This window comes from Heterocephalus glaber, unplaced genomic scaffold (assembly GCF_053883595.1).
Source record: "Heterocephalus glaber isolate CG9 unplaced genomic scaffold, H.glaber_assembly_v1.0 deba00001553, whole genome shotgun sequence".
NCBI lineage: Eukaryota > Metazoa > Chordata > Mammalia > Rodentia > Bathyergidae > Heterocephalus > Heterocephalus glaber.
Genome location: NW_028258344.1, coordinates 11,170,643 through 11,314,821, shown reverse-complemented (window position 1 = coordinate 11,314,821; position 144,179 = coordinate 11,170,643). Strand labels below are relative to the sequence as shown.

At 36.3% G+C, this 144,179-nt stretch overlaps 2 protein-coding genes, 1 long non-coding RNA gene and 2 pseudogenes across 6 annotated transcripts; 3 read left to right on the top strand and 2 right to left on the bottom strand.

Moving 5' to 3' along the window:
• Positions 1–1,854: 1,854 nt before the first annotated feature.
• On the bottom strand, positions 1,855–4,198 carry LOC101699529 (sperm flagella and cilia-associated protein 2 pseudogene; annotated as a pseudogene).
• A 10,246-nt stretch (positions 4,199–14,444) lies between these two features.
• LOC101699895 (rho-related GTP-binding protein RhoQ pseudogene) lies at positions 14,445–16,067 on the top strand (annotated as a pseudogene).
• Positions 16,068–36,193: 20,126 nt separating this feature from the next.
• Positions 36,194–59,204, top strand: Vcpip1 (valosin containing protein interacting protein 1). The gene is made up of 3 exons (XM_004842102.4): positions 36,194–39,395; positions 50,878–50,964; positions 57,031–59,204. Exons 1-3 carry the CDS (start codon positions 36,677–36,679, stop codon positions 57,900–57,902), a joined length of 3,678 nt encoding a protein of 1,225 aa, XP_004842159.1. The 5' UTR covers positions 36,194–36,676; the 3' UTR covers positions 57,903–59,204.
• Positions 59,205–75,191: 15,987 nt separating this feature from the next.
• On the bottom strand, positions 75,192–95,937 carry LOC147824136 (uncharacterized). Its single transcript, XR_015442716.1, has 3 exons — positions 95,282–95,937; positions 83,177–83,379; positions 75,192–81,583 (listed from the first exon to the last, which is right to left on the bottom strand). It is a non-coding gene; the product is annotated as an uncharacterized LOC147824136 (long non-coding RNA).
• Positions 95,938–95,978: 41 nt separating this feature from the next.
• On the top strand, positions 95,979–129,904 carry Mybl1 (MYB proto-oncogene like 1). Of its 4 annotated transcripts, XM_021256068.2 has the most exons (17): positions 95,990–96,215; positions 96,450–96,592; positions 106,274–106,379; positions 107,076–107,147; positions 109,591–109,683; positions 111,111–111,331; positions 111,753–111,927; positions 114,262–114,333; positions 114,865–114,969; positions 118,226–118,459; positions 119,688–120,050; positions 122,606–122,748; positions 123,263–123,377; positions 124,787–124,903; positions 124,988–125,092; positions 125,486–125,665; positions 126,977–129,903. In XM_021256068.2, the coding sequence occupies exons 2-17, from the start codon at positions 96,573–96,575 to the stop codon at positions 127,103–127,105; spliced, it is 2,250 nt and encodes a 749-aa protein (XP_021111727.1). In that variant the 5' UTR covers positions 95,990–96,215; positions 96,450–96,572; the 3' UTR covers positions 127,106–129,903. The 4 variants fall into 4 exon arrangements, with proteins under 4 accessions (XP_087046543.1, XP_021111727.1, XP_004842160.1 ...); XM_087190417.1 differs by lacking the exon at positions 125,486–125,665 and having other exon boundaries at positions 95,979–96,215; positions 126,977–129,904; XM_004842103.3 differs by lacking the exon at positions 95,990–96,215 and having other exon boundaries at positions 96,287–96,592.
• The last annotated feature ends 14,275 nt before the right edge of the window (positions 129,905–144,179 follow it).

Genomic DNA, 144,179 nt, shown 5'->3' with positions numbered 1-144,179 from the left:
TATCAATTATCAAAAGTAAAACTATTATACTTCCATATTAGGGAAATTGCATTGTCTTCTGAGTATCAAGAATAAAATAAAAATCACTTTTTTCTCTCTCATTTTCTCTTCTCCACAGCATCTTATTTGGAACTTCTATTATGTACATAAATCATGTCTGTTAATAATTAACAACAACTTATTTACATAAGTCCTGTCAGCAGTTTCAGAGAATCATATTAGGCCTTTGAGCTCAAACCTGCTAGCTAGACTCTGAAGATAACTATTATTATAGTTGCTTATCAGTGGTAAATAATAGCTATTCTTAAATACTGTTCATTTGGTGACTAAATTATTTACTGTCAATTATGCGCAATTAATGACTGAACCCATTTCAAAAGTGAGGGTTTTAATGCCTCTAGCTTAAAGAGGTACATTGCTGTTATTACCTCAGCTAATTCTCTATGGAATCTATGTCTGGTTCAACCAGATGTGTCAAAGACTTAAACAGACCTTAAGGGATTATAACTCTTCATATCCTGGAAGACTCTTAAAATCTCCTAGGGTTTCTGGGAAAAACAATCCCAGTTCTTTTAACTTTTTCTCACATCTTTTTTATATTTTATCATTCATGTGATCATTTTCTATAGTTTTATTCCTACTTTAGATAAGGTACCAAGTATGATACATAGAATGCAATAAAGGATTGGATAATTCCTTAACATGGTGAGAGGATTTTCTTAAAGCGCTTCATTTCTCACTCTTATAGTGAAACCAGTATTATTCATATACATTTATATCTATATTTTTTATTGTTGTTGTTGTTGAGACAGGGTCTCACTATGTAGTTCAGGCTGGCCTCAGACTCCCAAGTGCTGGGACTACAGTCATGTGCCACTATGCTCAATTGTTATATTTGAAATTACATTTTGTTATTATCAGATTTTAAAATCTGAACTCTGCCTCCTTTTATTTCTCAAATTATATTTAAGGAGTTTTTTTGGTTACCCTAGTGAATTTCTTTTTTTTTAATATAATAAATGTAATTACCTTTATTCTTTTTCTACACTATCTCAGCTGCAAAAATTTCTTTTAGTTTCTGGAATAAAGGCTCTTCATTTCAGCATTGACCTTTATCAAAATATTTTCCGGTTCTGAAAACCACTGTTCCAACAATGGTCAGTTGTCCAAGAAGCCTAGAATTCTCTTTTGTATGTGATCTCTTAAGTTCTGGTACCCATGCTTATCTTTGTTTTCAGCAGCACCATGTTGACCAATATTTTTATGAGCTGTTTTTCATGTGAAAATTCTTCAGCTATAATATCATTCATGTGACTCAGCAAGAAAATATCTGAAATATCTAGTAATATGACAAAATCAAATGCAGAAGACGAAGAGGTACTTCTTTTGAAGCCATAGGATCCACAGCCAATGTGGATATTTGTGTTTTCTTTGCCTCCTTTTTTTTTTTTTTTTTTTGGTCCCAGGGATTGAACTCAGGACCTTCTGCTTGCAAGGCAGGTGGTGGAACCACTGAGTTAAATCTCCAGCCCTCTTTGCCTCTGTTTCTATGAAGTTTCTATTGCAGCTGGTGAGAGCTTCCCCGAGAAGCTGTGCTTGGTTTAATGTCATTGGAAAACCATCAAGAATCCACCCTTGATTCACAGGTATCTCATTAATTGCATTTACTATGATGTTAACTAATAATGTCTCTAGAATGCTTTTTCCTTTCTTCAGCAATTGTAATTTTGCACCAACCTGAGCGTGTACAGTGAGTTTAGAGAAATTGTCACTATCACTTGATTTGACTTCTTCAGTTTTTGGTGTTCTATTAGATGTAGTTTCACCTTCTGTTTCTGGTAACGGTTCCCTTGAAACTGGAGCATCTGAAGATACATTGTGTGAGTCCTGGCTTTCTTTACTGTCCTCCTGAAGATCTGATGGAACCTCTCCACCTTCTTTCTGAATTGGTAGGTCCTCACTGAATTTTTCATTGTCATAAAATGCTTAGACAGCTTCTTGGACAAGAGTGCCCATACAAAGTACCTGAACAGGAAACTCTCTTTGTAGAGTCTTTAAAGTGATAGTTTTCCCACTAAGTGTTTTCCCCAGTAAGCATCCTTTAATAGCAAATGAAGCCAGTTCAGACTCTGTTGGCTCAACTTGAGGAGGAAGAGATTTTTCAATGAGTCTGTGAAGCCCTCGGCCCAGTATAGAATTGTTGGAGGGTGGTAAATTATCCGTCATTTCTTCTGGTACAGCCCACTCTCCAACCATTTTCTTATATTCTTCATAATCTTTGCTATCTATCAAGTCTCTTGTATGCAATTCTCTAAGTTGTTCTTCAGAGGGATTACCAGGCATATGCTTAACAGAGGTTTGTTCATATATGGGCTTTCCACAAAAATACAATTCCTTCCAATCACTCATTATCTTAAGTGGAATCAGATTATTTGTCAATGAGACACTTTAGTGGACAAATCAAGTATTTGATTCAAAATTTCTCTGAATATTTTATAATGCATTCTATAATGAGGCTGAACTCTTTCCACAGCAATCTGTTCGTGAACTTCTTTCTCTCTGAAGATTTGTTCTTCAAAATCAGTCTTGGCTTGTTTTGCCAAAGCCACTTCTCCATCAAGAGCATCCTGGAAATCTTTGTCTTTCCTCATATTGTTTTTCTCTGAAAATTCTGTTTTGTCATAAAACCTCCTTTTCATGCTGAACATGCATGAGCTGCACAGCAATCCTGCACTCCTGTTGGGACTGTCGCATGAGCCTGTGTATCAGCTGCTCCTCGCGGTAAGCCTCCTCCTGTGCTTCATGGGCAATTAACTGGTCCATTAAAAATCTCTGCTGTCTTTTCTCCCTTTGCTCTTGTGCAAACAGCATCTTCTAGGTGCTTCTGGATTTTGTTTTTAATGTAGTCACCATCTGAGTGTTTATTTAACAAGTCGGTAGTTGTATGGTCTGCTGTATCTAATCCAGTCTTACATGTACTTTCTTTTGCCTGGAAATCCTGTTTTATTAATGCTTCAAACTTCACCTCATCAGCAGTGACATTCGCTGCCTCCTGTTGCCTTTTTATCATTTGGGGGGACCTCAAGTGCTTTCAGAGTGCAATTTGATGCAGGTTTAGGAATCTATATGATAGCTGCTTGGATTTTGGCCATTATTTGATTTTGTCTTCTGTTTAAGCATTGCTCTCGGGAAGCCTCACTTTTCATGTCTTGAAATTTTAAGTTTGCCAAAGGCTGTGTGGAAAATGCCTTTGCAAATGACTTGGGATCTGCTAATCATGGAGAATGCTGTCTTCAATTCTTCTGGCACAAAATCTTCATGGGATAGAGACAAGCCCTACACCTAATACCAATCAGGGGATGCTGTCTTCTATTGTTCTGGAACTTCAGGAGATCAAGCGAAACCCCACACCGATCTTTTGGCACGAGGTCAAGCCAAGCCCTCCAATTGCTACTAATTAAGTGAGAGAGAACGAGAGAGCCTGGGGATGTAGCTCAGTGGAGAGAGTGAGAGTGAGACTGGGGATATAGCTGAGTGGTGCCCACGCCTGTCTGGTAAGAACAAGGTCCTGAGTTCGATCCTCTCTCCCTCTCTCAAGGTCCTGAGTTTGACCCCTGAGACTGGGATGTAGCTCAGTAGAGCCCACACCTGCCTGGTAAGTACAAGGTCCTGAAGGGAGGGATGGAGGCAGGACAGAGAGAGGACCTCTCCCGGGTGATTTTTAATTTTTTCATATTTGCTGAGGCAAACAACAGGAGTGGAGGATACACAGTCTACAGGTGTTCAAGACAATCTACTACAGTTCTGAAAAAAAAATGCAGTGTCTATTTTATCCAAGAAGTAAGAAAGAAATAAAGCTTCATTATTTAACATGCATGTTGACACTGCTGAGCTTATACTCTACAGTCAGTCCTTTTGTTAGTCAGCACAGTCAAACTTGCGCTAGGAAAGGTGAGCTGAGAAGAACGGGCCTTCCATACACTGAAGGAACTGAGAAGGATACCTTCATCTATGATTAGTCTATTGCAGTTTTATGTAGTATGGGAGGTCACTGGTAGAGTTAATTTTGTAAAAACAAGCCCTTTCAATAGAATCTATATAATATATGCTGATATGGGGAGTGAGTTCATTTTGTAAAAAGTCTTTTCAATAGAATCTATATAATATATACAGAGATGGGGAGTGATTTGTGAAAATGCTTTATCTAGCAAAGCATGGTAATACATACCTATAATCCCAGCATTCTGGGAGGTTAAAGCAGGAGGACCACAAGTTCAAATCCCATCTGGGCAACTTAGAGAAACCTTGTGTCAAAATGAAAAATAAGAAGGGCTGGGGATGTAGCTCAGTGCAAAGGTCCTGGGTCCAAACCCTGTAGTGCAAAACAGAAAAACGCTTTATCTTCCAGCAAAGTATTTAAAATAGGTATGGTTAGAAGCATCGATCCTGGACACACACTGCCTGGCTTGTGACCATAGTTCTGCTATAACCAGGCATGTTATCCTGGAAAAGTTACATAACATCTCTGGTTCAGTTTCTTCATCCATAAAGTGGAGATAATAATCCTTATCTACTTATTTGAGTTGTTCTGAGGACGAGGTGAGTTATGGACAGGATAGTTGGCTCTCCATATCTTCAGGTTCCACATCTGTGGATTCAACAAACTGCACATTGAAAGTATTTGAAAAAATAATTATGCCTGTACTAAATATGCACAGACTTTTTCTTGTCATCGTTCCCTAAGCAATACAGTGTAACAATTATTTGTATATCATTTACATTGTTTTAAATATTATATACAACCTGGAGATGATTTAAACTGCATAAAGGAGAATGTATATATTATATGGTAATTTTAAATGCCATTTTATATAAGGGACTTGAGCATCTGGAGATCTTGGTATCCACAGGGTCCTGGAACCTATCCTCCATGGATACCAAGAGATGACTGTATATATAAATCTCTTGGTATAACATCTACCACCAAAATAAACATTACATAAGCACTAATTGTTATTATTTAAAATGAATTATTCATTCTTCTCTGATAAAAATCTAAACAATCCAGATTTCAAACTTCTTTACCTTTTTCTGTGATACTGTATTATATTACATAGTGGATAATACACACACACACATGCTTTACCTTTTTTTTTTTCTGATTCTGAGAATTGAATCAGAACTTCCAGCTCTAAAAGTAAACAACATCTTTAGCCCTTTTTATTTTGAGAGAGGTTCTCCTAGGTTACACAATGCTGACCTCAAACTTCTAATCCTCCTCAGTCTCCTGCGTAATTTGGATTAAGGGCATGTGCCACTGTGTCTGCCTCATGCTTTAGTTTTGAAGTCAAGTTTTATCAATGAGTTAGAGAGCAGCTCCCTCTCCCTCAGTGCCTTTATGTGTGTATGTGTTTTGTAAGAAGGATTTTGGAGAGAGAATTTTGAAAATATTTGCAAGTACTTCCAACAGTGTGTGATTTTTAAGGACAACAATGTATGTGAACAAAAAGCATATTAAATTCTGTATACACTACAATTTTGCAAACACAGTTTTCTACTTTGAAGGTTTTCCAAATAATGCATTTCAGTGAGTCTTAAATGTGTCTGTTGATAAGGTAAAATGCAGTGCCCTTCATTTGCAAGAATTGCTGATTTAAAGCAGAAAAAAATGGAAATTTACTAGTCTAAATTTAACAAAAATCTTTATAGAATTGGTTGATGGGACTGTAAAAGAAAATGAGTATTTTAATAAAGCCAATGATAATGCATTTCTTCCGTTTTAATCTAAGTATCTTTTTGAAGTCTCTTTTCAGCTATAAGTTAAAATGAAGTATTAGAATGATTAGAACTAGATCTTCAAATCACTATATCACAAAGTATTAAACCAAGGTTTGAAAGAGGTAATAAAGTACCAAGTAATAAAGCATGAAGTAAAAGCAAAAAGACTTATACAGGGGCCAAGGATTTAGCTCAGTGGTTTCACTGCCTGCTGCGCAAGCACAAGGACCCAAGTTCAATCCCTAGTACCAAAAAAAAAAAAAGATGTATACTACTAATAAAATACCATTAAATTACTTTAAATATATTGATTATTTTACCTTTAAAATTTTGGAGTTTATAATGTATATAAATATTAGTGTAAGAGGTCACAAACTTATAATTTATATGTGAGTGTGCCTTGAAATCCTGGGCTCAAGGGATCTCCATCCTCCTGATTCATTCTCCAGAGTGGCTTGAACTATAGGCATGCACTACCATGCCCAGCTTGCTGAAACATTTTTAAGGATAGAATGCATATTCAAAACACATATAGGTAGTTATTTTCCATAGCCCCATTCCTTGGCTTGCTGTCATCAAAGAATCCAATGCCTTTTGTCTATTCTTTCTTTATTCAGTAATGATTCGTTAAGTACCTAATGTATACCAGACACAGTACAAGGTTCAGAGAGGTAGAAACTAAAAAATATAATCACTACCCTCAAACAGCAGTTAATATCATTTAGGAACATATAATAAGGAACTACTGCCACAACCAAACTCCAGAATCACATGCTTCTCTGCTCCTTCCTCTGACTTCCCTCCCAGGCCTTTAAATAGCTCACGGTCCACCATGAACTTGGATTTGAAAGTGAAACTGATCATTTGAATACTCGCCTAGTTTTTAAGAAGTTTAAATGAACAAATATGATTTACTTTCTTTTTTGGACATCTGAAAATTGCTTTTATGACAATCGTAAATATAAGTATTTATTCAATATTTCTTCTGCAAAGCACTGTTAAGACAGAGGGAAGGTAGCGGGTACATAGATACAAGGTGCTTTCAAGGGTTTTTTTTTTTGTACCAAGGATCGAACTTGGGACCTTGCGCTTTCAAGGGAATTTTATGTCCTTGATATAACATGAGAAAACGAAAAGTGGTAAGAGCCCCTTTATTATTTTTCTTTATTATTTCTGCTATCTGGGTTGCTTCCACTGTTGAATATATTCTTCAGTGTGTTGTATTTCTATCATACCATTTTTGCCTTGTGCTGTATTTCTTTCCTGAAGCTTAGCACTATGTCATTTAAAAGTTTTATAGGCACTTTATTTAGTTGCAGCCACCTCTTTCAGATTTTATCTTGTTACTTGTAATATCAGTCCATCACTGTGATAAATTATATTTCATTGCTACTCATTTTCACTGAAGAATAATCATCTGGAAAAACAGGTAGAGAAACATATTGGAAATTAAGATCACAGAAATGAAAATTCTGGATATACTTCTAAGTAGAAATGAAAAGTGATGAATTGAGGTACTCAAGGGAAAAGAATGAACAATATTACTTCCTGGGGTCTTGTTTACTTTTAAACTGCAAATAAGCAAAGTTGAAACCCACATCCTTAGAAAAACTTATCCCACTTTAACTTTTTAAAAGCAAACAGTGCCAACAGTTCAGAAAATTAGAGTATGGTATGAAAAGTAAAAATCACTTACCGAAATTCTACGATGATATATATGCAGCACAATAAGACAATTTTATTACTTAAGCAACATGTTTATTTTTGGTACCGGGGATTGAACTTGGGACCTTGTGCTTGTGAGGCAGGTGATGGAACCACTGAGCTAAATCCCTGGCCCCAACAACATATTTTTTTCCCCCCATTAAATTTATTGGTACATTTTAGGTATAAAATACAGTTACATTCATCATTGGGATCTTGTACCATTACATGAGTCTCTTGGTTCTTATTTTTTTCCACTTCCCTTGCCCTCCCTTCATCCCCTCCACCCTTCCCTATTTGCAAAGGCCTTGTTTCCATTTTTTTCCTCTTCTCATATTTTTTCCTTTCCCTTTTTTCCCTTCCCCTACCCCTCCCAATTCCCCTGCTCTTTTAGACCTTTTCTTCCTGTTATGCAATATCAGTTATACATTTTTAAAAATTACAATATTAAGATCTAAGAGACATTACCACAGATTTTACAGAATTTAAAAGGATATAAAAAGCATATTACAAAAATCTTTTTTGAAATAAATTTGACAACTTCTAAGAAGTAACTTAGAAGACAAATTAATGAAACTAACTCTGGGGGAAATATAAAATTTGAACGGCACCTATTAAAGAAAGTATATTCCTAGCTTGAAAACCTACCTATATGACAACAGCAGGCTCATAAACATTTTAACTGATAAATTATATCAAACATTTAAAGCAGAAAAAAAGGAACACTTGTCCCCTCATTTTAGGAACTCAACATTGTGCTAATTCTAAAACTGGATAAAGATAATAGAAGAAAAAGGTATGAACATAGATAGAAATTTGTTTAACAGAACAAACTCTTAGAAGTCAGATCTGGCAGGATGTAGAAAGTGGTTTTATTATAGGGATGGCATTGTTGGTTCAGCATTGGAAGATCCACCCCCAAAAGTCATCATTTTAACAGAGGAAAGGAGAAAGCCATATGATCCAGTCACTAGTTGGAGAAAAAGTATTGGACTAAATTCCACAGCTGTTCATGGTAAAAGCTATCAGGAGACTAGAAGTAGAACAGAACCTTCTGAACAGATCAAAGACATGTACTCTGTACTTCCAACAAAAACTCCTTCTATGAATGGAGACGAAACAATGCTTTCTCCCTAAAGTGGGGAACAAGGGCAGATATGCCTACTCTTCATCTGTCCATTAGACTTTGAAACGTAGGTGTAAACCAAACTAGTCTGGCAATAAAATGACACAACTAGGATAGGATTGGCACGGCAGAAGCAAAATCTTTATAAGTAGAAGAAATGATCATCTACAGAGAAAATACTAAGAAATCTCTAGGAGCCCCTAGAACTTGTACTGGAATTTAGCAGGATTAGAAAACACAAGGTATATATAAAAATTCAGGTCTGTTTATACTTGCTAGAAATGAAGAACTGGATATTGAAATTTAAAAGTTATTTAGGAGTACAAAGGACCCAGAAAAGCCAAAAACAAAAACAGTGTTGGAAGATGTTTAGCACCCAATTTTAAGACTTCTTCTAAAACTACAGTAATCAAGGCAGTGTTGGTGTAAGGAAAGACATATAGATCATTTAAATAAAACAGATAATCTAGAAATAGAACCACACATATATGATCCACTGAGTTTTGAAAGATTATTTAACATTAGCATTTTATAGAATATAAACTCGATTCAAGAGCCGAGGAAGATAGTGTTTTCAGCAAACGGCACTAGAACACCTGGTATCCGTATATAAAAAATTAACCTCAACCCTTTTTTTCCATACATGAAAATAACATGAAGGGAACTATGAACCTAAATAGGAAAGCCTAAAAGTATAAAACTTTAAGAAGAAATTATAAGGGAAAATATTTATGAATTCAGGGTAGGCAAGAACTACCTAGGATACAAAAAACATGATGATTGATAAATGAGATTCCATCAAAATTTAGAACTTTAAATGACATCATTAAAATGAAAAGTAGTCCTTAAACAGACCATATTTACAATGCATATAACCTATGAGCAGAATATATAAAGAATTCTTACAGCTCATTAATAGACAACCCAATTAAAATGTAGACATAGGGCCTGGGATTTAGCTCAGTGGTTTCGCCGCCTGCTGTGCAAGCGCAAGGACCTCAGTTCTATCCCTGGTACCAAAAAAATAAAATAAAATAAAATAAAATGTAGACATAAGATGATAAATAGCCAGTATAGCACAAAGAATGGTGTGGGACTCTAGAATCAGAAAAATACTAATCAGTACAATAATAAGATTGAATTATACACTCATTAGGGAGATGAAGTTCAAAGTTTTCAAAGCCTTGTCATAACTTTTTCTTTTTGTTGGATTCTCCCCTTTGGGTTTAATTTGTCACGCCCAATGGATTCACTCTGCTGGGTTTCCTGGGGTTGTGATCCTCATTGTCTTTTCCTAGGGTATTGTCTAAAATTTTTTGGAGTGCCGGTTTGGTATTCATGAAGTGCCTGAGGTGCTCTTTATCATGAAAGTATCTTATTTCTCCATCAATTTTGAAAGATAGTTTTGCAGGGTACATCAATCTGGGTTGGAGGCTGTTTTCCTTTAGGGCTTGAAATGCATCACTCCAAGCTCTTCTTGCCTTGAGGGTTTGCATTGAGAAGTGTGCTGTGATTCTGATGGGCTTTCCTTTGTATGTGATGTTTCTTTTCTCTCACTGTTTGTAGAATTTTATTCTTCTGTTGGATTTCTGGAATCCTAACTATCATATGCGTATGTGTAGACTTTTTTTTGATTAAGGCTAGCTGGAGTCCTATATGCCTCACCTATCTGTATGTCAAGTTCTTTCCCCCTCTTTGGGAAGTTTTTTGCCATCACCTCTGTGAAGAGTTTTTTTTTATGTCATCTGCACTCTCTCCTCTTTCCTGACTCCAATCAGTCTTATGTTATTCTTCTTTGCATCATCTAGCACCCGCTGGATTGATTTCTCATGTTCCCTCACAATTTTAAAGCAATTTTTCTTTTCCTGGTCACTAATTGCAATCTTATCTTCTATATGTGAAATTCTATCCTCACATTGGTTCATTCTGCTGTGCAGACTTTCAATGGAGGTTTTAAACTCCTGGAAATCTGTTTATATCTGTTTTATGGATTCCATTTGTTTCCTATGTTGGGATTCCATCATGTTCCTCAGATCTTCTATTTTTTTATCTGTGTCCTCTCTAGATTTATTAATCATGTCTTGCACCCTGAGCAAAATCTTTGCTGTTATCTGAGTAATTATTTCTGATTTCAATTTTCCCAGATCCTCTTTTGTTGCCAGTTCAGAGTCCAGGTGGTTGAGTATCAGAGTGTTCCATCTCATCTCCCTTTGGGGTTGCTGGAGGTGATCTGGAAGTCTGTTTTTGAGGCTTGTTTATGTCTCTTCTCATTTCCACGGGGGGGGGGGGTTGCTTCTGGCGCCCACACAGCTCACCTTCTCTGCCCTAGGAGCTTGGGATGGCAGTGGGGGTGCTTCCTTCCAGGTGCTGGGATGGCTCACCTTCTTGGCCCTAGGAGCCTGGGATGGCAGTGGGGGAGCTTCCTTCCGGATGCTGGGGCCGGCTGAGCTTCACTCCAACATGTCTATTTAAACTAACTGATACATACTCCTTGAGCTTTCATTCCTACACCTATACAAAAACATCGTTTTGATTATAGTAATCTTTTTGCTGAAAAATAAAAATACAATTTTTATCATACAAACTTTAGCCTAGTGATTAAGGCCATAGCTTTAAAGGAAAAAAGCCATGGGCTCAAATCTCACAGTTATTTACCAGCCCTGGACCTACATATTCCCTAATTTACTTAGCCTCAGTTTTCTCATCTTAAAGTAGCTCTTATTTCATAGGGTTGTTCTACGAGTTAAAATGAGATAAAAATATATTCAATGATATATAATATAAATTACATATATAAAATAAGTACACATTATAATAGGAGCAGTGATGACTCCCCAAGTTGTCCATGTTCAAGTCCCCAGGACCTGTGAATAGGTTACATTATATGGCAGAGAATTAAGGTTGCAGATAGAATTAAGTTTGCTAATCAGCTGACCTTAGGATAGACAGAATGTCCCTGGTGAGTCTAATGTAACCACAAGCATCTTTAACAGCAGAAAAAGGAGCCAACAGAAGAGTCAGTAAAAGAGATGAGGGCTGGGGATGTGGTTCAGTGGTAGAGCCTAGAATACCTGAGGCCTTGAGTTTGATCCCCAGCACCAAGAAGAGGAAGCGGGGGTGGGGTGGGGAGGAAGGGAAGGAGAACTCTGGCCTGGCATGCTTGAGGTCCTCAGTTCTATCCCTAGCAGAAGAAGAAAAGGGAAGGGGAGGGGAAGAGGGGAGGAGAGGGGAAGGGAGGGAGGAGAGGGGAGGGAGGGAGGAGTGTGGAAAGGTTCAAGGAAAGGACAAAGGAACAGAAGGCAACATGGGGACATGCCATTTATACTTACCGGGAAAGGGGGAGTAACTGGCAGAAAGTTAATGTACACAGGGAGGTTAATAAAAACTTATTCCACACAATCACGCTATCAATAATATTTTACATTTTAAAATACACTGGAGTGTTCAAAGAATTTTTTAAAGTAACTTTATTTTTTTTTCCAGCCGTTTTAGGTTCACAGCAAAAACTGAGAAGGTAAAGAGATTTTCTGTACATTCATTGCCCCCACCACACGTACAGCCTCTCCCAGTATCACCATCTGCACCAGAGTGGTACCTTTGTTACAACTGACAAACCTACACTGGAACAGCATTATCACCCAAAGCCCACAAATAAAATTCCATTTCACAAAGTGCTTCACTCTGGGTGTTTTACCTTCTATGAGATCCATCATTTTGACATCATACAGAATATTTTCACTACCCTAAAAATTCTCTGTGCTATACCTACTCATTTCTCCTCCTACCCAGCCCCTGATCTTTTCACTGTCTCCACAGATTTGCCCTTTCTGGAATGTCATGCAGTTGCATTCAGACACTATGTGGCCTTTTAAGACTGGTTTCTTTAAGTCAGTAATATACACTTAAGGACTCCTCTGATCTTTTCATGGCCTGACAGTTCATTGCCTGTTAGCACTGAAAAATATTCCATCTTCTGAATGTTACACAGTTTATTTATTCATTCACCTACTGTAGAACATTGTGGCTTCCAAGTAGCAATTATGAATACAGCTGCTGAAAACATTCTTGTGCAGGGTTTTCTATGGACAAAGCATTTCTACATACATGGTCTGAATATAGATGCCTATTTTCCCAATCAAATTCTAATAAGACAAATATAGTATGCCAAATCAGAGCATTTACTAATATGATCAGAAGAGTTTTCCTTTGAAAACTCAATGAAACAACAGAAATTCTAACAGTATGATGTTTGAAACAGCTCAAAACTGGTAATCTCAATAAGTGTTTTGAAGAATGAACTCTCTTTTGTCATCTTCCCAATCTTTTCTTGGCCCTACCCTCTCCCCCGCCTTTAACACAGTTTGATATAGTACATCAAAGGATTCTGCTCAAATTGTTGGTATTTGTTTCTGTTTGAATAAAAACATTCTGACAGCGCAAGCACAAGGACCTGAGTTCGATCCCCAGCACCAAAAAAAAAAAAAAGATTCTGACATTTACAAACTATATGACTTGAGGAAAGCTACTCAATATCTTTGCATCTCTTCTTTCCCATCTATAATAAGGGAATTTTAAATAGTACCTTCTGAATTAGTCAGTTTTCCAGGTTATATCCTGTTATGATTTGTGTCTAGATGTTTCCCCAAAGCCTCCTGCAGTCATGGGTGGAGCTTGTTCAGGGGTGTCTGGATCTAAAGTGTGTGATTGATTCAAGGTGCAATACTAGGATTTAGGGTGCTGAGATTAAGGGTATGTGATTGGTAAAGCAGTCCACTATTGGTTTGGCACTGCCCTAATCCCAGTAGCATAGATAGGATATAAAAGGGGCAGAAAGAAGTTGCTAAGGCCCTTTGCTTGCTTTGCTACCTTCTGTCCACCATGAACTGTTTTCTCCTCTGCGACACCCATCTGCCAAGCCACCCTGCCTTAGAACCAGCCAATTATGGACTGAAACCTCTACAAACTGTGAGCCAAAATAAACTTTTCTTCCTTTACCTTTGGGAGTCAGGTATTTTGTCTCAGCAATGAGAAAAGTAACTAAGACACACCCCCAGTGACCTACTTCCTCCAACCAGGCCCTACCTCCCAAAAAGCACATTCAGCTATGAACTCATCCATTGAATAATCCATTGAGAAGGTTATGGTCCCCACAATCTAATCATCTTTCAAAAGCCCTCCGAACACATGAGTCTTTCGGGGAACATTTTTGATCCAAACTGTAACACCTACCTTATGGTTAAATGAGTTTATATCCACAAACTCTTGTAATAACTGGCACATAAATATTTGTTAAGTATATAAAATTAGGGGCTGAGGATTTAGCTCAGTGGTTCCGCCGCCTGTCTTGCAAGCACAAGGTTCTGAGTTCGACCCCCGGTACCAAATATATATATATATATATATATATATATATATATATATATATATAATTAAAGGCCAACCTGGACTACATAGTAAAACCCTGTCTCAAAGAAAAGAAAAGAAAAAAATTAGGCCTGAAAATTGATCAGAAGTGAATGGCTCCTCATGGGATTCATGCTCAGAAAACGGTGGCATCCCCTACCCGAGGCTGCCCTCCGCGAAGTTGCCGTCTCCCCCGGGCCGGCCGGTCTTATGATCCGGCTGAGCCTCCCAGGGAGGTCGGGCCGCGGAGTGGGCGCGGGAGCCGGGCGGCGGGGAGAGCGGGCGCTCGGGCGCGGGGACCGGGACCGGCGAGGGGACTCGGGCGGCAGCGACCGAGGCGGAGGCGGCGGCGGCTGCGCTCCGAGCCTGTCGCCCCCTGCCCTCCCCTCCGGCAGGAGGTGCCGCTGCCAGGGGCCGGGGGGACGGCGGCGGCGCAGGGGCTGAGCCTGGCCGGCGCGGGGGCGCGCGGGGACTATGCCCGGAGGCCGGCCGGCCGCAGCATGGCTCACGGGCCCGGCGCGCTGATGCTCAAGTGCGTGGTGGTGGGCGACGGGGCGGTGGGCAAGGCGTGCCTGCTCATGAGCTACGCCAACGACGCCTTCCCCGAGGAGTACGTGCCCACCGTCTTCGACCACTACGCCGTCAGCGTCACTGTGGGGGGCAAGCAGTACCTCCCGGGACTCTGTGACACGGCAGGACATTTGCAGATGACCAGGTCTCCCCCTCGCAGCAGCCTGTGTCTGGTCCCTCATTGGAAGACTATGATCGTCTGAGGCCTTTATCCTATCCAATGACTGATTTCCTCATATGCTTCTCCGTGGTCAACCCAGCCTCATTTCAAAATGTGAAAGAAGAGTGGGTACCGGAGCTTAAGGAATATGCCCCAAATGTACCCTTTTTATTAATAGGAACTCAGATTGATCTCCGAGATGACCCCAAAACTTTAGCGAGACCGAATGATATGAAAAAAAAGCCTATATGTGTGGAACAAGAACAGAAACTAGCAAAAGAGATAGGAGCATGCTGCTATGTGGAATGTTCAGCTTTAACCCAGAAGGTATTGAAGACTGTTTTTGATGAGGCTATCATAGCCATTTTAACTCCAAAGAAACATAGTTAAAAAAAGAATAGGATCAAGATGTATAAACTTGTTTGATTATGTGAAAAACAACTTCGGTGGCCAAGAACTGTCAATTTCTCTCAGAAAGCATATGAAATGCTACAGCGATACCCAGACCTCTTGTAATAAAGCAATTTCAAACTTGAAAGAAAACAAAAACCTGTCCTCAGAATTCTATAAAGTTCATTAAGAATGTTCCTTAAAGGTCTAAGAAGCAGCAAACAGACTATGAAGCCACAATCTATTATAAATACTTTATTTCAACTAGAAGGTACAATCTCTCAGGGTTTTCATAGTTTAAAAAGCTACAATCACATCATGTTGAAACTACATTAAAAAAACAACAGTGCTGTACATGGAACTGCTTGGCTTTGACCATATACATTTCTGCACAGCCCTCACGGAATCTGCACAAAGAAATATCTTCTCCCTTTGCTCCAGTTAATTGTTCTTGTAAGTTGCTTCCCATTCCAATATATCCAGTGGTGAAATAACAAGGCCAGCCACGTAGCCAAAGTTGCTCCAAGTGTACAGGAGATGGTCCATACCTGAAGAGAGAATGTATGAGATCAAAAGCGAAAAGATGTTTATTATTACCTGAGCACAAGTTAAATGTAAACTAAATATTTCTATATTAAAGCTTAATATGCTTTCTTAAAGATAAAAAAAAAAAAGAAAGAAAATGGTGGCATTACCATACACTAAGGGTACAGTTTTTTGCCTCCTGAAGTTAAGAGGTCATCTGTCAGACACTTGTGCAGACCCAAGTGAAATGGTTTTGACAAAAAAGGTCTTCAATTTTCTGAAAAATAACCTAGGCAACCATTATCATCATGACCCACGAATCAGAGATGTTATCAGTAGCAAAGCTAGTGAGAGACTAATAACACACTGCTTAGGTGTGACCTTTAAAATTAGTGATTCTTAAAGTCAACCAAAAGCAAGTAGCCAGGCATGGTGGTGTACACCTATAATTCTAGTACTCTAGGAGACTAAAGCAGGAGATAGTGTACTAGCGAGATCCCATCTCAAAAATTAAAAGGGTTGGGGATAAAGTAGTGCAGCGCAAGGGCCCTGAGTTTAACCCCCAGTAACACACACACACACACACACACACACACACACACACACACAGCAAGTAACCACAAGTGAAGCTGATTTAGGCTTTCCTTTGGTTTCAACAGGAGATCTCTGAATCAGAAAAAATAAAACAGAAACAAAAAGCAGCAACAACAAAAAAAAAGAGCATCAGCATGTTTGTATAAGTTCCTCTTATCCACAAGTCCTACTTAGGTGACACAAGGGGACCGGACAATAGGTTTGCATTGCAGGTGGGTAATACTGAGCTTGGGGCATTCAGTCTTTGTAGCAAGCTGTGATATTACCCTGTTCTTTGTCCCAGAAGATGTCAACTCATCTCTCAATATTGTTCACAAGCCTGGTGTGGTGGCAGAGGCATACCTGTAATTCTAACACTCTGGGAAGCTGAGGCAGGAGTATTTCAAGATGGAGCCCAACCTGGGCAACTTAGTCTCAAAACAAAAAGGGCTGCGTTGGTGTTAACATCCTAGATTTAATCCCTGGTACAAAAAAAAAAAGATTGCTCACAGCTGGGGCTAGAGGTACAGCTCAATGGTAGAGGCCCTGATTTGATCTCTTGGATTTGATCTAAAAAAAAAATTGATTGCAGCAAACACAATAGTAAGAGGGCCAGGGATGTAGCTCAGTGGCACTGCGCCTGCCTCGCAAGCACAAGGTCCTGAGTTCGACCCCCAGTACCAAAAAAACCCCAAACCCACAAAAACTCACAATCGTGAGAAATGGATAAATGGATTCTCTAGAGTGGTGTTGTAGAAAGGATCTAAAATGGCCCTTAGGGTTCTTATTTCCTGTTATTCACTCCTTTGTATAATATCTCCATTTGACTATAGGCTAAACTTATTCACTCACTGCTACCTAACCTGACTACAACACAAGAGTAATCGGAGATAAGATTATAAAAAGACTGTGGCTTCTGTCTTGGGGATGCAATCATGTTCTCACACTCATTTATTCTGCTGCCTCATGGATGGGCTTCCACAGCAAGGAACAGATAAATGTCTCTAAGTCAACCTCCAGCAAAGAACTGCAGCTACCAACATCCATGTGAGTAAGCTTGGAAGCAGATTATCTAGAACCTGAGGTGACATCAGTCACAGTATTTACACCTGTATCCTTGTGAGAAACTCTACGAGCCGCCCAGCTAAACTGCATCCCAATTCCTCAGTCACAGAAACTGGGTGGGGGTAGGGGGTGGGGATATTTATTGTTTAAAGCCTTGGTGTTTGGGGGGTAATTTGTTATGTGGTGATAGATAGGTTATACAAGGTCTTGTATTTTTTACATACTGAACAATACACTCAGGGACACAAAAGACCCAGGTGGATCCAGGGATGTAGCTCAGTGATATTCATTCAGCCCTTTGTGATGTAATCCCTGAGTATGATTCCCAGTATGGGGTCAGGGTGGGGGGGGGGAGAAGAAAAAGAACCATCCCCCAACAACTGAGTAAAATTATTACCCTAGGAGTAGGCAAAGCTATTTCTGTTTTACATTGCTATACCAAAATATTAGATGATGGGTAGTGTATAAAAAAAGAGATTTATTTAGCAGTTTTGTAGCTTTGAAAGTTCAAGATTGGACAGCTTCTGGTGAGGGCCTGCAGCTTTATCACAACATGGCAGATGGCATCATGGCAGGAGCATGCATAAGAGGCAAGCAGCATGTCCATAAAAGTTCATGAAGCAAGAAGCAGCAAGATAATGAGGAAAGTCCTGGCTTCCTTCTTTTTTAACAACCCTTCTCTTGGGAACTAATACACTCCCACATGATCCAGCCTACTACAAGACTATCATAAATGCATTCAAGGTCTAATAACCTTCACCATCTCAATACTGAGAACCTTACTCAGGACCAAGCTTCCAACATACGAACCTTTGTGGAACAAGCCACACCCACATGAAAGCAGTCCTCTTCTCAGAAGAGGGCTGGCAGGCTTAAGGGCCATCATGGAAAGAAGCAGACATTGAGACTGAAACCTAGAGTTTAGGAGGCCTTTGTCTGAAACTAGCCTTACCAGTCTTGGGATATCTTTTGAGGAATTGAGCTTGCCTGAGGACAGTACACAGGGTAGGGAGAAGTGGCTCCTGCTTTGTGCACAGTGAGAAGAAAGGTAGGGAGGACTTTTTAGTGTCAAATGTTGAAATGCCGACACTGAATTCAGTGAACCAAATTATTTAATTGTATTTTATTCCCTGTACTCATGTGTTGTCTACTTGTCCGAAGCATTTTACAAAGTTTTGAAATATTTTTCCTGGTTTCATCAGTACTCCAGGGAATTAGGAATCCAAAGATTGAGCCACAATATCACAGGGAAAACTGTGCCCCCTGGAGGCCAGAGCGCCGATGCCAAGAGATCCCAAGAACCCTGAGAAGCTAGGGTAGCCAAGGGAGACAGCAGGGTTCCTTAGAAATACCTGATGAAACAAAACAAAAAAATCTCTTTTTAAAACGTAAAGGCCTGGCCAGGGATTTAGTTCGACCCCTGGCACCAAAAAAAAAAAAAAAAAAAAATGTAAAGGCCTTAATTGGTATGGTAATGGTTGAAAATCGGGAAATGTTATTACCCTGATTTGATTCTTACACTTTGTATATATGTATTGAATTACCATAAAGCATCCCATAAAGATGTACAAATATTATGCCTCAACGAAAAGTGAAATAAATAAATACACACATTTATATGGAAGTTTTATTTCTTAACACACTAAAAAAACTTTTTTCTCCAAAGAATACAGTCATTAAGAACATGGGCTTTGGAATTTGACAAGCCTTCCTTTTGATAAGCCTTTGTCCTTGAGCAAACTGATATGTGTCCATCTGTAAAATGAGGATATTTCACTGTATTATAATGAGAATAAAATGAGATTATATATGTAATGTCTTTCCCACTTGGTAAGCACTCATTATTTGAGAGCTGTTGTTATTTATTATCACTACAACATTAATGAGACAAAAATGTTTTATGTAACTTTGAATATTTAATATGCTATTACACATGCTGGTAATAGAATTTTCGGAGAAGAGGAAGTTAATGTAAATACAGGAAAGGAAAATTTAGGAGCAAGAAAACCTAAGAATATTTGTAAAAGTATTAGGAAAAAGAAAATCCTTTAAAAAAAATACACACACACACACACACATATATATATATTCATTCTTACAAATATACAACATTACTAGTGTACTGGGTAAGTGGCCAAAAGTTGTCCAGGCTGACCTCAAAAATGTAATCTGCAGCTGGCTGAAAATTAAGTTTTTGGGTCTTTTGGTGGGATCAAACCTACTACCACTGAGCTATATCCCCAGCCCTTTTTTTGAGTCAGGGTCTCACTAAGTTTGCCAGGCTGAGCTTGAATTTGGCATCCTCTTGCCTCAGCCTCCTGAGTAGCTGGGATTACAGGCTACGTTGCCTGAGTTGGAAGTTGATTTTTTTTTTTTTGTACCGGGGATTGAACTCGAGACCTTGCGCTTGTGAAGCAGGCAGCAGAACCACTGAGCTAAATCCCTAGCCCAGAAGTTAATTTTTGATTGCATAATTTTAGGTAAAATGTTAACGATACTACAATTGGAATTATATAATGCATTTGTTACTGGAAATAAAGAGAATTACAGACCCTGGAATAGGTAGCTCAGTCTGGCCTCTGACTTACAGTGATCCTCCCTCTCAAGTGCTGAGATTACAGGTGTGTATCTTCTGCACTTAGAAACCCAGGTTCTGGCTTCTTTCAGCTCTCTTCAGGTCTCTCCTGGTCCCTTCCCAGAGCTAGCCAGAATATTCTACTTGGAACATCCTCTTCTACCCATTGTTTTCTCCATTATAGAATCCAGCTCTTTCCCCTCTTAGTAATTTTTACTTTTGTTTTTTGGTCTCATGTCTGTTTTTCCCCTCTTCTGAAATCTCTATGTGTAAATTGTGTATCACTACACAGACAAAAATATCCAATATTACTGAATCACTAAGAAACATTTTTAAGCTTCTGATCCCCTAAGTGTCATGAGAATATTGAAATTTAGTTTTAAAATATGAGAAAGGGGGAATTTGGTGCATGTTATTCAAAAAGTTGGCCTAAACCTCAGAGGAAATAGGTTGAGGAAACCATAGGGGCACTTGACAGGAGAAAATTCAGAGGGCAACAAGTGATAATTAGGCTACAAAGCAAAACTTTACAAAACGAGCAATGGCAACACCACTGTGATTCTCTGTTTCTGAATTCATTAATTTCCATTAATTGTAATCCCCCTTTTGTTCAATTAGTTCCCTGACCTGCACCTTAGTTCTCCGCAGAGCAGAGATCTATCACTCCCATGCCAGGGAGCCAAAGTTGGCAGCAGTAATGCAAAAATGTACAAGTCCACAACCACATGGAGGTTTTAACATAGTTCTCTAAAAATTGAGAGCTTGTACCTACAACATTTGAAAAGGAAAGTCACCAAATTACCAAATTACATACAACTGTACATCTATATTATTATTTTAAAATTTAAAACTATGTGGTGTCATGTATTTGTACCAACTCCACATGAGGAAATGTAAACATCATGTACTATAAACATGTACCGAAAAAAAAAAGGATTAAGAGATGGGGGAGGGTCGGAGGAGGGAGGAGATGAAAAAAGAAATTAAGAAATTAAGATGTGTTATGTACATGTACCAAATTCCCACAAGGAATGTAAATACTACATGGATTACACACATTACTAATAAATCAAAATAAAAACAGAAACTATGGGCTGGGGATTTAGTTCAGTGGCACCACGCTTGCCTGACAAGTGCAATGTCCTGAGTTTGATACCCAGTACCAAAATAAAGAAATAACAGAAACTATATGGTGCTTACATCACACAAAGCACTAGTTATAAAGTTCTTTACAGCTACTAACTCATTTAAAGAATTAAAGAGTACCCATTGTTTCTTAGGGTATTTTATGAAACATTCATATAAGTGTCATGTGCTGGTTCACAAAGCAAATATCAGTACCTAAGGAGCTAATCATACCTAGTACAAAAATATGTAAGACAGGAGACTTCCTGACAATAGAGAAGAGAGGTGGGAAGGGAGAAAAGGGGGTGAGTAAAGAGGCCAAGTTTTAATTCCACTTAAAATATTTGATATGCGTGGGGAAGAGAGGGAGGAAAAAAAAGCTCCAAATTGAGGGACATTTTATAAAAAAAAAAACTGGCCTATATTCTTATAAAAATGTTAGTATCATGAAAGAGAAGGCCAAACATGATCCAGGATTTTCTTTTTAGTATAAAGTACAGTAAGACAACTGGTGAAATCTGAACAGTCTACAGACTAGGTAATAGTACTGGGGTTGAATTTGCAATCTTTCTGCTTCACCTTCCCAGGATGCTGGAATTGCATGAAGACTTCACCACATCCAGCTAATTTCCTGGATTTTTATAATTGTTCTACGGTACAGACGAGAATATCTTTGTTTTTAGGAAATAAGCACTGGAGTATTAAGGGGTTAAGAGGGCATCATGTCTCTAGAATACTCCTAAATGGTTCAGAAAAAAATAATCCACATATGTACTACAGAGCAACAAGGATAAAGCAAATGTGGGAAAATGTAAACATTCAGGAAACTGAAGAGTATATGGGAAAATTTTTGTCATATTTTTCAACTTTCCTGTCTAAAATTAAGTCAAAAATTAGGTTAATCATAGAATGGGTGCCATACTATCCCAGTTACATTTTAAGCATTTTATAATTTAGAAAGAAAAAACAAAGCACAGCAAATTGTTCATAAATCTCTCTCAAATCAGAAGAGATGAGGCTGTTATTCACCCTACAGAGGCTGCCTGTGAGACTCGGTATTACAGCCTTCACAAGGCTTCCGAAGCAGCTGAGTGGTCTAGTCCCCCAGGGGTCCCATGCACGAACAGCCTGCCCAACTCTTAAGCTCTGATTCTGTGTCTTATTCATCTCCCAGTGGTTGTTTCTTCTCTATGACAGGATAGATTAAAAAAATTTAAAACATTTCTAGAATGTGTTTATCTGTTGTTCAGATCCTATGCATGTAGGTCAGTTTTGTTCAGTCAGTATTTATAGGGTGCTTTCTATAAGCAAAATACTACACTAGATGATACAGAAAAGTATAAAAACAAATAAAAGACATGGTCAAATGCTTGTCCACAACTACAGTCTGACAGGGAGAAGAGTCCTGAGTGCCTGTGTGTGCCAGTGGTTATATTGTCCACCTTCATTCTTTTTTTTTTTGTACTGGGGATCGAACTCAGGACCTTGCGTTTGAGGCAGGCACGCCGCCACTGAGCTACATCCCTGGTGCTGTCTACCTTTATTTTTGATGTCTCATTTCACTTTCATACTAATTCTAAAGTGGTTTCATTTCTTGCCATTTATTCCCAAGGAAGCCCTGAGAAGTTAGCTTGTCCCAAATAATACATCTACTATTTGACAAAACAATTTACTTCAAGTTTGACTCCAAAGTCCAGCATCATGACACATCATCATATTTTATGGCTCAAAACCATGAACACTTCAAAATTTCACTTATTCAATACTCTGGACAGATAAATAAATGAAAGACCACCCTCTGGGAAACACTGTTCAAAACCTTCCAAGGTTTGAGCAAAGAAGACTCCAGAAATCTCTGGGAAAAGCTTTTCTTAGCCCCCTTTTACTTTTCCCTCTTAGGCTTGTGGGATTGAAGTTCAGGACCTGGTTTCTAACAGACACCTTCAGAAGACGGCCAAAGATCCCTTCTTTTGTTTTTGTGCCTCCAAGTACAAATGAGATAGTGGTAATTCAGAAATAATTTTAGTACATACAAAAAGAGAACAAAACAGGAAATATTTTCAGAATATACAATCAGCATTTAAAATAGCTGAGTTTCAAATCACACCTTTCTGATACCACACTGGACACTGTCTTAATTACTTTTTTACTGATGGGACAAAATACCTGACACCCACAAGTTAAAGGAGGACAGATTCGTTTTTGGCTCATTGTTTGTAGAAGTTTCAGTCTAGGGAGTTGGCTCCAGGGCAGGAAAGTATGGAAGAGGGGTATGGCAGAAGAGAAATACTTTCTGGCAGGGAAGTCAGGAAGCAGAGGGGGATCAAGGGAGTAGAACGAATATATACCCTTCAGGTTATTCCCTCAGTGATCCACCTCTTCCCACCAGTCTTTACCTCCTAACATGGCACCCACCTATAAATCCATTAGTGGACTAATCCAGTATCACATACCCATGATCCAGTATCACAGACTAATGATCCAGTCACCTCCCAAAATCCCCACCTATGAGTGCATGAGGCTTTAGGGGGATATCTAGCTATAAACCATAACATTCTGCCCTTGGCCACCAAAAAAACTCACGTGCAACCCTTTATGCAAAGTGCATTTAGTCCATCTCTAAAAGTTGCCAAAGTCCTAACAGTTTCAGCATTGCTGAAAAGTCAAAGTCCAAATTCTCTGAGATTTAAGGCAAAGTCTTAGCTACAAACCCTGGTGAAAATAAAAAGAAAGTTAAACACTTCCAACATACAATGGCACAAGGTAGAAATAAGGGGATTGAAAGGAAAAGGACCAAAGCAAGACCAAAATTCAGCAAGGCAAACATTAAATCCCATAGTTCCATGTCCAGCACCTGGGGCAATCTGTGGCAAGTTGTGAACTCCAAAAGGTTTAGTGGCTCTGCCCCTAAGGCACTGCCAGTGGTTGTAGCCTTCATTCATGGCCTCTGTCTTAGGCCAGCTTTCCTCACTCCTGAAGACTGTCCTCAGATGATCCGAGTTTCCTTCTTCTCCACTTTCTGAAGTCTCCACTGCACTTTCAGCTGCACAAATCACCCTCTCTGACATACTGCCTGGGCTCCCAGGCTTTCTTCTGAAATTCAGGTAGAAGACTCCCTGACTCAGCAGCTCTTGCACTCTGTATACACCTAAAACCAGCATCATGTGGATAACACCAAGGTTTGCCACTGGAGCAGTAGCCAGGTTTTCTCTCCTGGCTGTAGGGGTCAATAGGTTGGATTGTTGCTAAGAATCCTGTCCTGTCTGGAGGAATAAATTCTCTAGGAAGCCATCATTCTGGAACATGGTGTCTTGGGGATCTCTTCTCAAGTAAAGTCTTTCACCCTTGCAATTTTGACGCTGCAAAGGGTAGGGTCTTGCTGTCTCTTGTGATACTGTTAGGCTATCTTTTCTATTGTTCTGCTCCAGAGCACTTGGCTTTTTAATGCTAATCTTTTACAGCAACCAAGTTCTCCTCTGCTCCATTATGCAGGCCACTTTACCAGAGCTTCTTTTCTGGCAAAATTCAAAACTTTAAAAATCATTCTGCTGTCAATTCTCAAGCTACAGTTAGCTAAAAGCCCCTAACAGTAGCCATGCCACTGCCTCAAAGTTAGACTGCCTTGAAATTTCTTCTGCCAGATTAATTAGTCCACTACCCTTAATCTCAGCCTCCTCCAATGTCTCTTGATATGAGCAAAATGCGGACAAATTTTCTGCCAGAGCACAACACACATGGCCTGGAGTCCAACTGCCAATGAAGTCCTTGTTCCCAAATGAAACTTCTTTTGCCTAGTCTTTTTTGCTGCATAGCAGACAACATTCTGGTCTTCTGAGTTCCAACCAGAATCTCCCATCAAGCTTGATTCACAGCATTCTATGGGCTACTTCTCCAGCTGGCATCTCTAAATTTCTTTCTTTCTTTCTTTCTTTTGGTACCAGGGATTGAACTTGGAGCGAAATCACTGAGGTAAATCCCTGGCCCAATCTCCAAATTTCTCTCAACTCTTCTCACAAGCTAGTTCCAAAGGCTTTTGAACCACATGGTCAGGTGTAGTCATGGCATCAACCCCATTCTTGTTACCAAAATCTGTCTTAGTTGCTTTCCTGTTGCTGGAACAAAATACCTGGCATCCACAAGTTAAAGCAGGAGAGGTTTATTTTGGTTCATGGTTTGTAAAGGTTTCAGTCCACAGTCAGCTGGCTCCAAGGCAAGGTGGCATGGAAGAGGGGCATAGCAAAAGAGAAACAGCTCATGGTAGGACATGCTGGAACCAGGGGGGGATGAAGAGAGTAGGAAGGACACATACACTCCAGGCCACACCCTCAGGGACCTACCTCTTCCCACCACGCTTCACCGCCCAATATCGCACCCACTATAAACCCATTAGTGGACTAATCTAGGATCACACATTCATGATTTAATCATCTCCTAACAGCCCCACTTATGAGTGCATGAGGCTTTGGGGAGAAATCTAGATATAAGCCATAACAGGCATCTGCCCACGCATATACCTTAAAATAAAATCCTTTGGTCCTAGGGTGGTGTGGCTTTGTAGGCCTCGTTTCTGTCTTACTTATCAGCATTTTTCTATCTTCTGGCTAAGCAACTTTCAATATTTATCTTATTGTTAGTCCTAGAAATAGGCTTAATGATTCATTCTACTCCTTCAATATGTGACCTCCCTGAATCTTAGTTTTCTCATCTGTAAAAAAGGGAGTAATAAAAATACCTAACTCATAGAGACCAAATGGGAAAATATGTAGGTATATGACACGCAGTAAATTCTGATAAGTGATTTTTCTTCTCTTCTCCCATCTCTGCACAGCTATCTAATAATAGCAACAATTATAGCTAATGGATGAGCCTTATTATGTTTCAGGCACTATTCTAAGCACTTAACATTAATTAACTAATTTAATGATCATCACAATCTTATGAGATTGGTACAATGAATACTTTCATGTTAGAAATGAAAACAGTAATGTACAAAGGAGATTTTAAAGATGGCCACATTGAAACAGCTAGTAAATAAAAGAGCTAGGACTCAGTCTAGCTAGTTAGGCTCCAGAACCAGCATTTCTAATTACCACATATGGAACTGACCCTCTGTGCTGAAAGCCAACCATCCATACCACCATTCTACTCAGTGCGCTTTTTCAATTTGTCTTCAAAATCAATAAAAACATATGTAAAAGTAGATTCGTTTGGGGAAAAATTACCAAGGATACTAACTTTGGAAAGGAAGAAGAAATTACACATAGGAGGGAGTTTGTTTGCTTTTTTAAATTTTTGTACTAGGATTGAATTTAGGACCTTGCGCTTGCGAGGCAGGCACGGTGCCGCTGACCTAAATCCCTGGCCCTGGAGGGAGTTTTTTTGGTCTTGTTTTGTTTTAGGTATAGGGATCAAACTCAGGACCTTGTGCTTGTGTGGCAGGAGGTGGCGCCACTGAGCTAAATCCCCAGCCCAGGGAGGCTTTTATGTTATATAATGTCAGTTAAATTGCTTTAAATTAATTTATCCAGCTGGTTGGTGCTCGCCTGTAATTCCAGCAATCAGGAGGCTGAGGCAGGAGGATCATCATGAGTTTGAGGCCAGCCTGGGCTACATAATGAGTTCAAGGCCAGCCTGGGCTACATATTGAGACCCTGTCTCAAAATTACCATATATATATATAATGTTAGGGGGAAATGTTCACTAGTTACCTAGTGAACATTTCCCCCTAACATTGAGATAGTGGTTCATGAGAGTTAAGAACAGCTATAGTTGAGTTCCAGCCACATCACTTTACTAGCTGTCTGAACTTTACCTAACTTTTTTGAGTATTTCTTTTCTATAAAGGGGAATACCTACACACAGAGATATTTGTTTGGCTTAAGTAAGATAATATAATTATGGTGCTTGCTACAGTGACAAGTTCATCGGAAGTATTCAGTTCTTTTCTTTCTACATCACTTTAATGGCATAGGAATATCTCATCTCATGGGGAAATGTCATGGAATTCATTTAACCAGTCCCAAATGTTTAACATTTGGATCACTTTCAATTATTATAAATAATATAAACAATAGTAAAGATTTTTTCATACATTTATTTCTTTTCAAAAATATGTAACACATATTTTGAAACTGTCTATCTGTATACTGTATGTATATATATCTTTACCAAGTTAAACATTCTCTGTGTTATATTACAGCTATATATCTGACTACTGTCAACACTGGCCTTTTTTTTTTTTTTTTGAGATAAGGTTGTGCTGTGTAGTCTATGCCAGCCTTGAACTCATTATGTAACTCAGGCTGGCCTTAAACATGTGATCCTTCTGCCTCAGCCTCCTGAGTGCTGGAATTCTAGGTGAGTATCCAGCTAATACTGCAATTTTTAAAAAGATTTATGCTAAGTATTGGGCTTGGTGGCCCACAGCCTGTAATCCCAGCACTCAGGAGGTTGAGGTAGGAGGATCACCGAGTTTGAGACCAGCCTGAACTACATAGCAAGTCTCTGTCTCAAAAAAACAAAAATTAAATACATAAATAAAAAGATTTGCTAACTTTAAGGGCAAACCTCCCCCTCAAATCTTTCTTTTATTTTATTTAGACATTTTAATTTCTTTTGTCATATTATAAACCTCTAAGGCTTCTTAATTAAAGTATGAATTAGCACAACAAGAAAAATAACTGGAATAGGCAAATTTTTAATGTAATATATTATGTATAGTCATTTATGATTACATAAACTTACCAAATGGCTTTCAAAGTACTCCCTGGAGTTTTCTCTGTGTGTTGGGGGAAGTATTGAAAATGGGGTAGGGTAGTAAAAATGGGAGAAGGAAGGACTGGCTAACTGCATTAATCTATTTTATATATTATATTTACTGATAAACTCTCATCTGAAAAATCTGTACCTGACAACAAAAATAAAAAGTACATTTCATGCAAAGTTTTAGAACAACTTATATTCTGCAATAAAAAGGTAAAATAACTCTCCTTATATATGAAAATACAATTCAACTGGATTAAAACATTTAAAAATATCCCACATAAATTATAAGAAAATATGGGCAAACATTAAGAAGCTTGGGGATGAAAAGGACCTTTGCAAGTATATTCATAAAAGCAGAGATCATAGAAAGAGATAATACTTATATTGGTTTTCCTAACATGTGCACCTCTGATATATGTTCAAAGTGATTCTGTAGGCCAAGTGGTATTGAAATGTTACTTCTGTAATAGTGCTAAGAGGTAGCTTAGCATACTACCACTCCATTATCTCTACCAGAATGTCCAAATCACCACAAAATATACACTCTAAAAAAGCAATGTGCAAAATAAGCAAATGTAAGTGGAGGATATATCCTAGTGCAGTGGTGGTGAACCCATTGCACACACACCTCAGTGGGCTATTTGTATCACTGAAAGCTCTGAAAGGTTCACCATCACGGTCCTAGTGTTGTATGCTCTCAGCAGACTCTTGACAGATTCCTCCTCTTAGAAATTCTGGAGCCATCAGTCTTACCTTCTAAAAAGTGAAAATGTCATTAGCACAGAAAGGATTTGAGAAGCCCTACAAGGCGAAACAGTAAAACTAATTTAGTCTACATTTTACTACAGAACCTTTCACCTATTAGTATCCATAAGATTCATGGTGAACATTCTGCGATTACCAGGCAATGTGGAAATAAATATCTGAATTTGAAAATGCTGTGTGAGAGGTGCCTTTGTGAGAATATACTGTCCCTTTATTGCTATTTTACTGATGTTCAATTTGAAGTACTCTTTGACATAATCTACTGACACCTAGTGCTCACCGCTTAATTTAGTACACACACAACTTTCTACAATAAATTGCTGCCCACTGAAATACTGTAAAAGACCACCTTGGATTAAATATTATGATGCACTTACATCTTAGAATAATATGAAGGAATTTATGTAAATGATATACATGTTAAACTGTATACAAGCTTATAATTTTGTTCTCTCATTCATTAAAATAAGTCTCATGTAATTATAGAATCAAAAAATCATGTCAGTTAAATATTTCATGGTCTCTCTTACATGAAAAACCCAAAATATAAATAAAGAGCAAAATAAAAGATAGGAAATAGGGAGATAGATCTTTTGCAAATGGGAAGGGAACTAAGAGATGGAGGAAAAGGCAGAAGAGGGAACGGAAAGAGGATAACAAAATTAAGATGTGTTTGTTATGTACATGTACCAACTCCCCACTCTCCATTATGTACTACAAACATATACTAATAAAAAATAAAAATTGAAAAAAAAAGTGTCAGATGTTTGTTCTGATTTCTGTCATACAGACGCACACACACAAACTGAATTAGACTGTTTAAGGAATAAAGCTAAATGGTTAAGAGAAAGATATTAGGCTCTTCTATAAAAACTCAAGATTGTAACTATAATGAAAATGCAAGTGTTTAAGTAAACTCTAAAACTTTATTTTCTTTCACTTCAAAAGAATCCTTCAGCTTCTAAATAAAGGGAAAAACAATGATAAGTATTCCCCTGTCCAAACACTGCTTATTTAGACTTGCTATTTAAAATTAATGTTAATTTGGATTGTAAAATGTTACGTTTATGAACATGAGGATTAAATTCTAGATCTATTTCTTTATTAAATGTATCTCTGTATGTTTAATGGTAATTCAAGTAATGCTTGTTTGCACAAATATATTGTATTAGTAAGTTCCAGGTCTTCTGTTCTTACTTTTAGATAATCAGACCTTTTATTTTATTTTTTATTTTTCAATTTTTTCAGTACTGGGGATTGAACTCAGGACCTTGTGCTTGTGAGGCAGGAAGCGGCACCACTGAGCTAAATCCTTAGCCCGCAGATCTTTTATTTTAATAAAATCCTGGAATGTCAATTTTATTTGAGTATCACTTGATGACTGTAAAGCAGTCTTATTCACTTTAAAGTAAGGTAGTATCACTTGAAATCTGAATTTAATAGTATGTAACTTAATTATTGCTAGGAACAAACCCCCCCCTGTACATATTACTTATTCCTATACATGTGCTTATTCCTCCTGCACATAATACTTCACTAAAAGCAACTAAATAGGTGTATGTTTTGTACAATTTACATTTTTAATAGGAATGTGGCACTTATAGTTATAGTACTGGTTTTGAATTTGCCATCCTAGTAACAACTCAACTCTCCTACTTTTTTTCTCTATCACAGTGACCATGAAAATCTTCATCTATATATTTTGCCATGATGTCCTTTAGCTTTCAGCTGATATAAAACAAAATCCAAAGTTCAGTATGAACTCAAGTATTCAAATTATCATGTTTTAAGGTACTCATCTGGAAAGTCATAAATAATATTAATTTGTTTTAGGTTAGCATCAATATAATACAAACATTTTAAAATTCCTGCAGAGAACTGGTGGATTCTGCAGGGACATATTTTTGGATTTCAGGCTGAGACAACTGCCATGGATGACAGGCATTCATTCAACAATATTTACTGAGGCTACTGTGTGCCTGACCCAGAGAATCCAACAATCAACAAACTACCTGCCCCTATGAACAGCCTTACTTACAGCCTAGTGGGGAAGAAGGACAACAGACAAGTAATTCTATAATTTCAGAACTATTAGTAGTGTGAAAAATATTAGCAGGATAACCAAGTAGAGAAAAGGATGGAAGTGTTGCTTTAAAGAGGTTAGTTAGGAAGGACATCTCACTGGATCTGACACTGGAGCAGACATCTACTTAAATTCTACCTGGAAAGAGTTCTCCTGGTAGACAAAATGCAAGTGCAAAGGCCCTCAGATAGGGATGCATTGAAGTGTTTGAGAACCAGCAAGGAGGCAAGAAGGTCCATGTGGCTAAAGCACACTATCCAGGGAAATAATGTCAGAGAAGGAGGCAAGGGCCAGATCATACAGCGTCCTGTATGGTATAATAAGGACTTTGTTAGCTCTTAGAAAAGAAATAAGGTAGCAGGAAGTACACTTTAGGCAGACTGGAGATGGAACTTCTAGTTCTAGAACTCAAATTTTAAGAATTTTAAAATTTTTAACTGATACATAAAAACTATATGGAATATCATGTGATACTTTGATGTAGGCATACACTGTATAATGTTCAAATCAGGGTAAAGGTATCTATCTCTTCAAAATTAATCATTTCTTTCTGCTAACCAAAACATGCAGAATCCTTTCTTCCAGCTTTTTAAAAGATATATATGGTACATTATTATCTACATTCACCCTACTGTACAAATTGCAGAACTTCTTTCTCCTAACTATAACGTAGTACCTTAATTGACCTTTCCTCATCTTCTTCTTTTACTTTTAAAAATCAATTTTATTGAGGAACAATTTGCCTAAAACAAAATACACTCATTTTAAGAGGATAATCTGATGAGTTTTGTCAAATGTATAAATTAACAGCTCTACCACCACCAAGATAGATTATTTCTGTCTTTCCCCAAAATTTCTTATTATTACTTACTATTTTTATCACCAAATAGTTAATAAAGTCCAATGAGGGAAGAGTTTTTTGTTTAAGACATGGCTTTGCTAAGTTGCCCAGGCTGGCCTCAAATTTGTACTCCTCCTGCCTCAGCCTCCCAGAGAGCTGATATTATAGGCATGTACCATCATGGCTAAGAGAAGTTTTGTTCATGCTTAGACCAAGGTGTTGAAGAAGGGAGGTGTACCCACTAACATAGGACATATATTCCTTTTTTTTGTGGCTCTAGGAGTCAAACCCAGGGCCTCGTGCATCCAAGGCCAGTGCTCTACCACTGAGCTACACTCTCAGACCCTAGGATGGCATGATAATAGCTGTGGTAATTATCTATATATTCATTACATAGAAATTCTTCCTCTATTATTAAATACAAAGGATCCTAATTATGCCACTTACTAGCTATGAGACACTGAGCAAGTTACTTGACTTCTCTGTGCCTGTTTCTTCATCTGCAAGATAGTAATGATTGTAAAAGTACCTGTCTCATAAAGAAAGTATAAGTTTAAGTAAATACAGGGCACACAGTAGATGTTAAATAGGTGTCAATAGCTATTATTATGATACAATTTTTTTAAGTACATAGTACATAGGAATAGAGAAAAAGGCTTGAATAATCCACCAAAAATGTTAGCATTCGTAATTTCTAGCTATTTTAATTTTCTTTTTAAATTATTTTTCTAAACATTCTGTGAGAGGGCCGGGGATTTAGCTCAGTGGTTCTGCCACCTGCCTCGCAAGCGCAAGGTCCCGAGTTCGATCCCGGTACCAAAAAAAAAAAGCAAAGGGTAAACATTCTGTGACAAGCACAAAAACATAGGAACAAGATTTTCCCTAAAAGTACCCTACAGTCAAGTAAGTCTCAAAGTGTGATTAGGCCAGTAGAACAAACTTGCTAGAAATCTAAATTCCCAGGCTCTCCCTAGACATACTCATTCTGAAGCGGAGCCCAGCAAAATATGGTTTTGAAAACTTTTGATTTGATTCTGATGCTTGCTAAAGCTTGAGAACTACTGTGTGAAGGTATAACTTGTAGGTCTGAACTTGATCCATGTCACCTTTATACTGTACAATCATAAATATTAAGCTGGACAAAGCTCATCGGTACAGCACTTGCCTAACATGCATGACACTCTGGGTTCAGTCCTCAGCACCAAAACAAAAATACTGCAAATCTTTCTTTTTTCCTGAATACTCTTTGCAACTCTTGTTCATAAAGTCTTCCTTTTACTTTTTGAATACCTGCTCTAAGAGTCTTTTCATGGAATTCCATCCTGCCTGCTCCCAGATGGAGTCTGGCTATGTTGAATTCATCAGCCTCCCCAGTTGCTAGGACTAAGGTACATACCACAGGAGCCTTTTGAGAATAGCTCCTCCTGTGCCCAGTTACTACCTGGTATGGGAAAGGCACATGGGGCAGAGGACGTATCTCAGTGGGACAGTGCTTGCCTAACATGTGGAAGACACTGGGCTTGATTTTCATCACCACAAAAAAGGAAAGAAGGAAAGGACAGAAGGATGGAAGGAAGGAAGGAAGGAAAGAAGGAAGGGGATGTGCTTTTTTAAAAAAAATTTTTTGAGAGTGGGCTCACAGGTAACCTGTCTCAAGGAGACCTAACATAAATCTTAAAAAGTGAAGTCCTGGACACTGCCCAAAGTGTTTACATTTAAAAATAAAAAGTTAAATCCCAGTGGTCCAACAAAAACACATCCATGCCAAGACTGGACATTAGCTGTCAGATCACTTGCTTCCTGTCTAATTTTCAAATCAGTAAACTGCTGAACAAAGAAAATCCTAATTTGAAGCCCAGCTTCAACAAAGACGATGACAATATTAATCCTTTAGAATTGTCTTATCTATAAAGACAATGCTACCTACTTAAAAGAAGTGTTTGAAAGATTAATATACTCAAAAAATCTGTCCTATACTAAACCCTCAATAAATTTTCATAACATTTGTGATGTTTGTTTCCTGCACCATTTTGATTATATGCTTTATTCACTTGTATTTATGAATAGTTATCTTATCTCTTCTGTTTAAACTCATCTTTACTGGGGCAGAGATGACCATCTGCATCCTTTAAGTACCTATAATACTATACCGACTTCAGTCATTAGTCCCTACTGAGCCCACTCACGTTTCAACCAAAGTTTCTTATGACTGGAAGTCTATCTGCAGTAGGGATCTGGAACAACAAAGTCAACTCTTAGTATAGATGTACATTTCATAGAGGTGTGCATGTGGCTGCCTATAACAATCCCAGAAATTTTGATTCCCTTCCTTATATATATAACATACAAAAGAACAAGAAAAATGGTGGTAATTCTGTTACTAAAAGTGGATGACTTTTGCTTTTACATTTACTACATTTGTTAAAAGCAATACAGGAAGTTTAGAAGTGCCAAACAGAAGTTATGAAAAAAATTGATTTTGGTTGTAACTGAGTTTTAACAATTCAAATACTAATGATGCTGTCTGTGGTGATGGTGGAAGGATGGTGTGTTTCACAGCAGCTAATGCTAGGTGCTCATCTCATTTTTCCAATTTGAAATATGGACAGAAAAACTGCTATCTACCCCACAAAGATCCTGTGAAAGTTAATAAGGCAATTAAGTTAATCTTAATTAGGCAATGAAGATCATGGAATTTGGAGGGAAGAAGAAGGAAGCACGGGGATCTCATATAAGCAAGTTAGGAGCTTACTACAACTCCTATGGTCAAATAAGAAACAGTATGTCATACTTTCCCCTGACAAAATTTTCTTTTATTTTTAACATTGTAGGTACCCATGCCTTTTAAGCACCAGTGAATAATTAATTCTCATATTGAACTGGGCATGGTTAATATCATTTATTCATGATAGTTTTTGTACTTTCTGAATTTTGCCTACATCTCCTTATTAAATAAATGACTTACTTTCAGGTTAATTTAACAATTGCCTCGAAACTTAACTCTTCTTTCTCCTCATACTAGCTGTGCTACAGTTATTTTTTTTTCTTTCAAAAGTATAATCCTTAAATTGTGAGAAACATAGTAATAATGAATTTGTCAAATTTAGGGTTGGGAATGGAGCCCACTGGTAAAGCACTTGCCTAGCATGTGTGAGGCTCTGGGTTCGATCCCCAGCAGCACGAAATTAATATATAAATAGTCAAATTTAGTTTGTGAAAAAATGTTTCTAACTAATCAAGGTTCCATGTGAGGAAATGAACACTGAATTAATCAAGTGGATTCTATTTGATAAGACAGAGAAAGGCTTCCCACTTCCTCAGTGAGGTAGGAAATGATTATTTTACCAAAGTACAATTCAAGTGATATATTCAGATGCAATTTTAAAAGTCTACTTCACTATTCACATGTATCATCAAAGAAAATGTAGCTTTTGATGACAGATAAAAGTGCATGATAGTGTTAGTGCAGATTGATATCATTTTTGTGCTCAAAGCTTTGGTAATTCAATTCTTTGTATTCTGTAGGAGAAAATATAGTGCCACTGCACATGTAACTGCTAAGTCACAGAAAAAAACAACTCCTACCTAAAGGGCATATCCAATTTATCAAGTTATAAGAATTCAATTAAAAATCAATTCCAGGCTGGGCATATACCTGTAATCCCAGCATCTGGGGAGGTTAAGGGAGGAGGATCCCAAGTTCACAACTTAGAGAAATGCTGTCTCAAAGTAAAAAGAGCTAGGGACGTAGCTCATGGCTAGTGCTCACCTAGCATTGGAGAGGCCCTGAGTTCAGTTCCTAGTACAGTAAATAAATAAATAAATAAATAAATAAATTCTTTGTGGTTATGAGTAAAATGTCAAAATAAAATAACGCTTCCTGCTTGAATTAGTCTTTTGAAAAAAAACTTTATTGAAAAATATCCCTTCAAGGTAAGTTACCTTACCTGTCTTGTAATGAAGGTGCATTATAGATATAACATTTTTGTATGGGCCAGGGAAAACAGGAGAGAAAATAACACGTGAAGGATTTCTCTTTCAAATACATAATTTCTTTTGAAGAAATAGACATTAGGAGCAAATCAGCACTAATACCATTTATGAGTGACAATCTTACAAATTCTCTGTGGGCAGGATTGTAAGAAGTAAACGAATTTGCATCTCCAGTTTAACACTTTTGTCTATGTATATAAAACTACGCACATCAAGTTCTAGTTATTTGTACTATAAATTGTAAGACGGACAGGGAATGAGAAACCAACTGGTGTCTTGGTGATTCCATGAGAGGAAGAAAAGGCACAAAAGGAACATCAAGCGCCTTGATAGCTTGGAATAGCAGTAGAAATGAGAATAGAGAGGTGGAAAAAGATCTTTTAAAATATCCTGACAATCAGTCCATTACTTTTCTCCTCTTTTTTAAGATCTCCAGCCTGGACTAGGCCATTTCATTCAACTTCCCAGCCCATCGTGTCCTTGGACATTTATTTACCGTACCTTCTTCACTGAGAGAATTTCCACTCCCCTCCCCTTCTAGTAGTCGTGAACTTCAGACCCTCGGCTCCAACACTCACTCCCTTAACTCTGTTTATACGGAGCTTCCCTGCATCCTTCCCGCTGCTCAACGCGGAAGTGCGACTGGACGACGCACCGCATGGCATCCTAGGAAATGTGGTCTCCCAGACGCTTTCGCCTGGCTCCTTAGAGTGGGAAAGACCATAAAGGAGTCAATTAAAACTACAATTACCGATAGGCAACCCGAGACACCATCTTCCTTTCTGCCCTCCTTCCTATTGCCTTCCTCTTCCTCCACTCTTTGGACGCCAAATCTCTTAGCATCGCGGTATTTGTAGTTCATTCTGGACGAAAGGGCCTAGCGCTTGAGGGACTAGAGAGGCCGAAAGACTTTAATTCCCAGAGGGCAGAGCGGAAGCTGCGCCTGCGTAGTCTCAGCGAGGGCGTGTATGTCTCTTGTGTCTGAGGGAGAGCGAGAGTGAGTGAGTGTGAGTGCGGGGTGGGGTGGTGGCCGTTACGTTCGGGGCAACGGCTACGGCAGTGGAGAAGTAAAAAGAGAAACAACGTCCGGTGCTTCCGTCTTCGCTCAGGAGGAGGAGAAGGAGCTGGTAGGAAAGTGATTCGCCCTGGGCCTGGAGTAGACCGAGTCTGGCCGGTGGGGGTTCTGGGCTATGAGCCTTTGAGGGTCGCGGAGCGAGACCCGAGAGCCGAGAGCTATGTCTCAGCCGCCGCCGCCGCCGCCTCCTCCGCTGCCGCCTCCTCCTCCCCCTCCTGAGGCTCCGCAAACTCCGTCGTCTTTGGCGGCGGCGGCGGCAGCTGCTCCGGGAGGGCTTTCGAAGCGTAGAGACCGGAGAATCCTTTCCGGGAGCTGCCCAGATCCGAAGTGCCAGGCGCGCCTGTTCTTCCCGGCCTCCGGTTCGGTCAGCATCGAGTGTACGGAGTGCGGACAGCGGCACGAGCAGCAGCAGCTGCTGGGGGTGGAGGAGGTGACCGACCCGGACGTCGTGCTGCACAACCTGCTGCGGAACGCGCTACTGGGGGTGACGGGAGCACCCAAGAAGAACACGGAACTGGTAAAGGTGATGGGCCTTTCTAACTACCATTGTAAATTGCTGTCGCCCATACTAGCTCGATATGGAATGGACAAACAGACAGGCCGGGCCAAGCTTCTCCGGGACATGAACCAGGGCGAACTGTTTGATTGCGCCCTGCTGGGTGACCGGGCCTTTCTCATAGAACCAGAGCATGTTAACACGGTGGGGTACGGAAAGGACCGCTCCGGAAGCCTCCTCTATTTACATGACACTCTTGAGGATATCAAGAGAGCTAATAAGAGTCAGGAATGCCTCATTCCAGTGCATGTGGATGGAGATGGACACTGCCTGGTGCATGCTGTATCTCGGGCTCTCGTAGGCCGAGAGCTCTTCTGGCATGCCCTGAGAGAGAATCTTAAACAGCACTTTCAGCAGCACCTGGCCCGATATCAAGCCCTGTTCCACGACTTTATTGATGCTGCTGAATGGGAGGACATAATCAATGAGTGTGACCCTCTATTTGTGCCCCCTGAGGGTGTTCCCTTAGGCCTGAGGAACATCCACATATTTGGCCTTGCTAATGTGTTACATCGTCCTATAATTCTGTTAGATTCCCTCAGTGGCATGAGAAGCTCTGGTGATTATTCAGCCACCTTTCTGCCTGGGCTCATACCTGCAGAGAAGTGCACTGGGAAAGATGGTCATTTGAACAAACCAATCTGTATTGCATGGAGTAGCTCTGGTAGAAACCATTACATCCCTTTGGTAGGCATAAAAGGGGCGGCTTTGCCCAAACTACCTATGAATTTACTTCCTAAAGCATGGGGTGTGCCACAGGACCTTATTAAAAAGTACATTAAACTTGAGGAAGATGGTGGTTGTGTTATAGGAGGAGACAGAAGTTTGCAAGATAAATACTTACTTAGGCTTGTTGCTGCTATGGAAGAAGTCTTTATGGACAAACACGGTATACATCCTAGTTTGGTTGCTGATGTCCATCAGTATTTCTACAGAAGGACTGGAGTGATAGGAGTCCAGCCCGAAGAAGTTACAGCAGCTGCTAAAAAGGCAGTAATGGATAATCGCCTTCACAGGTGTTTGCTCTGTGGCGCCCTTTCTGAACTTCATGTTCCTCCAGAGTGGTTGGCTCCAGGAGGGAAACTATATAACCTGGCAAAAAGTACTCATGGACAGCTGAGGCCTGACAAAAATTATAGCTTTCCCTTGAACAATTTGGTTTGCTCATATGATTCAGTGAAAGATGTTCTGGTACCAGACTATGGATTGAGTAATCTAACAGCTTGTAATTGGTGCCATGGCACATCTGTGCGAAGGGTCAGAGGAGATGGATCTATTGTATATTTGGATGGAGACAGAACTAATTCTAGGTCTACTGGTGGCAAGTGTGGTTGTGGATTCAAACACTTTTGGGATGGTAAAGAGTATGACAATCTACCAGAAGCTTTCCCTATCACTTTGGAATGGGGAGGAAGAGTGGTCAGAGAAACAGTGTATTGGTTCCAGTATGAAAGTGATCCATCTTTGAATAGTAATGTGTATGATGTTGCAATGAAACTTGTTACCAAGCACTTTCCAGGTGAATTTGGGAGTGAAATTCTAGTTCAGAAAGTTGTTCACACTATATTGCATCAGACTGCCAAAAAGAATCCTGATGATTATACTCCTGTAAATATAGATGGTGCTCATGCCCAAAGAGTTGGAGATGTACAAGGACAAGAATCAGAGTCTCAGCTCCCAACTAAAATTATTCTTACTGGACAGAAAACAAAAACTTTGCACAAGGAAGAGTTAAATATGAGTAAAACTGAAAGAACTATTCAACAGAATATTACAGAACAGGCTTCTGCAATGCAGAAACGGAAAACAGAGAAGTTAAAACAAGAACAAAAAGGACAGCCCAGAACTGTTTCTCCCACTACCATTCGTGATGGTCCATCCTCTGCACCTGCTACCCCTACCAAGGCTCCCTATTCACCTACAACTTCTAAGGAGAAGAAGATCCGAATAACAACTAATGATGGTCGACAGTCCATGGTTACACTCAAGTCTTCAACAACCTTTTTTGAACTTCAGGAAAGTATAGCCAGAGAATTCAACATTCCTCCATATTTACAGTGTATTCGATATGGCTTTCCTCCTAAAGAGTTACTGCCACCACAGGCAGGAATGGAAAAGGAGCCTGTTCCTTTACAGCATGGTGACAGAATTACAATAGAGATTCTAAAAAGCAAAGCAGAAGGTGGTCAGTCAGGTATAGCACACTCAGCTCACACTGTGAAACAAGAAGAGATTGCTGTTACTGGTAAGCTGTCATCGAAGGAGCTTCAGGAGCAAGCTGACAAAGAGATGTATTCCTTGTGTCTTTTAGCAACATTAATGGGTAAGATCAATTTAACTATTAGATGGTATATCTTAAATTATGAATATACACTGAGTTTTTCTGTTGTCTTTGGGGGAAATTATGGTCATTGTAAATATTTCTAAATTTTAGGAGAAAATTTTCTTTAGTATTTTTGTTTTTTTTGTTTTTTGTTTTGGTACCAGGGATCGAACTCGGGTGCTTAGGTTGAGAGGCAGGTAGTGGAACCACTAAGCTAAATCCCCGGCCCTTCTTTAGTATTTTGACAGGTGTTAATGTGATTGTTAAATGAATATTAGGATAACATAACTACAAAGTGAGAATAGTTCCTCAGTTGTCAGTAGATTATTTAAATATATCTTATTTTTATGATTTTTTAACAGACATATACTGTGTCTAAATAACCTTTTAACTCCCTGAGCTTCGTTGGGCCTATCTTGCTCCTTTTTCATTTATTTTTAAATTTCACTTTCCTGCCTGTCATATGATTTCAGGACTTCCTGCTTGATGAATTGCAGTTTCTGGTATTTATATTCTTGCTGTACTACCACCTAATAGTCTTTCTCTTTCATTTCCTTTTCTCCTTTTCTCAATCCATCATATTTTTCTTATGAGTATGCCAGGATTTGTGTTTGGGTAATTTCAGTGCTAAGTGAATCTTTGCCATTGATCATAATGAACTATTATATAGCTCGTGAGAAACATAAACAGATAGATAAGGGGGTTAAAAAGCTTTTCTTTTAAACAATTCAGCATAAATTAAAGAAAAATATATTATCAGCCAAATATGTAATTTAAAGCTTTAGATAATTTGGAACGCTATCTAGTGGTGCACATTTTACATTATCTTTATTTGCTTAATCTTTACTTTTTAGTTCACTGTTACTATGCTTTACCAAGTCTTCAAAATATGAAGTAAAATTTAAATGTTAGGTATGAGAAGGGCCTTATTTTTCCTGAGATTAGAGTTTTCAAGTAGAGAGATGATCTGAGTTTTGATTCTGTAAGAGTATACCAGTGAATTGAGCACTGACCTATCATAATGAAGATTATTCTTGGTTTACTAATTTCAGGGTCCTAGCAGTTAATAGGAGATCTAAAAACTGCAAATTTATAATTTGGTACTGTTGAATTTTAGTTTGGCAGACATAGTAATTGAGTTGGAGGATATGCCAGGAGCTGTCTTAGGCATTTTAACATACTTCTATCAGAGATTTTCATTTCTTAGTGACTGGGTGAAATAGAGGAAAGATTGTGTGATCTTTGGAGTCAGAAAGACCTAGAATTTGAATCTTGGCTTCACTACTTATAAGCTTAGTGATTTGAGGCAAGCTGTTTCACTTCACAGTACTTCAGTTGTTTCTGCTATACAAAATTCCCCTTTTAGTTGATATGTAAGAGTAATAATGGTAAATTATTCCTAGAACTCTGAAAATTAAATACCATCCTCACAGAATGGATAAAATTAGATACATGCAGAAGGTATTTTAAAAGACTGGCTGTCTTCCATGTGAAAAACAGAAAAGAGATCTTTCTCATTTGAAGGTGAATTGCTGAAGATGAGGCCCCCATCTTCTCCAACCTTGCATATTCAGTACCTAGTAGATTACCCAGCAGGTAGTACCCACTTTGAAATTTTTTAAATTGAATTCAATAGATGACATTAGCATAGCTAAAGAAAGGCTGTGTCTGCAGAAATGGAATGGATGGTCAGCATTGGACATTGAAAAAGAGTCTAAAAAGCAGAATTTGGTAATGCTTATGCACTGCTGTACAAAGGATAAAGGAACATCATCTGAGGCTCATGATAATTCTGGTAACTAGAAAGGTAATCTTTGCTGAGTGGCAGGAATATTTGATCATTCCTGACCATGGTCTCTCCTGAAAGATTTTAGTCCCTTTATCTTATCCATATTCATCAAGCATTTATTCTTATTCACTTAGCTTCCTGATAATAAATTTTGATATATAGGTAAGAAAACATATAAGGATTGTTTTCATTTTGAAGGCTATGTTGTCTATTGTGGATAAGCAAATTGCTACAAGTGGGATTATGATTAGTAGTCTTAAAAAAATCTGATCAGTATGATTATATATTTCATAAGGAAAATTATTAAAATACAATCCTGGCTTATAACTACTTTTTTGAGTCTGATTTGAGCTTTCTGGACCTGAATGAGAACTAGACTGAGAGCTGCAATCAGTGAGTTCACTAACATAATGCTTTCTGTTTCTGATCTCTTCCCTTTTTACCTCTAATATTTATGTTGCTATCCACAAACCTACAATCTTTTTCCTCCTCTCTCTCTGTCTCTCTCTCTTTCCTCCTTGCATTCATTTCTTTTTTGTACTGAGGATTGAACCCAGTGGCTATATCCCTATCCCTTTTAACTTTTAAAACAGAGTCACATTAAATGCCCAGGCTGGCCTCAAACTTTCAGTCCTTCTGCCTCAGCCTCTCAAGTAGCTGAGATTACAGGCATGTACTACCATGCCTGACTGACACATTTCTGTATCTTCTACTGCCTCTGCCAATACAAAGTTTGAGTGTAAAGATATGTCTGATATATCTGGTAATTTTATAGTAGTAGCCCTTGAGAGACTATTTAAATAAGTCAGTGGCTTTTTTTTCCAGGCTGCCCTCAAACTTGTGATCCTTCTGCTTCATCCTGCTGGAGTAGTGGGATTACAGGTGTGCGCCAACATGCCTGGCTGCTGGTCCTCTACAAATATTTGTTTTCTCTGTTTAATTTTCTTATAACAATTTGAAATATGTACAAGATATTCTTAATAAAAAGTTATGTGTTTGTGAAAATGTCAAGTTTGGAATAGTCACATACATCCAGCCATATAAAAAGGATGTTGGGAAGCTAATGATGTTCAAAATGGGGAGGGGTGAAAAATGACATGGACTGTTTAGAAAATTGCAAATTTCAAAATGTAGAAATTACATTGTGGATTGCCAAATGGGAGCAAGGCTGCTCTGCTGCAATGTTTAGAAAATAACTTATCAAGCTTTATGCTGTGGAAAGAGCATCTTATTGAAGTTTAGGTTTAAATATCACTTTAAATCTTATTATTATTAGTACGTGTTTGCAGTATGTGATTACATTCATCATAGGAAGTTGGTACATGTACATAACACATTTTAATTCTTTTTTTATCCCCTTCCCCCCTCCATGTCTTTGTCCCCTTCCCTTTGGAAAAACTGTATCTCCTTGTTTCCCATTGTCTGTCTTTTATTTTGCTTCTTTATTCATACTTTGGGTTTCTTATGTCGGAGAAACCATGTGATATTTAAGCTTATGTGTCTGATTTATTTCACTTAACATTATTGTATCAAAGTGCATCCATTTTCCTACAAATGACTCAAATTTACCTTTCTTTATGGCACAGTAGTTCTTCATTGTATATAAATATCACATTTTCTTTATTCATTTGTTGATGGATATATATACATCTATATATGTATATATATACAGGCTGTTTCCACAATTTAGCTTTTGTGAGTTGTGCAGCGAAATACTGCTTTTTAAGGATTGGAGAGACTTTTGCTGACCATTCTAAATAGGTCTCTTTATCATTATACCCTGTTCATTTCTATTGTAGCACAAGTTTTAATGATCTTATTTGTCCTTCCTCACTAGATTCTTAAGCCCACCAAGGTAGAGTCTTGTAGCCTATTTTGTTCACTAATAAATACTTTATCACCTAATACAAGGTCTAGCAGATAGTAGGTACCAAATAGATGCTTGGTGGATGAGTGAATGAAGATTATTTCAGCAAAATAAATATGTGCTGAGCTGAAGACTGTGTTGCAGGTACGAAGATGAATGAAACACAGGCTTTGCCTGCCATAAACTTAGCTGCATGATCCCCACTAAGGGAGTCCCATACTTTTGTAATTTTTGGCAGCACACTGCCAGCTTTCTTTCTTACAGACATAAAATTATAAAACTCTAATATATGACCAATACTGCATTTTAGAAAACGTCTCACTTGATTAAATATTATATATATATGTGTGTATACAATTGTGTATCTTCATTAAATAAGGCTAATAGTTAAGAACATGTGCTTTTCTTTTGCTTTTAGGTAGAACATTCATTAAATAGAATTTGTCTTATATCAACAAAACTAAGTCTTTCACATTAGTCTTTTGCTTAATGAAAACCATTCATAGAATGGTTCACATTGATTCACATTGAATCAGATGATGGTAGTATAAAATGGAAAAATAATGTTCTACCTGTAATATCTCATGTTTTAAGCTGTTCTATCCAGAACACCAGAGGTTGTTGAGCTTGTTTTTCATCTTCATTTTTTATATAGTAACTTGAATAACCCCAACTCTGGCTTTGCAAAATATGTTACTGAAATTTCTTTTATACAAACTGTATGTGGTTTGTGTGTGTGTGTGTGTGTGTGTGTGTGTGTGTGTGTGTGTGTGTGTTAGATATGATAGGTGGTACATGATCCACCATAAATGCTAGGCTAATTTCTTTTTTCTAAGTACTGTGTTGCATTAAGTTTCTAGTGTTTTTTTGCAGTACTAGGAATTGTACCCATGGGCACTCTACTCCTGAGGAATATTTCCAGCACTTTTTACTTTTTATTTTGAGACAGGGTCTTAGTTGCCCAGGCTTGTCTTAAACTTGTGATCTTCCTGCCTCAGTCTCCAGAGTAGCTGGAATTACAGATGTGTGCCACTGCACCTGGCTTTTTTTCTTCTCTTTTGTATTAAAGAGTTAAAGACAGGTTTAAGCAAAAACCAGAATTTATTAGTTTGGAGTTAAACAAAATTAGACTATTTGTAATATATACCTTATTTCACTGCAAAGGTTACCATCCTTTAAGAAACTGAGAAACTTGTTTGATTTTGACATACCTTTTCTCTTTCCGAAAAAAACTATGTGATGTTTTAAGCATGGTTTAGATAAGAACATCTCCCCAGAGGCCTCATACACTCATAGACTGGACTTTTGGAAGGTGATTGGATCATGGAGTATATACCTCACTTACTGTTAGGAGGTGGGGTCTGGTAGGAAGAGGCGGGACACTGAAGGGATGACCAGGAAGGGTGTATCTCCTTCCCTGACATGAGCAGCTTTCCTCTGCCAGACCCTTCCCCCGTGCCTTCCTCCTGCCTTAGTGCCGACCAACTATGGACTTAAAATATGAGCCAAAATAAATGTTTCCTCCTTTACATTGCATTGTCTGGTATTATATCTCAAGTGTGGTGGTACTGGGGATTGAACTTAGAGCTTTTGCACTGGGCTACATTCCAGCCCTGATTTTATATTTTTAGACAGCCTCTCACCAAGTTGCACAATTGGCCAGGCTGGGCTTGAATTTGCTGTAGTCCTGACTCAATTTCTAAGATGTTGGGATTGCAGATGTGTCCCCCCACACCCAGATTGGTTTTTTTTGGGGGGGGAACAGGGATTGAACTGGGGACCTTGTGCTTGCGAGGTAGGTGCCGAAGCCACTGAGCTTAATCCCTGGCCCCATATTGGTTTCAATGTATATTTTAAAAGTTAGCTGGGCTTGGGGCACAGGTTTATAATTCAAGTACTCTGGAAGCTGAAGCAGGAGAATCCTGAGCTTGAGGCCAACCTGGCCAACATAGGGAAACCTTGTCTCAAAACAACAACAAAATACAGGGGCTTGGGATGTAGTTTAGTGGTAGAGCACCTGCTCAGCATACACTAGGCCCTGTTTTGAACTCCAGCAAAGAAAAGGGGAAAAAAACAAACAAAAAAACCCAAAAAGATGGTGAGTGTTTTATAATTTTATACTACTTCATTAGTCTTTTTTTCTTTTCTTTTCTTTTTTTGGTGTTGCTGGGGATCAAACTCAGGGCCCTGTGCATGTTGTTAAGCAAAGTGCTACCACTGAGCTATAGCTACACTTGATGTCCATAAATGCCTCAGGATTTTCCAGAATCACACTTGAGATTCAGACATTTTTCAGATGACATGGAATCTCACTATTATTATTGAATCTTTATTTTTCTTCAGATTTTGGATGACTTGAAAGTTTCAAATCGAAACAGCACTTATACGTATTATTATTCCTTGTATGCCATCCAACTGCCCTTCTGTTGATTTATATAGAGCATATTTGTAATGGGGGCAGTCATAAGATTGAATAAAAACTAAAGCATATAGATAAATTTTAAAATAAATATATATGTTATAAATGGTTATTTTACATAATCATGCTTTGAAAATTATGTTAAGTATTGATTAGATTCCTATCTATGCTCAGCAATTTGATCCCTTTTATTTCCCTTAATATTTTTTCAATTATAACATAATATTTTTTAATTCAAACAATTCAAGCATGTATAAAATAAAATATGGTAGTTCTCAGGTTTTTTTTTAACGTTTGCACTCACTAGAGAAACTTGTTATTAGATTGGGATGTATCCGTTTAGACTCATGTACTTGTGCATGTGTACGTGTTTATACACAATTGAGTTAACTATATCCTTTAATACTGATAGTAATACTAAAAGCTGTGTGGCTGGATAATTTTAAGGGACTGAGTACAAGAAGAGAAACAGGTATACCTTTCTTAAAAAGTTTTAACTATTGATAGAGTTTATTTTTAGGTGGGAGAATCCACACGAAAAAATGGAGGGGTGGCAACAATTCTTTCAGCAAATAAGTACCTTTGGGAATCTCTTGAGTAGAAACAGTCCTGTGGTCCTACTTTAAATTTAGAACTGTTAGGTGGGTATGGTGGCTCATACCTGTAATCCCAGCATTCTGAGGGGCTAAGGCAAAGTATTTCAAGCCCAGTCTGGGCAATTTAGTGATTTAGGAAGAACCTGTCTCAAAATTTTAAAAGGTGGTGATACAACTCAGTGAGAAAGTCTTTGGTTGAATTCCCAGTACAGAAAGAAAACATTTGTACCTGTTTATTGAAATTATTATTACAAAGTTTGAAATTGTTTACTTAAAATACATTGTTTATTTTATGGTCATAGATACTTCAAAGTTAGTTTGGGGTATTTGGAGTTTTAAAAGTATATTTCATGTAGATGTTAGATTTTTACATTTCTCCCTTTATAAATTGCAAAGTTTAAACTTCATACGGTGTTATTTATTTATTATATTTTTTAATTTGTGCACAATAATTGTACATGTTTATGGGTACAGTGTGATATTTTGATACATGTATATGATGTGTAGTGATAGATGGGGGTTATGATATATATGTCATCTACAGGATTTCGGGGAACATTACAGCATATTGGGAACGTCTACAAACTGTTTTGAAATACACATTTTGTCAATTATAATTACTCTCCTGTGTTGCTGAACATTAGGTGTTATTTTACCAGTCCAACTGCACCACCATACCCATTTCCACCTTCTCCTTCATACCATTTCCCCAGATCACCTTTTTAAATATTTAAGGTTAGAAAATCAGAATGATGACCTTTGAAAATCACTTTTTTTTTTTGGTACTGGGGATTGAACTCATGTCCTTGCGCTTGCGGGGCAGGCAGAGGAACCACTGAGCTAAATCCCTGGCCCTAAAATCACTTTTAATCCCATTTTGTTATTAGAAAAAGAAATATATTTTTAAACAGTTCATTTTAACAATGTTTAAAATTAAAAATTGTTATAGAAAAAATTTGGATAAATTAAAAGAAAAATTATCCATAATATCATTGAAGGCTGTAGAAGGAAGGACTGGTGGAAGATGAGGCATGAACAGATGTTATTTATGGATATTTATATCCATATACAATACATTGGTTAAAAGTACTTTACTGTTTTACTATGAAGAAACAGTTGAATTATAAAGTAAAACTGATTGGAGACTATAAGAGAAAAACATATGTTAACATAATATTTGGTAGAGGCTTTACCATAAGTTTACTTTCTAATGAAATGGTAGAAAAATCATTTTGTCTCTTTGCTTTTGCTATGATTTTGGTTTATTTAACTCTCAAAGAGAAAACAGTTGCTACTATTAGTTATATTTTATAACATCGAAGAAAAGTTATGCTGTGTCAGTTTTTTTCTGGATTGCTTTTAGGCATTGTTTAAAAGGAAAAACCTCATTTGTACTATTTATTCTATACATCATTCAATCGGTAGTAAGAGTGCTGCTGTTTTGTTTTTGTTTTTGTTTTTGTTTTTGGTACCAGGGATTGAACCTGGGTCCTTGAGCTTGCAAGGCAGCCGGCAGAACCACTGAGCTAAATCCCCAGCCGGAGTGCTGCTCTTAGTTCAGCACTGTGCCAGGTCCTAGGAATAGAAAGTCTGATAGGCCACTAACTTTAGCCTGAATCTGAAAATCTTTTAGTTTAGAAGGGGAAAGAGAAAGTAAGCTAAATTAGCCTGCAGCATCGTAGGGGCCCTGGTATTCATGTACATATATATGAAAATCAAAAGACATAAGTGATACCTAAATAGTTTTTTTATTGCTATGTGTGTGGTACATAATAATTACATTTATTTGAGGAGTTGGTACGTGTATATAACCCATCTTAATTCTTTTTGTTTGTCCCCAAACCTTCCCATCCCTCCCTGCTCCTTCCAACACTTGGCCCCCTTCCCATTTACAAAAGCTCTATTGCCTTATTTTTGGTCTTCAATTCTTTCTTTTCTATCCCTTTTTCTGCCCTTCCCTTCCCCCTATACAAAATAATTATTGGCCTTTAGGAAACTGAAGCAGTTTGCTTTGTAAAAATTAAGGCAAGATATGATGTGAGATGAGAGAGGCATGTAAGGGCCAACTAGAAAAGTGTCTCATATGCTGGGTAAAAGGAACTTGGATTTCGTCATAAGCTTTTGAGGAACTAGTAAAGGTTTAACTAGGAAAGCTATATGGAGGAGGGATTTACAGAGAAGACAAGGGAAACCCAGTTCTGAGGCAGGAGACAGCCAGGGCGATAGTAAGAGGGATAGAGAGAAATGGAGTGGAGAGCCGTCTAAGTCTGGTGGACTTGGGCAGAGTGACTGAAATCTAGTCATTTTTCACATTTCTGTTATCAGCAAACATGACTTCAGTTGGAGGTCATTATATACCAAAGGAAATAATTCATCTATTTTTTTTTCTCCAACCAGTGTGAATGCCTTAAGTTTCTACACCAGAAGACTATGAATAGGGTCATGAAATTTATTTTAACACAATTTGACCTCTAGGGCAGGTTTAATACTGGGAAAGGTGTAAGGTTTGGATATGCAGGATTCAAGTCCAGGCTTTAGCACTTATTACTAGCTGTGTGATCTTAGGACAGTTATTTGAGCACTCCAAGATTGTTTCCTTGTCTATAAAATAGAGCTTGGTTGTGATGAGTAAATGAGTCTATATTAATTGCCTTCCCAGAGCTAGGTAGGTAATAGAGGTTTAGACAGTATTTATCCTTCCCTTAAGTCAGATGAAGGGAATGAAAATTGGTTCTTGAGGGAGAGAAGGTTAAAAAAAAGGTCTTACTCTAATGTATAAAATTAATATATGCACACAGTACATAAACATATACAGTGTTACATATCTGGTATTCAAATGCCATGGGCAGTGAGGCAGGTTAGGAAAATAATGTCTAATAATGGCTTTTAGGGGAAGATAATGAAAATAAGGTGGAGAAATATATAGTAGAGTAAGTAATCTGCCTGCTTGAAGACTAATCATGTATATTAAGTATTAAGAAATGTAATTTTTTTCTTGTTAGTACACAAGTGATCAGTTCTGAGAAGTTAATCATTTTGGCACCTGTTCAGAGTCTTATTCCCCCAAAAAAGTGTTACTGTGCATTTTTTTATATCTTCCAAATAAATGATATCCTTAGTAAATGTTTAAATACATTAAGGATAGCATTAAGAGAAGTTATTACTATAGAAATAATTTATCCAAATGAAATTTAATGATAAGTTCAGCAATCAGAGCTTCTACCAGGAGTTATAAATAATTCTGAATTTGGGGCACTTAATAATCTTCAGAATTTTAAATTAAACTCCTGTGTATCTACCCTTTTATATATAGGCATTCTAGTAATAGTACTGCATCATTAGTAAAGTATATATGTTTAACTAAATGTTTCAGTTAATTGAAACTTCAAGTGCTAAGGTTTTAAAAATTTGTATATTAACTAGTATACTGAAGTTAACTTTAGCCACCTGCCACACAAATTCATACTCCTGTTCATAAACATGGGGAGAGATTGTATATGCATAGTGATTAATTAGCATCAGCAGTTATTGCCATGTAAAGTTCAGATTCAACAGTATGATTTTCTAAAAGATAAAAGTTAACCCTTCCTTGTTAAAAACAACTCAGTTTTTCTAATAAAAGTAGTACATACACATTAGCATATTAAAAATAATGAAAGTATACAGAAGCAAAGGGAACCATATTCCAAAAACAAAAAATAATGTTTATATTCCTTCCATTCTTCGACTTCTTCAGAAATCATTTACAATGATTCTCAGTGTTTTTTGTTTTTTTGTTTTTTTCTTGCGCTGGGAATTGAACCTAGAGCCTTGTCTCATACATGCTAAGCATGTGCTCTGTACCACGGAGCAACACTCAGAGCCCCATCATTCTCCATTTTTTATTTGAAACTTATCAAACAATATTTTTGAAATCATTTCTTTCTGTAGATATTTTGTGGGCTTGTAAAGGTTATTCAAAATTTCTTGAAATCTTTTCTCCCTTAATCTCTTATTTTGAGAGTCAACTTCAGAAAAACAAAATCGAGGGCTGGGGATTTAGCTCAGTGGTTTCGCCCCCTGCTGTGCAAGTGCAAGGACCCAAGTTCGATTCCCAGTACCAAAAAAACCCACCAAAATTGAATTACTTTTGTTCAATCTGCCTATTTTTCTCCCTAGACTCTTTTAATTTACTTGGGTTTAACATAAATACGCAACTTTACATTCTAAAAGTACACATCTTTCTATAGCTTTTTAAAATTTCTAGTGCAGAGTTTATAAATTAGTCTTTTGAGCTGGATTGAGTCTTTAGATATATTTTGTTTAATGTGCGCAGCATTGACTCATGCAACTTTAAAGACATTTTTGAATTAGTGTCTACATTTACAATTTGATAGAATTCATATTGAATATTTGGATTTCTCTTCTCTTTTGAAAACTGTATGACCTTGAAATACTAGTTGTGTACTCTTCCATGATAGCACTTGGCAGTGGGTATCATCTTTAAATAGTCCATGCATTTTCTTGTGTGCCATAGTACTGTCAATCTTATCATCTCTGTATTTTTTTTTTTTTTTTTTTTGGTACCAGGGATCAAATTTAGGACCTTGTTGTGCTTGTGAGGCAGACACTGGAACCACTGAGCTAAATCCCTGGCCCATCTCTCTGTATTATACCTGGCTGCTTCACTAATTGAGAAGCTCTGCCTTTCAGTCTCTGTTCTAGGCTAATCATATTAAAGCAGCCCTGGGTTGTTGCTTTTGTTTGTTGTTAAAGCAAACCTGGGAGCAAACTCTTTTATTTCTTACACTGTATCTGTTTTTGTCTTACAGGAGAAGATGTGTGGTCTTATGCGAAGGGACTTCCTCACATGTTTCAGCAGGGTGGTGTATTCTACAATATTATGAAGAAAACCATGGGTATAACTAATTTCTTTATTATTAGCTAATATGTCCACTTATACTATTATAAGATTAAGAAAGTTCAAATAGTACTATATTAAAGATACTTCTAGTTAGGGATGGTGGTACATGCCTATAACGGGAGGCTGAGGTAGAAAGATTGCTTGAGCCTAGGAGTTGGAGATCAGCCTGGGCAATATAGGAAGAGCCCGTGTTTAAAACACACCCACCCACATACTTCTGCGTATAGATCTATATATATTTACACATGCATACATACAGATTTATGTACAGATCTGTATATGTATGTATATGTATACATTATATAGATAGATATTAACATATACATATATATTTCCAAGGCTGATTAATTAAGTTCAGAGTCTTCTTTAGCAGTCTGCTTTGTTAAAATAGATTATTATGCTGACATGGTTAGCTGTGTTTCTCCTATGTTATTATTAAACATTTTCCATCACTTTCTGGCTTTTATTTTCTCGTTTAAATTATGTGTATGATTCTTAACAACTAAAGACAATTGTGAAATTAGAAGTGGTTTGGTTAAAATGTTAGTAACTATCCCTGAATCAGATAATATAATATCTTTATTATATTGTGTTTTAGTCATGATTAATATTTTATGTCTCATTGTTTTTAGGTTTTAGGAAATAGCTCATTTTACATTTAATTTTTTTGACATTGTGCATTATTTGTAAAGATATACACTTGTATGTAAACATAAGAGGGAAATTTCCAGGACATGTGTTTGAACCTCACTATTCAAAGATTTGACATGATTGCATTTGGCCTCAGATTTATCACTTTGGCTTATCTCACTGTTCTACCTACCTGGACTCTACAGACAGTAAATGCAAAATCTCTGTTCTGTCATTTTCATTTCTTCCTCATACACATTTTTTTCTTTTTTTAATAAAACTCCTTCAACTTGAGTATTGTAGGAATATTCAGACATATAAAAATAGCAAGAATACTATAATGAGATCTCATTTATGTACCACCTAGCTTCAAAAGTTATCAGTACAGGCCGGGGATTTAGCTCAGCGGTTTCACCACCTGCTGCGCAAGCGCAAGGACCTGAGTTCAATCCCCGATACCAAAAAAAAAAAAAAAAAAAAAAAGTTATCAGTACATCTCTACTTCTCAACTGAACTGTATTAAAGCAAATCTCAGAGATAATATAATTTCATCTATATAAGTATGTATCTCTGAAGGTAAGGGGTCTTTTTTTTTAAACACAAATAACCTCAGTACTATTGTCACATCTAAAACAAAAATATATTTCCTTCCAGTGGTGGGGCTTGAACCTTAGTCTCAGGCATGCTGGGCATATGCTGTACCCTAAGCTCCATCCCCAGCTCCCTAAATAATAATTTTTTAAATATCACCCAATAGTGTTTAAATTTCCTTGATATTTGATTCTCTCCAAAAATTGCTTTTTTTTTTTTCTTTATTTGAATCAGGAACCAAAGAAGGCCTTTCTTTTCTTTATTTCTTTTTTCAAAACAGGTCTTTTGGTTTGTGGGGGAGGGTTGTGTTTGTTTTTGTTGTTGTTGTTTGAGACAGGTTCTCATAAAGTTGCTAAGAGTGGCCCAAACTGGGTGTGAACCTGGGATCCTCCTGCCTCAGTCTCCCAGAGTGCTGGCATTACAGGTATGCACCACCACACCTGTATTGAGGCATAATTTATATGGAATAAAATTCGCCTTTCTTAGGTGTTCAGGTACTGGTTTTGTATATCTTGTCAGAAATGCCTAGGATTAGAAATTTTTTGGATTTTGTATATTTTGGGTTTTGGAATATTTATATAGTGAGATATCTTGGGGATGGGTTCTAAGTTTAAACACAGAATTCATTTATGCCTCAATGTACACCTTATACACATAGGCTGAAGGTAATTTTATACAATATCTTAAGTAATTTTGTGTGAGACAGTTTCATGATGGAGGATTTTCATTTGGTGACATTATGTTGGCACTCAAAAATCTTACAAATTTTGGAGCATTTGGGATTTCAAATTATTGTAATAGGAATGCCCAAGCTGTATATAAATTTTATAGAAACATAAAGTCTTGCACTATCAATCAAGATGTAGAATATTTCTGCCACTCCAGAAGGTCATTTTGGGCTTCGTAATCAACACCCTTTCTCTAACTCCCATGCCCCAGCAACCACTAATTTGTTTTGTGTGTTTACCTTTTTCACATTACCATATACGTGGAATCATTTAATGTAACCTTTTGTGTCTGGCTTCTTTGTTTTAGCACAGGAGTTGGCCAACAATAGCCTGAGATCTGCATCAGGTCTCTTGCCTGTTGTATATAATGTTTTATCAGAATACAGCCATGTTTACATATTGTCTGTGACTGCTTTTGCACAACAATAGCAGAGTTGAATAGCTATGATAGAGACCTTATAGCCCACAAAACCTAAAGTGTGTATCATGTTGCTCTTTATGGAAAACAATTGCCTGTTTTTGTTTTGTTTTTAATTAGAATGGGAAAGAGGTTTATTTTGGTTTATGCTTCTGGTCCAAAGTCCAGAGACTAAGTGTCTATGATCCAAGGTCTGATAATGGCTTTTTTTTTGTACCTGGGATGGAACTCAGGACCTTGCGCTTGCCAGGCAGGCACAGTGCCACTGAGCTAAATCCATGACCCAAAATTCTTTCTTTGAGGTTTTTTTGTTTGTTTATTTTTTGGAGACAAGGTCTTGCTTTGTGTTCAGTCTGGCCTCAAACTCATGGCAATCCTCCTGCCTCTGCCTCCCAAGTGCTGGGATTACAGGTGTGCGCCACCACTCCTGGCCCTGATAATGGCCTTCTTGCTGACCAAGTACTGAGACAGGCAGCACAGGACATGACATGGCAAGAGAGAGGAAGTATGTGTATGCCCTATTTCTATTTTAATAAACATTTGTGATTTGTGTTATTTCATATATTAGTTTTTTTATTGCTAATATTTCATTGATTGGATAGCTCACATTTTAAAAATTCATAACCAGCCAGGGGACATTTGAACTGTTTTCAGTTTTTGACCATTATGCATAAAGCTACTATAAACATTTATATGCAGGTCTTTGTGTAAACATACCTTTTTACTCTTCTTTGGTACATTTTAGAAGTGGAATTGCAAGGTCAGGTGGTAAGTACTGATATATGTTTATAAGAATAAACTTCCAAACCATTTTCCAAAATGTTTAGTCCATTTTGCACTTACACCTGCATCGTATGAGTGTTTCATCTGTTTTGTATCCCTGTCAGCATTTGATAGTGTCAGGTTTTGTTTTTTTTAACATTCTTATAGATTTATAGTACTAGCCCACAGTGGTTTTAATGTACATTTCCCTAAAAAATGATTTTGAACATCTTTTCATATGTTTATTTGCTCTTTTTTGCATATTCTAAAATTTTTAAAATTTTATTATTGAGTTTTGAGTTTTTATGTATATTTTGGGCACTCATGTTTTATTGAATAGGTGTTTTGTTTTTTCCTGGTACTAGGGATTGAACTCAGGACCTTGCACTTGCCAGGCAGGCGCAGTGCAACTGAGCTACATTCCCAGCCCTTATCAGATAGGTGTTTTGTGAATATTTCTCCCAGTCTTTGACTTGTCTTTTTATTCTCTTAATATCTTTTGAAGATCAGAGGTTTTTAATTTAGATAAAGTCCATTTTAACAATTTTTTCTTTTATGTTTCATGCTTTTTGTGTCCTAAATCTTTGCTTAATCCAAGGTCACAAAAATCATGTTTTCTCTTGGAAGTTTATAGCATTTAGATTTTATATTTAAGTTTATGATCCAGATATACTTTGGCTATTAAATATAAGACATGTTGCAAGGTATGAGCCTTTTTTTTCTTGCCATAATGGAGAAGAATTTTCTTTTTAATGTATGGATGTTTAATGCATGGATGTAATAATGTTTGTTTAATGTGTAGTTTTTTTTTTAATGTTAGGTTTTATTCATTAAATCATTTTGTCAAAAATCAGTTGACCATAAATTGTACCACTTGCAAAGGGTGAATTATACCATATGCAAAACATAGCTCAATATATATTTTTTTTTATCTTACATATATGGTCTTGTTCTAGAAACTCTGTTCTGGGGCCGGGGATTTAACTCAGTGGTTCCGCTGTCCCTGCCCCCCAAGCACAAGGTCTTGAGTTCAATCTCTGGTACCAAAAAAAAAAGAAAGAAAGAAACTCATATAAGGCGTTTTTTGCTGGAAGTGTGGAGTACATGTCTTTAATGTGTTGAGAAGGTTCTGTTCTACTTCTAGTCTCCTGATAGCTTTTACCATGAACAGCTGTGGAATTTAGTCCAATACTTTTTCTCCAACTAGTGACAGGATCATATGGCTTTTTCCTTTCCTTTGTTAAAATGATGACTTTTGGGGGTGGATCTTCCAATGCTGAACCAACACTGCCATCCCTATAATAAGACTGCTTTCTACATATTGCCAGATCTGACCTCTAATAGTTCGTTTTGTTAAACAAATTTCTATTTATGTTCATACTTTTTTCTTCTATTGTCTTTATCCAGTTTTAGGACTAGCACAATGTTGATTTCCTAAAATGAGGGGAGAAGTGGTTTTTTTTTTCTGCTTTAAATGTTTGATATAATTTATCAGTTAAAATGTATGTGAGCTTGTTGTCATATAGGTAGGTTTTCAAGCTAGAAATATACTTTCTTTAATAAGTGCTATTCAAATTTTATATTTCCTCCAGAGTTAGTTTCATTAATTTGTCTTCCAAGGTACTTCTTAGAAGTTGTCAAATTTATTTCAAAACAGATTTTTGAAATATGCTTTCTATATCCTTTTAAATTCTGTAAAATCTGTGGTAATATCTCCTAGATCTTGATATTGTAATTTTAAAAATGTATAATTGATATTGTGTAATAGGAAGTAAAAGTCTAAAGGAGCAGGGGAAGCGGGAGGGGTAGGGGAAAGGAAAGAAAGGAAAAGAAAAAATATGAGAAAACGAAAAAAATGGAAACAAAATCTTTTCAAATAGGGAAGGGTGGAGGGGGTGAAGGGAGGGCAGGGGAAAGGGGAAAAAATAAGAACCAAGATACTCATGTAATGGTACAAGATCCCAGTGATGTATGTAAATGTATTTTATACCTAAAATGTACCAGTAAACTTAATGGGAAAAAAAAAAAGCCTTCCTAGCCTTACAAAATTCTCTTCTTTGCTATCTTCATTTGTAGAGCCATGGTTTATCCATATATAAGGTAGGGGATTGGGAGATGGTAAACTGATTGTAGATGTGCCTAGAAAAGTACTACTTAAACCACATCTCTGATTTTTTTGTGTGTTTGTGCTGAGGATAGAACCCAGGTCATTGTGCATACTAGGCAAACACTCTGTCACTGAGCTACAACTCCAGTGGCTTTCATTTTTATATGTCTATTTCCGTCAGTTTTCTACTCAGGGTGTGTCAAGAGAAAATTCTTCTTTGATTTTTGTGATTTTTTTTTTCCCCCCAGTGCGTATTGAGGATTGAACTCAAGGGCTTGTGCATGCTGAGCAAGCCTTTACCACTGAGCTACATCCCACCTACATCCTTTTTTGGGAGTGGGATGGGGCCTTGAGATTGGGTCTCACTATGTTGTTCAGGCTGGCCTTAAACATGCCAGGTAGCCCAGGGTAGACTTGCACTTGCAGTCCTCCTGCATCGGCCTCCCAAGTGGGGGGATGATAGACACATGCCACCACACCCTGTTTATTTTTTATTTTGATACTGGGCCTCATGAAGTGACTTAATTGCCCTCGGTGACCTAGAACTTTTAATCTCCTCCACTAGCCTTCCAAGTAGCTGGGATTAGAGGCAGGTGCTTAGTAGGATAATGATTTAAGGAAAAAAAAAATCCCCTGGAGGAACTTATTTAATGTCAGTGATGATATTCTCTTTATAATAAAATTATTTTCTATTGATCTTGTTTTGAAACCCAGTATCTATACATGATTACTGAAAATTCACTATTTTAACTATAATGTTGTTTACTACACTTTTGCTAATACCTTAAGCTTTTACTGTATTAAATATCTTTTCCCTTTCTTTAGGTATGGCTGATGGCAAGCATTGCACTTTTCCACATCTACCTGGCAAAACCTTTGTTTATAATGCTTCTGAAGATAGACTGGAGTTGTGTGTGGATGCTGCAGGACATTTTCCCATTGGTCCTGATGTTGAAGATTTAGTGAAAGAGGCTGTAAGTCAGGTTCGAGCAGAGGCGACTACAAGAAGTAGGGAATCAAGTCCCTCACACGGGCTGTTAAAACTAGGTAGTGGTGGAGTAGTAAAAAAGAAATCTGAGCAACTTCATAATGTAACGGCCTTTCAGGGAAAGGGGCATTCTCTAGGAACTGCATCCAGTAACCCACACCTTGATCTAAGAGCTAGGGAAATTCCAGTTGTAAGAAAGCATAATACAGGGTCAGACTTTAGTAACAGTTCCACTAAAACAGAGCCTCCTGCATTCACAGCTGCTCCTAGTAACAGTGAGCTTATTCGAATGGCACCTGGAGTAGTAACAATGCGAGACAGCAGGCAGCTTGATCCTGATTTGGTTGAGGCCCAGCGAAAAAAATTGCAGGAAATGGTTTCTTCTATTCAGGCTTCAATGGACAAGCACTTGCGGGATCAAAGTACAGAGCATTCACCATCTGATCTTCCTCAGAGAAAAGTCGAAGTTATAAGTTCTTCTATGAAGTCTGGGAATCTTCAGATTGACTTGCCTGAATCTTTTCCTTTAACCGGTGGTACTGAAAATTTGAATACAGAAACAACTGATAGCTGTGTGGCAGATACACTGGGGGCAGCATTTTCCACAAGGTCAAAAGCACAAAAGGAAAATTCTGTGGAGGAACCTGAAGAAATGGATAGTCAAGATGCTGAGATGACTAATACAACTGAGCCAATGGATCATTCTTGATTTAATTAGGCACTAATAAAGGCAGAGTGTTTATTGTGAATATGTAATATTTGTTGGCTGGGCCACATAACTTGATTAGTCATTTAAAATCTTGTACATATATAATTCAAAGATTATACCTTGTTATTCAGTGCATGATAGCAAGTGTGTGATTGGCAATAGCTTTTAATATACTGCTGCCCAGGCTGGCTCTGAATTCCCATAAAGTAGATATTTAGATCTGCTGAGATAAGTTTCTTTCATTTCTGTGGTTCATTGGAAGTTCACTGTGATTTCAGTTCCATGAAAGTCTTAAATGTTTCAAAAATGAAAATTCTTGTGCTAAAAATGTATGATTTCAGAAAAGACAGAACTGGGGAGGAAATGAGATTTTGCTAATGTTGATGTTATCAGGATAACCATCCTACATTATTAGAGTGTCAAAAATTTATGTAAATTTGAAGGTTATCTAAACTAGATTATATTTTAAAATTCACAAAATGATTTTATTAGTGATACTGACATTTTTGTGAACATAAATACATTCATAGAAATAGCTGTTCTTGGCAAAAACATCTTGAGAAGAGTGTGTAATGAAATAACATTTTGCTGATTTGAACAATATTGGGGAAAAATACGTATTCTAGAATGATAATGTGATTCAGTTAGTTGCTGTCTGAGCCAACATGGCCAATTGTGTGGTCTGTGGATAATATGTTACCATTATTTTTTGAATCCTGGCCTGGTTCAAGTGCCACCTAATTTTTTTTTAATCTTATAGAAGAGTTGATTGTAAATTGTGGTAGAAAATTTAAAAATAATGGTAGCAGTAGTTAATTTCTAATTTTCAGAATATGTCAGATTTATAGAGAATTTATAAATAAGAATTTATGTTTATGAATGAGTTACATTTTGATCAGTGGTATTTATGCCTATATATGCTAAGTGTCTTTGAGCCCCTCTGAACCAAAAAAAGGTCCTTTTTTATTAGAGTCCATAAGATTTTCTTTATTTGTTGGCTTCACTTGGATTTGGATGCAAATTTTACTGCACCATACCCTGATCAACTCAGCATTTGCTTAAATATTGTATTCATTAACTCTTTAGTGCCAGTTCCTTGAGAAGCAGCTTTCATGCTTATTCCTTAGAGACAAAAGTGTTTATCTCAAGATTGGTATTGCATTATATTATCCTGTTCTGCAGATCTGTATTCTGAAATGTACATTTCAATCTGTCTCCCTCTGTTCACTGAAATTAAGTTGAATTTGAATGGATGAAAGACAAAATGTAAGTTAATACAATTTCTTTCTCAGAGCATTCAAAGCCTGGCTTTTTTTGTTTGCACATTATAACAGGTGCAGAACTGTTTGCAGTTCCATGAAAATGTACATCAGAAAGCATACAATCAGGTGTTCAAAGGTCTCTGCCTATTGATTTATAAAGGATATAGACAACACTTGTTTTTCCAGTAAGGGAGGTTTTGATCTTTTTTCTATGAAATGTCTCTAAATCCACATATTAAATACTCCATTTTGAATAAGGAAAGAATGAAGAAGTTAAACATTTCATAGGTATAAGATACATGTATTTGAGTTAGTTTTTATCATATATTTTTCTTTGCAATATTTTATCTCCATTCTTCCACTTCTAAATTTACTTTCAAACATTATTCTCTATATCAAAACAGGAAAATTTAGGACTTTTCTGTTATGCACTGGTTTTCTATAAAGTAAGAGAAATACCAAATATTTAACACTTAGCATAGCCAGCTTCTGTATTAAATAAAAATTATAAATATCACTTCACTAACTATTTCAAATATTTTTGGCTTTTTTTTTGCCGCTAAAACATTTTTCCCTTTTTTCAGAGGGAAGGGTTGGATTTAAGTACAGGAAAACTGTTCAGTAAGCAAAAAATGAACTATTTCCAGACTATATTATCATCTTTAATAAATATTTTCATCCATGGCTTGCTATGTTTAGGAAAAATATCAAACAAATTTTACCTCCCTATTAAATACTTAAATTTAGTGTGAAGTATAATGTACATGTGAATGTTAGAAGATGCACTTAATCTCTGACAATATTTTATTAATGACAACACCGCTAGTTAGAAGCTACTTAGGTGTGAATATTACAATAACAGTTCAGATTCCACCTTAGTAAAGAAAAAAGGCGTCATTTGGAGAAGTGATCAGATTTCTTAAAATTATTTTAAATCAGCTGAAGTATAAATGGAATAATTTTTTTTCAGGGCCGAATATTGAATCTGGGGCCTCATGTTTGCAAGGCAAGTACTTTATACCTCTGAGCTGCACCCACAGCCCTTATTAATGATTTTTAATAAGTGGGCCAGGTATCCTTTTAAACAAGTTTTAGAACAGGGTTTCTTTAAGTTTTAAATATCCCTTATGTTTGGTTATATGACTGTAGAATGATTATTTTTTAGTATCCTAACATTTTGTGATATTGCTGCATGTTTGAGTCCAAACTGGAGATCTCAATCAATTAAAATATTTGTTTAGTCCTAGATATAACATTATCACTGTTATTCAATCCTAAAATTGAATTCTATCTGTAGTATTTCATTGAACATTGAAATACTGTAATTTTCTTTCTGCTCATTATAATCATATCAAATTCAAGTTGATTATCCAAAGTCCAGGTAAAGTTGAATACGGCATATGTTGCGAATATTGGAAATGAGAAAATGGTTGTAACTAAATTAAATAAGACATTGTCAAATATTAGGAGACAGTATATAACTCCAAAGGACTGGCCACTCAGGAACTAAAGAGCAAGCCAAAAATTCATCCCTTCTCCCCCTTTAATAATGTTTCAGGTATTTTATTGGAAAGTGTTAGGATAGAGGCCTAGAAATTTAGTAAATGCTCTTGACTTAAATTTGCTTTATATATTCTTATAATCAAAGTTGCTGCTTCCAATTAAGATATTTCCAATCACATGTCCTTAACTGCATTTCTTTAAAAATTGCTGTCCTGGAGAGTTAACTCAGTGCTTTCACACTAAGCTACATCTCCAGCCCTTTTTTATTTTTAATTTTGAGACAAGGTTCTCACTAAGTCGCCAAGTTGCCCAGGCTGGGCTTGAACATGCAGTCCTTCTGTCTCAGCCTCCCAGAGTGCTAGAGTTACAGCCACATGCCACCATACCCAGCTTGCTATTCTTTTTGAGGTATTAACATTATTGTAGGTGAGCAGTGTCTTTTGCATATGGTCTGTTACCTCAGGGAAGATGACTTGCTAGCAACTCACATACTACTAATGACAGTTTTTCTGAAAATTTTACTGCCATATCACATGTTAGCTACTAAAGGGAAAGTTTGTAACAATACTGTAGTTAGCTACTAAAGTATTAGTCTACTAGTGAACATTTAAATACTTACACTACACTAATCACTAACCTTTAGGCATGAATTAAACTTGTAATTCTGTCATTAATTATACTTCAGCTGGTCAGTATATTGATAATATAAAATGCTTGTTTCAGAATATCAATATAGTTTGATCCTCTTTTTTTTTTCTTTTCTTTTTGGTACTGGGGATCGAACTCCTCTGGACCTTGCACTTGCAAGGCAGGCGCCGGAACCACTGAGCTAAATCCTCAGCCCTGGTCCTCATTTTTCAAGAGTAATCTTTTTTTTTTTGGTACCAGGGATCGAACTTGGGTCCTTGGGCTTGCGAGGCAGGCGGCAGAACCACTGAGCTAAATCCCCGGCAATCAAAAGTAATCTTAATTGGCCCACAGTAAAATATTGCAGCGTGATTTTGAGAGTCTTGTGAGTTTCAAAGCAAGTTTTCCATCTCAAAATTTTCATAATAGCAAAGCTTTTGCAGAATTGGTTTGAATTCCACTCATCTTACTAGGGGTTTAAAATGACTTTATTACAATAATAGTAAGGTACATATTTTAAATTGGGTAGATATGTTTTACTTTCAAAGTTTATAATTTAACAAAATTGTACAACCCTGAGGTTCTTCACAGTTATAAGAAATTAATTTTCAAATAACTACTTATGAAAATATACCACAGTAAAATACATATTTAAGGAATAAATAACAAAGGGCAGATATATCACCAATGTCAAGTTAATAAAGTTAATTGCAAGTTCTGACATTCTTGATAAATCTTTGAGATGCTCAGTTTTTCAGCTCATATTTAATTCTTAAATTATGAGAATTTTAACATTTATTCCAAAAAAGAAATTATAAAAACTGAATTATTGGAGAAAATGCCATTACTTGTATATCTGACATTTAAATTTTAAATTATGGAGTCTACATGCTTTTGTAGTATAATATTAATACAGTGATAATTCTCTTGTAAAAGAAAACAAAAAACTAGTAAAGAAAAAAGGTTTTAGTTGATGTTATGTGCCTGTATCAATTCCATATATTTTAAATTTTAAGGTATTGCATTCTTTTCTTTAGAACACAGAAATCCCTTCCTGAGCATTTGTCCCTGTGGTAGAGCAATAAAGGATTGAAAAGGTTATCAATATTTTTAGGTTTATTTGACTTCAAGAATTAGTACTAACGCTAGAGAGTCTACTTTTTGGAGGAAATGCTATTTATAATACGTAAAAATAAATGGTAATAGTGTAAATATTTAGAAAAAATTAAATAGTGCTTTAACCACTCAGCAAAATCCTATAGATGTCATATCATCCTTATGACATTAGTTGTTACCCATTATTTTCTGATTTTGTGACTGTGGTATATAATATATTTAAATAATAATTGGTAGTAGTATAACTGTATAGTGTTCAGCACACCTCACTGTACAATATTTGAAATTTTCTTTTTAAGTCTGTAATAAAACTGTAATATATATTGATTTCCCCCTTCTCCACATTAGCTTTTTTTTTTTTTTTTTTTAGTAGTACGGGGATCAAACTTGGAACCTTTAACTTGCAAGGCAGGCAGCGGCACCACTGAACTAAATCCCTGGCCCTGCACATTAGCTTTTTTTTTTTTAATTCTTTTATTGGTACATTTTAGGTATACAGTACATTTACATTTATCATTGGGTGCTTGTACCTGTACATGATGTATCTTGGTTCTTACTTTTTTCCCCATTCCCTTTGTGCCTTTCACCCCTCCACCCTTCCCTATTTACATAGATTTCGTTTCCATTTTTTTTCTTGTCTCATAATTTTTCCTTTCCCTTCTTCCCTTTCCCCTTCCCCTCCCACCACCCCTATACCTTTGGACCTTTTCCTCTTTCAAATTATCAATTACTCATTTTAATCATTTTAATCCTTATTTACACTTTCAGTTTCTCACACTAGACATACTATTCAGTATTTACATGTGTGTCCTCTTTATTTCACTTAAGAGTGTGGCGTCAATATCCATCCATTTAGCTATAAATGACTCTAGTTTCTCATTCATTATGGCTGAGTAGTACTCCATTTAATTTTTTTAAAAAAACAAACCACACCTTCTTAGTCCAGTTTCCAGTTGATGGGCATTTGGGCTGTTTCCAAGCTTTACCTATTACAAACTGCCACTATAAACATGGGTGCACATATATCACTGTGCTATGATTCTTTTAATTCTTTGGGGAAGATATCCAGCAGGGGACTAGCTGGGTCAAATGGGACCTCTAGCCCTAGTTCTTTGAGGTATCACCATACTGATTTCCACAGTGATTGCGCCAGTCTGCACTCCCAACAACAACGGAGAAGGGTTCCTTTTTCCCCACACCCCGTCAGCATTTGTTATTGGTTAATTTCTTGATAGCAGCCATTCTTTCTGGGGTGAGATGGAATCTCAGTGTTGTTTTCATCTGCATCTCTCAAATGACCAGTGATGTTGAACATTTTTTCATATGTTTATTTGCTGCTTTTACTTATTTCTCTGAGAAATGTCTGTTCATTTCAGATGCCCATTTTTGAATTGGGTCTTTGAATTTGGGGGTCTGATTTTTTTCAATTCTTTATATATTCTAGACAGTAGACCTTTGTCTGAGGTACAGCTGCTAAAAATTTTTTCCCCCATTGTAGGTTGACTCTTAGCTCTGCAGTGCAGAAGCTTTTTAATAAGATGAGATCCCAGGTGTCAATTCTTTGTGCTAGTTCCCATGCTACTGAGGTTTTGTTCATAAAGTCTTTTCCTATGCCAATGTCTTCAAGAGTTCTACCTATCTTCCAGCAAGTTTAGTGTTTCTGTCTTAACATTTAGATCTTTAGTCCACTTTGATCATAGTTTAGTGCATGGTGATAGGTATGGGTCTAATGTTAATCTTTGGCAGGTTGAAATCCAGTTTTTCCAACACCACTTATTAAATAGGCTATCTTTCCTCCCATGAGGGTGGTTGGTTCCTTCGTCAAAGATGACGTGGCTGAGTATGTCTGGAGTTGTTTCTGCATCTTCTAATCTATTCCACTGATCCTCGGGTCTGTTTCTTTGCCAGTACCATGCTGTTTTTATCACAGAGCTTTGTAGTATAGTTTCAAGTTGGGGATTGTGATAGCCCCAGCCATGTCTCTGTTGTCTAGAATTGGTTTTGCTATTCTAGGTCTCTTCTGGTTCCAAGTGAATTTTTGGATTGTTTTCTCTAGTTCTGTGAAGTATATTGTTGGAATTTAATCGGCATTGCATTAAATCTATGTAGTAGTTTTGGAAGTATGGCCATTTTCACTGTATTGGTTCTTCATACGCAGGAACAAGGGATGTCTTTCCATTTTCTTATATCCTCCTCCATTTCCTTTTTCACAGTGCTGTAGTTTTCAGTATAGAGGTCTTTTGCTTCCTTTGTCAGGTTGATTCCTAGATAATTCATTTTTTTGGATGCTATTGTAAAAGGAATTGTTTCCCTAATTTCTGTCTCAGTGAGTCTGCTATTTGTGTATAAGAAGGTTATTGTTTTTTTCAGTGTTGACCTTATATCCAGCTACTCTACTGAATCTGTCAATTAGGTCTAGAAGTCTTTTGGTAGAGTTTTTTGGGTCTTCTATGTAAAGTATCATATCATCAACAAATAATGACAATTTAACTTCTTCCTTCCCTCTTTATTCCTTTTATTTCTTTCTCTATTCTAATTGCTGTGGCTAATGTTTCCAGAACTATTGAACAGGAGTGGTGATAATGGGCATCCTTGTCTTGTTCCTGATTTTAGCGTGAAAGTTTTCAGTTTTTGACCATTTAGTATGATGTTGGCTGTTGGTTTTTCATAGATAGCCTTAATCAGGTTGAAATAAAGACGTTCTATTCCAATTTTCTGTAAAATTTCTATCATGAATGGGTGTTGGATTTTGTCAAATGCCTTTCTGCATCTATTGAGATGATCATATGGTTTTTGTCCTTGACTCTGTTAATATAGTATATTACATTTATTGATTTACTTATGTTGAACCATCCTTGCATCCCTGGGATAAATCCGACTTGGTCAGGGTGTATGATCTTGATGACTCTCTGTATTCTGTTTGTCAGTATCTTATTGAGGATTTTTGCATCTGTGTTCATTAGGGAAATCGGTCTGTAGTTCTCTTTTTGGATTGGGTCTTTCCCTGGTTTTGGAATCAAAGTAACACTTGCTTCCAGGAATGAATTCGGAAGCCTTGCTTCTCTTTCAATTTCCTTGATGAGTTTAAAGAGTAATGGCAATAGTTCTTTAAATGTCTTGTAGAATTCAGCAGTGAAGCCATCAGGACCTGAGCTTTTCTTTTTTGGTAAATTTTTTATTACATTTTCAATTTCACTCATTGTAATTGGGGTGTTTAGAATTTCTATATCTTCTTCATTTAACTTTGGCAATTCGTATGTATCTAGGAATCTGTCCATTTCTTCTGTGTTTTCCATTTTATTAGAGTACAGGTTCTTAAAGTAGGTATTGATGATCCTCTGGATTTCTGCTGGGTCTGTTGTGAATTCACCATTTTCATTCTTAATTGCATGGATTTGAGCCTTTTCTTTCCTTTTTTTGATAAGGTTGTCTAAAGGTTTATCGATTTTATTTATTCTTTTGAAAAACCAACTCTTCGATTCATTAATTTTTTGTATCATTCTCTTAGTCTCCATTGCATTGATTTCTGCTCAGATCTTTATAATTTCCTTTCTTGTACAAGCTTTGGGTTTGTTATGCTCTTCTTTTTCTAGGAGGTTAAGGTTCTGCATTAGGTTATTTATCTGAGTCCTCTCTGTTTTCCTAATATGGGCATTCACTGCTACTAATTTCCTGCATAGAACTGCTTTCATTGTGTCTCATAGATTCCTGTATGTTGTACTGGCATTATCATTTACTTGTAGAAACTGTCTAATTTCTTTTTTAATTTCCTCTGTCACCCATTGGTTGTTCAAGAGGGTGTTATTCAATTTCCATGTGTTTGTGGGGTTTCTTATGTTATTGACCTCCAATTGTATTGCACTATGGTCTGATAATATATGGGGGGTAACTTCAATTCTTTTACATTTACTTAGACATGGCCTATGAGCTAGCATGTGTACTATTTTGGAGAATGACCCGTGTGCAGCTGAAAAGAATGTGTATTCTGATTTTGTGGAGTGGAACACTGTAAGTATCTATTAAGTCCATTTGTTCAATACCTTGGTTCAGTTCTAAAATTTCGTTAACTTTTTGTCTAGATGATCTGTCTATTTATGATAGTGGTTTATTGAAGTCCCCCACTACAATTGTATTAGTGCCTATTTGACTTTTTATGTCCATTAATATTTGTTTTGTGCAGTTGTGGGCATTCGTATTTGGTGCATATATATTTAGAATTGTCATCTCTTCCTCTTGGATTGTTCCCTTCACAAGGATGTAGTGAACACCTTTGTCTCTCTTAATTAGTTTTGGTTTGAAATCTACTTTGTCTCCAAATAAGATTGCTACCCCTGCTTTTTTCTGGGTTCCTGTCGTGTGAAGAACTGTTTTCCATCCTTTTACTTTCCATCTATGAATTTCTTTTTGAGTTAGGTGTGTTTCTTGTATACAGCATATTGCTGGATTTCGCTGCTTTTTGTTTTGTTTTGTTTTGTTTTTTGGTACCAGGGATCGAACTCAGGTCCTTGCACTTTCGAGGCAGGAGGCAGAACCACTGAGCTAAATCCCTGGCCCTGGATTTTGCTTCTTAATCCATTCTGTCAGTCTATTTCTTTGGTGAATTGAGGCCAATAACATTGAGAGTTATAATTGATAGATATTGACTCATCCTTGTCATGATGTTTTGCTGTTGTTGGCTCTTTTATTTCTTATTTTTTCACCCTTTCCCTTTAGTTTACCTTGCCTGGTAGCTTCCCTCTGTTGGGCCTCATGGAGTTGTGACCTTCATTGTCTTTTTCTAGGATATTGCTTAGAATTGTTTGGAGTGCTGGTTTGGTGTTCATGAAATTTCTCAGGTGTTCTTTGTCATGGAAGTATCTAATTTCCCCATAGATTTTGAAAGATAATTTTGCAGGATACAACAGTCTAGGTTGGAAGTTCTTTTCTTTTCTTTTTTTTTTGGTACCGGGAATTGAACTCAGGACCTTTCACTTTCGAGGCAGGTGGCGGAACCACTGAGCTAAATCCCTGTCCCTGGAAGTTATTTTCTTTCAGGGCTTGAAATACTTCACTCCAGGCTCTCCTTGATTTAAAGTCTGCCGTGATTCTGATGGGCTTTCCTTTGTAGGTGATTTGTTTATGTTCTCTAACTGCCTGTAGGATTTTGTTCTTCTGTTGGGTTTCTGGGATCTTGACTATTATGTCTACGTGTAGATTTATTTTGATCATGGCTAGTTGGAGTTCTATATGCCTCACTTATCTGTATGTCCAATTCTCCACCTCTGTCTGGGAAGTTTTCTACTATTACTTCTGTGAGCAGTTTTTTTTTTATGTCAATTGTACTTTCTCCTGTTTTTTTGTGGACTCCTATCAGTCTTATGTTTTCTTCTTTGCATCATCTAGCAGCTGCTGGATTGATTTCTCATGTTCCCTTAATATTTTTAAGAAATCTCTGTTTTCATGGTCCTTAACTGCAATCCTGTCTTCTATATCTGATATTCTATCTTCAGATTCCTTAATCTGCTCTGCATGCTTTCAATGGAGTTTTTAATTTCCTGAATATCTGTTTTAATCTGTTTCATGGATTCCATTTCTTTCTTATGTTGGGTGATCATGGTTTCCATTTCTTTTTTATTCTGGGCATTCATGGCATCCAGCATGTTTCTGAGCTCATCTATTTTTTTTTATCTGTTTCTGTTCTAGAGCCTCTAATCATGTCTTTCACTCTGCTCACCGTCTCTGTAATCTGGGAAATTATTTCTGTTTTGAAGTTTTCTAGAGCCTCACTCATCTGTTTTATTACTTCCTGTGTTATCAGTTCAGGGCATCCAGGTGGTTGATTATCAGACTTTTCCACCTCATTTCCCCCAGAATTTGCCTTTTATGGGAAGTCTGAGTTTGTGCCTTACCTAAATGTCTTCTCATTTTTGTTTCTGGTACTGTCCTTGGTTTAGTTCCTGGGTGGATACTTTGTAGTTGTTTATTATAAGTATCTTTGTTGATGTATTTAGAACACTCATGGAATGGTTGCTTCTCAGAGGTGTCTTCCAGATATAGCTGGTCTTTAGGTTTTGAGTCTCTAATGGCTCTGAGGCTGTCTCATTTTCATTATACCAGGAAGGACAACTCATTAGATTAATCACAACACCTTAGCCCAAGTGATACAATCAGCAACACAATAGCATCAAGTACCTCTTAGAAAATGACAAGTGGTAGTTATTAATCTATCACCTTTAACGGTGTGAATTAAATCAAAATCAAGGACCAACCCAACATATGTTTATAGTGAATAAACTCTTCAATATACCAACTTTACCCTTTGGGATGGGGAGTTAGAAGGAGATGGGGAGGGAGAAATAGGTAGGTAGAAGGATAGGGGAAGGTTAGCAGTGAGGACAGAGGGCAAACGCAAGAGAAGGAAAGAGAAGAAAAGAAAGATGAAGAAATATGAATTAGGAGCAGAACAGGAACACAAAGGGAGATGAAGAACAATGTGGGACAGCAAGGGAGAAAGGCAGAGAGAAAGAAAAGAGAAAAGAAAAAAAAGAAAAATTTTAAAAGAAGAAAAAAAAAGCAAAAAAAATAGTGGTAATTTTGAAAATAACAAATAAAAGATAAAAATGAAGTGCTTCCTTCGGGGTATGTCTCTGGTGTCACAACAGACAACGTGGGCAGCAGTGTGCAGTCAATGAGTCTCAGTAAGCCAGTCACAGACTCGTGAGATTCAGGCAGATTTCTGGCTGCAAGTCCCAAGTTGAGCTCCCTGTCCTCCTGCAGGGTTGAACTCTTCAAGGTTCTACTGCAGGTTCCAGGTGCCTGTCCCCTGAAGATAGTCCAGGTTCCGATGGGAGGTGATGATCCCTCCAATTCATCAAGCACGGTGGTCGGGTGTGCCTTTATTGCAGAGAGTCTCTTCACTTTTCCAGTGGGCTTCAGTTTTCATCAGGGAGCCTGAGAGAGGCCCTCTCTCTGTCGTTCATTTCTGCAGCTCAGGACAATGGCCTTTATGCTCCCCTGTGCCTCTGTAGTGTGGATCCAAGTAGCTATACAGCCAAGAGGGGTGGGGGCCTGTTGTTGCAGGCGCCGGCGCGACCAAGGTGGAGGCTGGTGGGCAAGCCCCTCATTAGCTTTTTAAACATGTTTTATTCTTGAATATCTTTTCTTTCTTTCTTTTTTTTTTTGGTACCAGGGATCAAACTCGGGACCTTGTACTTGCGAGGCAGGCGGCGAACCACTGAGCTAAATCCCTGGCCCTTGTAATGTTCTATTCTTTAGCTTCCTGGAATTATACCTTAATATTATAACGCATGAATAAATAGTTCAGTTTTATAAAGGAATTCTTAGTGTAATGAAGCTTTGTTTTTAAACTTCCTTAAGTGAATTTTCATACAGGGACAGTAATTTTTCCCTTTAATGCAAATTTCAATGCTAAATGAAACTGACCCAATTAGAAAAAAGAAAGCAAAATTTCTTGACATTTGCACCATGTGATGCTTACTGGGTGTTTAAAAACAAAGACATGTTCTAATAGAGAACTTGGGTTTGTTGTTCTTGGTTATTTTTTTGTTTGCTTGCTTGTTTTTGATACTGGGAATTGAGTCTTTTCCATGAAACTACATCCCCAGCCTTTTCTCTCCTCCTCTCCCCTCCCTGTCCCTTCTTTGAGAGTCTCGATAAATTGCTAAGTTGCTAAACTGCCCAGGCTGGGCTGACATTTGTGATCCTCCTGCTTCAGCCTCCCCAAGTGCTAGGATTACAGAATGCACCACCATGCCTAGCTTTAGTAGTTTTTAAAAAGACCACGTAGTGATAATGAGGAAATGAGGGGCCATATAGAAAATAGCACTAAACTGAACTTGTATAGCTTAGGAATCAACACTCTACTTGTATTTACTTTTAAGTTTTAGTATATATGCTTAATATTCATTTTATTAGAATAGATATACTAAGTAATTAGCATATAGACTCAGATAACAGACTTCCTAAGTCCAAGTATTGGCATACTGCTTACTGTGTGACCTCTGAGCTTCAGTTTTGTTTCAGGAGGCATGGTATTGACATCTCCCCCAGAGGTTATTGTGAGGATTAAAACAGTGCCTGACATGTAGTAAACACTCAGATATTTGCTATTATTGTTATATGTTAAAGTAATGCAGTAGAATTTATTTGCCATTTAAGTAGGATGAATCCAGATATAGGGCACATGTTTATTTTGTTACATTTAAAACTTACTTAATTGTGGTATATTATTAGTGGACTAAAAACTTAATGTTAATATATGTATTTGTAGGAGGGCTTTATAAGCACGTGCAACACTGAGAATCTGGAGAACTGCTGTGATGTAAGTCAAGTTGTGGAGCTTTTCAAGGCCTCTATTTCTACCATAATCTTGTGTTTTCACAATTGTTAGCCTTATGTTTTGCTGACCAAATCATTTCTCTGGTCGAGGGTAGTACTGATGGAACAGGTAACATGGGTATGAGCACCAAGTGAACTAATCGTAACTACTTTTACTTTATGCTGTGACTGTAGTCCCAAGCTTGGACTTGAGTCTTGTATTTGGATGCTATTGGTCACAGCACCATCAAGACAGAGCTCTCAAATACTCCTCAGTGAATAAAGTCAGATAAACGTACTATTTCTGACAGTTCATTATGGATTTTATTTTTATTTAAGTGGTTCTTTCAGACCCTAGTAACCAATTCTGATTGAATAACTGTTTCTAATTAAAATGTGTATAGAAAAATGTTCTAAACTGTGTATGTACACTGAGGTGAAAAACTCACTAGCCCTTCAAGTTTGTATTCTTCTCCTTGGAATTAAACCTATCTTTGGTCCATTTGTCATATCCCATAATTCTTACCTGAAAAAATGTCTGAGAACCTTAGAGTATTATTCCTGTTTTGGGCTCTATGTATAGAAAGGTATGTGTGTATAATATGAGTCTACTGTAAATAATGACTTTTATATTTGATTTGTGGAATCAGCATATTATATAGTCATGCATTCATTCAGAATGAACTGGGAAACAGTGCTGAACGAAACAAATTCCACGTGCTGTTAGAGCTTATGTTCTCACAATGGTGGAATCGAGGAAAAACCACATTCATAATAGCTATCTTTTAGTGACTCGTTTCCCTATATCCATGCAATAGGCTAAACATTTAACATATGATAATTAAATCAACTAATTAAATCAATTAAATCAACAGTTTGTGGTTGGCTGCCATCATTGTCTTCATCTTTCAGGAGACAAACGTATAGATTAGGTAGTTCAAAGTTTTAGGGTTAGCAGGCAGCAGAGCTGGGATTTAGACTCAGATGTTTGTGACACCATACTTGTGTTCTTAACCTCAGTGCTACAGTCATAAGTTAGCAAAGGAGTAAAATGTGGTTGCGTAAGTCTTTACAGACATCTATTGTCAAATCTAGCTTTTTTTGGCAGACCAACATGATTTGAGCTCATGTCACTGTACAGTATAGTGCCTGACTTTAATTTCATTTCCAATTAGCTCTTTTTCTGAACCTGTGTTCTCTATTCCAAGTTCCTTCTTTGGGTTTATCTCCCTGCCTCCAAATTTGGAGACGCATCCAGAAAGGTTTTAGAATTTCATGATAATATTGGTAAGTTTGAGAATCTGTGGGTAGAAGAAAAACCAACTGCTTTATTTCAAGAACCTAGAATAAGTATTTACTAAATGGGTCTGTTGCTTTGGCAGAGGTTTCCCCCTGTGGTGATATTTTTCAAAGCATAGTTCATGGACAATATGGATATCTCCTAGAAATCTTTTCTGTGGACTCTTAACATGTGCCAGGTACTTGGGTAAGCATAAGGGAATAATCTGATGAGAAAGACGTACCTCATTATGCTTAAATTTTTAGTGAAGAAATATTAAGTAAGGATACACAGAGGGGGAGTACTAGGCAGTGTGGGATTACATGGCAGGAGGAACGAACCTGACTTGCTAATGGTTAGGAATGCTTCCTGAGAGATGACCCCTTAGCTGAGACCTAAGTAGTAGGATATTTTAAAATCAAGTTGGCAAGAAGGGGAAAGGAAAAGAGGGAAAGGAAAAACTATGAGAAAAGAAAAAAAAAATGGAAATGAAATCTATGTAAATAGGGAAGGGTGGAGGGGGTGAAGGGTGCACAGGTAATGGGGAAAAAAAATAAGAATCAAGATACATCATGTACAGGTACAACCAACCAATGATAAATGTAAATGAATTGTATACTTAAAATGTACCAATAAAAGAACTAAAAAAAAAAAATCAAGTTGGCAAGATCCAGCGTCTCCAAAAATATTTTACTTACAAGGCCAGTCTGTCAAGCAAAATTAAGTAGGATGCTTATGTTTGCAGTACTGTAGACCCCAGTATTTCCTATAAGGAGGTGGTAGTAATCAGTTGAATAGAGAAGGAGTAGAGCTTGATCCTGGGAAAACAGGGTTGCTAAGAAAAGAAAAAGCAAACAGAATGAGAATCTGCACCTAGTATAAACCACTTCTGATCCATTTATTTCTTTGAAACTGAAAGATGTCCACTATTGAATTTCGTCAATGTAAATTAGATGCATAAATGTATAACAAAAATGTAAGCAAAAGAGTAAAAGAAGAATCAAATTGAGTTAAAAGCCCTCAGTTCTGATTTCTTTCAACATTTCTAGGATTTAGATTAATTCCATTTTTTTTTTCTAACTTCTCTTGGCCCTCTACAAGGTATCTGTCACCTGTTTCCTTAAAGCAGTAGTACTGCCTAAAGTAGCTAGAACCAAATGTCTATCTTAAATTGTGGTTATGGGGCCGGGGATTTAGCTCAGTGGTTCCAGTGCCTGCCGCACAAACACAAGGTCCTGAGTTCGATCCCGGGTACCAAAAAAAAAACCAAAACACAAATTGTGGTTACAATATTCCTTTTCAATTTAAGATTATTATTATGTAATTTTGCTTGTGGAAAGTGATTCGGCTCTTTAGAAAAATGTTACAATGCCACTAAATTTATTTTTGGTTCAGTGCGGTAATTAGAAAAATTAAATCAATGAAAACAAATCTGTAAAAATACTCATTGAAGTAGCCTCTAAAAGAAAAAAGAAGAAAGAAGCCCTAGCTTTTTCTCATTTAAAACTTATACCCAAAGAAATACATGTATATGACTAAAACAATAGAAAGCCATCCAGCATCCCCACTCCAATCACTAAGTCAATGATTTCTCTTTGGTGAAAATTTTAAATAAGATACTTAAAGATCTAATATGTCAGCTTATCAAGTTTAGATAATATTTTATTTCCTCATTGAAAGATAAGTTCTTTTGTTCTTTTTAGGTTACCTTTATAATTTTAAGTAATGTACTTAAGCCTTTATCAAGCCATCGATATTTATTTATTTAGAGACAGGGTCTCACTATGTAGTTCAGACTGGCCTTGAACTCACTATGTAGCCTAGGCTGGCCTCAAACTCACAGTAATCCTCCTGCCTCAGCCTCCCAAGTGCTGGGATTACAGGTGTGCACCACCATGCCCAGCAAGCCATCAATTTTAGACATTGTTTCTTACCATCTAGTATGTAAAATGAGGAAATTACTATATCCTAATATTTCTTCCCATTCTACTCCTTAGCTTTTATTGATTGTACTACTTTTACATAGTCAAGATTTATGATATTCAAAAGGTGTTCTTGAAGCTATAATTGATTTAAAAATAAAATCTATAGCTTGAGTAAGCTAATAACAGGTGGACTGATCTCATTAAAATGAAAAGAGCTTTTTTTCTGGGATATCAGCTAGAAGTTGGAGCTTTCCCAAGGCAGAAGTGTAGTTTAATTTATTTAGAGATTCTTATTTTAGCCTGGGAACAAATGGACCACCAGGCACTCACTCCACAAGAAGGAAACTTTAGCATATCTCTCCCATAGACAACTTCAGTCACATGTTTGTATGTTTACCATTCACTCTTGCTTATCTTTGCTTCTAATTTGGAGACTTAAGATCCCATTGGGAAATTTAGCTACCCTTTCTGCTGTAGTCATCTGTGTATAGTTTCTGAGTTGTGGTTACCATTAATACAGTTTTTCATTTGTTTTTGGTGCTGGGGACTGAATACAGGATCTCACACATGCTAATCACACGGTCTACCTCTGAGTAACAACCTTAAGCCCAGCCATCAGTAGGTTTCACATATCAGTTTGTTCCTGTTTCCTATCTTCCAGAAATAGATTAATAAGTGAGTTCCACAGATATTTCTTCTCCTATACTCCTTAACTGTTTTGGGTTTGTTCTCGTTTATGCTTTACTCTAATAATATGAGTTTGGAATGGAGAAGAGGTAATCATATATGTTCCATTAACCATTTTGAACCAAAAACCAAGGTCCTAAATTTGTAATGAAATTATAAGGAGAATTTCAGAATTTTTATTTTCTTGTCTAGGTGATTCTAGCATTTTGCAAACCAAAGACCTTTTGGCTTCAAAAGGAGGATATTATTGTTTTTTGCATTCAGTTCCACTTTTTAAAAATATTTATATATTAATTGGTACATTTTAGGTATACAACACATTTACATTTCTCATTGGGTGTTTGTACCTGAACATGATGTATCTTAGTTCTTATTTTTCCCCCATAACCTATGCGCCCTTCACCCTCTCCACCCTTCCCTATTTACATAGACTTTGTTTCCTTTTTTCTTTCTTTCTCATAATTTTTCCTTTTCCTTCTTCCCTTTCCCCTTCCCCTCCCACCACCCCTACCCCTTTGGACCTTTTCCTATTTCAAATTATCAATTATTCGTTTCAATCATTTTCATCCTTATTTACACTTTCAGTTTCTCACACTAGAGAAACTATTTGGTATTTACACATGTGTGTCCTATTTATTTCACTTAAGAGTATGGCCTCAATATGCATTCATTTAGCTATAAATGACTCTAGTTTCTCATTCTTTATGGCTGAGTAATACTCCATTTTATAAAAAACCCCACATCTTCTTTATCCAATTTGCAGTCGATGGGCACTTGTTTCCAAACCTTAGCTATTACAAACTGTGCTGCTATAAACATAGGTGCACATATATCGCTGTGGTGTGATTCTTTTAATTCTTTGGGGAAGATACCCAGTAGGGGAACAGCTGGGTCAAATGAGACCTCTAGTCCTAGTTCTTTGAGGTATCTCCATATCGATTTCCACAGTGGTTGCACCAGTCTGCACTCCCACCACAATGAAGACTTCCTTTCTCCCCACTCCCCTGCCAGCATTTGTTATTGGTTGATTTCTTGATAGCAGCCATTCTTTCTGGGGTGAGATGGAATCTCAGTGTTGTTTTCATCTGCATCTCTCAAATGACCAGTGATGTTGAACATTTTTTCATATGTTTATTTGCTGCTTTTACTTATTTCTCTGAGAAATGTCTGTTCATTTCAGATGCCCATTTTTGAATTGGTCTTTGAATTTGGGGAGTCTGATTTTTTTCAATTCTTTATATATTCTAGATAGTAGACCTTTGTCGGAGGTACAGCTGCTGAAATTTTCTCCCATATTGTAGTTTGTCTCTTAGCTCTGTTGGTAGTTTCTCTCACAGTGCAGAAGCTTTTTAATAAGATGAGATCCCAGTTGTTGATTCTTTGTGTTAGCTCCTGTGCTACTGAAGTTTTGTTCATAAAGTCTTTTCCTATGCCAATGTCATCGAGAGTTCTACCTAACTTATCTTCCAGCAAGTTTACTGTTTCTGCCTTGATATTTACCTCTTTAATCCACTTCGATCTTAGTTTAATGCATGGTGATAGGTATGGGTCTAGTTTTAATCTTTGGCAGGTTGAAATCCAGTTTTTCCAACACCATGTATTGAACAGGCTATCTTTTCTCCAATGAGGGTGATTGGCTCCTTTGTCAAAGATGAGGTGGCTGAGTATGTCTGGAGTTGTTTCTGCATCTTTTAATCGATTCCACTTATCTTTGGGTCTGTTTCTTTGCCAGTATCATGCTGTTTTTATCACAGTAGCTTTGTAGTATAGTTTCAAGTTGGGGATTGTGATACCCCCAGCCATGTCTCTGTTGCCTAGAATTGCTTTTGCTATTCTAGGTTTCTTCTGCTTCCAAATGAATTTTTGGATTGTTTTCTCTAGTTCTGTGAAGTATATTGTTGGAATTTCAGTCGGCATTGCATTAAATCTATACAGTAGTTTTGGAAGTATGTCCATTTTCACTATATTGATTCTTCCTACCCAGGAACAAGGGATATCTTTCCATTTTCTTATATCCTCTTCGATCTCCTTCAGAGTGCTGCAGTTTTCAGTGTAGAGAGATCTTTTGCTTCTTTTGTGAGGTTGATTCCTAGATATTTCATTTTTTAAGATGCTATTGTAAAAGGAATTATTTCCCGAATTTCTCTCTCAATGGGTCTGCTATTAGCATATAAGAAGGCTATTGTTTTTTGAGTGTTGACCTTATATCCAGCTACTCTACTGAATCTGTCAATTAGATCTAGAAGACTTTTGACTGAGTTTTTTGGGTCTTCTACGTAAAGTATCATATCATCAACCATAATGACAGTTTCACTTCTTCCTTTCCTATCTTTATTCCTTTTATTTCTTTTTCTTGTCTAAGTGCTATGGCTAATGTTTCCAGAACAATATTGAACAGGAGTGGTGATAATGGGCATCCCTGTCTTGTTCCTGATTTTAGCATGGGATATTATTGTTTTGACAAGGGAGCAATGTTAATAATATAAGTAAAAACCACTCTTTATGTTTAATTCATTCCTTTATGTATAAAAGCAAAAGGCAAATAAAAAAGACAAAAAGAATTGACTACAGGACTTTCCTGTAGAGATGCTAACATGGTACTATCGGGAGAAACAGTTTTCCTTGGGTTTCTTGCACTCCTATATGAATGTATGTGCCAAGTTTACAAGATCCTGGCCACTCTTATACACAAGTTATTTCTAAGGGTTATTTTGCAGCTTTTAAACTCAACCCCAAATAAAAAAATCAGGTTTGAGTACTGTTTACTATAAACGCAGTGGATTCCTCAAGCTCAGTGTTTCTCAACTGCAGCACAAATCTACGCTGTGTATAATATTTATCTGGACCCATCAGTTTGCCCTCTGGAATTAGAAGCAAGAGAACTGACATAAATATGTGGATGCTCAAGGTGTTTGCTGTGCTGTAATAACAATTGTTTGTCTTTGACCTTAGAATCTGGCGTCTTTTCCACATCCAGGAACCAGTAATAGACTTAGCTTGTAAAATCACATCCTAGGCCTGATTACTCCCTGAACAAAGAGTCATAAATGAAGGGCAGCCTAGATGTTCTATAAACTCTTGTCATTCTCCTTATTAGCTTTAAACTTCCATGAAGTAAATTTTTGTTTTGCGAAAGTGCCTGGATTTCTGATCTCAACTTTGATCAGATAAAGTATGTGTGTTAGGCTGGGATGAGAGAGAGAGAGAGAGAGAGAGAGAGAGAAGTAATTATTAGCACCCTCCTAGGAATTCTATTTTTACTCTTTATTGATTTACTGATTAATATTATAATAAACAAATTAGAGTATAACTGGTTCATTTGTACATGTTTGTATATATTACTGTAATAGGCAGACAGTGGTATAATGTAAAATTTACTCATCATATCTCTTGGTGCTATAATAAAGTCTGGGAAACCTTATTCTATTCTTAGAGAAGAAATACTTATTAGTATTACTCTTTTTTACTTAATTCCATTTTTAAAAGTTATGTTGTACTCATGCTATTCAATGGTGCTATAGAGAAAAATAAGAATGCATACTCCAGCAGATGAGACAAAGAGAAACAGATTATATACTAAAATGTGAAGTGTATTTCCAGATATATATCTCAGGGACAGAAGCAGAAGGACATGATTAAATGTTTAGGTAAAGAAGATGGATGGTATTCCAGAGAGGGTAACATGAGAGCTGGGTTTTGATGTGTGAATAGAATTCACCCATATGTGATAGAAGAACATACGTGATAGAAGGGTAAGTATGTGCCAATACTTGGAAGCATGAAAAGCAAAACATTTACAAAAAAATTCAAGAATATTAATTGCCCTACTTCACACAGAAAGTTCCCAGGTTTCCTGATTCTCATTCTTCTTTCTGTTACATTATATAGTTATAAACACTCAAATATTTGAAGTTACTTCACTTTTTATCTTTTCCATTTGCTCTCAAAAGCAGTTCCAAGTATAGCACCTCAGCTTGTTACCAAGAGAAGTGAAGCATTCTAGCTTCTAAATTGCTCTTCCTTTTCAACTAAATTTTTATGGCTAAAATTGTCTAAAAGAAGATTAATTTACAAAAGAGCAAAATCGGATTTGAACCTCCATCTTTAAATTGAGAACAAGAATCAAATATAAATTTTAAATATGAGACTGTACTAAAAGTCATATATATACAAATAAAAGACATAGCGGGTATTTTAATACCTGTTTTAGACTGACTGTACCTAGGTAAATTAATTATCAGTATTCAAATGAAAAACCTTAGGCCGGGGATGGTGGTGTATATTGTGATCCCAGCTACTTGTTAGTGTGAGGCAGCAGGATCACAAATTTGAAACTAACATGGGCAATTTAGGGAGACCCTGTCTCAATAATTTTTTTAAAGGCCTGGGGATGTATAACTCAGTGGTAGAATGCTTTCTTAGCTTGCAGGAGGCCCTGGGTATAATCCCCAGTAAAACACACACACACACACACACACACACACACACACACACACACACAATAAGCTTTTCCTCTAGAATATAAACTTAGAAGTCTTTTCTCAATCATTTTAAACTCAGACCCATTAGTAATTTCATTTCCTATTACTTATATCGTAGTACAGGTTGAGCATCCCTAATCTCAAAACGTGAAATCCAAAATGCTGCAAAATACAAAACTTTTTTGAGTGCTGACCTGACATCATAAGTGGATAATTCCACACTTGACCTCATGTGACAAATCACAGTCAAAACACAGGTGCATTAAAAATACTGTGTAAAATCACCTTCAGGCTATGTTTATAAGATATATATAAAACTAAACTTTATGTTGAGGGCTTTATCCCATCCCTGAAAATTTCATTATATATATGTAAATATTCTTAAATCTGAAACACATTTTCCCAAGCATTTCAGATAAAAAACAACATATCATACAATCCACCCATTAAATGTATATAATTCAATGGTCTTTTTAAAAATAAATTTTATTTTACCCTATTGCCTCATCAAGCCCCTCCCCTCCCTATGTACAAAAGTTTTGTTTCCATTTTTCTTTCTATTTTCACTTTCTTTCTTGTCCCTTTCTTCCTTTCTCCCTCCCTCCTTCCTTGTTCCCCTTCCCATTTGAACTTTCTTCCTATTTCCCAACATCCATTATACATCTCAGTCCTTATTTCCACATTCAGTTTCTCACACCAGAGAAACAATGGGTATTTAAACATGTGTGTCTGATTTATTTCACTTAGGAGTATGGTCTCAAGGTCCATCCATTTAGCTATAAATGTCTGAAGCTCATCTTTCTCTATGGCACAGTAGTACTCCATTGTATACAAAAACCACATCTTCTTTATCCACTCATCAGTTGATGGGCATTTGGGCTGTTTCCAAGATTTATTTATTACACACTGTGCTGCTGCAAACATGGGTGTGCATGTATCGCTGTGATATGATCCTTTTAATTCTTTCAGGAGGATACCAAGAAGAGGTATAGCTGGGTTGAATGGAACCTCTATTTTTGTCTCCTAATTCAATGGTTTTTAGTATTTTCAGAGTTGTAAAACCATTACCATAACCAATGTTAAACCATTTTCATTACCTACACAAGTAATTTGTACCCATTAATGGTCACTCCCCATTTCTCTCCAAGGCCCCTAGCCATACCTAGGCAACAACCCTACTTTCTGTCTCATAGTTTCCTTGATAAAACAGGGAGGGATAAACAGATTTATGTTTTGAAAGATCCCCCAGGTGACTTTATGGAGGCTATCTTGGATTGGATATGACTAGATGGTGGGAGACCAATTAAAAGACTTGCTATAACTGGGTGAGAGATGAGAGCCTGAATGGATGCGCTGCCAGTGGAGGTGGAGAGGAGAGAATAATGGAAAGAATAAAAACTGAATCCAAATTATCAGGTCCTTGGTGGTTCCCTTAATTTGCAATGGGATAGAAAATTATGGATTGGTGGGTAGGAAGTGAGTTCCATTTTGAGACATGTTCAGTGTTTTGTGTTTGGTGCTTTCAGATGAAAAAAGATGGAATTCATATGTGGAGTTGGGATTGAAAATAAATATTTGCGAATCATAGGAAATGGCTGAAATCATAGAAGTAGCTGTTATTTCCTAGGAAGAAAAGTGTAGAGTGCAAAGAGGGCTATAGTGCAACATTGGGGATTTCCAAAATTTGAGAAGGCAGAATAGATTTTGCAAAGGAGATTGAGGGATGGAAATCATGGAGGTGATCTTACAGAAATCAAGGAAGGAAAATTTCATATAAACGGGAGAAATGAACTCAAATGTTATAGAAAGTTCAGGCAAAATGAGAATTGATTTCTTTTTACAAGTACCATTAACTATAAAAGGTTTCGGTGACTTTTGTGGCCACAATTTCCATGACATTATAAGAGGACTGAAGGTTGATTAGGTAATGAAGTCAAAATACTTTTCAAAGAATTCTGATTGAAAGAGAAGAAGGCAAGACAGCAGATACAGTTATGGAAGGGATGAATAGATGGATGGATATTTAGAGAAATGATTTCAGCCCTTTGGGACGATAAACAGAAACTATAATAAAACCTCTCTCAGGCACAACTAATACAGCTGATATATATATATAGAATCACCATGAACTCAATGGCTACAAATATGGATAGACATTGGTGGGCTGTTGTCTTCAGTGATGTGAAGTCTTAGTGTGAATAATAAAATAAACAATCTTTTCCTAAATTACATGGTAGTTGATCTTGGAATACTCAGTGTATTTTGAAACAATAAAGAACAGAGAGCAGGCATGAGAGCTGCTGCTCCGGGCTGTGAACCTGTGCGGTCTGGAGTGCGGAGGTTCCCTGTGGCTTCCAGGATGTCACCATATTTCTAGAGGCCATCTCCATTCCTGGGTCTTGGCTCCTTTCAGTAGCATAGTATCTTCACATCATCTTCCAGAGAAGGTCATGTCTCCTCTGATGGTGGTCCTGCTGCCTCCTTCCTAAAGCACCAAAGGGAAAAAGCATAGAAAAAAAAAAAAGTCATCCAACCATATAGTAGAAAAGCTGCTCAAATTACAAGAGAGGCCCACAAACAAGAAAAGAAGGAAAAATTGAGGAATGAAAAGGCTTTACGTCTCAACCTTATTGGTGAAAAACTGCAGGGGTTTCAAAATGAGCTGGATCCCTAAAAAATGAGATATTCAAAGAAAGATGCTTGTGAATTAATTGAAAGGTATTTAAATAGATTCTGCTGTGAGCTGGAGCAGACTGAGTTACACAACAGCATCAAGGACAGGCAGGGAAGGCGCCACCAAGCCCCAGAGACGGTCATCAAGCAGATGATGGAGCGTGAACGACAGCAGTACTAAGGCTATGGCCTTGAGATTCCAGACATTTTACATGCAAGTAGTCTGAAAACCTTTAGGGAATGGGATTTGGATCTGAAGAAATTGCCAAACATTAAAATGAGAAAACTTTGTGCAAATGATGCAGTTGCTAAGAAGTACAAGAAGAAAACTCAGAATTTAACTATAGACAAAGATTTAGGGCAATTGGAACTAAAAGGGGAATCAAGTGACTCAGATGGAAGAAATGACTCCTGTGACCTAATTGCCCTTACTTGAGTTGAATATAAGTAATATGAGAACTTTAAGTCACACTCATTACTCATGAGAAATAATTATCTAGTATTTGCTGTTTAACTCATTCTCTCTCATAATGTGAATCACATTTGCAGTTTCAAATACGGTAGTGTAATTTTTACTTAAAAGTGAAAGTTGTGTTTCATTTATATTAAGTTGCTAAAATAGAAGATATATTCTGTTTTTCATTACTATAACAAAAACCAGAGGCTGGATAACTTATAAAGAAAAGAAGTTTATTTAACTCATGGTTTTGGAGGCTGAATGTCTAGACAGCACAGTGGTGGCTCTGGTGAGGCCTCCTCTTGCTGCTACACATCATGGTGCATGGTTATCACAGTGGTGGGAGGGCACAAGAGAGGGAAAGATCACTTGGCAAGACAGGAAGCCAGAAAATGGAAGGGTCCGATAATGACATCCCACCAGGCCCTGTCTCTTAAAAGCCCGAAAGAATGAAATGATTTCAGGTTAGTGCCATTTGATTATTATATTATTTTCTGCTTTCTCATTGTGAAAAATGATAGGTTTTATTCAGATCTAAAGGTTAGAGAACTAATGATTATAATTGTTACTTCTGAGATACATTACTTAAATTAATATATTAAACATATTTCAAGTACCATGACAAACATGGATATTCTAGAATTTTGCTCTTCAAATAATTTACTAAATGCTAATATATGTTAGTCTGTTTTTTAAAGGATGCAAGTATAAGTTTTCAAGAAAAGGAAAAAATAATGCTGTGTGAGATTAACTAGGTATCAACTAAATTATTAACAATTTATACAAAGTGTTACAACTTTTATACTTCTGAAAATTAAAAATAAAGTTTATTTCTATTAAAAAACTATAAAGAACACTCATGCAAAAAAAAAAAAAGAACACTCATGCACTTGTATTTATATGTGAAAAGGAATTTGGCTCTAAATTATAATCAACTTTTTCACTTACACGACTTGTTAAAAGTTGAATGGTACACAGGATTCTTCTTCCTTCTTTGTGGCTATCTCAAATATCACAAGAGTTACGTATGCCTTGACCTAGCACACTAAATGTCATTAACCTTCAATAATCACAGATTCTCCTAAAATTTCCAAAATTCACAGTTCCTCTTGGCAATACTTATAGATGCCAGGCCAGTAGAGAATATTAGGCTGAAAAAAAGATAAAGTAAATTATTACTCTTGATAAAGTGGAAAGTGGTAGCATTCAGAATATTGGTAGAAACCTTAGACATTAAGAAGAAACACACAAGGTCTGCCCATGCCTTGCTGGGGTCCCGGGTGGCACGGAACATGCCGAATAGGCCCGCTGCAGACAGGCAGGTCTGTGCATGCCTTGCTGAGGTCCCGAGTCGCATGGAGGATGCCGAATCACCCCGCTGCAGACAGGCAGCCACCTGGTTCCACACTACAAAGATGCAGAGGACACCAGACCACCAGACCAAGGTACTGAGTCCCACTGTTCCCAGCCCAGAGGTAGGGGCTTCTGAGCCACCGTCCCACTGTTCCTGGTCCAGAGGAAGGGGCTTCCTGGTCACCATCCCTTCACTGCTCCCAGCCCAGAGGAAAGGGCTTTTGGGCCACCTTCTGTCCTGCTGCTCCTGGCCCAGACGAAGGGGCTTCTGGGCCACCATCTCTCCCACCTCTCCTGGACAAGAGGTAGGGGCTTCTGAGCTGCCATCCAACTGCTCCTGGTCCAGAGGAAGGGGCTTCTGGCCACCATCCCTCCTGCTGCTTCCAGCCCACAGGAAAGGGCTTTTGGGTCACCATCCCTACCGCTGCTCCCAGCCCCTGTCCCACCTCTCCCAGCTCAGAGGAGGTAATCTGTGCAGGCGCTAACAGCACCCCGCCCCACTTGAAATGAGAAAACACGTAAATAAGTCTCAAAACCAGACTTCCAGATCACCTACAGCAACCCCAAAGGGAAATGAGATGGAACCCTCTGATACTCAACCACCTGGACCCACTGAACTGGCAACAAAAGGGGATCTGGAAAAAATGAAATCAGAAATAATTTCTCAGATAACAGGAGAAATTGTGCCCCTAGTGCAAGACATGATTAATAAATCTAGAGAGGAGCTGAGGAACATGATGGAATCCCAACATAGGAAACAAATGGAATCCATAAAACAGATGCAAATAGATTTCCAGGACATGAAAAACTCCACTGAAAGTCTACACAGCAGAATGAGCCAATGTGAGGACAGAATTTCAGATATAGAACATAAGATTGCAATTAGTGACCAGGAAAAGAAAAATTGCTTCAAAATTATAAGGGAACATGAGAAATCAATCCAGCAGCTGCTAGATGATGCAAAGAAGAATAACATAAGACTCACTGGGCTCAATGAAGAAACAGGAGAGAGTGGAGATGACATAAAAAAATCTCTTCACAGAAATAATGGCAGAAAACTTCCCAAGCAGGGGAAAAGAGCTTGACATACAGGTAAGTGAGGCATATAGGACTCCAAATAGCCTTGATCAAAAAAAATCTACACATAGGCTTATAATTGTTAAGATTCCAGAAACCCAACAGAGGAACAAAGTTCTCCAAGCAGTCAGAGAAAAGAAACAAATCACATACAAAGGAAAGCCCATCAGAATCACAGCAGACTTCTCAACACAAACCATCAAGGCAAGAAGAGCTGGGAGTGACATATTCCAAGCCCTAAAAGAAAACAGCCTCCAACCCAGATTGATGTACCCTGCAAAACTATCTTTCAAAATGGATGGAGAAATAAGATACTTTCATGACAAAGAGCACCTTAGGAACTTCGTGGATACCAAACCAGCACTCCAAAGAATTTTACACAATATCCTAGGAACAGACATTGAGGATCACAACCTCAGGAAGCAAAGCAGAATAAACCCATCTGGCATGACAAGAAATTAAATGTAAAGGGGGAGAACCCAACAAAAAGAAAAAGTCATAGCAATGACAAGTCAATACGTTTCAGTTATAACCACCAATGTTAATGGTCTCAATTCACCAATCAAAAGAAATAGACTGGCAGAATGGGTCAAGAAGCAAAATCCAACAATATGCTGCATACAAGAAACACACTTAATTCAAAAGGAAACTCATAGACTGAAAGTTAAAGGGTAGAAAACAATACTCCATGCAACAGGAATCTGAAAAAAAGCAGGAGTAGCTATCCTCTTTGCAGATCAAGTAGATTTCAAACCAACACTGATTAAGAGAGACGAAGAAGGATACTACATCCTTGTAAAGGGAAGAATCCAAGAGGAAGAGATGACAATCATAAATATCTATGCAGCAAACACTGGTGCACCCAACTATATAAAACAAATACGAATGGACATGAAAAGTCATATATGCACTAATACAATTGTAGTGGGGGCCTCAACACCCCACTGTCACAAATAGATAGATCAACTAGACTAAAAATAAGTAATGAAATACTAGAACTCAATCGAACTCTTGAACAAATGAACTTAACAGATGTTTACAGAGTCGTCCACCCCACAAAATCAGAATACACATTCTTCTCAGCTGCACATGGGTCATTCTCCAAAATAGACCACATACTCACACATAGAACATGTTTAAGTAAGTGCAAAGGAATTGAAGTTATCCCCTGTATATTATCAGACCAAAGTGGAATGAAATTGGAGATCCATAACAAAAGAAACTCAAAAAATTTCATAAACACGTGGAAATCGAACAACACACTTCTGAATAACCAATGGGTCACAGAGGAAATTGAAGAAGAAATCAGACAGTTCCTTCAATTAAATGACAATGACAATACAACATATCGGAATCTATGGGACACAATGAAAGCAGTCTTACAAGGGAAATTTATAGCAGTGAATATGCATATTAGGAAAACAGAACGAGACCAATTAAACAACCTGATGCTGAACCTCAAGCTTCTAGAAAAAGAAGAGCAGGACAACCCCAAAGCTCATACAAGGGAGGAAATTATAAAGATCCGAGGAGAAATCAATGCAATGGAGACTAAGAGAATGATACAAAAAAATCAATGAAGCCAAGAGTTGGTTCTTTGAAAGAATCAACAAAATTGACAAACCTTTAGCCAACCTTATCAGAAAAAGGAAAGAAAAGGCCCAAATCCATGCAATTAGGAATGAAAAGAGTGAAATTACAACAGACCCAGCAGAAATCCAAAGGATCATCAATACCTACTTCCAGAACCTATACACCAATAAGATGGACAACACAGAAGAAATGGACAGATTCCTAGATACATATGAATTACCAAAGTTGAACGAAGAAGACCTAAAAATTCTGAACAACCCAATATCAACCAATGAAATTGAAAATGTAATTAAATACTTATCAACTAAGAAAAGCCTGGGCCCTGATGGCTTCACTGCTGAATTCTATAAGACATTTATAGAGGAACTGCTACCACTACTGTTTAAACTCTTCAGTGAAATTGAAAAGGAAGCAATACTCGCAAATTCATTCCTGGAAGCAAGCATCACCTTGATCCCCAAAGCAGAGAAAGACCCAACCAAAACAGAGAACTATAGGCCAATCTCAATAATGAACATAGATGCAAAAATCCTTCATAAGATACTGGCAAACAGAATGCAGAAGATCATCAAGAAGATCATACACCCTGATCAAGTGGGATTCATCCCAAGGAGGCAGGGATGGTTCAATATATGAAAATCAATCAATGTAATACACTATATCAATAGAGCCAAGGACAAAAACCATATGATTATCTCCATAGATGCAGAAAAAGCATTTGACAAAATCCAACATGCATTTATGATAAAAACCCTACAAAAATTGGAATAGATGGTCTCTACCTCAAACTGATAGAAGCCATCTATGAAAAACCAACAGCCAATATCATACTAAATGGTCAAAAACTGAAATCCTTCACACTCAAATCAGGAACAAGACAAGGATGTCCACTATCACCACTCTTGTTCAATATAGTTCTGGAAACATTAGCCACGGCAATTAGACAAGAGAAAGAAATAAAAGGAATAAAGATAGGAAATGAAGGAGTCAAATTGTCATTATTTGCAGATGACATGATATTCTATATAGAAGACCCCAAGAACTCCACCAAAAGTCTTCTAGACTTAATAACCAAATTCAGTCAAGTAGCTGGTTACAAGGTCAACACACCAAAATCAATAGCTTTCCTCTACACCAATGACAGACTCACTGAGAGAGAAGTAGGGCAAATAATTCCTTTCACAATAGCATCCAAAAAACTGAAATACCTAGGAATCAACCTAACCAAAGAAATCAAAGACCTCTTCTCTGAAAACTATGGCTGAATCTGAAAAGACAGATTGAAGATGATACCAGAAAATGGACAGACATCCCCTGCTCCTGGGTAGGAAGGATTAATAGAGTGAAAGTGGCCATACTTCCAAAACTGCTATACAGATTTAATCCAATTCCAATTGAGATCCCAGCAGCATACTTCATGGACCTTGAGAAAACAATCCAAAAATTCATTTGGCACAAGAAGAGACCCAGAATAGCAAAAGCAATTCTAGGTAACAGAGACATGACAGGGGTATCACAATCCCCAACCTGCAACTATACCACAAAACTACTGTGATAAAAACAGCATGGTACTGGCAAAGAAACAGACTTGAGGACCAGTGGAGCAGATTAAAAGATGCAGAAACAACACCAGATACACTCAGCCATCTCATCTTCGATAAAGAAGCCAAATACCCTCATTGGAGGAAAGACAGCCTCTTTAATAAATGGTGCTGGAAAAATTGGGCTTCAACTTGCCAAAGATTAAAGCTAGACCTGTATCTCTCACCATGCACTAAACTAAAATCAAAATGGATTAAAGATCTAAATATTAAAATAGTAACTCTGAACCAGTTGTAACAGAAGTTAGGTAGAACCCTTGAAGACATTGGTGTAGGAAAAGATTTCATGAACAAAACCTCAGTTGCTCGTGAACTAGCACAAACAATCAACAAGTGGGATCTCTTCTTATTAAAAGGCTTCTGCACAGCAAGAGAATCCACCAGCAGTGTGAAGAGACAATCCACAATGTGGGAAAAAATCTTCACCTGCTCTTCCTCAGACAAAGGTCTACTATCTCGAATCTATAAAGAACTTAAAAAGATCAGACCTCCCAAATTTAAAGACCCAATCCAAAAATGGGCATCTGAAAGGAACAGACATTTCTCAGACAAACAAGTAGAAATAGCAAATAAATACCTGAAAAATGTTCAACCTCACTGGTCATTCGAGAGATGCAAATGAAAACAATGCTGAGATTCCACTTCACTCCAGAAAGAATGGCTGCTATCATGAAATCAACCAATAACAAATGCTGGCAGGGCTGTGGGGAAAGAGGAACCCTGCTCCACTGCTGGTGGAAGTATAGACTTGTGCAAACACTGTGGAAATCAGTATGGAGATACCTCAAAGAACTAGAACTGGAAGTCCCATTTGACCCTGCTATTCCACTGCTGGGGATCTTCCCCAAAGAATTAAAAGAATCATACCACAGTGATATAGGTGTGCCTATGTTCATAGCAGCACAGTTTGTGATAGCTAAAACTTGGAAACAGCCCAAATGCCCATCAACTGGAGACTGGATAAAGATAATGTGGGTTTTTAAATAAAATGGAGTACTACTCAGCCATAAAACATGAGAAATTAGAGACATTTATAGCTAAGTGGATGCACATTGAGGGGATACTCTTAAGTGAAATAAATAGGACACACATGTATAAATACTGAATAGTTTCTCTGGTGTGAGAAACTGAAAGTGTAAATAAGGACTAAATGTATAATAGGTAATGTGAAATAGGAAGAAAAGGGGCAAAGGGGAAGGAAGTGGGAGGGCTCGGGGAAAGGATAGAAGGGAATGGGATTAATATGAGAAAATGGAAAAATAGGAACAAAATCTTTGTAAATAGGGAGGAATGGAGCGGTTGAAGGGAGAGGTGGGCAAGGGTGAAAAATAAGAAGCAAGAGAGATTATGTAAAGGTGCAAATTTCCAATGATGAATGTCATTATATTGTATACCTAAAATGTACCAATGGTTAGAATGAATAATCGATAATGTAAAATAGGAAGAAAAGGTCCAAAGGGGTAGGGGTATTGGGAGGGGCAGGGGAAAGGAAAGAAGGGAAAGGACAAATGCGGAGAAATGGAAAAAATGGAAATAAAGTCTTTGTGAATAGGGAAGGGTGGAGGGCGTGAAGGGAGGACTAGGAATGGGGAAAAAATAAGAACCAAGATGCATTATGTAAAGGTACAATTCCCAATGAGAAATGTAATTGTGTTGTATACCTACAATGTACCAATAAAAGAATTAAAAAAATAAAAAGAAACACACACATTTTCATATCTTGGTGGACATCACCTTTCCCACTAATGAATGATAACCTTGCCTTTTTGTATTTTGTAATAGTCTGGTAAATTATTTCTGTTTTTAATGCTCTGAGTATCCTCTCTTGGAACTTGGAGTTCCTATCCTTCATTTTCAGTGCTAGGTTAATAGGCTTATTTGTTGTACAAAAGCTAAAATTTGAACACATAATAGATCACTTTTTAAAGAGAAAAAAAGGAATTTTATTTTTATAGGGCAAAAAATTAAAAAAGTTCAGACAAAATATATTTGTTTCATATTGCTGCACTAACCAATTACCACAAATTTAGTTGCTTAAAATAATACAGACTTATTAAGATTCTAGAGGCCAGAAGTGAGAAAGACAGATCTGACTGGGCTAAAATCAAGGGGTTAGCAGGGCTGTGTTCCTTTCTGGAGGCTCTAGAGGAGACTGTTTCCTTGCTTTTTTTTTAGTCCCTATAAGTTGCCTCATCCCTTAACTCATGGCCCTTTACTCAATTTTCAAAACTAGTGTCATAGCTTCTTCAAATATTTAACTGTCTTACTTACCTCTTCTATTCTCAAGTACCCCTGTGATTATGTTTGGTCCACTTGGCTAATTGAGGTAATATATTTTAAGTTCAGAGGATTCGGACATGGACATCTTTGGGGAACCACTGATTCTATGTGCTACAAAAGGGTAGGGCAAGGAGTAATAGGTTGAAATAGGGACACTTTAAAACACTTTTCTTTTGTAACTTGTTCTTACAGTTCAGCTGCTCTTTTTTTTTTTTAATTTAGAAGCTAAACCCAGAATCTGTAGCTGCTTATGTTAGGCAGTGTGGTTTCTATTTACAATTTCCATTAAACTTAAAATAGTACCTTAAATGTAGAGTGGAGACTAACAAAAGTACGAGTGGTAGGGGAGAGATGTTGAACGTTTCTGTATACAAGATATAAATTCTAAGCCTGACTTTTGTTTCCAAATTGAATATATATTTCATCATTTCTCCCATAGCACCGTGTGTGTGTGTGTGTGTGTGTGTGTGTGTGTGTGTGTGTGTGTGGTATTAGGAAATGAATCCAAGCCTTGCACCGAGCTCCATCCCCAGGCCCTTATTTATTTATTTATTTATTTATTTATTTTTTGGTACCAGGGATCGAACTTGGGTCCTTGTGCTTGCGGGGCAGGCTGTGGCACCACTGAGCTAAATCCCCAGTCCAGCTTTCCATTTCTATAACAAAATACCTGAGATAATCACTTTAAAAAGAGAGGTGGTTTGTTTTACTCATAGTTTTAGATGCTCTAATCCATGACATGTTGACCCTGTTGTTTTGGGCCTGTGGTGAGGCAGCATTTCATGGTAGGAGTGCTTGGCAGAGAAAGAGCAATTATATTACAAGCTATGGAGGAAGAAGAAAGGGAAGGAGCTGGAGTCCCATAATCCCCTTCAGATATATGCTCCAAGGACCTAAAGACTTCCCTTAGGGCTACCTCTCGATGCCATCTGTCAATATTCCCCTCTATGGGGACCAAGACTTTAACACATGGTCTTTGGTGGGGAGGGTGCATTTAAGATCCAAACTATGGGGCCGGGGTTTTGGCTGAGTGGTTCTGGTGCTTGCCTTGCAAGCTCAAGTACCTGAGTTCGATCCCTGGTACCAAAAAAAAAACCAACAACAAACTAAACTATGAAGTGAGTTACAAAATTACAGTGAGTTTTAAATTTATTACAGTAAAAGACACATTGCCATTAATCTTCCTCAAAATACCCACTTCCCTTTGAACTCATTTATCTCATTGTTCTTGCTACTTTCTGAAGCAGCACTGGAGATTCTCTTTTGTGAGTCTTTAGTTGCAATGTCAAAGCTTCCTTGATGTTCTGAATCTATTCAAAACATTTACCTTTTATGATCATTTGATCCTGGGGAAGAGCCAGAAGTCCATGGAGCCAGATATGGTGAAAAAGGTGGATTACAACACATCATTATGTTTTTATTTGACAGAAATTGCCATAAACGTTTGACCAATGTGCAATAAAAAATAGTGAACATTTAAATTGAAAAATTTATTACAGTAAAAGACACTGTCATTAGTCCCCCTCCAAGTACTCCCCTTTGCTTCCAACACATCTCATCATTTCTGGCAAAGTGTCTTTTACTGTAATAATTGTTTTTCCCAGTACCAGGAATTGAACTCAGGACCTTGTGGTTGCCAGGCAGGTGTGGCACCACTGAGCTATATCCCTGGCCCTGTAATTTTTAAAGCATTTCATTGTATCCTTTGATCACCACTTGTATAACATGTACAGGTGGTGGCTAACCTATGGCACACATGCCACAGTGGGCTGTTTGTATCATGGAAAACTCTAAAAGGTTCACCATCACTGGCATACAGCATACTTGTGCCATTTCCTAAGATTTTCAGCTGTCTTTGAATTTATTATCAACTCAATGTTTTAAGTTAAGAAAAATAAAATTAACATGAATTCATGCTTTTGTTAAAAAGTTAATACAAAACTATAGAGTAAAAAGTTAAAGTCTGGGGCTTGGTGTTACAGTGTTACAGTGCTTGTCTAGCATATGTCCCCAGTCCCCAGCACCAGAAAAAAGAAAGAAAAACGTTAAAGCCTGCCCTGCCCTATCTCATTCCTTTTTCCATAGTAACATACTGTTAATAGTTTGTATATTCCATAGACTAGTTTCTAGAATGACAAATCCAGACACCTTATTTACATAAATGACATTTATTATATAGTTCCACTACTATCTCTTTACACCTATATATATACTGTATTTATATTAAATGTCCATAGATAATAAGATAGTAGAGTGAGAATTTAGGTTCTAATTCCAATCTTGTTGCTGCCACTTTATGCTCATGGATGAATTAACCTTTTAGTGCCCACTTTCCCTAATTTGTAAAGTGGATGGAAATAAGAGTATGCATCTACCTCACCGGATTATGATTATAGAAATTGTGACTATTACCTAAGAAAAATGTATGCATACCACCTAGAAGGGTCTAGCAGTGTAATAGCTATTTAATGGCATCTCTTTGAGTTTTATATTATTTCTACTGGCTAATTATTTTTTCATGTTGATGAACTGTTTATGCTAGTATCAAAATGTGAATGCTTCCAAATTGGGATTCTAATGGAATACTATATGCATTTATATCTTTTTTTTTGCCTCTATTGAATTATTTTAACATAAAATATGTCAAAGACTATGCATATATTTGTGGCTTTTGACTTCCAAAAGGCTTATGCCAGTTTTTAGTACTACTATCAAGGAATTATTCAAATCTAGAAATATTTTGCTACCTCAGTAGTCATGATTATTTCAAATCTATTTGTACTTTTATTGGATTCTTGTCAGCATATTTGTTCAAAACTTTGCTTATTATTAAGCTTTTTTCTTTGATTCTACAGATACTGTATTTATTGAAAATATGGATGTGTCCTTTTTCTTTTTCTTTTTTTTTTTTTGGTACCGGGGATTGAAGTTGGGTCCTTATGCTTGCGAGGCAAGCAGTGGAACCACTGAGCTAAATCCCTGGTCCTGGGTGTGTCCTTTTTATAGGGACTGGATCTAGTAATAAAACAGTCAAAAAACCCCTTATGAATATCATTGTGTACCATAACTGTGTTCAATTAATATTATACAGTCTCTTAGGTACTATATTAACCAGGGCTTTTCAAGCTAGCAGAAGCAAATCTTGGAAGTATTGGGCCTTCCATTATACAGAAGGATGGGAAGACACAGATGAAGATATGTCAATGGTGTCTCTTCCTGCAGAGGCAGTTTACTTAGAGATTTAAAATAAGAAAATAAATTAGTAAAGCTTTTGTGTGTGTGTGTGTGGTCCTAGGGAACAGAATCTAGGCCTTTACACATGCTAAGCAAGCGCTCTACCACTGACCCATACCTCTAGCCCTGGTAAGCATTTAAAAATATTATTCTTATAATAAAATGTGAATATATTATGAAGTAGAAAGGAAACTTTACATGAATTTTTAAAGATTAAAAATAGTTTTCAAGGAATTTTCTAATATTTGACCTAATACCTGTTTCCCTTTGGTAAGCAGTCACCTATACCTTGAGGATGATTTCAGTATAGAACCTTAAGAGCCATCAACAGACTAGTTAAAACCAATTCTAAGGTACTGTAGATGAAAACTAAAAGTTAGAAAGAACGGTCCTTTATGTGTTTTCAGTTTTTGGTGATTAAAAGTAAGGCCACTGTAAACATTTTCAAGAGTTCCTGAAGCTGAATGTGGTGGCACATGCCTGTAAACCCTGCACTCTGAGAGGCTGAGGCAGGAGGATCAAGTTCCTGCCCAGCCTGGATAACTTAGCAATTTAGTGAGAACTTGTCTCAAAATAAAAAAATAAGCCTGGTGTGGTAACACATGCCTATAATCTCAGCACTCAGGAAGCTGAGGTAGGAGGATCCCCACAAGTTTGAGGCCAGCCTGAGCCATACAGTGAATTCAAGGCCAGCCTGAACTACATAGCAAGATCTTGTCTCAAAAAATAAAATAGATGGTAGATAGATAGATAGATAGATAGATAAAAAATAAAACAAAAAAGGGCTGGGGATGTAAGCTTATGATGAAGGCCCTGGGTTCAATCCCAATACTGGGGAAAAAAAAGTCCCTGAAACTCTCGAGTTCCTGCCAGCAGTGTATGAAAAAGTTGGACTTGTTTCACCATTTTCATTTCTACCAACACTTGCAGAGTCACTCTTTTTTTCCCCTTATTCTAATAGAAATGCAGTAGTTTCTCATTGTGGTTTTCATTTGTATTTTTCTAATATGAGGTACAGCATATAGTATTTTCATGTTGTCACTTGGATTTTTTTTTTTTGATAAAGTATCTGTTCGCCTATCTTTTAATATGTTCTGCTTTTAAAAAAAAATTCCTAGTTTTAGTTACCAATACATTTGAGTAGGTGTACTGTAATGACTATGAACCACTTTACTTTCACACTTTGAGTTTTATAACTGATTCAAATGACTACAATGTTATCTTTCTGAGAAATTTTTTATTTATGTGTAAAATGAAGGGCACTTATTAAAATCTAAAACACCTGCCTTCAAGCTCTAAAAGGTGTTCTGTATAAAACTGATGACAGCCTAAAATAGAGCAGCTGTTTCCTGTTAGAATTAAAGTAGAATTATTTACTCAAGAGTAAATAAGAAAATGCTAATAAAAATTGGAAGCTAATTTTAAAAAAGTAAACCAGCAACTCAGTAAGGAATAATTTGAAAGAAAATCTGCTTTACCTTCCTAGAATATATTCCTTGAGAAAAAGGAACTATAAAAAGGCAAAAAGTGTGTTTGGCAGTAAAGCATGCAATGCTCCTTGCATGCTATTTGCACCTGCACCTCTGATTTGCAAAAGATGACACATAAATTTCAAAATAGCAAAATGTCAGTTACCAGATTAACATGTGGTTCTATGCGGCAGCGCATGTTGCCTTGCAAATCTGGATCCTTAACCGTGTCTAAACGTTACTGTGGGAAGAGGGGTTGAAGGGAGGGGTGGGAAATGGGAAAAAAAGAAGAATCAAGATATATCATGTACAGGTACAAATTCCCTATGGTGAATGTTATCAGTATGTATATATAAAATTTACCAATAAAATTTTAAAAACAAAACAAAAAATCCGTTATTGTAGTTAATCTATTCCACTGGAACTAAGCAGTTCCTTGCTATTACCCTTGGAATCCCTAGTAGTTGGAAATGGTAGAAGTTCCTCCGGTGCAGTATACCCTCTCTCCTGTCACCTTCTACGGTTAACTATCGTCTTCGTTCATCCGGAGAAATTCTCAGTCCACTCCAGCACAGGTCTCCAGGCCGAGGCTCCACCACGCACGTCGTTTATTTCCCGCAGAGAGGAGTACGAGATTAAGCGCCTAGAGGACCAGCGGCAGGTATGGATTTCTCTTTCCCGTTCCAAGCACGTCTCCTTCTAAAAATGTTTTTCACTTGTTAAACTTCTCATTCTTGAGGAACATCGGTTATATCACCACAGAGTCTTTGACACTTTAGTAGCCATGACGTCTAGTAAGAAGAGATCACAGTTTTGCTTAAAGAATAACAGCTGAGCAAACTTTATGGTTTTACGTTACAAATCCGGAGACCGCGTCTCTTTACAGTGTAGCATGATACATCCAAGAAGCAAGGATCTGCAGCTGAGAGGTTAGACATACCCCGCCAGGGCGCGAGAGTGTCCACGCCCCAGGTGTACGGCCCACGAGCCCCAGGAGATGTGGGCTACTTGATCCCTCCGGCCTCCGCTTCCGGGCCCGCCCTCAGCAAACGCAGAAACTCGCTTTCCCAGCAGGCTCCGCGCCGCCCCGGCGCCCCGCCCTCCGCGGTGCTGCTCCCCGCGCGTTCCGGGTCAAGTCACAGTTCGGCCGGCGAACCCCACCTCGGCTCTTCCCCGGCTCCAAGCTCCTTCGCCTACTCCCGCAAGTTCCAGTCCCGGCTTCCATCTCCCCAGCCCCGCCCCCAGTCGCGCGCGCGCTCCCTTCTCCGCCCTCGTCCCCCTCCACGGCCCGCGTGCAGCCAACATAGCCAATGAGGTTTAGAGCCGCGTGCGCAGATTCAAACGGCGGCTCTTGAGGGAGGCTGGGCGCGAGATTTGGCGGTGCGGACAAAACCCTGCAGGAGGCTGCGAGCGCTGTGGAGCTGCCCGCTGCGGGAAGAGGGCGGGGGCTGCGCTGGGGCTGCAGCGGGAGGCTGAGAGGCGGCGGCGGCGGGGGGCGGGAACGCTCCTCTTGACATGTTGGGGTCATCCCTGAACCGGCCGGGCCGGGGATAGGAGCGGCGGGCCGGGGGTGGTCGCGGTCCGCTCCTCCATCCGTCCGTGCTGCCCTGCCAGGACCCGCGTTCTGCACTGGGCCGCCTCGGGATTGGAGCGTGGGGGGAGAAGGAGCACTCGCTTGAGGCTGGAGGAGGCTACCCTGCGTCCCCGCCCAGCTCGAGCCTATGCGGTACTTGAAGGATGGCGAAGAGGTCGCGCAGGTGGGTGACATCCCTTTAGCCTAGGCCTGTCGGCACTGTCTCGGCTCAGATTCTCTTTCCCCGCGATCGCCTAGGTTCTCCCCAGCCGGGGCAGAGGCTTTCCTTCACGGTGCCTCTTTGGCCCCGCTGGCTGGAGCTCAGCCGAGACCTCTGGCGAATCGGGGACCAGTGGGCTTAAGACTCACGAAGAGTAATACCTGCTCAGGTTGGACCTTTGAATAGATTCGATCCACCAAGAACGATCAGACTCCTAAATCTCACACAGCCACTTCTTGGAGGTTTCTTGCCAGATAAGTCTTTGCGCTTTTAGGGACAGGTAAAAGTGGTTGTGTCCTGCCTAGATGATTTGAAAAATGGGATTCTCTCTTCTGAACTAACTTACCGTGCCAGTCAAAACAGGAACTCCGGGACAAACGTGGGAGAGCACCTCTCTGCCCACTCGCTGCCTTCAAAGATTATGGAAAATCTCTTGAGGAATAGCTGAGGAGAGAGGACCTTTTTCATTCTTTCTGTAATTACCATATCTGTGTCCTCAGTTTTATGTATATACTCTTAATATCTTATAGTGGGAAGCTTTCACACTGTTACTACCAGTAGACTGATTTTAAAAATAAAACAGTGTATTTTATTTACTGAACATTTTGAGTGTCCAAGTTTGGCTCTGAGTGTACCTAAGTGTTGCACAGAGGTGGGACACATTTTTTGTTTTTGGAAAATACACCTGGACGAATTTAATTTTTATATGTCACTGCAGTAGCTACTACTAAATTAGATGGAGTAATCACTTAGGTGACAAAAATCTACAGTGTTTTAATTTTTAGTATTATTAAAAAACATAAAAAGATGTTTGGCAGAATTCCCAAATATTTTAACTTTATTTACAGCTTCAGAGTCTTCTAGAGTTGTAGTTCCTGGGTACAGGGAGTCATTTATTGTAGATTTTGGTTGAAGATTGACAGTTAACTACATATGATATTCTTTGCTCTAAGCTTCTGCTGTAAGATGGTTTTGCAGAAATCAGCATAAAGTATAATATAGTTTGTATTATTTTATAGCAACTTCAGTGTAGAAGAAACACTTGTGGAGCAAATGCACACACACACACACACACACACACACACACACACACACACACACACACACACACCAATCCCCTCTACAGTATGATTTTCAAACTTGGCACTATTGACATTTTGGATCAGATCCTTTTTTTTTTTTTTTTTTTGTAATGGGAAGATGTTTAGCAGCATCCTTGGCGTAGTAGAAGACCGCAATACCTCATTTCTGACAATCATGACAATCAGAAATTTCTGTAGACATTGCTGAATGTCTTTGGGGTGAGGGAAAATATCACCCAGATGAGAACTACTTGTTTAGAAACTCAAGGACGCAAATAACCTCTCCATCTCCAGAAAAGATACAAATTAAAACCTCCTATAATTATAATTGCTGAAGCACTGGTTTAGGCCCTTTGAATTTTTAAGTCTAAAAAAATTTTAAAATAACATTATTATGCAAAGTGGCAAGTGAATATGTCAACATAATTCATCTTATATTTAATATGTGGCATTATGTATTTAGATGTTAATCTTATTTGAAACAGTTTCTTGGCTAATTCTGTCACCAAGCATTAAATTTATAGACACTGATGTCTGACTATCATAACCCTCTTTTTTCCATTTGATTTTCTTTGCCCTACATGTTGTATATGTTTCACAATAGTAGACTGTTATCCTTGCGAAAATTATCTTCTTTTATTGACAATACTTTGAGCTTGATATTTAAACATTAATTGTATTGTTGATTTTTATTCCTTGTCAGTAGTGTGAGTTAATTGAAGCATAGAATGAGTTAGAAGAGTCATAAGACTAGAATAATTAAGTGTAGTGGAGTGCAGCTACACTCCTGGGAATAAACAGGTAGAGGATGTGAGAAATTATCTTCTGGTGTATTTCTTAGGGCCTCCATACTTGAATGAGTTGCATGCTCTAAATTATATTTCTTGTATATGTAAATATGACATGTATTTTAAATAACAAATCTGAAATGTCTTGAAGGAGAAGCAGTATATTCATTGGGCAAAGTATTTTGTCTTTTGGATAAGAATCTTAATATATTTAAACCCAGTTTATAGTAGAAAGAGAAAAGAAATAATTCAGTCATTTCAAGTTATACTATGAGACTTCCAGTGTATAACCATTTAAGAATTTGAATGAAAATTATATTTTGCTACATAAAAGTTTTGTACAAGAGTATAGGTGTAAATCCTGTAGCACACTTTTTCTGTGTGATCTGAAAAAAAGTCTAAAAATAGAAAACTTACCTCCAATGTGAAACAACTGAAGTATGTTGGCTCTTTTGATTTTTTTTTTGGAAGCTATAGAATCTGACATTGAGATTTACATAAAGGAAGGGGCTTATTTAGTATTGCGACTTAAAATAGTTGTAGATCACACTTAGGGTTTTAATGACATAGTTTACAGGCAATACTAAAATTGGGATTCTCTTATTTACATGTATTTGATTTTAAGCATGTTCCTATATAAATAATTTTAGTTTCTAAGGGCTAGTTCTACCCTTAAACATAAACTAAAAAAAAAAAAAACTGCTTAGAAACTATAAAGACTGTTATCAAGTAAGAAGATCAAGGTATTTATACTTGAGATGACCAAACACTACGCTAAACTGAAAAAATAAAAACCAGCTCTTACACTGGAAAAAAATTTTTAAGTAGTGTCTGTGTGTGTGTGTAGCAATTTTACTGTGCTGTTTCTGGCAAAATGGATAGAGAATAAGTATACTGAAATATGAGAAAAGACTTTTTAATTAGCTTTGTCATTAGCTGGCAGTATTTTTTGGGGAAAGCAGATAAACTTTGCCCAAACTTTTATCTGCTATTATAGGGATTTGAATTTTATGTTTTATTATCTAGATTTGCTGTATCCTTTTTTGAGAGGCTTTTGGATTCTTTTTCTCATTTAAAAATATACATACTCTAAAGGAATCAAGCAAATGTTCTCATTTTGCTTTTGTTTATGCATGGCTAGGCAGAACTCTCTTCAGTATTTATTTCAGTATTGATACTAAAAGTAATGGCCAAAAATCATGTGAAGTCAAATTTATTTTACTGTAATGCTCGTTTGTACAGTCTAGATTTGGAAATAAATATTCATGTAGCAGTACATCATATTAACCACTGGGTGGCCTGATTTCACTTTATTGAAATTACCTGATAAATTTTCATACTTTGCATGCAGTTGAACCTAAGAAAATTAAATGCAGTTACCCTATTCTCAAGAAATATAGTAAAGGTATATTTTTTGAGTACGGTAAAGATTTCAAACTTGAAGTTTGTGATTAAAGATGTGATTAAGTTGAAACAATTTCAGTATAACAAATTCTATAGAACAGATGCTTCCCTGATTTCAGACCACTAGTTGCTTTTCCATTAAAAATAAATTTCAAAATATTTTCACATCTTCTTTTGGTTATCTCATTTTACTGTTTTTAGGCAGTATAATTGTTACCTCTTAAAATTGAGCTTATCTCAAATGTTTTATCTTAATATCATCAAGTATGGATAGTTTTTATATTTTTTTCACATGTAAAGTTGTGACTGTTACATCCTGTTAGATTACACCCTGGTGTAAAGTTATTTTTAACTATTTTCCTAGCCTATTAGTTGTAGAACTTTTTGTGCTTCCTTTTGCTATTTCATAATACCCTGATCTCCTCCTTTATTCATAATTTACAAAACTTTTCATTTGATTATAATAGTTTGGTTATAAGAATAAATATTTCCTTTGACTTGAAAAGCTGACAGAATAATTCTCAAAATCAAGCCTTGAACTGGAGAGTGAAAGACCAAATTCTTCTTCTATTTTTGCTTTGTGAATGGAGAAATAATTTCACTACCTTTTGCTGTCTTCCAGAATAATGACAGTAGACTACAAATGATTTATTTAAATACATAGTAGGAAGCTTGGCTTTATTGAACCATTGTATATTACAGCACTGTTTGCTATAATATAGAAATGCCAAAAGATAGTCTAAAAAGTAGAAAAATAGCAGATCTATTACTGGGTGATGGGACTTTTTCATTGTTAAATAACAAAAGTGGAATATTGGTAAGGTTACTTGTGAAATTTATCTCTTTCCTTTTTCTTGATAAATTATAGGCACTCTTAGGTCATCTGTTGTAGCTAGTGATAGTAATAAATTTCTATGATCTTTTTCTATTACTCTTAGTTGAAAGTTATATAATTCTTTCAGTAATCACTTAAATATATATAGAAATAACTTGGAGCTAAAGGTGTAGCTCAGAAATAAGCACTTGCCTAGTATGCCCAAAGCCCTGGATTCAATCTCTAGCTCTGAAAAAAAAAAGAAATAACTTGATCCCCAAACTAAATAGATTAGTTAGACTCTAGGAAAGTCCCAGTGGTAGAGATGATTCTAAGAATTCTACTTTAATGTTCTTTCATATTTACCCACTCAAAAAATGCAGCTTCCTGAACACTTTATGAAACTGATGACTGTGCTGAATGCAAAACAGAATAAAATCTCATGTACAAACAGAATTTTCACAATAAAATAATGTGGTTAAAAAATAAGGGGCTAGAGTTTTAAAGTTAAAAGGAGTAAGTTTTTAGGAAACTACTCCTTGGTAATTAGTCTTTTTGAACAAAGTAAGAATTTGGACTCATTTCCTTAAAATATTTTGATAACCTTAAGGTGGATTTTGTACAGATTAGATATGATGTTAATATGTTTGTAAATATTCAAATTTATATGGGCAGATTCTCAAAAATTATTTTGGTTCAGAAATAACTCATTTTTTAAGAAAGCAACCTTAAATATTATGTTGTGAAACCTATTGGGATCTGAAGGGAGCAAAGAAGAGTAAATCTTGTGAAAAGCATGCCTGAGGGTTATTTAGAGTGTCAGGAAATAGTTATGTTGCTGGGAACATTTCTAGGAAAGGTTAGGCAGTAAAGTAGACACTCAGTGAATACCGTCTGTATTGAATTCTTAAAAATGTTTCAGCAAGTTCTACTTCTTAAATTTCTACCACTTAGAGGTGCATTTGGATTCTGAAAATACTTTTTAACAAAGGGGGATGCCTTCCACATCCTCCTAGAGGTATTTTCAATTTTTTAAAAGAACAAAGTTTTCTGTCTTATGTCTACTTTGAGAGCACACTTGTCTTGAGAAAGGTGGAAGTTTTAGGTGAGTTGGAAGGAAATGAGGTAATTTTGGAATATAGATTAGTTGAGGGTGGTAGAAGGATAAGGAAGATCTTATAAATTTTACAAATATTTGAATGCTTGGTCCTGAGAAGTGAACATGATAGACATTTGTCTTTACTCTTGAGGCTTACTGTTTGGTTGGGAAGGTTGATACTTTATTTGATTTAGTAACTCAGAAATTTATGAAATTATTGCGTTCTGAAGCATCACCAACTTAACAGTTTACTCTTGGCTGATTAGATTATATTTCTGGTAGCTGAAGATGGTTGCCAATAACAGGTATTTAATTAAACCTGTGGTTTTGGTTTGGTATAATTGAATGAAAAAAAAACCTTATAGAAGTAGGACTGCAGATTGTTACAAATTGGCCTTGGGTTCAGGAAGAGACCACTGCAAAATTAAAGTGCATTCAGCTAGGGAGGTAGATTAATATCATAAGAGAATAGGGAATCTTGATGGTTTTTTTTGCCTGTTCAGATATGAAGGATTTTCATTCCATGAAATTGAAAATTCAGTCAATTAAAAGTTCCTACAAAGGGTCTGTAGACAACATATATTAAATCTAGGACTTCATATTTCAATTTTGTAAGATTGAGTTAATATAGATATTAGGAACCACTCACACATTGTTAATTATATTTCACTAAGGTTAGACAAATCTTCACACTTTGCTGTTTGAAATCAGAATGGATTTTTAGAAAAGAGTTAAATCTAGAAAGGCAAAATGATTTTGCATTCTGTTAGGTGATCAGATTATGCACATTAATATTCAACCACCTTTCTACTCAGTGTTGTATGAGGTATAATATAGGTTTTCTCATTTAATTTTATCTTTAAGCCAGTACCATAAGATAAATGGCATTACAATCATTTTTACAAACAAGTGAACTAAACCCCTGAGAGGTTAATATGTTCAAGATTACAAAGTAATTAGTTAAATTAGAACTAAAGCCTTGTAGTTGAGGTTTGTTTTTGGTATCTTCTGGCTTACTAGTATTCTTATTTTTTTAGTGTGTTATAGTAAAGTGGTTAATAATGGACTTTCAAGGTCAACCATGACATATTTGGTGTGGCTGTGGTCAAAAAGTTACTTGTAATCCCAGCACTTTGGGAGACTGAGGCAGGAGGATCACAAGTTCAAAGTCCCACCTGGACAACTTAGCAAGACCAAGTCTCAAAATAAAAAAAACAAAAGGGGAGTTCCTGCTTCCAGTGATCCCTTGGGCTGAGGTCTGAAGCAATGATGAAGGCCTTAGGCATGCTAGGAGGGCTCTTCATGCTTTTCCAGTTGAAGCATGTTCATGCCAACTTGTCCGCCAGCTGTACCCCAATGTGGCTCATGGTTAGACTGGATCAATGGCCTCTGGTGGACACCTGCAAATCCAGCCACACGAGCTTACTCTGGGAGATGGCTGCCCAGTCTCCATCATGCTGCGTGAGTTCTTTGACTTCGTATATCCTCTAACTTCGTGTGGCCTTAGGGTCTATGAACAACAATCAGGTATTTTTATTGAAACTGCAATCATATATAATTCCGGGTATTTATATTTTCCTCCTGTCTACCTCCGGGTAACGTGCTTTGTTCCAAGAAGGGTGCCAATGAGCTTTATAGTAAGAAAGAAAGATCCTAGCATTAAACAAGAGGGAGCAGAACAGACATCGTCACTGTCAGGTCAAATGGAATACCCAGGAAGACCTATAGCTGTGTTGTCACGGGGCAGTTGTCCCTTGCTGGGCCATAGAAATTTTACTACTTCCTATTACGTGGATGGATTTAAATGCTAATTCGGGGGCCATGAAGTGGTCTTAGCAACCCTGGCTGCTTGAAGTTTTCGCTGCTCCTCAGATGTTGGACAAATGTCTACGGGGATCATCTCTGAGCACTTTCAATATGACCTTTTAAAATGAAAACTTTGTGTTCCATCCGTATTTATGAAGTCTTTGGGGGGAGGGCTCCTCCAGATTTTAAATTTGTGATAAAGGCAATTTTATGGAAATAAACGTTTGCCATTCTCAGTGAAAAAAAAAAGGGCTGGGAATGTAGTTCAGTGGTAGCGCACTCCTAGGTTTGATCTCCAGTACCACAAAAAACAAAACAAAACAAAGGAGTTACAGTGCTTTTCTAAATCAAGATTTTCTACATGTGAAGTATCAATAATAGATATTATTCCCCTTCTTCTGGTTGGTGTGAAGTTTTCAGAGAGAAATTTCTTAGACTACTGCAATATATGATACTTAGAAAGTTTTAAGTAAATGTTAGTTCATGTAATTTTCAGATGCCCAGTTCTCTGGTGACTCAGAATCCTCAAATTCAGTTTGTTCTGGAGGCTTGCTGTATTTTCCTGGGCTTTTTTCTTTAAAATTATCTTTTTTCTTTTTTTCACTCCATAAAAGCTCATTTTTTTTTTTTACTCCTTTTTCACTCTGTTAATTTTCCTGGGGTCAGCTCCTCACTACAGCTATTCTAAACTTGTGTCTGAACAGAAGATCCATATACCTAGTTGCCTTTTAGACCAGTTCTGCCCAATAGGATAATTGCAGTACCTGAAACGGGGTAGTCTGAATTGTGATGTACTACAACTACAGAATACGTACTGGATTTTGAAGGCTTTACTAAGCAAAAAGAATGGGGCCGAGGATTTAGCTCAGTGGTTTAGCCGCCTGCTACACAAGGGCAAGGACCCGAGTTCGATCTCCGGTACCCAAAAAAAAAAAAAGAATGTAAAATAATTCATTTATAATTTTTATATTGTTTACATATTGAAAATATATTTTTGATATATTGGGTTAAAATGTTTATTAAAATTAACTTTAGTAGTTTCTCTTAAAAATGTGGCTACTAGAAAACTACCTCATGTGGCCTGAATTTTATATTTTTTTGAACATTTCTACCTGTGTATTTCTCAAGTACCTTGAAAACATCTAGTCAAAAACTGTACTCTTCCTTCTTTTCTTTCTTTCCAGAGTTCTGCCTGTCCTGCATCTGTTCTTTCCTTAGTGAATAGCGTTAGTTATATTTCCAAAGCCATAAATTTTGGAGTCATCTTTGATTCCTCATACCCATCAGTTACAAAATTCTTGTTTCTACTTTTTAGATAATTTTTAGTTTCATGTACTTCTTTCCATTTACTCTTATTACCGTGGTTGGTCCATTCTTTTATGGGCTCTGGATTTTTGTCATATGGTAGTTCTCTTCTACTCAGAGATGTTAAAAAGTAGAATTATTTTCTATTTTCTTACAGTACTATTATAGTTTCATTTTAAAAAATGCAAATTATTTGTTTCATCTGAATTTTATTTTAAAGTAAGACTCTTAGTTTCATTTTAAAAAATGTCTACTGAGTATCTTACACCATTTAGTGAAAGAAAAGTCTATCTTGATACTACTGATTTGAAATGTTACTGTTACAGTTTACCAAATTTCATGTTTTTCCCCCAAATGTTCTATCCTGTTCCATTTCTTTGTGTGTCTGTTCATATGCCAGTACTGTTCTGTTTTATTTCTTTATAGTATATATTGATAATAAGTAATGATAATTCTCCCACTATTATTTTTTAGATCTTTTCTGGGTGTTATTTCTAGATATTATACTTTTTACTTCTTTATGAATGATAGAATCAGCTTACTTAATTTTTTTCCCCAAATGTATTGGTATTTTCATTCATTTAGTATGAATTAATTTAGGAAGAATGGACATCTCAAGAAAGAGGTCTAAATATTTTTGGATTTATTCAAGTTTTCTGTGTTTCATAATAGTGTTCTGACATTTACTATACCTTGATTTTGAATGGTACAATTATTTCCAGATATATAACCCTTTTTTATTGATACTGTTAATGGATTACTTCTTTAGTTGTATCTTTAAACTGGTTGTGGCTTGTTTTTTACTATTCTCATTAGTTGGGCCCTAATAATTGCTTGTTTAAGTTATTATGAGGATTACTAATTGGCTTTCCTTCTTCTGTTTCACCACATTCTTGCTATTGATTTTTCTTAAAGCACAAGATATTTATCTTTTGCTCCTTTAAAGTCCTTTAGCTTTTAGGATAAAGGTTAAATGAAGAATAAATGTCAGACTCTGTAGAATGACATACAAGGTTATGATTTGGCTGTTAATGGCACATCTGGTCTCATTTCTTTTTCTTTTTTTTTTTTTTTTTTTAGGTACCGGAGATCGAACTCAGGTCCTTGTGCTTGCGCAGCAGGCAGCAAAATCACTGAGCTAAATCCCCAGCCCCTGGTCTCATTTCTTTGATGCTAGTATAACTATATCTCTTCCCCATTGTTTGGTTTAAGTTTTCATATTCTGAATAACTTCATTAAGTATGTATGTTTAGTCTGGGTGGCTTTTTCAGTCATACTTGACACATACAAATTTAATTTAACTAATTTAAATAAAATTATTGAATCACAAATAATTATTTTTTGTAGTGAGGATGAGGATGAGGACCTTCAGTATGCTGATCATGATTATGAAGTACCACAACAAAAAGGATTAAAAAAACTCTGGAACAGAGTGAAATGGACAAGAGATGAGGTAGTTATCTGGCAAGGTTTATTAATTTCACACTTGTATTTGTCAGTTTATACTATTATAGATATGAAAGGTAATTCAAAACAAAATGTATCCATTGCATATTGAGGCCATACTCTTAAGTGAAATAAATAGGACACACGTGTAAATACAGAATAGTTTCTCTAGTGTGAGAAATTGAAAGTGTAAATAAGGATGAAAATGATTAAAATGAATAATTGATAATTTGAAATAAAAGGTCCAAGGGTTTGGGGATGGTGGGAGGGGAAGGGGAAAGGGAAGAAGAGAAAAAAATTATGAGAAAGAAAAAAAAAATGGAATCAAAGTCTGTTTAAATAGGGAAGGGTGGAGGGGGGTGAAGGGTGCACAGGTAATGGGAGAAAAAATAAGAGATACATCACGTTCTGGTACAAACACCTAATCATAAATGTAACATAAATATATACAAATAAAAACAAACAAACACCAAAATATATCCATCAGCTAACTTGTACATTCTTTTTCTTTGATCAGAGACATGAATAACTGATAGTATGACTGACAGAACAGTGTAGTAAATGGAGAAATTTGTATAATGGTTGCTTTAGTTTAAAAAATGGTCACTAGATAGAACTTAACAGAACTAGAGAGTTATCTATTTTTAGGGGTAGAGAAAAAGGATGATGGAAAGCTTTTTAATTTTTATACTTGTTTTAATAGGATGATAAATTAAAGAAGTTGGTTGAACAACATGGAACTGATGATTGGACTCTAATTGCTAGTCATCTTCAAGTAAGTAAAATGTTGAATTATATTTCTAGCATGTCTGATTTAGAACATTGGTTTAAATTTATTTTTCAAGAATATGACTTCATTCATTCATTCAGAGATGGAGTCTTACTATGTTGCCCAGGCTGCCCTAATCCTTTTGCCTCAGGTGCCCCCCCCCCCCCCCCAGTATTACAGGGACTTGCCACTGTGCCTGGCTCTGTACACATTTTAGATTTAGATTTAAATTTCCTTCCTTAAAACATTCCTGTTTTTGTTCCACTTGTAGTTAGTTGCTAATGGCTTAGAAAGTCTGATTTTCTAGTACAGGTTGAACATACCAAATACAAAAATCTGAAATCTGAAGTGCTTCAAAATCCAAAACTTTTTGAGTTCTGACATACACCTGAACTCAAGTAATAGGTGATAGTAAAAATGCAAAAATGCAGGTGCACTAAAAATACTGTACAAAATTACCTTCAAGTCATGTGTATGAGGTGTACTCTATGAAACATAAGTGAATTTTGGGTTTAGATCTGGATCTCATCCCCAAGATATCTTATTATGGATATGCAAGTATTTCAAAATCCGTACATATCTGATCTGAAACATTTTTGGTTTCAAGCATTTTAGATAAGGGATCACTCTGTAAAACCCTTATCCAGTGGCCTAAAAAGATGACCAATATAAAGCAAAAATGGCACTAAGTTTGGATAGAACTTTATAAATATTTGTGGTGCATATTAAAACAACTTGAGAGAAGTTAAATATTGAAATATTTTGATAGCTAACCAGAAAAATCAGGAAAAACTGCTTAAAATGTTTATCTAATGTTTACATTTTAAAGTGTTACAGATTTTTTTAAAAATTACACTTATTTTTCATTATACTAATTCACATACTATTCATACATAATTTTATAATCTGCGCATTTTATTATATATATATCTTGTTTGTTTTTAATATGCTGTGAGTAGACAAAATACTCATATTTGAATTTTGATATTAATTACTTTGGTTTCAGAAAACATGTTACCTGTGTTTTTTCTATATTGTCATAATGTCTCTCAAAACCTGAAAAAAGAGACCAAATAATGGGAAGAGAGTAAATTTTGGAGTTAGTCTGAATTGTATTCAAATATCAACTCTCTTAGCTTAGAAAAATTACTTACCCTCTGGCCTTCAACTTCCTTATAATATGTACTTGATAGTGTTTGTTTCTATAGTATTGTTGTGAGAACTAGAAATAATATATAAGATGTTTGAAATAGTTCCTTTAGTGGTGTTCAATAAATGGAACCTAAATTTTAAAAGTTATTTACAATAGCTTTAATCTAGGAATGTTACAAAAACATAAGGAGAAAACCTGGTTGTTTTGAAGAAAGTAGTAGTCTTAAGATGGATCAGCATTGATATACAGAAACCATAATAGAAAAAAGCTTAATTGAATAAGGATAATTTGAAGTCCATTGGTACAAAGCCATTGGTAGAAAAAACATTTGTATCTATCCCTTTTATAAAATATTTTTAAATTATCTGTAATCTTGGATATGAATTAGTAACTGTAATTTGTAAATCAGTAATGAACTATAATGTGTTGCTATTTTTATCCTCATAATGTATTATATTTACTAGTCGAACAGATTAAGGCTTCATTTATTAATCATTTTTGAAGTTTGAGATGTTTCTATATAAAGTTTTCTTATTCTAGTAAATTCATTTTCTTTTTAAGCATCAGTTCTTCAACAATTTAACTGAAATGTAATGCAAATCTTCTATTTAGATATAGTTAACATTTTCTTGATAACTCGGGGTCATCATTTGTAAACTTCTTTTAATATCATGCAGTAATCTAGTCATGCCTTTAGAGTATTTTCCCCCCCAATACTGCAGATTGCATCTAGGGCCTTTGCACTGAGCTATATCCCCAACCCTTATTTATTTTATTTTATTTATTTTTAAAATTTTGAGACAGAGTCTTGCTAAGTCAGTAAGTTGACCAACGTGGGCTCAGCTTTGTATCTTCCTATCTCAGCCTCGAAGGGTGCTAGAATTACAGGCATGTGCAACTAAGCCCAGATTCTTCAGGGGTTTTTTTAATTGTACTCTGTGAGTCTGGACTGCTATGCTGTTTGCGTTCTTAGTTTCCTTTATATAGTTTTCTAACTACTATCTTTTCTTCCTCAGACCTATGTCTGTGTTATAGCTTTGCTACTTGCTATGTTATAAGACATAATATAGAGTTGCGTATTTTAATTTCAAATATATTGTTTTTATTTTTAGTCTCAACCTTGCTGATCAGTTTAAAAATAGAATATGGGTATAGGGATTTAAAATAAATACAAGTGTTTAAGAAATGATACTTAATATACTGTCTTGAAAACTTGCTTAAGTATGAAAGACATAAGTTTGGGCTAACTTGCTTTCTGAAAGATAGTTGTTCAATAACATTTTCATATTCTTTCAGAATCGTTCTGACTTTCAGTGCCAACATCGATGGCAGAAAGTTCTAAATCCAGAATTGATAAAGGGTCCTTGGACTAAAGAAGAGGATCAGAGGGTAACATGTATTCTTTATGTTCACTGTATAGGTGTATTAGCTTTTTTCTTACTAATATTTTGTTTTAATACATACTTAAATCACTTGATTTTGTTCTTCACTTAATTTTCTTCTCTGGAGGCTATTTATGTGATGATTAAATATTGAATGTCTTGAGATGTAGTTTTTTTCTGAAATGAATGAAACCAAATATAAAATATAATCCATTCATGATGACAGTGATTTGTAGAAGGAAAATGCTTGCTATAGGCCTACCTTGTTTAAAGCTTAGTTTAACCATATTTAGGGTATAAAAAAATTGCATTAACAGTGCTCGCTTAGTGCATATACTAAACGTTGCATTAACATATTAAAACCAATTTTAATTTTTATATTTGATAATTTTGTATGTAAGAAGTCATTCTTAAAGTTACTTTGCTAGACTTGGTATGATCTGATTTACTTGGTGGCTGATGATAATGTTTTAAAGTGTGATCTCATTTAAAAGTACATTTAGGGCTGGGGATTTAGCTCAGTGGTTTCACCGCCTGCTGCACAAGCACAAGGACCCGAGTTCGATCCCCAGTACCAAAAAAAAAAAAGTACATTTAATAAATTCTTAAATTTTCTTTTTAAACATAGTAAATACACGCATATAGTAAAAATATTTATATATATTAAATTTAAATATTCCATCAATATAAAATGTTCGTAGTGTGATATTGCCTCATGTGACAGTGAGGCAAAGTGACAGTGAGATAAAGTGGGCTGGGAATAACTAACTCTTGCAATTTTAAGTTTAAAAAAAAAATTAAACTGTAAAAAAACGAATGTGTATTTTCAGTGTGAGAAAGGAAGAAATGAAAAGGCAGTTAGTATAGATCCTTCCTGCTTGCAGATTGGTTTGTTTAGTGTTCTGCTGAAGCTATTTTTTTATTTTTAAGATGTAAGAGTAGAAGATACACAAGTGTGAATATTTTTACTGTTATTTTACAGTATTTTGTATGAAAACATTTTAACTTACAAGTCACTGTAGCCCTTAGGTTTTAAGTAAGTAGGGAGTTAAAAAAAAAAAGTGGGCTGGGAATCTAGCTCAGTGATGCTGCCACCTGCCTCGAAACCTGAAGGTCCCAAGTTTGATCCCCGGTACCCAAAAAATAAGCAAATAAATAAATAGGGAGTGAATTTTTGAACTTGTCAAATGGTGAAGGATTGTTTATTGGTAGAATTGTTTTTTATACATTGTAGTTGTGGCTTAAATTTAGTGCACTTATTTAAATTGGCATTTTAATGTCTTTTTCATTTTTTGCCATGCTGGGGATTTAGGCCAGGGGTTCTCATACATGCTAGGCAAGTGCTTTAACACAGGTGATACTTTTAGCCCCGGCATTCTTGAGATATGCTTTAAACAAAGTAACAATTTTTCATACTTTGTTTTTGCTTCTTAGGTTATTGAATTAGTTCAAAAATATGGACCAAAAAGGTGGTCTTTAATTGCAAAACATTTAAAAGGAAGAATAGGCAAGCAGTGTAGAGAAAGATGGCATAATCATCTGAATCCTGAAGTAAAGAAATCTTCCTGGACAGAAGAAGAAGACAGGATCATCTATGAAGCACATAAGCGGTTGGGAAATCGTTGGGCAGAAATTGCCAAACTCCTTCCTGGAAGGTGCTTATATAAATGTATATACACTTTTTGTATTTAATCATGATCTTTATTACATTCCTATTAAATATATTTGTAAGCACCCTGTGACTTTTATTTATAATTAAAATTTAGACTGCATAATACAAGGATCTGTTTGGAACATCTGTAATAATTTCTGTGGTAAAGAATATAATTATGTTTTAAATGCCACACCTGCAGACACACTAAGCACCAGGAGAGCAGGGACCTTCTTCATCTTATTCCCCAAAATGTCTGTGGTGGTTACAGCACTAAGCCTCACTTATGATTTATCTTCAGAGTTTTTAAAGTATCTAATTTCATCAGATGTAAAAGTTTATTTTCAGTACTTTGTCCAAGTTACACAATATTAAAATATTGGAGTCCTCTTTTCTTTTTTTAATCACAAACTTTCATTTCTTAGGACTGATAATTCTATCAAAAATCATTGGAATTCTACTATGCGAAGAAAAGTGGAACAGGAGGGCTACTTACAGGATGGAATAAAATCAGAACAGTCTTCATCAAAACTTCAACACAAACCTTGTGCGACTATGGACCATTTGCAAACGCAGAATCAGTTTTACATACCTGTTCAGGCACATATTTTTAATACCTTTATTATTTAAAAAATCTCTTTAGTTGCTAGATGGGAAAGTGGTTTCTTAATAGGACGATAAAAATTAAGGGGGTGGGGAATAGACATGTACAAGCTGAAAAAATATGCTATAACTTTTACAAATATTTTGGGAACACATTAAAATATTTCCTTTTAATGTAATTTTTACGTTAAACACAGTATGTGTATATGCCCTTATACTCATTCTCATCTTTATTTATGATTGAGTTAATTATCTGTGCTTTCATATCTATTATAGTTTCCATTTTTAAAATGTTCTGTGTAACTATAGGTGTGTGACTCATGGGTGTGTAAAAATGGATTAAAGAAGAAAATAGTAAATAATTCCAGCCATTATTTTGGGGGTGCAGTGAGTAATTTGCTTTTGATGTCTTTCAGCTTTGCATTCCCTCGTAGTAGCCAGTCACTTGGTGATTTCAGTCTTTATTTAGACAGAGTCATTAGAGATTAAAGTTCAAAATGGGGCAAACTATTTTGACTTTTATAATGCATTTTCCTACCTGCAAGAAATTAGTTTAGAAGTCTTTTATCTTCCTGTCTACCTGTATATTCCATTTTTTTTTTTTTTTGTTATCGGGGATCAAACTCGGGTCCTTGCGCTTGCGCAGCAGGTGGCGAAACCACTGAGCTAAATCCCCGGCCTTATATTCCATTTTTTATGATGAGCAGTTCTTGATAATTTTCGTATAAAATGTAAAGATTAAGTCAGGACTAAATTGTGTCTACCAAAGACAAAACTGGACTGGGTCTTAAAAATCTGTGGTTAATATGCTTCAGGTTTGATTTTATTCTACATTTTATACGTATATATATATATATTTTTTTTGGTACCGGCCATCGAACTCGGGTCCTTGCCCTTACGAGGCAGGCGATGGAACCACTGGGCTAAATCCCCAGCCCATTTTATACATATTAATACGTTTTTTAGACATACTTTTAAAAGAGCCACTTAAAAATAGTAACATTTTAAATTACATACAAGAAAACATGAAGATAGCACAATTATCTGCTGATAATTATGATTTTATTGTCTTAAGATTTTATTGTCTATTTTCTTACATTTGTTCTTTGTAGTCCTATATTTTGGCAGCATAAAGTGAATCATTCTTCTGTTTTAGAAAGGTCATCAATTAAATTTTTTTTTAACTTACAGGAAAATAGTTTTTTAAATTACTTGAGGCCAAGGGAGTGCCTAACAGTCTGAATCAAAATATGTTGGAAAGGGCTGGGGATTTAGCTCAGTGGTTCCGACACCTGCCTCGCAAGCGCAAGGTCCCGAGTTCGATCTCCGGTACCAAAAAAAAAACAACAAAAAATGTTGGAAAGATAGGGATATTTCTTATACTCTAAGAATAGTTTCCTCTTTAATAATTTTTGAAAGATTTATATATTCATCATTAATTTAAATATTAAAAAGAATTTTATTGCAAAGTGTGACTTGGAGAAAAAGATTGAAGTACTGACACAGAGTTTCATTAAAAGTTTGAGAAAGATAAATTTTAATTTATTTGAGTTACCAAGCTGAGTGATAAGTGATACTAATTGAATACTGTAAAAGGTACATTCTATGTTAGAAGTCATATAATTTTGCATTAGTGATTTCTGTAGGCCATTATAGAAAGTAGATAATTTCATATTTATTTGACTTAAGGATTTTTACAAATACTTCATTTATTTTTATCACTGCTCACTCAATTCATAGTTCTTATTAAAGATGTTTTAGAAATGAAGCAGAATGTTATTTAGTCCATTGTCAGAGTATCTGTTACATACATGTATCTAGTACTTGAGTGATTCTAATTTTTTTTTTCTAAAATGAGTGATAGAAAAAGTCCATGTTATCCTGTCTTACTCAGATTGGCATGGGGTGGTGGTAGGATTTGCAGATGTAAATTTTCTTTAGTCTCTATCTTGTAAGAGCTTCTTATGCATTAGTACTTTCCTGTGACAGATAGGAACACAATTATATTGTCTTCTCCAGGAGAGAGAGCAACCCTTACATACCAGATTTTTAATAATAGTTGGTGGATAATGTTGACAAAACTAGGCTAAGTAATTCTATTTCATCTAGGGGAAACTGAGATTTTTCCTAAAAGTTATGGCTTTATCAATAAATACTAGGAATAGATGTAGTTAGTAGGTAAGAAACTATTGTAAGTATGAATTTCCAAAATTATTAGAGATACTTTAGTTGTATTGGTGACATCACAAGTTTTTGTAGTTTGCCTCAGATTTAAAAAATTTGTATGGTGTTAATATGTAATAGTAATGCTTTAACTATTGTCCTTTTTAGATCCCTGATTATCAGTATGTATCGTCTGAAGGTAGTTGTGTAGAGCATATTCAGACTTCTGCCTTTCTTCAGGTAACTTATTTGTAACAGACAAAGGGAATGCTTTCAAACATTTTTTAAAGTCAAACAGTGCACTTTTCCTTATCTACTAAACATTATTAAGTTTTGTTTACTTTATTGTAACATTAAAGGAAAGAGTAAGTGGGTTTAAAAAACATAAACTGTACAAATAAAAGGTAATTGACAGCACCAATTTGGTAATTTTTTCCCTTTTTCCATCAAGCATCTGCTAAATTGGATAAAATGTATATATTACAATTCAGTAAAACTTAAATATTCTAGACATAAATTTTTCAGCTGGTATAGATGATAATGTTTTTAGTGCATTTAAATGTTCTCACATCTTTTATGCTAAATTGAAAATATTTGCTAGTACATCTTTAGATATCAGGGGAATTATAATATATTGAATATTAGGATATAGTCGTATTAAGCTTTATTAGAGAAAATCTATTTTAGGTTGCATAGAAAATAAAAATCAGAACACTTATAATAATAAATGTGTAAGTAGCCAATTTTTTTCTTTTATTTAACTTATTGTAGCAACCCTTTGTTGATGAAGATCCTGATAAGGAAAAGAAAATAAAGGAACTTGAGTTGCTTCTTATGTCAGCTGAGAATGAAGTTAAAAGAAAGCGACTTCCATCTGTAAGAAATAAGCTTGTATAGAGTTTCTTGATAGAATCCTTTATTTATATATATATATATATATATATATATATGCTTTTATACTTTTCATCAGCTATAGAGGATATTGAGTATGACTTCACATTTTAATATGGAGTAAAAATAGTTTTTATTTTTTGTGGTGCCAGGGATCGAACTCGGGACCTTGTGCTTGCGAGGTAGGCATGGCACCACTGAGCTAAATCCCAGGCCCAGTAGTTTTTTTTAAATTTGCAACTAGGAGGTTGCCAGATTTTTTTGTCTTGTTTTATTTTTATTTTTGTTTTTTTGGTACCAGGGATCGAACTCGGGCCCTTGGAAACCACTAAGCTAAATCCCTGGCCCGAGGTTGCCAGATTTTGATATGCATTTCTTTTAGTAATTTTACAGTGTTCTTTATTAGGATACTTCTTTTTAGGGTACTTCTTGTGTCGTAAATTTTAAGCAGATGTAGGGTAAAATCTTTGATATACATAGGAAAATTATGTGTAGTTTCAATTAGGTCTTGGTTTTATTTCAGACATTCTAAATAATGTTGACATAATAATGTTGAAAAATAAAGCTTAGAAAATGAGGAATTTAACTGTTATAGAATTTATTTATTTATTTATTTATTTATTTATTTATTGCGGTCCTGGGGATTGAACTGAGGGCCCTCCCACTGAGTTATATCCCTAATCCATTTTATTTTTTATTTTGGACAGGGTCTTGCTAAGTTGCCCAGGCTAGGGTCAAACTTGAGATCCTTCTGCCTCAGCCTCCCAGAGTGCTAGAATTACAGGGATGGGCCACCACATCTGGCCGGAAGAGAGATTTATAAGCTCCAAGATTACTTTTATTCTCTTTGAAAATTTTCTCTTATTTACCATATTTAGAATATGAATTTAATAAATTTAGGAAAAGTAATAACATTAAAAATATGTAGAAAGGGAATATTTAGATTTTTATGCTCACTAAAGAAGTCTTTCAGTAGAAGATATTTTATATGGATGTTGGGTTTCCGTTACCAGGTATGAAAACTACTGTCTGAGATTCAGATAATGAGAATAACTAAGAGTAGTAAATTAGGATGAATAGTAATCATTCTAGTTAAATTAAAAAGAAAACATTTATACTTAAAAGACAGTTTTCAAAGTTTTAAATAATACCTTGAGCCTTTTTATCTTTAGAAAGGTTTTTCTTGGTTTGGAGCTTGAGTGGGCAGTACACGGAGAGTGACTGGGAACTCACACAACATCACTAAGAATAGCATGAGATCTTAAAATAGTATTATGAGACAACTGGTGATGTCTTTATATTACTTAAGAGGGTATTTTAAAAATGACATTTGTTAGTTGTAACAGATGAGATATATACTACAGGATAGCAGTTTTTGTTTTGAAATTGCAAAAGCCATTGACAAATAGGAAGACCTGAAGTAAGAAGCTACAAATAAATAGTTACGATTACAGAGTCTACATTTGTAGATGATTATATCATGTTTAAATCACTTGCTTTTTAAAGTAGAAGTCTTACTTTAACAAGAAAATAGAATTAGTTAAAGAATTAGCATTTTGTATTAAAAAGGGAGAATTACTAATTTTTTAGAATTTATTAAGATTTCACTCTCTTAAAGATCTGGTTGAATAAAGATATTTTGAGTTTTAGAGGGAAGTTGTTGTAGCTTGTAGAATAGAATCCATACATATATATTTATTCTTTTTTAAATTTATGTGATAGTAATGGCCACCCTTTTACTGAGTATCCATTATATTTTCTTGTAGCTGTTTTATATGTATTTCTGACAATCTTCATATTAATTCTGTGAACTAGATGAAATTTTGCTAGAGATTCAGATTTAGTTCTATATGATTATAACCCTATGGTTTTTCTGTGGGGCCCAGTGACCTCTTTTTTGTCTTTTGGATCTTTTTCTTGCATGCAATTTCAATTGAAAGGCATATGATTTGGAATCTGTCTCCTGAAAGTGATTATTAATTCAGAAGGTGGTTATGCTAATGAAACAAGATTGTTTTATTTTGGGGAATCTTTAAAACAGGTATTAACTTATTTTATAACAATGCTTTTCACTTTATTTTTAACTTGAAACTTCACGTTTTGCTATTGTGAATTATTAGCACATTTTAGCATTTTTATTTTAATAAGGATTCGAATCATTTTTTGAGTGCTTCCTATGGAATGAGGAATGTGCTTGCTAAAATATGGTAGCTACCAGGCACATTTAATTTAAAATAAAATTTTAAATTCAGTTTTTTAGTTGCACTACATTTTGGTTACTCATGACTAATGACTTCCATATTGAGTAGCTGCTGATATAGAACATTTTTATCATCTCAAGAAGTGCTACTGAACAGTAGTACTGAACAGTACACTTTAGATGTTATTATTTCATTCATTACTCTTTTCTTATTTTTTACGATAAGACAATGGGAAGCTAGGCTCACAAGATAAGTAAATTGCCAAGTGAACATCTCTAAAGATAAGAAAAATTACAGTCCCTGATGTCAAAGGATTTACTCTACAGTGAGATCAGAGACAATAAACAAGGTATAGTGGATAAAACAAGCCTGAAAGTTTTATGGAAGCACATAGGAGAGGTCCCTAATTTAGATTCCTGCAGTCAGGGATAGATTCCTAGAAGAAATATTGAACTCAGTTATGAAAGGCAAGATGATTATATATTAGTAAGATAGATGAATGAGGACATTATTATAAATGGAGCAGATAAAATGTATAATCATATGGAATACTTTCCCATATTTGAACTGTATCTTAAAGGAAGAATAGGAGTTTGCTTGGTCAGTAGATTAGGGAAATTTTAGATAAAGGGAGCAGCAGTGCTTGCAAAGGAACTCCAGAGTAAAAAAGCATTATTCATTAGGGAAGTGCAAGTACTATAGCTAAGTATTCCCTGGGTGCAGGGCTTGTGAGTGAGTGTTGGACTTTGTTATTTGCTTATTTTAGCTCACAATGATTTTTTAAAAATTTTTGTTTATTATTAGTGTATTTTTTGTAATATATTTTATAAATAAAAATTATAATTAGAAAAAAATATAGCCAACATATATTATTCAATTAAAACACATTTTGTACCAATTTTGAGGAAAGGTAATATATTTGCTACTTTATTTTTAGCTGAAATATTAAGTAACTTGTTCTAGAAAAAACTTTCACTTAAAATCTGAATTTATACCTCCATTGAAAATGACAAATATTGACATTTCTTTTGTACCTTTAGCAACTTGGAAACTTTGCTGCCTGGTCTGGTAGTTTTCTCATGGATGACAGCATGTCTAATACTCTAAATAGCCTCGAGGATCAAGCTACTGAGTTTTATGGTATGAATGAAAATCAAGCTGTGTCTGTGCAGCAGAATTCACCCACAAAGTTCCTGGCTGTGGAGGCAAATGCTGTGCTGTCTTCTCTACAGACCATCCCAGAATTTGCAGAGACCCTAGAACTTATTGAATCTGTAAGTTTGAGATTGTAAGTTATCAAAAACTTGATTTTAGTTATATGATTTCATGCTCAGAAATGCAATTTCGAGCACATTTATTACTTTGTATACCATGCAATAGCTTCTAGACAAAAAGAAAAAAAAGTTTAAATCTTTTCTCAAGCATGTGCCTTATAAAGAATTTTTATAATTAAAAACAGTTCATTTTTATTAAAGTTGTAGAAATGCACCAGAGAATTTTGGAAACTAGTGAAAACTGGAAAGAAGAAAATTAAAGTCCCCCATTCTCAGAGTTAACAATTTCAAGTATTCCTTTCAGTCTATATTGTATATGTAGAAAATGTATGTTTCTTTTAAATGCAAAAATATGTCTATAGATTTCCTTTGTCTTCTAGTTATATCATGAGCATATCTTTGTTTTCTGAACCAGTTTTTAAACTTGAGGTTTAGTGGCTTTATAGTATTCTATTCAGATGAATGTAAGAAAATTTTATTTACTGAATGTACTTTTATTATTGGACAGTTGGTATTATTGATAACATTTTCAGTATTACTGGTAACAAAAAGTATTTATATAAAGTTTTGTGTAAAATCATGATTATATACCCTCAGGTTAAATTGAGTTTCTGGATCAAAGTATATCACCATTTTTAAAATGTTCCACACATATTACCAAAATATTCTGTAGCATTTGATAGTGTTTTCCTGATGTAAAGTGAATATGAAATTTTATGATGAATTGTACTTTTTGATAACTTAAAATAATTTGTTCTTTTTCTATAAAATATATTGACAGTAAATGAAATAATATTTTGGAATGTTCTAAATTGGAATTGTAGGGCTGGGGATTTAGCTCAGTGGTTCCGGTGCCTGCCTTGCAAGCACAAGGTCCCAAGTTCGATCCCTGGTACCAAAAAAAAAAAATAATAAATAAATTGGAATTGTAGAAAAAACATAATTTGCTCCTCTCAGATGGTCTTGCTTAAAAAAAAGACATCCCGGGAAAGCTATTTCTACTAATAATGAGTAGGGGCTGGGGATTTAGCTCAGTGGCTCAGTGGTTCTGCCGCCTGCCTCGCAAGCACAAGGACCTGAGTTCGATCCCCGGTACCAAAAAAAAAACAAAAACCATACTAATACTAATAATGAGTAGTTAAGTAACTCAGTGGAAATCATCCTGTGGTTAGGATCAGATTTAACTAGTTACTGTATTAACTTTAGTTAAGAATTTAATTTATTACAGGACCCTGTAGCATGGAGTGATGTTACCAGTTTTGATCTTTCTGATGCTGCTGCTTCTCCTGTCAAGTCCACACCAGTTAAATTAATGCGAATTCAACACAATGAAGGCGCCATGGAATGTCAATTTAGTCTTGTACTTGAAGGGAAGAAAAATAGTTGTAATGATGGAAACAGTGAAGCTGTTCCTGTAACATCCCCAAATGTAGCCAAGTTTAGCACTCCACCAACCATCCTCAGAAAGAAGAGAAAAATGCGACTGAATCAGTCCCCTGGTAGTGAACTTGATGAAGGCTCATTCAATGATGGGGTCAATGCAGCATTAAAACACACACCAGTGAAAACACTACCATTTTCTCCTTCACAGGTATAATGTTGTTTTATATATGTTTTCCCATGTTGATGAACTAGGTTAAATTAAATTAGATCTCTAGTATCCTTAATAGCAGTTAGTTGCATTGATAACACATGAAAATAGATAATGTGTTTAAATGTATACATGAGGTAAATCAGGTGTTTCACAAAGTGTTATAGCTGCATTCATTGTATCCTACAATTCTAAGGGCTGAAAGGGACTTTTTTGGGGGGGCACTATGTAGTCCCACATCTTTGTAGGACTCATCGGGAAACCAGCCCAGAAAGATAAAATGATTTGCCCAAAGTTATCTTATGCAGAGGTAAGACTGAAGTCCAGTCTGACTTCTTGATTAAATACACCTGAGAAGGTATAAAGAGCCTTTACCTATTTAGAATAATTTAGATTTTAGTTTACCAGTTAAATTTTTCTTTTTAACATTCTTTAGAAGAAACTTAGAAAACTGCTTACTGTAAGAATCTCATGTCAGAAAGTATTCTAGGGATGTCAAAAACTATCTGCTTTTTCCTTTAGTAATATCCCTGAGCAAAAAATGTTTATATTAGGACAATTTCTTATTGAACACTTACTATATTCCAAGCTGTGCACCAAACTTTTCTTATAGCATTTCAGTTAATCGTCTTTCAAAAAACTTTAGGGGTTAAGTGGAATGAAATTTTGAGTGAGCCACGTGTCCTAGCTCACAGTAGGAAATAGAGTTGCTGTTTCCTGAAAGTGTTTTGACAGACTAAAAGGTGTTTGGGGAGTGTAGGGAGTTTAATGGTCTAATGCATGGAGAATATTGGGGTGTATTTTGAGGTTGAGAAGATGAATAGGATCTAGCAGTGGCAGTACTCGCTGCTGGAATCTGGAAATTGTACCCATGCTTCAAGAGGTAGCATTTACATGGAGTACAGTGTGAATAGTTAGTGCATCATTTCCTTACTCCCTCTCCAGGCCTCAGGGTTAAAAAGCAACTCAAGGAAAGTGAAATAGGCTTGGGCACACTAACAGTTTTCCATTTCTGGAGTTTTACACACTAGCAATTTTTATTGAAGTGTAAATTCTAAGGTCAAAAGTGGCTGGAAGCATATATCCCATGGCTGAAAATTTGGATTTTTATCCCATAAAAGAGGGTTGGATTGCTAATCTTAGAGTAAAGTAATTCAAATATTAAGAGACTCACTGTAGACATTGTGTAATTTAAAAAACAGACTCTGATGTTAATTTTGTCTGTTTGGAGGTTCTGTGCTGTATTTTAAATGGGCAAATTTAGGCGAATTTGCCAGACAGCTGTATTTCTTTATCAGCAAAGCATTATTATTGTATTTTTTTTTTCTTGAGCTGGGTTCTTGCTCTGTTGCCCAGGATGGCCTTGAACTCCTGGGCTTGTGATCCTCCTGTCACCAATGGAGTCTGAGAAGGTTCTCCCAAAGAGGAGATAGGGACCTAACTCAGCCAGCTGAGTAGGTATACTCACTGACTTACGTCATGGAAAAAAAAATAGGATATGTCAGTGTGGGCATAGGCAGGTTTACTAGGCAGGATTAGAAAGTAATAGGAAAAGCTTGAATAACTGGGAAGGATCTCACGCTGATGCAAGGGTTTGGACTGGCCCCCTCACAAAAGTGTAATGCCAGCTTCTAATGGGTTAGCTGAGGTGGGCCAAGATCCCTTGAGTCTTTATGATTGTTATTGCTTATCATGGGTGGTTTGTGAGGCTTTGATTTTCCTGGAACCCAGATGATTATAGGTTTAGCACTTTTTATCTTGGTGTCTTCAGTTCTGAAGGGGATGAGATTGGTCAGGTAAATTTAAAGCTATAAACCTCGTTTTACCAACTTTTCTTTTTTTTTTTTTTTTTTTGGTACCGGGATTGAACTCGGGACCTTGTGCTTGTGAGGCAGGTGCCGGAACCACTGAGCTAAATCCCCGGCCCTTACCAACTTTTCTTAAATGACTAACATTTCTAAGTGCAGAGCTGAGCAGGAACCTGACGTAGAGTTTTAAAGTACTAAGGGATATAAAAATACTGAATTTCTTTGTTTTCTTTTTGCCTGTTTCTTCTATCCTACCTCACTCCTGCCTCAGCCTCCAAGTAGGTGAGACTACCACTGTGCCCAGCCTATCATTATATTCTGAATTCATATTACTCTCATAGAAAGGGCCATAGAAAGATCACTTGTTAGTAATAGAACTAAAAAACATTTTGTATATCACGACAACTGTGTTAACAGTTAACACAGCAGCTATTTATGGTTTATATACATCTCTGAAGACACTTAAATTTTGTTTTACAACTTTTGTACTGTTCTATGTAACTGAATATTTGTTAAACATCTATTTCTTGAATGCCTGTTTTGTACTAAACACCATTCTAAGCACTGTGGAGTAACAATGAACAAAAAGACAAAAATGCCTGCCCTTATGAAGCTTACTGTCCCTGAAATAGTGTAAATGTAATATTGATAATTTTTTCCTAAAGCAAATGAGAAAATCGGATAGTTTAATATTGTATAGGGATTTTGCTGTTCTAAAAATGGTCTTAAACTCTCTTCCTTTTTTAGTTTTTCAATACATGTCCTGAAAATCAACAACTTAATATAGAAAATCCTTCATTTACATCAACTCCTATTTGTGGACAAAAAGTTCTTATTACAACTCCTCTTCAGAAAGAAACAACCCCCAAAGAGCAAAAAGAAAATGTAGGGTAAGTAGGTATTAAATAATTGTGCTAGAGAAGATAGCATAATGTCAAGGGTAGCTTAGCTTTTTGTCCAAATAAATGGAATGTATCACAATTCCTACACTAATAGGGTAGAACTTGTCAAAACCTCATGTTTTATTCTTAGAAAACTGAAAACTGGCTTAAATAGTGTAAAACTTTGATTGCAAGCAAAACAACTTTTTTAGTACTTTTTTCTAACAGTCTTTTTTTAATATTTTAAGATGATTGATTGGAGTAAAAGTTATTTAGGCAGCCACACTTTACAGTAGCCCTAGGGCCTAGGATGTAGCTCAGCAGCTCCACACCTGCCTCGCATGCAAAAGGTCCTGAGTTCAATTCCCTTACCAAAAAATAATAATAAAGTAGCCCTAGAATTTTAAATAAAGCATGTACATATGCCAGAAAATTTTAATTATGCTTTAGCTTGGCCTTGGTTTGCTTGACTTATGTGAAATCAAATTGTAACTATAATACAAATATGTAAATGATTATATAGGTTTAGAACACCTACTATTAGAAGATCTATGTTGGGTACCACACCAAGAACTCCTACTCCTTTTAAGAATGCACTTGCTGCTCAGGAGAGAAAATATGGACCTCTTAAAATTGTGGTATGTATATTCTTTTATAGAATGATTTTCCAAATTTTTAATAAAACAATTGATTTTATCACTTTAAATTTTTTATCTTTTCTTTTTATTGGTACATTTGCAATACATAATGATTACATTCCTTGTGGAGAGTTGATACATGTACATAGCACATCTTAATTTTTTTATCCCCTGCCCCCATCTCTTGGTCCTCTTCCCTTTTGCAAAAGATCTGTCTCCCTGTTTCCTATTATCTGTCTTTTATTTTGTTTTTTAATCATTTCTACTTTAGGTTTCTCATATTTAAGAGGAACCATGAAATATTTAAGCTTGTGTGTCTGATTTAGTTCACTTAACATTAGGTGTCAAGGTGCGTCCATTTTCCTACAATTTTTATCACTTTGATTTTTAACATTTAAAAAAAAAGATGTTCACTGAAAGTGAAACAGTTTTATTACTTTAAAATTTTTATTTTTGTTAATCTTTTTCCTTGACTGTAAATAAATCTCTACTTGGCTTATTTTGAGTTTTTATTTTGTGTATATCATTTTTTAAATTTTTATAGCATTTTAAGAAAGCAAAATAGTAGTTATGAAACCTTTTTCATAATACTAAAACGTACATTTTAGTAGTTTCAGTAACAGTTACCTGGAGTAGAATAACATAATATTTTGATATACATAAGCAATTAATAGTACTTAGGGAGCTGATTGATCAGGGTACCTCCCTAAGGCTCAATTTCCTTTTCTGTGCAAAGGAAATCATAAAACATACCCCACATTTTTATTGTGAAGCTGAAAGAAATAATAGAAATAAAGGAGTTTGGCCTGAGTTTCAAATAGAAGTATGCACTTAGTTGCTGGTGTTTTTTTCTCTAGTTTATTATTATTTTGTAATGCTGGAGATTGAGCACAGATTCCCCTGTATGCTAGTTAAATAGTAGTGATTCCAATAGTTCATGAATGACTAGAATTACAAAGTGTTCTGGTTATTTATACTTTCATAAATATTGTTACCTTTGAAACCTTAGAAAAGCCATGGGTATTCTAGACAAATACAAAATTTTGACAAGTTCATTAGAAATCAAATGTGATCTAAAAAATACCAGCCTCTTCTAGGATAGTTCAGTCATGTTCTGTTTTGGGGTAGTAAGTTAGTAATTTTAGAAATTATTTTGAAATAAAACTGATTAGTTAATTTAAGTATCTACAGAGAGTAGGAGAAAATTATGCCAGTAATGGAAAAGTATAAACGATAGGTTTTTTTTTTTCTTTCAAATATTTTTTGATAGTATATCTTTCAATACATAATAAGTCTATTTATCATGGGGCATTGGTAAATATACATATAAACTAGGTTTTCTATATATGGGGAGAAAAAAGAATTGTCTCATAGCAACTTTTTAAAACCCTTTTTAAAAAACAATTTAGTCCCAGCCACTTGCCTTCTTGGAGGAAGATATTCGAGAAGTTTTAAAAGAAGAAACTGGAACAGACATATTCCTCAAAGAGGAAGATGAACCTGATTATAAAAGCTGTAAACAAGAGGTAATCTCTTACTATTATTGTTCATAAAAGTCCTTATGTCCAAGTGATTTGGCTACAGTGCTTCTTTATGATTATTCGTTCTAGCATACTACTTCTGTGAAGAAAGTCAGAAAATCACTAATTTTAGATAATTGGGAAAAAGAAGAACCAGGCACCCAACTACTGACTGAAGATATTTCACACATGCAGGTTGGTAGAAGATTAATGTATTTTTACTCATTGTGTGTCTAGTTTATCAGCGATTCATACAGATTCCTTTAGTAGTATTCCGCAGAATTCAGAGAGAAACTGTTAACTCTAAAGTGTACTTTACTTCTTTGCTTTTATTTTAATACTTGAGGAGTTAGCTTTTTTCTGTATGATGTACAAAAATGATAGTTTTCAAAGCTTTAAATTTCAGTATTTATCTTTATTTCATTCCCAAAATATTTAATATTACTGCATTACTACAAATTTCATCAGAGCCAAATGCATACTTGGAGGGAAATGAACAGGCCTTCCATTATTACTTACTGAGTATTCCCTCTATTTGTTTCCATTTTTGAATTAGTTATTTCCCTCTTTCCTTTTTTTTTTTCTTAGTCAGAAAATATATTTACAACATCCTTATTAGTGATACCACTATTGGAAATACAAGACAATAGGTGCAACTTGACTCCTGAGAAACAAGATATAAATTCAGCCAACAAAACATATACACTCACTAAAAAGAAACCAAACCCTAACACTTCCAAAGTTGTTAAATTGGAAAAGAATATTCAGGTATGGATTTACAAATTTCTTTAGTGATTTTTTTTGTTGTTTATTCAATGATCACTTTAGACATACTGATCACAAATTATACTTTTAAATTTGAAACTGACTTAATAGTAACTAAACATTCATGATTTTTTTTCACTCAGAGTAGATTTTGGGTGTAGAGTGCATATCAACTATACAATTGCAATTGTAGCCAAAAACTTTTGGTGCTTTCTTAAGCACTATTTCCTATAGATTCCCAATTCAACTTCTGGCACCTCTTTTCCTGTAACAAATATATGTCCCTAGTTGCTATCCTGAAAGGGTAAGTGGTTAGAAGCAGTTTCAGCATGATTTTGTTGGTATAATGATTCCCAGTAAACTCTTTGGCTCAGAAATTATAAAACAAAATCTGTTTTTATGTTGCTGTGTGGCGAAGATAGAGATGTATGTGAATGCTGGAAAATTTTTTACTGAATTATCTTAAGAGTTAACCCCAGAGAATATGAGAGTTAATTCAGGAGGAAAGTTTCTTCTTTATGCCACAAGAACTGCAGCATAATATTCCTGATTTTTAAGCATTCCTTGAAATCATGTCTAGCAGTCAGATATGGCCACCTCCCATCTGTCTTAAGCTACTGCTTTAAAAGAACCATGTAACACATTCTTTTAATATATTTTAAATGTTTTTGAGTTCCTAGTGTTTAATTAACACAGTTTGGGGGGAAAGTTTATTATATAGCAAATCGTACCTATAATTTAGTATTTTTTACTCTTTAAAAAGAGAAAACAAATCAAACTCGACTTTGTGTAATGAATGTATTTTCTAATTTGTAAGTCTTAAAGCATTCTTGGTTCATTTTTTGACATTACATCCTTTAAAAAAAAATTTTTTTTTTCCTTTTGGTGATGCTAGAGCTCAAACAGGGCCTTGTTGCATGCTAGGCAGTTCCTCTACCACTGAGCTCCATGCCAAGCCTCTTTCTCTTTAAAACTTTTGCAAAATTTTGAAGCAGTAGAGACTTAACATTTCTTTCCATATTGAGACTCATTTGATTTGGGAAGAGTTGTTGGGAACAAAACTTTTACACTGTCTCCAAAAGCCTGTGAGCAATATAGATAGTTGAAATAATTGACTTTAAAACAAGATTAGAAATATTTTAGTATGTATTTATAAAGCATAATATGTTTCTTCATAAAGAAGAAACAGTGCCATTATCAAAACATTTTTACAGTAATTATACTCAATTGATTAAAGTAGTTGATTTTTAAAAGTAAAGTAGTATGGACAGTTTTTTAGTAATTTTCAAATCACTTTTGATATTTCCTTCCTAGTCAAATTATGAATGGGAAACAGTAGTGTATGGAAAGACAGAAGACCAGCTTATCATGACTGAACAAGCAAGAAGATATTTGAGTACTTACACAGCTACCAGCAGCACTTCAAGAGCTCTAATACTGTAATCGTTACTAAAATGGGTGAAATGTCCCATTATCTTATTGTATTCTATACAAAATTAGGTTACAATGAAATTTTTCTCATTTGTAAATTTTTAATATAGTCTTAAGACAATTTACATCTGTTTTCTATACTGAGCAGGCAAAAAAAGTTAATAAGCCACTTAAGACATAGGCAATTTCATTGCCTATTTTTTTTAAAGAGATGAGTTTTTTTTGAAATTGTTTTTACAGATAGGAAAAAAACCCAATGTTCATGAATACTGCAAAAGTAAGTTCTCACACATTTTCTTCACAAGATATATGTTACTACCCTCTTGAGGCTGCAGTTTTGTTATAAAGTATATGAGAATGTGTGATCTCTGAAATTAGCCTATGCATGGAAAGCACACATGGTTTTATGAACTTTTGTCCATGCGCTAGTTGGCTACCATTTACAAAGAAACACAGTAGGAAGGAGTCTAAAAGAAAATAGAAAGTTGCACTACTCATTCTTGGTGTTTTTGAGAAATTAAAATTAACTACAGTGTTAAGTGTATTTATTTGAGCATAGTACTTAAAAAAGCATTGAAAAGGGTTTTTTCCCCCTTATTAGTAAAGAGTCAGTATTTTCTTCATAAATCTCAGAAAAGCTGAGTTTTGTTGAATGTATTGTACAGTATGTAGAAGCAGGAAACATTTGTAAATTGGAAGGAAATGTGTTTTTATAATTTATTTTCATTTTTAAAGCTTAAATGTAGATATTTATTTGTACACAGGGTGTCTAGAAGTCAATGTTGTTTCCTGTCATTATAGATAACATAGTAAAGAACAATTTTGACCTTTAAATATGAAACAGTAAGTTATAGCTGCAAAGAATACAATATCTATACTGTATGTCACATCTACCTAAATATTGCACTATACCCTTTAAATCATGTTGGTTATAAAGTAGTTCTAAAAGTGTACTAAATGATAATTTAATATTTTCTTTTTAAATTATATTGGGTCATATAAATTAATCTGGTGATTATATATGTATTTGAAACTTTTGAATTTTGTTTAAAAAATAATATGGTACCTTGGTCTCTGAGAACAGTCTGCACTTAGAAGTTTATTATATTTACTCAAAGTTTCAGAAGTAGAGAACATTATCTTTTATTTATAAAAATATTTTGTCCTTTTATAAATGTTTTGTGTTTCTTTACAGGATACAACAGTTGCTTCAGTTGCCTGTTTTAGGTGTTTGCACTTATTTTATTTCTCCTTGAAAGAATGTCTTTATTTGCTTTTGGTAGAGATTTTATGTAATTTTTTGAGACATATAATGGTGTGCTGTCAACTTAAACACTTGACAGGCAAATAGAATTGTACACTGTAGTTTGAATTATTTATAATTGACACACTCTCTCCCTCTCCACTCCTGAAGTATGCTGCTATAAAAAATAGCAGAATCGGCTTGCTGCTATGAGAGATGGAAAGAGCGACCACCACTTGCACTGTGTGAAAAGATAAAAAGCAGATGATGGCAGGTTCTCAAGTTGACTTAATGGAATCAACCATTACCAGGCAAATCCTTACAAATGCCAAAATACTCTGCCTTAAAACAAAACAAAAATAGTTTTAAGATTTTTCTGCTATGTTTTTATGTTAATAGAAATGGAAGTACTAAGTATTTTAATGCCTAACTCTTGAACAGTAGACCTATAAGGTTTTAAGCTATTTAAATCCACTTGCTAGATTTTGCATACTATATGTTAGTGAGAAGTGAAGACTATGTATGGTACTAAGATTATGCCTCATGATAACAGATAAGCCAATTAAATCTTCTTAGCACATTTTTAAAGTGTGTTTGATTGCTTTCTAATTAATGAACTTCTCACAGAAAATTTCACTTTGTAAAACCAATGACTGTGGCAAAATCAGACTGGATCATTTCAGTTACCTTGGACTAATAGTACATAATGGCTTTTGTTTCTTGGTTTTTAAAAAATGTAGCCCTTAGCTGGATTGGGTTCACATAGTCTCCAATCACCAAAATATAACATCTTGGAAAAGTTAGGCTTTTGAAGCATAATTTTTCTTGAGCATTAAATTATCCCTAAGGTAATATATTGTGGATAAGCCTGGGCTTCTTGGACATAGTACATATTTGGGTTGGTATTGGTTGAATCCTCCAGTTAACTGCTTTGTTGCTTTTTGCAAGATTTTTAATCATAAACATGTCAGGCATCTTAAGTCACCTTTTTTTAAACTGTTGTGTTCATTTGAATTTCTTTCAATATGTTATAAAATGCCAGACATACATGTAGCAGCCATACTTGCATGGAAACTGACTACACATATATCATACTGCATTTTGTTTGTAAGGTTTTCGCATTAATACAGCAATTATCCTGATTAAAATTAGTTTTTTGATATATGAGAAAATTTCCTATTGTAAGAGAATCTTGCATACAATGCTGATGTTTATTAACATCCAAATAAAACATTGTGTACAAGCTGACTTGGCATTGCCTATTTCATTTTGGTTTTGTGTTTCAAAATCCTTAAGGGCTGAATCCAACATTCTGCTTTTGGGCCTTTTTTCCTCTTAAAACTCCCTTTACAGGTTATTTTACCTATTACATAATGTGACTTTTTTACTGACCATCATTCAGAACCACGTTTTCAAGTTCCTTTTAGATACTTGTGTGACTCTTTTTCACAATTGTGATCCACCCTGCCTTTGTTCTATCTCTAAATGATATTGCTTCTCTTCCTTCACCCATTGAGTAATCTCCTATCCTTCCCTCAGCCCCCCTCCCCACATTAAAATCTGTTGTAAATTCTCAGCTTGTACTATGTTCTAATTCTGTAGAATTCATTCTGTAGAAATAACAAGAAACTGCACAAGGAGACCAGGAAGTCTTAGAGGCAAGGCCAGTTAGTACCCAGTCTTGGCAGCATTGCATTCCCTCGAATTAATTATCATCTCCTTTAGGCTTATAGTTTCAGAAATCGGTTGGAATTAGCTCACTGAAAATAAGTTTACCTCTCTATAGAAGGCTAATATCAACTTTATGAGACTGCTACATGATATCAGAATGCCAGTCTATCTGTAGTGTGAAATAAAACTGTTGAATAGATTGAGCATATTCTCACCTTATATGTAATCAGATAGAAACAAATATAAAAAATTTGATCACATCTCGTGAAAAATTCTTTGTCTAGTATACTGATTATAAAATCTTGCTAAATATTAAATTGAAATAATTAAAAAGTTACTTAGGACTATCAGAATACTAACCATAGTTAATATGCATGAAATCTTTTGCTTTATCACAAAACTATTACTTTCTTAAAATCTTTTAGCTCATTTTTATAACCATATGATTTCCTGCTTTATTTAGTTAGAGTGATAGGTCTGCTAGCCTTTCAGACCTTTAACTTCTAATGTAAAACTGATAATATTTGAAGAAATAACTTCTTACTCTGAGGAAAAAATGATTTGTTAATATTATTATGAGATTATGTAATAGTAAACTGAACTAAGTGGAATTCCACTGGAATATTATACTTTCCCTAGTCTTTTTAAAAAATGAGTACAGATATGGTCAAGAATATTTGAAATGTATCAGAAAACTAAGATAAAGTACACTTGGAAAAGATTACTTGTGACTGATGTGTTTTTGAAAACTTTAGTATCTTAGCACAAATATATTAAAAGCTGTTGAGTTTGAAGCAAACTCAGTATTTAAAGTAGTTAATGTGCTGCCGTTATTTCTGAAGTTCTCAGATTTGTGTGCTTATTTAAGTTCCAAGTACAGAATGTACTTGGTTTGATTGGATTTTCCAGGCTAGCACAGGAAAAGAGGGAGGGAGATTCACTTTATTTGAACTGTAATTTTGCCAACTATAGCTCCAAAGGTTTGAGCAGATTCTGACATAATTTCTTAAGTCCTAGGACAGTTAGGACTTACTTAGTTTAACTGAGTGCTTACTATGTCTTGTACTAGGTACTGGGAATACTGTGGTAAGCAGTACATGACCCTTCACTGACACTGATACTACATTCTAGAAGGGGAAGATAAGTATATAATAAAAATATTTCTTTTCCTTTGGGAAAAAATATATGGACCAAGTAACCAAGTACCTTGTTGCATGTGTACATGGTTGGAGTCTGCCTGGACAATGTGGATTTCTTTCCCCTCCAGTAGGCAGAATTAGCTGGATTAGGTGGTTCAATGGAGTCTTCCACAGACTAAAAGTACAAGTTCAGTGTAACAGTCATATGCTAGCCTCTATGCTAAACCCTCTACAAATAAAATTGCGTTTAATTCTCGTAATCTTGTAAGATAAGCACTGTTACAATATACTTTTATAGATACGGAAACAGACTTAGGTTAAGATATTTGTCCAGACTTACAAAATGCTGATGCTAGGATTTGGTCATCTGAGGTTCGAGCTGATGTTTAAGCATTGGGTGCAAAAGATTGCATAGTATTTGATTCCATTTGTATAAAAGTACAAAAGCAGATAAAGCTAACGTGTGCTCTTAGAAGTTAGTGGTTACCCTGCTTGAGAGGATTGTTGAAAGGAGCATGAGGGAGTTTCTAGGTTGCTGCAATCCATTTCTTGCTCTGGGTGCTGATTTCATGGTTATGTTCACAGTTTGAAAATTCAAGCTGTACTATGAAGCTCTACCATTAATGATATGTGCACTTTTCTGTAAGTACATTATGCAGTAATAAGTTAAAAATCAAGCCTAAGTGGGGTAACAGGAAACATTGCCATTACTCCAGCATATGCTGGGCTCATTTCTCCTAGCTAAATTTAAGCTAAAGTTCTACAATATAAATGATTATTTTCTGTAGCAATTATACTTTTTATCAGTAAGAACTTACTCTCCTCAACCACATAATCCTTTGACTCAAGCCAAATGAAATAGACATCATTTCTCTTAAATATAGTTGTTCATCTCTTAAACTTTGCCTAGTCTCTTCTACCTTGAAGTTCATGCTTTCACTCCTACTCCACTGAAATATCCACATTCACCAAATCATTTATCACCAAATATTCACCTACCTAATGGAGTCACTTGTTACTTTGTACCTTATCAACTGCATTTCCCTTTAATACCATGTGTTTTTATTTTTTTGTTTAGATTTGACATTCACTTAGCCAACATTAACTTAATTTACTCATGTAATTAACCCACTCTATTCCCAAGGTTCCTGTTTGCTCAGGGATAGAAGGCTAGCAGCCTCTTCCTAGTTTATTGAACACTTCAGTTGCCTGTATGTGCAAATATTATCAGATAAGAGGACTTCTACATTTAAAAACTTTAATGTGTTTGATATATTCAAAGTATCTTAATGTGATTAATATACATTAAAGATGGATTTAACCCCCACCCCTCCCCTTTGAAGGTCTGCAATTACAGCAAATCTTAATTCAGACTTGCCACATGTCAAGGGCTCAATAGCCACATAGTAAGTGGCTACTGTACACTGGGCAGTGCAGTTCCAAATTACAAGGAATTTGCAGAGAAACTTTTTTTATGTAATTCAGAAGAAGCACTATTTCAGACCACAATGGGACAACTTAGTAAGTTACTGTCACCCCTCACCCCCCAGCTTTAGAGTTTGAATTTAATCTCAGTTATTCTTAGTGATTGTGTTACCTTGTCCAGGTCACTAACCTGGGAAATAGAAATCTACATTTAACCCCCTTACTGCCTTTCTCAGTGGATGTAAGCCCCCCAAGGGCAGGAGCTTTGTCTTGCTCCCCATTACACATCTAGCACTTAGCACACCACCTGGACATATACAAAGCATCATGGATGCAATGGTGAGCAAAACCAAGGTGCCCTGCTGGCATCCTTCAGTTCTGGGAGCGTATAGAGACACAAATCTAAATGTAAGAAGAGAAGACATGGTTCTATAAGAGATTGTGATAAAGGAAACTGACATTTTTCTTGGGATGAAGCTCTGTTTGAAATGATGGCTCTCATAGGTGAGGAGACATGAGGTAAAGAGGTAAAGAGGCCAAGGAACACCAGGTAAAGTTCTGAGGAATGAGCTAGTTCCATGTTCAAAGGCCTTAAGGTCAGGGTGATGTAAGCAGACAGATCAGTGGAGGAGAGGACGGTGAGAAGTGGCTCTGGAAGCAGTGAGGACAGACCTAGTAGGCCATGTATTTCCTGGGAAGCAGATTCAAACAGATTAGCATGCGGGAAATGCTGTAGGGAGTGCTTAGAGGAGCAGTGCTTGAGGAAGGTGTGAAACAGGTCTGGCAAAGGTAGAATTTAGGCTACAGTGCAATCTCAGTGAAGGCCTCTGCTAAGGTATTGGGAGGAGAGGGTTCCAGTTATCCCACGTCAGAGTGAGAAGACCAGATATTTATGGTCCTGGGTTCGTGATTGGAAGTAGGCTGCCCAGGAAACAGGGCTTGTCCTTGGGTGAGGCTGTGTCAGAAGAAACAATTCCTTAATTTGATTGTCTTCAAGGAATACAGGGCATAATCATCTGCTGAGAGAAAAAGCAGGAACCATTGCTGTGGGGGGCATGGTGAGTGATCTCAGGAGAATAAAGAAGTTTTGAAATAGTCCTTAAGAAGAAAGAGGAAGGCATTTGATTAAGAAACAGTGGAACTCCCAAGCAGTAGTGAGGGCTCATTATAGAATTGCAAGCATGAGTTCAGGCCCTCTGCTAGGTCCATAATGATGCTTTTGTGCTAATTCCCACTTGACTCCTCAGCTGGACAAATAACCATAGGCAGAAGCCCTGGATGAATGCATAGTGATGCCCACCTGTCCTACCTTTGGTATCCTCTAACCGGGCAAATCCGCTCCAGTGCAGCAGTAGAGTAAGCAGACACAATGTCCATTTGGCAAAGGATGACAAAGAATGAGAAGGCAAGGGAGTGTGGAATATTATCAAGAATGGTAGTTCAGCCTAGCTGGCACATGCCTGTAATCACAGCACTCTAGGAGGTTGAGGTAGGAGAATCACAAGTTTGAGCCCACCCCGGGGAACTCAGTCAGACACTGTCCTAAAATAAAATGGTGTTGAGGATGCAGGAGTGTAGCTCAGTACAAAAATACTGATTTCAATCCCTAATACCTCCAGGAAAAAAAAAAGTGGTTCATGGGATGGGGTAAGATATCTCTTAAATAGGAAGACCCCTGCCTCTTCTGAATTCCCATTGCATCTTATGCATCTCTCACTTGTGATTGTCATTGTTTATTTTGTTTGTTTTTTGCTAAAACCACTTATGTGTGCCTTAGCTCCCCTCCTAGAGTATCTGCAGAGACAGGGCATTCTAAGGTCAGAGGCCTTAGCTGCAGGAGGCATAGGTGTATATCTGGAAATGACCTCTACACCTTTCTAATTTTCAGGAAGGCAAAAGAACTATGGCACCTGGTTAAGGAGTGTTGGAAGAAGTACAGGCCTTTGTCTTCCTGGTCTGCAATTACCAACTGTAGATACTTGTGATAAAACATTACTCTACAAACATCTACAATTTGTTGTTATAACTACATTGAATCTAGGAAGATCAAAGCCAGCAAAGGATATTACTGTAATTGTCTGCATGTTGTGTACACTCTTATTGTTAAGTCCTATTGGACTCTCAAGTTTATTAAAAGTGTACAAATAACTTGAAGTGACTTGAAAGGCATATACTGATAGTTACTGAGTAAATTATTTCTTCATATATTATTAAATAGTGTACATTGAGCACAAAGAATCAACAACTGGGATCTCATCTTATTAAAAACTTCTGCACTACAAGAGAAACCACCAACAGAGCTAAGAGACAACCTACAATGTTGGAAAAAGTTTTTAGCAGCTGTGCCTCAGACAAAGGTCTACTGTCTAGAATATAAAAAGAACTGAAAAAAATCAGACCTCCCAAATTCAAAGACCCAATTCAAAAATGGGCATCTGAAATGAACAGACATTTCTCAGACAAAGAAGTAAAAGCCGCAAATAAACACATGAAAAAATGTTCAACATCACTGGTCATTCAAGAGATGCAGATGAAAACAAACCTGAGATTCCACCTCACCCCAGAAAGAATGGCTGCTATGAAGAAATCAACCAATAACAAATGCTGGTGGGGGGAGTGGGGAGAAAGGAACTCTTCATTGTGGTGGGAGTGCAGACTGGTGCAACCACTGTGGAAATCAGTATGGAGATACCTCAAAGAACTAGGACTGGAAGTCCCATTTGACCCAGCTATTCCCCTACTGGGTATCTTCCCCAAAGAATTAAAAGAATCATACCACAGTGATATATGTGCATCCATGTTTATAGTGGCACAGTTTGTAATAGTTAAAGCTTGGAAACAGACCAAGTGCCCATGAACTGGAAACTGGATAAAGAAGATGTGGATTTTTAATAAAATGGAGTACTACTCAGCCATAAAGAATGAGAAACTAGAGACATTTATAGCTAGAATGATGCATATTGAGGCCATACTCTTAAGTGAAATAAATAGGACACACATGTGTAAATACCAAATAGTTTCTCTAGTGTGAGAAAGTGAAAGTGTAAATAAGAATTAAAATGATTAAAACAAATAATTGATAATTGGAAATAGGAAGAAAATGTCCAAAGGGGTAGGGGAAGTGGGAGAGGAAGGGGAAAGGAAAGAAGGGAAAGAAAAGATTATGAGAAAAGAAAAAAATGGAAACAAATTCTTTGTAAATAGGGAAGGGTGGAGGGGGTGAAGGGAGGACAGGGAATGGGGAAAAAATAAGAACCAAGATACATTATGTCCAGGTACAAGCACCCAATGATAAATGTAAATGTATTGTATACCTATAATGTACCAATAAAAAAATTTAGGCCAAAAAAAAAAAGAGTGTACATTGGATTCTGTGTATGGATATTATTTAGTCACTTTTAGCTTCTAGGTTAGTTGGTTTTTTGTGATCCAGCTGGCCCTTATTCATTATTTTGCCATTTTTGCTTAAGGGAAATCTACTCATTTTACTCAAGCCACTGTACTCAATTATTTTGCATCACAAATATTTGAAATAAGATCTTAGCTATCTTTCTTTCAAGTGAAAAACTATTACACTATCATACGCTGTATTAGTTTCTTATTACTGCTATAACAAACCACCATGGATTTAATGTCCTAAAATAGCATAAATTTGTTACCTTGCAATCTGTATGCCAAAAGTTTGAAGTCTGTTTTAATGGATTAAAATCAAGGAATCAGCATGACTGCATTGTTGTAGGCTGTAGGGGAAAATCCATTTCCTTGGCTCATGGCTAATACTACATACATAGTGTGATTGAAAAATACAAATATGTGTTTAAATAAAAACATTTTTTATAGTAAAGGACATATTGCCATTAATTACTTTCAAAATGCTCCCTTTTGGTTTTAGCACACTTTCCCCATCATTCTTGCCATTTTCTGCAATAGTTCTGGAAGTCCTTTTTGTGAGTGTCTTTGTTTGTATTGTGATGTTGTTTGTCAGAGTTCTGAACTGATTCAAAATGTTAACCTTTTTTGGTCATATTGGCTTTGGGGAAAAGCCAGAAGTCTCTCAGTGTCAGATCTGTGAATAAGGTAGATGAGGACACACTGTAATATTTTTATAAGGTTGCCATTTCTGTTTGATGGTAGTCAGCAGCAATATTCACCATATTTTTTATAATACTTTGTAAAGACCCCCATGAAAGAGTGCTTCCAGAACTGCTTCTGAAAGTGGCAAGAATGGTGGGATAAACACATTTAAAATGAGGGAGAGTATTCCAAGGGGATTAATGGCAATGTGTCTTACTGTAATAATTTTTTTTAATTTAAACATTTACTATATTTTTCTCTTACCTCTTGAATATCCTTCTGACATTCCTCTTCTTTAGTTAAATCTCCCACTATAAAGATACTTGTGATGATATTGGGACCACCCAGATAATCCAGGACAATCTCCCCATCTCAAGACCCTTAATCACATCTGCAAAGTTCCTTTCTACCATGTGAAGTCGCATGTTCACAGGTTCTGGGATTCAGCTGTTGACATCTTTGATAAGGTCATTATTTAGTCTTCCATATTAGGCTGTTACAGAATTGTTGTAATTTTGGCAAATATATGACCCATTGACAAATTTGAATAATGGAATAAATATAACATTCTAAATAGTACTCAGAAATTGTAATCAATGAAAAGAGCTATCCAGAGTGTTCCATATAAGGTGGATTTTGTCTTAAATGCTCTTTTTTCCTAAATTACATTAGTTTTATTTTTAACTTTTTAAACAATGGTTGAGAGTTTCTGAATCATTCATTAATTTAACCACTAAGCAAACATCCATGTACATGGGAAACATTCTCCTTAGGCATTAGGTGGGACGTGTTCTCTTATTAGGAATTACTATTCATAAAGCTACATTGGTATTACAACAAAAGTAATAAGTTCAGCCTAATGTTTGCAGAACACAGAAGCAAAAATTCAAGATGTAGAAAAGAAAATTGGGCTGGATCTTTGGGAAGAATGGTAGTAGAGATTAGTCCAAATTTCTCCTGCCTTTGGCTGGGGCATAAATAGGTGGGCCAAATGTCTTAAGAGAAAATCATGAGGCTTACCATAGCCTCAAAAGTTGATAAAGCAAGTATTTTTTCTCTATTTTTAAAATTTAGTTTAAAATATGAACTCAATCATCTCTTACAGAATGCTCAATTTCTAGACATTTAAGTATTCAAGAAAACTTGCTTATATGTATCCAACTATCTCCCAGTATTTGAAACATACAGTACACTTTTTTTGCATGAGAAAGAGAAAACAAAAGATTGAGACAGAAATCAAAGAAAGTTGTAGCTGTACCTCACTGCCCTCTTTAAAATTAATTAGTTGGTAACTTGCTGCTTCTCTCCATCACTCCAAGGTTATATATGCCCCATTCTTCTGCCTTGTCACCCCTAATGTGCTGGTGAGATGATGCTTCATTTTTGGGTTCATCTTTCCTACTCATCTTTCAGTTCTTTCTATCTATCCCTTCTTTCATTATTATATAAAGTAAAGTAACTTTGGGGCTGAGGTACTATAACTGTAAGGACAGAATGATTTCTTCCACAAAGACAGAGGTAAAACAAGCTTCATAGTTTAAAATGGATTGTGATAACCTGGCATCATTTACCTGTTGGGATATTAGCACCTTTTTAAAGCTTGCATATTATTTTTCAAAGCCAGTAGATATCAGGTAAAATGCAAATTATCTGTGTTGTAAACTGTGTGATAAATGCCTTAGGGATGACTTTCAGGGTCATTTTCAGAATTTTCATTGTTTTTAGAAAAGTCACCACAAAAAAGGGTGTCTTTCTTGATGAGGAAGCAACAACAGGAAATAGCTAATAGAAACCTTTGTGGGTTACTTACAAGATAAAAGGACAGCGATGGCGTTGTCCCAGTGGTATGAAGGAAAATGTTTTGTGTTGGATTTCCCTACAGTGATTTGTAAAAGCCAAGTCACTGAGGGTGGCAAGTCCTTCTGATGACTGCAGGCCACCAGAGAGGCCGGCTCTGACAGTGTGCACATCCAGTGGGGCGTGAAACACACATCTCCAGGCTTTTGTTCCATATACAGGCCAGCTCAGGCAGGAAATTCATTCAAGACTGCTCCAAATTAGAAACTACTACAAAGTTATGAACAGCCCGTCTGCTCCTAGGCCACAGCTGTTGAATCTCTTGAATCCTCTAACTTCTTTTCTAGTTGCTTCAGTGCATCCAGGAAAAAAAAAAAAAAAAAAAAAAAAAGAGCAGATTTTATAAAGCATTGTTTCCAGAAGAAATAATTAAGGGAAAGACCTACACAATATTGCTTTACCTAATTTTATTTTGGCTGTAAACTACTAGAAAAGGCTTTATAAAAACAGAAAATCCATTATTCCAATAATTCATTACAAATGACACAAGAAAGGAAGGCATAGATTGTTGAAAAAAGGAATATAATGAAGAGGAACTGATATTTCCAAGGAGCCAGAGCATTGCTGGGTGTTCCTTACGCAGTCTTTACCTCCTCACCATCGGCTTTAGGAGAGTAACTACTTGCCCGGGGAAGTGGAACTTTAGGGTTTCCAGCCCCAGTTTCTGCCTGTTTTTATCTGGTCATCACAGCAACCTTTGAAAGCACATATGATTCCACTTCATAGACAAGCAAACTGAAGACCAAAGAAGTTATTCAACCTGCCTAGGAGGCAAATTTATTATAAAGTTAATGAAGTTTAAATGTGAGGGCTGTCACTTGCATGGGTCCCTGTGAGTACCGGGAATTTTATGGGATGTAGAAAAGGAAATCAGTTTGCAATCAGTTCAAATATCTATATAAGCATTTCTGGCAAGTTATCTAAAGAAAGCTCAAAAGAAAATATTAAAATGTCTACCTCTCCAGAAATGTGTTGTGATTTAATTCCAAAGCAATAGTCAGTTGTTCTTAATTTTGTAGTCTTAAAGAGGGTACCCAATTATAAATGCTCTGGGCCCATAAAACCTGTGTCTCCCTTTGCATATAGCTGGTAAGTCATTAAGCTGGAGTTTGAATTTGGGTCTTGTGATTCCAAGACTTGTTCTATTTTCAGACTATGTAGAAACACAGAAAAGTATAAATAGGAGATCAGTTGAAGAAAAAATGAAGGTAGGGTATGAAAATTTTAATTGTAATACTATAGAACTTTGTATCTGATAAATTGAAAGGGGGCACTTTCAAGCTAAGAGCACTATGTCAGACTTTGTGGATTAGTGATTTTTCTTCTTTACCCCTTCTAAATTTTCTGAAATGCTACATTACTTTAACAGTATAGACAAACTAGGAATATAGAAGAATTAGTTGGGGGCCGGGAATTTAGCTCAGTGGTTTCACTGCCTGCTGCACAAGCACAAGCACCCAAGTTCAATTCCCAGTACCAAAAATAAATAAATAAATAGATAGATAGATAAATAAATAAAAAAGATGAAGAATTAGTTGGATTTTAAAATTTTAATGGCTTGGGCCAGGGATTTAGCTCAGTGGTTTCATCACCTGCTGCGCAAGCGCAAGGACCTGAGTTCGATCCCCGGTACCAAAATATAAAAATAAATAAATAAATAAATAAAATTTTAATGGCTTAAATCATAATACTAGTTGTTTAGGTTTTATGCGTTTACAAAGTAAGGCCTAAGTTACCAAAAATTGAACTGACAAATAGTTTATTTTCTCTCAAGGCATTGATATTTGCTTTATATCATCTTTATGAAAGAAGTAAGAGGGTTTTTTTTGTATTAAATTCTTTTATTGGTACATTGTAGGTATACAACACAATTACATTTCTCATTGGGAACTGTACCTTTATATAATGCATCTTGGTTCTTATTTTTTCCCCATTCCAAGCCCTCCCTTCACTCCCTCCACCCTTCCCTATTTACAAATACTTTATTTACATTTTTTCCATTTCTCAGCATTTTTCCCTTTCCCTTCTTTCCTTTCCCCTGTGCCTCCCACTACCCCTACCCCTTTGGACCTTTTCTTCCTATTTTACATTATCGATTATTCATTCTAATCATTGGTACATTTTAGGTATACAGTATAATGACATTCATCATTGGAAATTTGCACCTTTACATAGTCTCTCTTGGTTCTTGTTTTTCACCCTTGCCCAGCCCTCTCTTCAACCCCTCCAGCCCTCCCTATTTACAAAAATTTTGTTCCTATTTTTCCATTTTCTCATATTAATCCCATTCCCTTCTATCCTTTCCCTTAGCCCTCCCACTTCCTTCCCCTTTGCCCCTTTTCTTCCTATTTCACATGACCTATTATACATTTAGTCCTTATTTACACTTTCAGTTTCTCACACCAGAGAAACTATTCGGTATTTACACATCTGTGTCCTATTTATTTCACTTAAGAGTATTGCCTCAATGTGCATCCACTTAGCTATAAATGTCTCTAATTTCTCATTTTTTATGGCTGAGTAGTACTTCATTTTATAAAAAAAACACATTTTCTTTATCCAGTCTCCAGTTGATGGGCATTTGGGCTGTTTCCAAGTTTTCGCTATTACAAACTGTGCTGCTATGAACATGGGTGCACATATATCACTGTGGTATGATTCTTTTAATTCTTTGGGGAAGATCTCCAGCAGTAGAATAGCGGGGTCAAATGGGACTTCCAGTCCTAGCTCTTTGAGGTATCTCCATACTGATTTCCACAGTGCTTGCACCAGTCTACACTCCCACCAGCAGTCGAGCAGGGTTCCTCTTTCCCCACAGCCTCAACAGCATTTGTTATTGGTTGATTTCATGATAGCAGCCATTCTTTCTGGAGTGAAGTGTAATCTCAGCATTGTTTTCATTTGCATCTCTTGAATGACCAGTGACGTTGAACATTTTTGCATGTATTTATTTGCTATTTCTAAGGAGGTAAGAGTTTAAATTTCTAATACTATTAGTTGCATTTATTTGTAGCAAATCTTTGATATCTGATGTCACTGTGCTTAAATATGCTTTTCTTTTATAGAGCTAATAATGCTTATCCTTCCTCCACATTGTTTCATTTGTTAATTTTTAAAAATTAAATGATACAAAAAATATAAAAGTTGCATATATTAATGGGGAACCATGCATATATTGTGTAAAGTTTAAATCAGATTAAACATATTTATATCCTCAAACTATTGTCATTTCTTTATGGAGGAAACTTTCAAAATCCTTTCTTCTACCTTTTTGAAATATACAGTACATCATTGTTATCTATGACATTTGTTATTTATTTGTTTGTTTTTTGAGACAGGGTCTCGTGATATAATTCAGGCTGGCTTTGAACTCACTATGTAGCCCAGACTGATCTCCAAATTGCTGTGATCCTCCTGCCTCAGCCTCCTAAGTGCTAGGATTACAGGCATGCACCACCACATCCAGCTCATTTGTATTTTAAAAAGGTGGTGAAACTAGACAAGGCATAGAAGGAAAGTGAAAAATCTCATCCTTGGTCTGATAAAAGCTTAAACTGGTTAACTTAACTTCTCTGCATTTTAGTTTCCTCTTTTACAAAATGAGATCAAGCATATATTTACTAACCTCTGAGTTGGGATTAAATGAGGTAATGAATGGGTATGTATCTCTCAACTATGAAATTGTCTTCAAAGGCAAGACATTCTTTGTTGGCCAAATGAACAACCATTTGGTAAACATTAGGAAAACAAGAAATAGAAATCCTGACAGAAATTCTTGGCAAAGGGGTTCAATTAGCAGTGGAAGGGATGATTAAGAGGGCAGGAAACTACATATGTCTCTTTCACTACCATAGTGTAAGCATGAAGTATTGTGTCTGGCATATATGCTCAGTAAATATTTGTGGAATAAATATAGACATATGCATATATATAAATATGCATATGTATAAATATATATATATATATATATATAGACAATATGCATATATGCAAGAACTATTGAATTTTTGCCCTACTCCAATATAGACTCCAGTGTTAGGGTAATTTTGATCAGTGGAAATGGAGGAATTTTAGGCAGCAAGAACAAGAATGAGTAAAGGCTGGAGAATGGAAAATTAAGGCCATCCTGAGAGAATGACAGGGGGCCCACTTTGGTTTGAAGAAACAATACTATGAAAATATACATTCGGACCAAATACTAAAGTCCCTTTAAAATCTTGGTCAGAGGTTGAATTTTTATCCTGAAGGCATTTGGGGGCTTTATCTTTGAATGTGTGATCAATTATTTAAAAAACTAGAACATATGTGTGAATACAATGTGAGTATATATGACTTTCAGTGAAGAATAGTGTTATAGAGGAAACAATATATGGGCTGGGGATTTAGCTCAGTGGTTCTGCCACGTGCCTTGCAAGCGCAAGGTCCTGAGTTTGATTCCCAGTACAAAAAATAATAATAATAATAATATAACTCTCAACCTGCTAGATGTTTGATACATGGAGTTCATATTTCCCAAAATCAAAGAATGAATTCTGAGAAACAATGGAGGAAACAAAGAGTAGGAAATTTATTGAGGGAGAGGCAGGAGGGGACCTGGAAAATGGGTTGCCAATGAGCCCACTTTTCTAAGGAAGTTTTATGTAGCAAAGTTATGAGGGGTGAGTACACCATTAGTCAAATTATAATCAATCAATACAATTACAAATATAGCCATTTAGCTAATATTGATCCAATAGTAGCAAAGGCATATGGATGACATTAGTAACCTTGGTCAATAATCTGTAGTTGCAGTCTCTGCTACAAAGAATTCACTTGTCAAAAATAGGCTTTTGAAAGGAAAGTTCCAATTAACAGATGATAGATTTCCCTCACCTTAAAATGTCTGCTACATATAATAGCTGTCTTCTCCTTCCCGTAATACTCTGCTTCCCGCCTAAAACCTAACCCCAAGATGGCTTCTCCCACCGAAAGACAACCTTCTTTTTCCCAACATGCCCCCTTCCCGCCAAAAGAGTAACCTGATACTTGCTCTCTTCCTAGCAACTAGTGATGTCACAGGCTCCTCCAGTCCCTGGTCACGCACCTTTCAAACCCTCCAATCCCTAGTCACCACATCCCCCAAACCCTACCCTAGCTCCCATAAAAGCTCTCCCTACCCGGGTCATGCTGCTGCACTCTTTTGCTCAGAGGCAGCCTGGCAGATTGTCCCTTTTCCTTAATAAAGAGTTGTTGTGGTAGGGCCGGGGATTTAGTTCAGTGGTTCTGCTGCCTACCTCGAAAGTGCAAGGTCCTGAGTTCAATCCCCAGTACCAAAAAACAAAACAAAACAAAAAAAGAGTTGTGGTACTGGTCTGGCCTTGGTTTTCAGCTCTTTTTTTTTTTGAACCAGAGATCGAACTCAGGACCTTGCTCTTGTGAGGCAGGCGGCGGAACCACTGAGCTAAATCTCCAGCCCCAAGCCATTTATTTATTTTTTTATATTTATTTTAAAATTTTTTTTTAATTTTTTGGTACTGGGGATCAAACTTGGGTCCTTGCGCTTGTGCAGCAGGTGGCAAAACCACTGAGCTAAATTCCCAGCCCTGGTTTTCAGCTCTTTTATCTGACATATCTGGTGCTGAAACTCGGGAGGTAGGTGGTTGATTAAGTGACGATCCCCCGAGGGTTGGGGTTGATT

Coding starts and splice junctions, on each gene's coding strand:
- Vcpip1 (XM_004842102.4), top strand. CDS start 36,677: ATGTCTCAGCCGCCGCCGCCGCCGCCTCCTCCGCTGCCGCCTCCTCCT. Junction 39,396..50,877: donor TCTTTTAGCAACATTAATGG/GTAAGATCAATT, acceptor TTTGTCTTACAG/GAGAAGATGTGTGGTCTTAT. Junction 50,965..57,030: donor TATTATGAAGAAAACCATGG/GTATAACTAATT, acceptor CCCTTTCTTTAG/GTATGGCTGATGGCAAGCAT.
- Mybl1 (XM_021256068.2), top strand. CDS start 96,573: ATGGCGAAGAGGTCGCGCAG. Junction 109,684..111,110: donor CTAAAGAAGAGGATCAGAGG/GTAACATGTATT, acceptor TTTGCTTCTTAG/GTTATTGAATTAGTTCAAAA. Junction 125,666..126,976: donor AATTGGAAAAGAATATTCAG/GTATGGATTTAC, acceptor TTTCCTTCCTAG/TCAAATTATGAATGGGAAAC.